This window comes from Erythrolamprus reginae, chromosome 4 (genome assembly GCF_031021105.1).
Source record: "Erythrolamprus reginae isolate rEryReg1 chromosome 4, rEryReg1.hap1, whole genome shotgun sequence".
In the NCBI taxonomy this organism is placed as follows: domain Eukaryota; kingdom Metazoa; phylum Chordata; class Lepidosauria; order Squamata; family Dipsadidae; genus Erythrolamprus; species Erythrolamprus reginae.
In genome coordinates this window covers 57,395,736-57,521,441 of record NC_091953.1, presented here as the reverse complement: position 1 = coordinate 57,521,441, position 125,706 = coordinate 57,395,736, and the positions used below count along the sequence as shown (strand labels likewise).

General features: G+C 37.8%; 5 protein-coding genes across 8 annotated transcripts; 3 read left to right on the top strand and 2 right to left on the bottom strand.

The window, feature by feature from the left end:
• Positions 1 to 5,088: 5,088 nt before the first annotated feature.
• On the top strand, positions 5,089 to 21,390 carry CCT8 (chaperonin containing TCP1 subunit 8). The gene is made up of 15 exons (XM_070750303.1): positions 5,089 to 5,299; positions 10,228 to 10,318; positions 10,614 to 10,693; positions 11,111 to 11,260; positions 11,563 to 11,743; positions 12,117 to 12,178; positions 13,398 to 13,535; positions 17,106 to 17,284; positions 17,904 to 17,970; positions 18,050 to 18,137; positions 18,600 to 18,715; positions 19,222 to 19,293; positions 19,373 to 19,537; positions 20,056 to 20,175; positions 21,187 to 21,390. The coding sequence occupies exons 1-15, from the start codon at positions 5,240 to 5,242 to the stop codon at positions 21,262 to 21,264; spliced, it is 1,647 nt and encodes a 548-aa protein (XP_070606404.1). The 5' UTR covers positions 5,089 to 5,239; the 3' UTR covers positions 21,265 to 21,390.
• Positions 21,391 to 21,943: 553 nt separating this feature from the next.
• On the bottom strand, positions 21,944 to 44,190 carry USP16 (ubiquitin specific peptidase 16). Of its 2 annotated transcripts, none has more exons than XM_070750301.1 (18): positions 43,928 to 44,190; positions 42,375 to 42,467; positions 41,695 to 41,873; positions 40,207 to 40,310; positions 39,671 to 39,774; positions 37,894 to 38,078; positions 35,836 to 35,931; positions 34,015 to 34,145; positions 33,099 to 33,186; positions 32,388 to 32,463; positions 31,537 to 31,628; positions 30,638 to 30,694; positions 29,848 to 30,009; positions 28,732 to 29,407; positions 27,751 to 27,845; positions 25,848 to 25,934; positions 22,864 to 23,014; positions 21,944 to 22,761 (listed from the first exon to the last, which is right to left on the bottom strand). In XM_070750301.1, the coding sequence occupies exons 2-18, from the start codon at positions 42,433 to 42,435 to the stop codon at positions 22,637 to 22,639; spliced, it is 2,469 nt and encodes an 822-aa protein (XP_070606402.1). In that variant the 5' UTR covers positions 42,436 to 42,467; positions 43,928 to 44,190; the 3' UTR covers positions 21,944 to 22,636. The 2 variants fall into 2 exon arrangements, with proteins under 2 accessions (XP_070606402.1, XP_070606403.1); XM_070750302.1 differs by lacking the exon at positions 43,928 to 44,190 and adding an exon at positions 43,821 to 43,838.
• RWDD2B (RWD domain containing 2B) lies at positions 43,914 to 50,716 on the top strand. Of its 2 annotated transcripts, none has more exons than XM_070750305.1 (5): positions 43,914 to 44,363; positions 47,722 to 47,950; positions 48,042 to 48,109; positions 49,212 to 49,574; positions 50,120 to 50,716. In XM_070750305.1, the coding sequence occupies exons 2-5, from the start codon at positions 47,744 to 47,746 to the stop codon at positions 50,352 to 50,354; spliced, it is 873 nt and encodes a 290-aa protein (XP_070606406.1). In that variant the 5' UTR covers positions 43,914 to 44,363; positions 47,722 to 47,743; the 3' UTR covers positions 50,355 to 50,716. The 2 variants fall into 2 exon arrangements, with proteins under 2 accessions (XP_070606406.1, XP_070606405.1); XM_070750304.1 differs by lacking the exon at positions 43,914 to 44,363 and adding an exon at positions 44,463 to 44,526.
• A 3,281-nt stretch (positions 50,717 to 53,997) lies between these two features.
• LTN1 (listerin E3 ubiquitin protein ligase 1) lies at positions 53,998 to 97,198 on the top strand. The gene is made up of 30 exons (XM_070750298.1): positions 53,998 to 54,172; positions 56,948 to 57,151; positions 58,174 to 58,272; positions 58,603 to 58,833; positions 59,969 to 60,021; positions 63,102 to 63,282; positions 64,750 to 64,923; positions 66,968 to 67,158; positions 67,583 to 67,730; positions 68,579 to 69,337; positions 70,626 to 70,667; positions 72,674 to 72,866; positions 75,255 to 75,494; positions 76,792 to 76,945; positions 77,558 to 77,708; positions 78,279 to 78,480; positions 79,482 to 79,641; positions 79,825 to 79,929; positions 81,433 to 81,575; positions 81,819 to 81,954; positions 83,652 to 83,793; positions 84,271 to 84,484; positions 84,892 to 85,129; positions 86,749 to 86,823; positions 90,759 to 90,945; positions 92,123 to 92,294; positions 93,993 to 94,213; positions 95,838 to 96,032; positions 96,397 to 96,564; positions 97,047 to 97,198. Exons 1-30 carry the CDS (start codon positions 54,131 to 54,133, stop codon positions 97,107 to 97,109), a joined length of 5,283 nt encoding a protein of 1,760 aa, XP_070606399.1. The 5' UTR covers positions 53,998 to 54,130; the 3' UTR covers positions 97,110 to 97,198.
• Positions 95,169 to 104,336, bottom strand: N6AMT1 (N-6 adenine-specific DNA methyltransferase 1). 2 transcript variants are annotated; one of them, XM_070750299.1, is made up of 6 exons: positions 104,077 to 104,336; positions 101,816 to 101,902; positions 101,184 to 101,274; positions 99,583 to 99,666; positions 98,741 to 98,882; positions 95,169 to 98,251 (listed from the first exon to the last, which is right to left on the bottom strand). In XM_070750299.1, the coding sequence occupies exons 1-6, from the start codon at positions 104,205 to 104,207 to the stop codon at positions 98,145 to 98,147; spliced, it is 642 nt and encodes a 213-aa protein (XP_070606400.1). In that variant the 5' UTR covers positions 104,208 to 104,336; the 3' UTR covers positions 95,169 to 98,144. The 2 variants fall into 2 exon arrangements, with proteins under 2 accessions (XP_070606400.1, XP_070606401.1); XM_070750300.1 differs by lacking the exon at positions 99,583 to 99,666 and having other exon boundaries at positions 97,936 to 98,251; positions 104,077 to 104,287.
• Positions 104,337 to 125,706: the final 21,370 nt, after the last annotated feature.

Genomic DNA, 125,706 nt, shown 5'->3' with positions numbered 1-125,706 from the left:
GTAGAATGGCATGATTTGTAATGCTAATCATGTACAGTGATACCTTGTCTTACAAACTTAATTGGTTCCGGGATGAGGTTCTTAAGGTGAAAAGTTTGTAAGATGAAACAAAGTTTCCCATAGGAATCAATGGGAAAGTGATTAATGCGTGCAAGCCCAAAATTCACCCCTTTTGCCAGCCGAAGCGCCCGTTTTTGCGCTGCTGGGATTCCCATGAGACTCCCCTCCATGGGAAACCCCACCTCTGGACTTCCATTGCCAGCGAAGCGCTCGTTTTTGTGATGCTGGGATTCCCCTGCTGGGATTCCTCTGCAGCATCACAAAAACACAGAAGTCCGGAGGTGGTGTTTCCCATGGAGGGGAGCCTCAGGGGAATCCCAGCAGCGCAAAAACGGGTGGTTTGCTGGCAACGGAAGTCCAGAGGCGGGGCATCCCAGTGGCGGCAGTGGGTTTGTAAGGTGAAAATAGTTTGTAAGAGGCAAAAAAATCTTAAACCCCTGGTTTGTATCTCGAAAAGTTTGTATGACGAGGCGTTTGTAAGACGAGGTATCACTGTATTTGGAAATATTTTTATTCAGTGATGGGCTACCAAAATTTTTACTACCACACTGTGGGCATGGCTTATGCATTTTGTTTCAACATCTTTCAGTGCAAATTGGGTGTTCTGGGGTGGAGCTCCATTTTCGCTACCCCACTGCGTCCCCCCCCCCCGTCCAGGCAGTAGCCCACCCGTTTTTACTCCATCATAAATGCAAACACTGCATAAATTTCAATGTGTTTTTGGTAAATCAGGAGTTACTAAACTGAAACTGGTCTAAATGCTATTTTATATTCTATATATCCTGTTGTGTTTTTGTTTTCAAGTTATTCACTTACCAGTTATAGCAAACTGTAGATGATATATTTTAAACATTCCTTCTTTGCCAAAGTTTTGTAAATTTTTATTAGAATGTTAGTGAATAATTCTGAAATTGTCAAACATGTGAGTAGTTAAACTAAGATTTTCATCTAGTAATAGGTTTTGGCTGATAAAAAAGAGAACCATCGCCAATAATACATTATGCGACCTTCGGATGGTCCTCTATCAAGGCTAACCATCCTGTACAATATAAATTATGTAGCTAAATAAAGATCAAGGCCAACTCAAAGTCATGACCAGACACTGATTCCCAAATAAGTATTCAAGGCACATACCAAGTTTGTGGGAACACATGCTTTTCAGTTATTTTAGTCAGAAGATATTTTAAGAATAAACTTTAATATTCAAACAAGATTTTGGAAACACAACTGTAGCATATTAGTTTAGCATTTTTACCTGCCTTAATTATTAGGATGACCTCTTTATGCAACCCCTAAAATCAGGTCATTCAGAAATGTTTGTTTGACATATGTATTTAAAATATTTATTTTGTTCCTTATTTATTTTAGCAGAGCTGCAAAATATATTCCTTAAATTGTTGCTTAATTTGGAAATTTTATATCTCTGAATATTTTATCAGTTATTATTAGAATAGGCTTTTAAACTTAAGACTTCAAGAATAATATTTGTGGAAAATGTAAAATGTATGTCCTGTTTATTTGGAATGCTAACTAAGAGGCTTCACTTTATATGCTTTGATTTTCTTTGGTATTTTCTTTTTAATTCTCTTCTGATATTAATTGCAAATGCAAATTATGCATTGTGCTGAAAGCATCCTCCAATCAACATTACTGACATCCAGAGCATATTTTATAATTTTGTCTGTTTTAAAAATATAATTCCATAGGGATAGATAATTATAATCAACATAAATATATTGTCAGTGTACTTTTAAGTTCAAAAAGTTTATAATCAGATTGACTAATTTTAAACATTCCTTTGCATTATATATTGTACAGGTGTAATGGTAAACATTACAAAATTAGATTATTAACCTATAAAATATTGACATGATAACATAGATTAATTGAAATAATTCCCACAATCAGAACACTTTAGTGTTTTTTAATCAGTGAAGCAACTAGCCTGTAAAAGCTGTGAATGCTCCAACACTGGAAATTTTTAAGAAGAGATTGGATAACCATTTGTCTGAAATGGTATAGTTTCCCGCCTGAGGAGGCGGGTGAACTAGAAGACCCCAAGGTCCCTTCCAATTCTGTTATTCTGCTATTCTGTAGCATTACATGTTCTTTGTCACCACCAATGGCATTTATGGTCTCCTTCCACTTTCCTAATGATAAAAGCAATCTTGTTCCATTAATAATAAATTCTTTATTGTCATTGTATGTATCTACACAATTCCGAGGTCATGTGGCTGACATGACTAAAAGCCAAAGGTCCACAGAATGCTGTTACTTTCCCATCAAGGTAGTTTCTATTTTTCTACTTGCATTTTTATGTTTTTTAATTTCTGGGTTGACAGAAGCTGGGGCAGGTAATGGGAGCTCACTCCATTACGTGGTGCTAGGGATTCGAAACAGCCAAGTGCCGTCTTTTCTGATTGACAAGCTCAGCATACTAGCCACTGACCCACTGCATACATATATGCAATTGTATGGCAATAGACCTATTAAGATAGGGCTATTGTTCTTTGGCTCCCAGAATCCAAGCTACGAGTAGATAGCTGCAACAACTAATCCAATTGGTTTCAGTGTTTTGTAACCCAGATAAAGGTAGCCACATTAATAATAATAATAATAATAATAATAATAATAATAATAATAATAATAATAATAATCTTTCGACAGAAATTTCTCAACACATTCCTGTTTTTAAAAAGGCTGGATATTTTCTAGTCTCGTGTTTTAGTGTTTAGCCAACAAAAAACTAGCTTTCCAAAGAAACTGAATCTGCCAAATCTTAATTATGAGGTACCTAGCTTTTGTGAAGATGAAAATCAGCTACTTTCTACATGAAACTTGGGGAAGGTACCACTCAAAAATATTACTGAATTATAATTTCCAGAGATCTTGAGACCAGAAAGAGTGTAAAATTATCACCCCTATCCTATTCTTTAACATGAACAGGGGAATAACTGGAAAATAAATATTGGGAATTTTAATTTTGTGAATCATGTTTCAGTGTATTTATTTGTGAAAAAATAACAGTGTACACATACATAGTGAGATGAAGCAGAAATAGCAGATTATTTAAATGAACAATTCTAGAGGCAATTCAAAAATGTTTTTCCTCCAGTGATTACACTGCAGAATTAATTGGTTTATCTTTATAAGATAGCTGTGATGGGAAATGTAAAGTTCTTCCAACCATTACAGGTAGTCCTAGACGTATGAACACAATTGAGTCCAGGATTTATGTTGCTAAATGAAAAAAAATGTTAAGTGAATTTTGCCCCATTTTACGATTTTTCCTGCCACATTTGTTAAGTAAAATACTGCAGTTGCTAAATTAACAGCGTAGTTGTTAAGTGAATCTGGTTTCCCCACTCACTTTGCTTGTCAGAAAGTCGCAAAATATGATCACATGAGCAGGGGACACTGCAGCCTTCATAAATATGAAGAGTTGTCAAGTATCTGAATGTAAATCACATGACAATGGGAATGCTGCAATGGTTATAAGTATGAAAAATGGTCATAAGTCACTTTTTTCACTCTTCGGTCGCTAAATGAACTGTCGAGGACTACCTGTATGCTCTTTAAAGAATAAATGGAAATAGGCCTTAATAAAGGTAGTTGTCAACTTACTGGTCAAAGTTAAACAGCGCTAAAAAATGGACTTAACATTTTTCACAACTGTTGCAGAATTCCCATGGTCAGTAGTGGGTTCCTACTGGTACGCCTAATTGTGCGCAGCTCCGTGGCTCTGGCTTGTGAGCATGCACTCAAGAGAAATGTTGCTTCCTGCACCTGTGCAGGTAGCAAAATCTCACACCGGGAGTCACGTGCACATGTGTTTTAACAAGGTTTTGCTTTTGTGCATGCTTCCATGCAAAAAATCTCACCAAAATATGCACACATGTGCGCCCCATGCAAGATTTTGATACCTGCACAGGTACAGGAAATAAAATTGCGCTCGAATGCACACTCACACACCAGAGCCACTGAGTTGCACGCAATTAGGCGTACCAGTAGAAACCCCCTACTGCCCCATGGTCACAGGGTCAAAATTTGGATGCTTGGCAATTGGTTTGTATTTAAGATGGTTATAGGGTCCTGAGGTCATGTGATTACCTGTGCTTCACTTAAAACTCTGTTTTACTCATTTAGCATTTGCAATGAATTCACTTAACTGTGGCAAAAAAAAATCATAAAATGGGGTAAAACTCACTTAACAATTTTTATATTTAGCAATAAAAGTCTTTTCCTGAACACCATCACTCTACTAAACAAATAATTCCCTCAACACTGTCAAACTTTTTACTAAGTCTGCACTTCTATTTCTACTAGTTTTTTCTCATCATTCCTATCACCCATTTCCTCCCACTTAGGACTGTAACTTTTTGATTGTATCCTAAGATTTTTATTAATATTGTTTCTTCATTGCTTATTTGACCCCTATGACAATCATTAAGTGTTGTACCACATGATTTTTTGACAAATCTATATTTTCTTTTATGTACCCTGAGAGCATATGCACCAAGACAAATTCCTTGTAGGCCCAATCACACCAATAAAGAATTCTATTCTATTCTAAAAATTCGGGACTCAGTTGTGATCCTAAGTTGAGGACTACCTGTATTTTTATAGCTTTTATTTGTATAGGCTTGAATTTTAATAAGGACAGAAAAGAATGTAAGGGGGAGGAAATCTACCCAAATTCCTCACTAAACACATATGGCTATTACTATCTCTTCATCATAAAAACATTGTTTGTACCTCTCTGAAAACTCTGTTTGGTATAATTATAATTCGATAAACATAGAATTAAACAATACAATATGGTTTTGAAGCGGCTATCGAAAGTACAGCAATTTAAATAATACGATAATTAAAAGACGGAGATGGGTAACGAGGACAAGGCCAGCGCGTTTCTCGATAGCGTTTTAGCGCCGCTTCCCGCCTGCGAGGCGGACAGCAGTCCACCAAGTCCGGCGAGGGGAAAAAAAAGACCGTTGATTTCTCATCCCGCCTGCTCCGCACCCCGCCCCTCCTTTGGTGTCAGCCATTTTGGTTAGCCGCGCCTCCTCCCTCTGCGCTTGCGTGTAAAGACGCGACCGAGCGTGGGCGAGTTGCGCGCGTCGCCTCAGCCACAGGATCCACAGGCGTGGTGTCTTTCTCTGCTCGTGGCCTGAACGGGAAGATGGCGTTGCACGTTCCGAAGGCCCCGGGCTTTGCCCAGATGCTGAAGGAAGGAGCGAAGGTGAGCGGAGAGACTCGCGGGGAAAGGCAGGAGGAGGAGGAGGGCGGCGCCGGAGAAAGAGGGAAAGTTCCAGAAGCGAAATCGCAACCTGCATTCTAAGGCACCGGCTCCACGCGCCGGTCAAAAGAGGCGGAGCTATGGGGGGGCGCCTCGCCGTTAGTACGGCTCGCGCTGAGGAGGGGGGGGGGGCAGGCAGGCCTGCGAGTGGGCGCCGTTCTCTGCTGAGGAATTAATATGGAGCTCACGCCCGCTCGAGGGATTCTTCTCGATTCCGTTCTCAGCTCCGAAAACTACAACAGCAACTCCCAAGGCGGCCTTTCTCGGCATGCCGGGAATTCTGGAGTTGAGTTGCGGCGCTTTGCTGACGGTAGCAGGTCGGAGGAATCTCAAGGAGGCCATGCGACATTCTGCGAGTCATTTCTAGCAGTTTCCACCCACCAGGACGTTTAGGATTGCATGATTCAACCTTGGAGCAAGAGTTAAGGAATTGTGGTGAAAATTGCAGGGCGGTTGTAATTGCAGGACGGTTAGAGTGGTCACTGAATGAATGATTGTAAGTCGAGGACTGCATGTACAGTATTGGAAACTTCCTGTATAACAAGGATATCTCTGTTGCTTAGACTCCTGTTTAGAATCCAAATTATTGGAAAAGAGCCAGTCTGATATTCGTTGGATGAAGAGTAGAGTAGAGTAGAACGCTACATTGGTAGTACACTACACTGTATTGGCAGTTCTGTGTTAGAAAAAACTTCAGAAGAGAAGGATTTAGGGGTAGTGATTTCTGACAGTCTCAAAATGGGTGAACAGTGCGGTCAGGTGGTAGGAAAAGCAAGTAGAATGCTTGGGTGCATAGCTAGAGGTATAACAAGCAGGAAGAGGGAGATTGTGATCCCGCTATATAGAGCGCTGGTGAGACCACATTTGGAATACTGTGTTCATTTCTGGAGACCTCACCTACAAAAGATATTGACAAAATTGAACGGGTCCAAAGACAGGCTACAAGAATGGTGGAAGGTCTTAAGCATAAAACCTATCAGGAAAGACTTAATGAACTTAATCTGTATAGTCTGGAGGACAGAAGGAAAAGGGGGCACATGATAGAAACATTTAAATATGTTAAAAGGGTTAAATAAGGTAAAGGAGGGAAGTGTTTTTAATAGGAAAGTGAACTCAATAACAAGGGGACACAATCTGACTTTCCTTGGGGGAAAGATCAAAAGCAACATGAGAAAATATTATTTTACTGAAAGAGTAGTAGATCCTTGGAACAAACATCCAGCAGACGTGGTTGGTAAATCCATAGTAACTGAATTTAAACATACCTGGGATAAACATATATCCATCCTAAGATAAAATACAGGAAATAGTATAAGGACAGACTAGATGGACAATGAGGTCTTTTTCTGCCCTCAATCTTCTATGTTTCTACATTACACTACAACTACACAACACACTATACACTACACCAGTGATGGCTAATCTTTTTTGGCTTGGGTACATGTGCGGAATAGTGTGCATGTGCATGTCCACACCCATGATGCAACGCTCTCCCCCGTGCATATACACACAACCTCTACACTGCCCATTGCATGTGTACAACTCCCCACATGATCCCCCAGCGCATGCAACAAGCCTCACTGAAAGCTCTTGATATCCATTTTTCGCTGTCCCCATGGTTCAGGAGGCTTTCCTGAAGCCTGAAGAGAGTGAAAACGGCAGAAAAGCAGGCCGAAAATCAGCTGACTAGTGCACACAAGCACACGACCTGACATAGTGCAATACCTTGGGTGCCTTCAATATGGCTCCGCGTACCACCTGTGGCATTCGTTCCATAGGTTCACCATCACTGCACTATACCAGTGATGGTAAACTTTATTTTCCTTGGGTGCCAAAAGAGAATGTGCGTGCACTATTGTGCAGGTGCGAGTCTCCACACCCATAATTCAATGCCTGCAGAAGGCAAAAACAGCTTCCCCTGCCCCCTGAAGGCCACAGGGAGGCTAGAAAGGGGCTGATTCCCAACTTCCCACACGATCCCCCCATGATAGGCCCAAAAAGCTTCCCTGGACACAGGGGAGGGTAAAAATGCCCTCCCCCCCCCAGGCTCTCTGGAAGCCAAAAACGCCCTCCCAGAGCCTCTGTGCGACCCAAAAAACAGCTGGCTGGCAGCCACATTCACGTTGGAGCTGAGCTAGGATAACAGCTCACATGCCAGCAGATATGGCTCCACATGCCACCTGTGGCACCTGTGCCATAGGTTTGCCATCACTGCACTATACTGTACATTACACTACACTGGCCAAGTGTGATTGGACAAGGAATTTCTCTTTGGTGCATATGCTCTCAATGTACATAAAAGAAAATATAGATTTGTCAAGAATCATGAAGTACAACACTTAATGATTATCATAGGGGTCAAATAAGCAACCGGGAAACAACATTAATAAAAATCTTAATGTTACAAGCAGCAAGTTACAGTTGTAAGTGTGAGGAGATAAAGCTCTCTTGAGAAACAGTTGTTGATAGTCTCTGCTTCTAAAAATTTAGCTGTAAATTTAGAAACTAATAGTGTAATAGATATGTTATAGTGTTAATATTTCCAACAGTATTGGAAATTATGCAAAAGGACATTGGGATTTCTGTTCATTAGTAGAATAACTTGACAAAGAGATAGCATGTTTATATATCAGTGGTTCTCAACCTTCCTAATGCCTGGACCCTTTAATACAGTTCCTATGTTGTGACTCCCCACAACCATAAAATAATGAAATTATTAGGAAATGCGGGTGGGTTCTAACTTACCTCACTGCTGGTTCACTTCCTCCTGCACTGCGTGACCATGCCTTTTGGCCGTGTGTGCACTTTGCACATGCATGGATGTACAATGTTGTAAAAATTTTTTTACATTGAGCAAAAAAAAAAAGCACCAGCAAGATGGCGATGCATGCGCAATACCAGAAATTCGGCTTTTGCGCATGCTCAGAAGTTCCTATGCTTACAGATATATATTTTTTGCAGTAGTCTATTTGCATGTGGGTGCATCTGCCTGGAGACGGATAGAGGAGCAGTGTCTCATTCCTAAGGCCATCGGACAAACAGTATTTTTCAGAGTATAAGACACATTGGGGTATAAGACGCACCTTAGTTTTTGGGAAGAAAAATGGGGGGGGGGATCTGCCTAGCAGATATTCATCTGGTTAGAGTTCTTAGTCCGGTCAGCTTCAGCATATTATTTTATCCCCTGGTTAGGGCTTAAAAAAAACCTTATTCGGAAAGGGTAACAATAAAAGAGCTTGCAAACTGGTAAGAACTGGGAACACTTAGTTAGGGCTGGAAATAAATATTTGAAGCAAGTAAGAGCAGTGAAGAAAAGACCTGCAAAGACTTAGGGCTTGGAAAACATTCTTAGCAGAGAACAACAATGAAAGTGCCTGCAAGATAAGAGCTGGGAAGATCGCTAGCACCTAGGTTAGGTCTGAAAAAAAAAGCTTTGGAAAAAAGCTACATTTAGAGTATAAGACACACCCAAATTTTCAGCCCCTTTTAAGGAGGAAAATGGTGCGTCTTATACTCTGAAAAATACGGCATGTGTTTTCTGATGGTCTTAGGCGACCCCTGTGAAAGGGTGGTTTGACCCCCCCAATGGGTTTGCGACCCACAGGTTTAGAACCACTGTTATATATGATGTTATGCGGGAAAACAGAAGAAAAAAGAGTTTTGAAATATGGCAGATGAGAACAAGGAAAGAAACATGTCCATTAAACATCTCTCCAGATGTATGGCAGTTAAATTGTCTCTGCAACACCAAGTCCCTTTTTTCTGATCACGTTATCTGATTACAGTCCATACGCTATTGTTTACTAGAGTATACAGATGCACAAATGTTCATAGAGGCAATACAAGGAAATAACAAAAATGCGCAGAAGTGATATGTTTTGAAATAATAGAAAATAGTAATAGAAAATAATAGAGGTGATGTGTTCTACAGTAATCCCTCACCTATCGCGGGAGTTACGTTCCAGACCTTGCCGCTATAGGTGAAATCCGCGATGGGGAATTTATCCTCCTTCCCACCAGCTCCGGATGCCTGGAAGCGAGCAACGGCCAGCTAACCTTTCCCCCCCACTACTACTTACTCTGTTCTTTGCAGCAGTTCGGCCAAATGTTGTGTTTTTTGCCTTGCCCCGGCTGTAAAGTCCCTGGTGAGCTGCCCCGGCTGTTTCTTTTTTTCTCTCTCTCTCTTCCGCCCTCGAGCACTTCCTCTTCCGCCCTCGAGCCCAGTCTGGAAATCCCCGCCGCGTCGCGTTCCTTTCTTTTTTTTCCTTTCGGCACTGGTGAGGGGGATTGAACGAGGGGACGGGCCTCCGCCGGAGCTCAGTCCCTGCCCCGCTCATCATTTGGGAGTCCCGCTGGGGGATTCTAGCGCTTGTTTGTATGGCAAAATCATTCAAATGAAGCTGACTTCAAAACCCGCGATGAAGTGAAGCCGCGGCAGGTGAAGCGCGATATAGCGAGGGACTACTGTATACCTGCCACATCTAATGTGAACATACATCCTAAAGTGATATTAAATAGCACAGAGCACAGAGAATGATACATTCTCATTAGGCGTTCTTTCAAAGACATGTTACTTCATTGAACAGAATAAAATACAAAAGCCTAGCATGATTGTTGCTGAAAAATGGAGCTGCAAAATATCAGAAACCATAGCTTCTCTATTACTGTTTTATTATATTTCCCTCTTAGTCTTTTTAAAAAAAGAATCCTGAGAGCATTTAGTCCTTTTTGGCTTAAGCTAGAATCAGAAGTGTTAGACAAATGTAAAATGAAGAGGTATTAAGGCACAAATACGTAATTTTCAGAGTTTTTATAATTGTTATATTTTATGTAATCATCTCTTAATTCTAATTTAAATTTTGTATGTCTAGCATTATTCTGGATTGGAAGAAGCTGTGTTTCGAAACATTCAAGCATGTAAAGAACTTGCACAGACAACACGCACAGCCTATGGCCCAAATGGTAAGATGTCAATTTTTTAAAAAAAAGTATGTTTAATTTTCTATTAACCTAAATAGTTCCATTACTAGTACAGTATTAAAATTTAACTGGGATTCTGTAAAATTTAAAATTGTTTTCTTATTTCTCAACTGCATTTTATTTTATTACATGAATAACATTCAGCACATTCAGTGTATTGGACAATTCACATAAAAACCCAAAACAAGACAGCTCTAGAAATTAATGTAACTATTTTGTTAATTACTTTATCAAATTATCCTTACGTACTATTTTATCTGTTTTTGCTTGTTTTAAGGGATGAACAAAATGGTTATTAATCATTTGGAAAAGCTTTTTGTTACTAATGATGCTGCTACCATTTTAAGAGAATTGGAGGTAACTTTTTATTGATACTAAAATTATCATTTATGATTATATTTTAATACATTTAATTGTGCATTATTTCTTCATGGATTCATTTGCTAATGCAGGCATTTTTGGAGGAGAGGTACATATTCTGTGAGAGATTCTGAAGTAATTAACACTAGAGAAGTGTGCTAAGTGTGTTAACACTAGAGCCTGTGAGAGAGTCTGAAATTACTCTCAAGATTTGAAGTAATCAATACTGCAGTTATATGTTGGTAGCTTGCAAAAGGCAAGTTACATAGCATTTTTGTCCCATAAAAAATTCAAGAATAGTAACTGATACTTTAATATTCATTATTAATATGTATTATTAAATATGTTTTGATTGATTTTAATTGAATTTTTATGTGTGTTTAATTGTTTCTTCTAATGTAAAATATTCAATAGGTTCAGCATCCTGCAGCAAAAATGATTGTCATGGCTTCTCATATGCAAGAACAAGAAGTTGGTGATGGGACAAATTTTGTTCTTGTTTTTGCTGGTGCTCTTCTTGAACATGCTGAAGAACTTCTAAGAATGGGACTTTCTGTTTCAGAGGTATGGGCATTTTGTTAGATAGAATTACATTTTAAATAGAATTGCATTTCCAAAAATATTCCTTTTCTAGATCATATTATTATTAGTCTAACTGTTACAGTTTATTACACATTTTTGAGTTTAATTTCCAAATAAACAGGAATACAAGTATAGCGCCTGTCTTATTTTCTAGTAATTAATTTAAAATGTATTTGAAAATAATACCTTCTAATGCTGTCCCATACAGAGTAGAATACCACATACATTGATAGACCATAAGCTTTTATTAATATGTGTTACAGTATAAGCATTTGACTATGTAGGTGATTGAAGGCTATGAAAAAGCTTCCAGGAAAGCATTGGAAATTCTGCCTGATCTTGTGTGCTGCTCTGCAAAAAATCTTCGGAATGTTGGAGAAGTGGCGTCCTTGTTACAAACTTCAATAATGAGTAAACAGTGTGGTAGTGAAAGCTTTCTAACACAGCTTATTGCTCAAGCATGTGGTAAGTAATTTTTAGTAGTGATATACTTAATATATATAATTGTTCATTTTATATTCACATTACTGGTATGGATCAAAATTTTTTTTACCAGTGGAACCAGTGGAAAATCATTCCCAATCTTGTCTTAACTCCAGGAATTCTGGTTTTTGAATGTTTGGTTTTCATATAAGACATCTTTCTTTGCATCATTAGATCTGTAATCCTCCATGTAATAGGAAAATAATATACTTTTTATATTAGAAAAAAACGTATTTTCAATGAATCAATTTCCATACGTTAATTCCAAATTAGCATATAATCTAAGGTACAAAAATAGAGATCTGAAAACTAATAAAGTTATGTTCCTAAAGTTATGTTTTTAATTCTTTCACAGTATCCATTTTTCCTGAATCAGGTCACTTCAATGTTGATAACATCAGAGTTTGCAAAATTTTAGTAAGTTGTAATATTTCTTTTTGGTAATACATAATGCAGATGTTCTAAACTTTTTAAAGACACTTAGTGTCTAAGGGTCACTAAGGCCTTGTAAGCTAAAAGAAAAGCTGTTTATTAAATAGGTACACATTTAAAATATCCTATACAGTGATCCCTCGATTTGCGCGTTCTCGATTAGCGCGAAACGCTGCAACGCGGTTTTTCAAAAAATATTAATTAAAAAATAAGTCCGCGTTTTTTTTCCTACACCACGGTTTTTCCCGCCCGATGATGTCATACTGATTGCTGATTGGCCAAAATCTCGGAGGAGGGAAGGAGGGAGGGAGAGAAGGGAAGGAGGGAAGGAGGGAGGGAGAGAAGGGAAGGAGGGAGGGTTGCCATTGCCGCCAGCGCTGCCCCAAGAAAGCCGGTGAGAGGAAGGAAGGAGGGAAGGAGGGAGGGAGAGGAGGGAAGGAGGGAGGGTTGCCATTGCCATTGCCGCCAGCGCTGCCCTGTGGGTAGCGGCGAGGAGCCCGGAAAAATCACCATTGCATTGCCAGCCTCCGAACTTGCGTCGCTCCACCTTCTGCGCATGTGCGGCCATGGAACAAAGGGCGCGCATGCGCAGATGGTGTTTTTACTTCCGCATCCAGTATAACGCGGAAATCGGTTAGCGCGGGAGGTCTTGGAACGTAACCCCCGCGCTAACCGAGGTATCACTGTATTACATTTGTGAATTTAATATAAAATACGGTGTGCACAGTAGAATTGTGGGGAGCTAAATATGTTCTCAGTTTCTAGCAAGTTGAAGGAATACTTTGAGAAGACGTTTTAATTCTAAAATTCCAATTTTAAGAAAAATATTTCATTCTTGTTTTATTTATAAATTGTGATATTAAAGTTGATGTCATACATGAATAGGATGTTGAAAACAGCTTCTTAAGGGTATTCAGAAGTTACTGTTCCTATGATTAAAATATTTGGTATCAATTTTTTGAAGCAGTGACAAATTGTATATTGAATGAATGATATATACATGATAGAAAAAGACAGTTCTAAATCAGTAAACAGTCTTTATTTTGTATGGTTAAATAAGCCTAATTTTGAAAAAGGAACAAATGAAATGGTCCTGTTTAAGTATTTATTCCTAAATAAATATATTAATTTATTCAAAATATTAGCATTAAAGCATTGTTTTTAATTATTTAATTGGTATGATTGTTATTTGTATTGTTTTCAGGGTTCTGGTATAAACGCATCCACTGTATTGCATGGCATGGTATTCAAAAAAGAAACTGAGGGTGATGTTACTTCTGTTAAAGATGCTAAAATAGCTGTGTACTCTTGTCCTTTTGATGGAATGATAACAGAAACTAAGGTATGTTATGATTAACTTTGGGTAGTAATTTTAGAGTTTGACAGAAAAAGCTTCTGTAATAGTTTACAATTAGTAACAGGCAATATTTCTGGATCTCAAGTTTACTAAAAGGACAACATAGAAAAAAGAAAAGCAAGAAAATTCAACTAATAATTTAAATTCTGAGATATCTATAATAACCAATTCCATAAAGAAAGCATTGTTCTATTATGTGTTCCTATAGTGCCAGAAATAATTGGTCTTTGATTATCAACTGGAGTAGAAACATTTCCATAGAGTAAAGAGTTAAATGCAACATACTAATAGTTCTTGTTAGAAAGTGCCTCATTCAGTGACTGATGGTAATAATCAAGAACCATCATGATAGCGTTAAAAAATGAATGTTTTAAGACCAATGCCCACATTTATGATTCATGGTGTGACCAGGCAAGTTGAGTATTTTATATCATTGTCACATTTTCTGTGTACTTTTTCTCTTATAAAATGTTAAGTTTACCACTAACCAACAAAAAATGGACCATTCTTAATTTAAGTAACAAAACAAATCACGCTAACAATCTGTAAGGATGATAATAATAGACATTCCATTTATTTATTTATTTATTTATTTATTTATTTATTTATTTATTTATTTATTTATTAGATTTGTATACCGCCCCCATTCCATTCACATTTTCTCTTACTACTTTCATTTTATGATATAAAAATGTATATACTGATATTCTCCTTTCTCTTATTTCTATTACTTCCAATCCTCTTAATATATTTTGCCTCTGGTTTAATTCATCAATCACTATTATTTTCATTATTGTCTCCTCTTTGTCGCCTTCCTTTTTTATTTCTTCTGTTGACTCCTCCCTTTCCTGGGTTTCTTGGTCTTTACTCATCATTCCTCATGGTATTTTCATTCCTCCCCTCCCATAATTTCCTTAAATACTTTCTCCATGATATCTTTTCTGCATTTTGAAAAAGTAAGTTCATCTCCTTCAAGATTCCACTCATTTCTTCCTTATTGTATCTTGTTTTGTTTTTTTTAAATCAATTTTATCCAGCAATTCAAGAACTATTTATTCAGTCTTTAAGTTATCCTTCAAAATGCACTAGTGTGCTAGTGCCAGTTCTTATGTCCCATAGGTTAACGACCAGTTCCATTTAAGTACTGTAGTCCCAGAAGTTATTTACATCCCCTTTACAGATTCAATCTTCAATATAACATTCAAGTATCTCTTTAATTGAATAGGTTCCTTATTTTCATATTTGGGTCTCCAATAGTCATAGGGTAACTGAAAGTAATATCATGGATGTTTTCATTGTCCTCCATAGAGGTCAGTGTTTCTCAATTATTTTCTGTTACACACATACACACACCCCGGAATAAGTAAACATTTCACTCACCAATTCTCTGCCGGGACGATTGTTTGCAATATTCAGCACATTTACGCTGAAAAAACTCATGTGGCTTGTCAGCGTTAGTGGGGTGTAATGTGTTTAAGTGACGCCTTAATTTATTTGGCTTCATGCTGTCCGCTGCTAACATTATTAGACACAGTAAACATACTGGTCTTTCCTCGTCTCCAACTGTACAGTGAAGCCAAATACTACAAATGCTTCCTCATATTGTATTTCCTCATCTTAGCTTTTAGGAGACTTACATTTGTCTCATTATCTCCGTCTTTCTCCTCCTTTCTTTTTATCCCTGTTAAATATTTTTCCATATTGTCTCTTAAGGGTTTGTTATATGCCCTTCATATCTCCTACTCTGTGCTGTGTGCTGTTGTTGGTGCAACCCCCCCCCAAACTCTGGCAAAAAAAGCACGTTCCCCAGGCTCATGCGCCCCCCCCTTGGCATCGCTCCACGCCCCCCCCAGGGGGCACACCCCACTATTTGAGAAGCATTGATATAGGTGTTCCCAGACTTGTAATTTTTTCTTTTGTCTCCAGGTGACACTCTTCACTTAATTTCAGTTTACTAGTTCATCTTCATTTGGGTTCTAAAACAGTTATAAAAGCAGAATATGTTTTGTAAGAAAATCATTCCAGAATTTAAAATGCCGTCCCAGTAACATGTCTTCCCAATTTAGGAATCTAATCTATTTGTTTTCATTTCTGGTCAAGTATTTCCACAGAACGCCCCAAAATGCTTAGATGTCATTTACACACACAATTCTTACAAATTGTTCTAGGTTGTTTCATGAAGGTTAGATTTAGAGCAAAAGAAAAATCCCCTTCCCCAGTTCCAGTACAGTTCACCTATTTCGCCTCAGCATCAGTCTTAGTTATTCATAGGTTGTCCCAGCTTTGTGGCAGTCATCTTTAGCCTACTTTTCTTGCTCTGGCTGAGAGGGAAAGAAAATCCTGGGTCAGACAGGAGAGCTGCGCCTCTCCTTGACCTCACAGGGTGCCCCTCTTTGCTTCCCAGTCCCTACAGGGTGGCGTTGGCTCCCTTTGGAGCACACAAACTTGAAGAACTCAGCACAGCGGATGTGGAGACCTGTTCCCTGTGTCTGAAAGTGATGCATTGTCAACTGGAAGTCTACTATTTAATTACTTCGATAAATTCATCTCTAAGTTATATTAGCAAGGGAATGGATTAAGAGTTATTGCATGTTATAGGCAATGTTAATCTAGTATAGTGGTGGTGAACCTATGGCACATGTGCCACAGGTGACACGCGGAGCCATATCTGCCGGCACTTGAACCATTGCCCAAGCTCAGCTCCGGTACGCATGTGCATGCCTGCCAGCTAATTTTTGACTTGCACAGAGGCACTGGGAGGGCATTTTCAGCTTCCAAATGCCTCTGTGGCGGGGAGGGCATTTTTGTCCTCCCCGGGCTTCCCAAGGGAAGCCTCTGGAGCCTAAGAAGTGTGAATAACAGGCCTACTGGGCCCACCAAAAGTTGGGAAATAGGCCGTTTCTGGCCTCCAGAAGGCCTTCAGGTGGGGGGAGGCATTGAATTATGGGTGTGGGCACTTGTGCATGCACAATAGTGCGCGCACACATGCGCTTTAGGTACCCTAGGGAAAAAAAGATTCGCCATCACTGATCTCGTATTTCTGGGATATTTTATTTTCTAGTTCTTTTTTGCAATCACTAAAAATATTGAAAGATAGCCCTTGATTTATAGCCACAATTGGGACTAGAATTTTTTATAACTTGGTGCAATTGTAAATTTTATTGGCATTTTTTATGGTGTTTGTTCATTAAATAGATTTCACAGTTCTTAAGTGAATCTGGCTTCCCTAGCTGATGTTGCTTGTTGGAAACTGGCTTGGAAAGTTGCAAATTGTGATTATGTGACCACAAAGTGGCAAGCTATTGTAAATGTGAACCTGCTTCCAAGAGCCCATATTACAATCGTGACTACGGGGATAGTGCAAGGGCCATATCTTTGAAGAAAGGTCATAAATCATCTTTTCTGAGGCTGTTGTAACTTTGAATTGTTATTAAATGAAAGAGAACTCTAACGAATTCTGCCTAGAACAGGAAATAAATATTGATTATTTTTGGTAAGGCAAACATTAAGCACACATGTTTTATGAATGCTAGGAAAAATGCTTTATTCTTGCAGGGCACAGTACTGATAAAAGATGCTCAAGAGCTTATGAATTTCAGCAAAGGAGAAGAGAATTTAATGGAGCTACAAGTCAAAGCTATTGCTGACACTGGTGCAAATGTAGTAGTTTCAGGAGGGAAAGTGGCAGACATGGCCCTACATTATGCAAACAAATATAATCTTATGTTAATCCGGTAAGATTTACTAAAATGAAAAATCTAATTTTTCCATTTAGTTAAAATAGCACACTTTAAAGAATCTCATTGCCTTATGATTTCAAGTTACACTACAGATATGATTTAATTTCAGAAGCTAAGCTTTAATTTTTTAAAATCACTTTATAACAAATTAATGTGAAATTAAAGTAGAGGGTTATGACTTGGAAGAATCATATGCTTTCTTTGGTACAATTTTCTTATTTTCTCCTTAAAATGGTCTTTCCCATTCTACTTTGGAACTTTGATGTCCATTTTCAATTAACGTGATATAAATTTTCTTAAATAATTGAAATACAGATTATAAAGAGATACGCACACCCTTGCAAAATGAACAGTTAGGAGATACTTATTCAGTGCATAGTTTTCTTACTCTGAGTCATGTATATTTGGAAATTTTAATTTATATTACATAATACAAATAGTGTGGAAACAGTATCTCTATATCCCGAGAATACAGTTTGAACATAGAAAGATGACATATGAGCATGATAGAAATCTGTTTACTATCCGTAAAATGAACATAAATATTCCTGAAAAGTTTATTTTGTAATAAGAATTTTTACATTATAAAATGAAATATTCATATATTTTAAAGGCTGAATTCCAAATGGGACCTCAGGAGATTATGTAAAACAGTTGGGGCTACAGCTCTTCCCAGACTGGTATGTAATTAGCACTAATGTCTATTTCTATTTTGATAATAATTCTCTATATTACCATATTTTTTCTTTACTTTCACAGACGCCACCTAATTTAGAAGAAATGGGCCACTGCAATAGTGTATATTTATCAGAAATTGGGGAAACACAAGTTGTTGTGTTTAAACATGGTATGTTTAGTGTATCAGAGGGGAATTTTTGTCCTTGGAATTACAGGTCCTCTTCTTATAACTGTAATTAAGGATATAATTTACATTACTAAGCAAAGTAATTGTTGAATGAGTTGTGCTTGATTTTATGATTGGGTTTTTTTGCTACTGTTTTTAAGCAAATAACTGCAGTCACTATGAATATGGCTTCCCTCATTGACTTTACTTCTCAGAAGCTAGCTGGGAAGGTCACATAGCAACCACGTTGGGGAGCTGCAACCATTGCAAATACATGACAGTTGCAGAGTATATGAATTTTGATCAACTAATCATTGGGATACTGCATCAGTCATGTGTGGACTGGTCTTAAGCCACTATTTTCTGTGCTCTTGTAACTTTGGTCGCTATATGAATGTTTCTAATTTGAGGATTTCTTGTAATACATTTGTAAAATAATGTTTCTTGAATCTTTTTTTTCCACAGAAAAGGAAGATGGAGCTATTTCAACAATAGTAATTCGTGGTTCCACAGATAACCTAATGGATGATGTAGAAAGAGCAATTGATGATGGTGTAAATACTTTCAAAGTACTCACTCGGGTGAGTAAAGCCTTGGGGATCTATAAAGCTTTGGGGATATTATATAATGTGCATTTACAAAACTTAATACTATATACTATGTTGTATATAATTGGTTGATTCACTCAAAAAGTCAATCATGTTGGGAGTGATCAGTGGAAAAAGGAGAAGGGGTTGCCCTAGCACCACTGGCTGGACACTTATAAAGGATGACCACAGTGGATCTGAAGGAGGCAGTGTAAGACAGAGGGGCATGGAGAGTGTTAATCCAAAACCCAAGGGTAGGACATAACTGAATGGTTGACGACAAGTATATAATGATATATTTATAGGCATATTATGATTGGCATTCACACAATGTGCTTATCTCATTTGTATCAACTTTATAAACTGTTCTATTGAAATAATGCATTTATTGTATATTTAAAATGTCTTTAGAAATGAGTACTTTTTTGAAGTTTTCATGTTTAAGTTTTATTCCGCATTTCATACCAAGTATTTTTCATTTCATTTTACTTTTTTTGTAGGATAAGCGCCTTGTCCCAGGGGGTGGTGCAACTGAGATTGAATTGGCAAAACAAATAACGTCATATGGAGAGGTATGCTACAAACATATATTTCAGATATATTTCTTTTGTAATTCAATACAACTTAACAGCAACCCCCACCTCTCTTCAGACTTGCCCAGGTCTTGAACAATATGCAATCAAGAAATTTGCTGAGGCATTTGAAGCTATTCCCCGAGCTTTGGCAGAAAATTCTGGAATTAAAGGAAATGAGCTTATTTCAAAGCTCTATTCAGTACATCAAGAAGGCAATAAAAATGTTGGATTTGATATTGAGGTAAGACTAGCTACACATTCACCATAATGTAAAGTAGAAAATCTTAAATTGATTTCAATATTTTTCTAAATATATCAAAAAGTAGTGCCATTAACATTCACAATACTTTTAACAGGCTATAGCATTTTTCCTGGATGCTGATGTATAGGGAATGGGAGCATTAGGTACATACATCATGTTGAATGAACAAAGATAAAGTGATAATATCTAATTATTAATTAATATTTTATAACTAAAACAAGAGAGGCAGTGACTATCACCCAAGTTATTTTTCTTGGCATCAGTAATAATACATCCTAGCAATTTTGAGGCATCCCATCTAGATCAGAGGCAGACTATGTTTGTTTCTATGATCATGCTAAGATGTCATTGTTCAACACGCACATACAGTTAAGCAAACATAGTGCTAGTTCACTATTTAGGTGACACAGATGATTTAGGGTCTGTAAATTAAGATGGGAGAAATAATAGTCTGTAATCAGATAAAGACAGTTTATCATTCTAACAATTTTAAACAGGCTGAAGCTGCAGCTGTGAAAGATATGTTGGAAGCTGGGGTATTGGATACCCATCTTGGAAAATACTGGGGTATAAAGCTGGCTACAAATGCTGCGGTAACAGTATTGAGAGTTGATCAGGTGAGTTGGCACTATAGTGTTTTCAGTTTTGTACAATATTGTAATACTATTCCAAAAGTCAATTTTAATATTAGATAAATTTACAAAAATGTATTTATATTTGGAGTCATGCTTTTATAATCTGTAGATGCCTGTTTGGAGTATAGTATTGACTTATACAAATAAAAAAATCAAATTCTTAGGTTCATAAGTATGATTTTTCAAATGAAACATGTCAATATATATATATGTGATGCAAAATTTCTATAGATTATTATGGCCAAAGCAGCAGGTGGTCCGAAAGCCCCTAAAGCATCAGAGCACTGGGACAAGGATGACTGGAATGATGCCCCTGAGCAATAGTGTACAGTAAGATACGGCCTTGTGTGCAATGTTCACAAGAGTGGAAACTGCATGAATGCTTCTTACACTACCTGAAATTGATGTTTTCCACCATACTCATATATGCGTAGGCCACTAGCACTAATAAATCTGCTTGAAATGTTAAAATAAAGCATCTTACATTAAAACCATATTTTAAGAATATTGAAATGATAGCACTAAAGGCATATGAGCTGATTGACAAAAATGACCAAAGGATGAGTATTCACTTTGTGAAAGAAGTTTTTAACTATGGCTTGGTAGACTGACTGGCAATATAATTATACCAGTTTACTTAAATATGACTGAAAGAGTATCCTTGTTATTTAAATCTGTAAATACAGCTGTTTTTATTCTTGAAGCTATTTCAATTGCATTTTAAAACAGCCTTGGTTGGGAACATCGGGTTTCAGACACAATTAGCCACGAAGAACTAGCTTTCACCCTATTACTTTCATGAAACCTGAGAATATTGAATAACCCTTAACTCTGTTCCAAAGTCTAGTATGCCCACAAAACCAAATACTTAAAATTTCTGTGTTTTCAAAATGCATTGTCAGTCTATCATGGCATAAAAACTTGTAATTCAAGTATTAATAAACCTGCATATCTTTGTATTGACAACTTTAAATATCTTAATTTCTTTTGTAGATTATCATGGCCAAACCAGCTGGTGGCCCTAAACCGCCATCAGGGAAAAAGGATTTGGATGATGACCAAAGTGACTGAAATAGTTAAGCACACATAGACATTGTTGTGTATCTTGCCACATGTGTTCAAATTACCTTTAAATTATGAAACTAATCTGTCATAGAAGTTACCTTGAAGCATTTCAATAAAAACAATTTCAGTAAACTCTCTTTTTGTCTGATTTAGAAGATACACCTGGCAATCTTTTCAATAACTGTATCTTGTGTAGGACTTTAGTCAGTCCTACACAAGGTACTTGCTACTTATTTCAGTACTGTACAGCCAGACCATTGAAAAATATAATAGATATGTTCAAAGTGTTCAAAATAGATGTTTTTCACTGCGTAGGACCATAATGAACCTATTTTTCAAACTGTAGAAGATGATGACTCTTGCGAGAAATATGCATGTGATCCAGGTACATCTTAAACAAATACACAAAAGCTGTAAAAATGTGGCTGCCTTAACAATTGGAAGATATGTGCTTTGTACGTATTTGTGGTCAAGATGGTATTTTTACTGTTTTGCATAGCTGTAATACTTAATATTTTATTAAATGCAAAATAATTCATGAACCTTTTGTTATGTACGAAACTTGGAAATGGCTGATTACATTATTGCAGAAGATCAGGAAGTAGATTTAATTAAATTGCATTTTTAATTTAAAAAATCAAGGCAACAATACGAAGAAATGATTACAAAAAGCATGTGTGCTATATTTATGTATGAGATAACATTTATTTTCTATTATTCATCAAATCTATAAACAGCCCATTTCCCTCATAGAGGCACTCTTGGCGGGATACAAATAAAAATCTGAGTACAAAATTGAGAGGCAAAATAGTAAAATTCAACATGAACAGTTATTCAAAAAGTGTGGGGAGGACCTTCAAGGCACTAACCAGCCACAGCGACTGCTCTGTCAGGGCCAAGGGAGATGGCAGAGTCAGGTCTTTATAGACATTTTTGAAAGGCTGGGAGACGGGCCATTTGCCTTGGGAAAGTGTTGCAAAAGACTATACAGGGGTGAACCGTGTTTTAGCTTTTTAAATAGGGTAGACAAATATAATTTGACACTCCTGAATTGTATTCTGCAGGGCACCTCACCTATAACTTGTGCAAATTGATAGTAAACTTTCAAACTATTTATTAGCCCAATTTATCTCATGGTAATGATAGATATCTACGTTATTGCATCTTTTAGGATTTTTTAAAAAACAAAATAATGATCTGAGTTTATGGATCAAGGAACATGCCCCTCTATCATAATAATTCAGTGCATCAGATATTAACCAAACAATTACATTTATATACATATATATTTGTATTTATTTGAAAGGAAGTTATGTTTAAATTCCTATTTAAGAAGTAAAATAAACAACATGATAAAGGTTAGGTGATTTTTTCCAGTTTACAATATTCTTTCATAGAAGAGAAGATATGCTTGTGACTTCAGGACCTTGGATATTGATACTGCTTGCACACGAGTGTCGCTTATATGAAACCATTGTCTTCTGGGTGACTCAGATTCTGAAGCTGAATTTTTTTTAAAAAAAGAGACGGAATTTTCCCTATTAGTTTTCAACTGGTTCATAGGAATTCAATTTCAAAGTATTTTTTCAGTATATTTTTACTTACTTGGTTGAATTTTGTCGTTGGCAAGATCAGAAAGTTGGCTGGTGGTACTTGTCTTCACATAAGCAGTATAATGACCAGATCTCATAGTCCCACTATGTTCCACAATACCATATAATGAGTACAATACTTCTGAAGTCCCCTCTCTTACATTCTGTAAAAGGAACATCAGGAGTATTGAAATAGCCTTGTTGCCCGCCAGCAAAATATAAGTTGCACTTTAGTTTGCCCAAAGGTGCATTTTCAAGAATCAACTGCATTTCCTTTTTTTCTTTGAAGAAGTCCAGTTGCCTATTGAAAAAGCACCTTTGGACAACCATGATCTGGATGACTCAAAATCTCCATAGACATTTGCACTTTCTTTAAAAGTTGTATATTTTAGTTTAAAAAACCATATAAAACCAAGCTATTGCTGAGCATGAAAGAATATTAAGCATATTCATTTTGAGATAAGGTAAAATCATATAACAGAAATAAAAACAATTATGGCTAAGTAAGATACAAAGGTAAATAATGAACACGGGTGATAATACTTTAAAAGGAAATAAGTGATCCTGAAAAAAAACAATCTTCAGATTTTGACAAAACAACTCGACAGTGAGATGACTAACTAAATTTGAGAAATAGTGGTAACACCAGACTTGAAAGAAAAAAAGTTCTAGTGAAGAGGTAGAACAATGTTAACAGATAAGTACAGAAAAATACATATAAGATTACCTGAACAAAGGGAGGAAAAGGCAAAAAAAAGTATTTGATTTTAAACAAACAATGAAAAACATTTAGGTATTTACTGTACTACCTTTAAAGAAACAAAAGCAAACTCAGGTGGCAATCCTTTCTACTTTCCCCAAAACAACTCAAAGTTGGGTTGGGCTGAGTAATTAACTCAGCCAGCCAGCCAGTTTTTGTACTTGAAGTGGGACTAGATCTCAGTCTCCTGATCTATTGCCGGTCTATTGCCATAATTGTTTGATGAGATTGTTTATTTGTATACTGCTTTTGTTATTTTTACAAATATCTCAAGGTGACAAACATCTAACACACCTTCCTTCCCCTGTGAGATGGATTGGCTGAGAAAGAGAATGACTGGCCCAAAGTCACTCAGCTAAGGTGGGTCTGCTGCCTGCTTTCTAGCCTTCTGCCTTACCAAAATGGCTCTAACTGAAGTCAGAATCATATACATTTAGGCAAATAGCCTATCAAAATGGTCAAGAGTGATGTTAACATTTTTAGAAATAAAAGCAAGAAGTCTGTTAATCTGACGCCATAATTTTAACTAATTTTTGAAGTCGACCTAAAGTTACAAGTCCATGTAACGATCAGGCGCTTTTGATCAAGTCTGTTTGCATATACAGTGATCCCCCGCTCGTTGCGAGGGTTCCGTTCCAGGACCCCCCGCAACGAGCGGGTTTTCGCGAAGTAGCGCTGCGGAAGTAAAAACACCATCTGCGCATGTGCAGATGGTGTTTTTACTCCCGCAGCGCTAGCGAGGAGCCGAAGATTGGGGGCGGCGCGGCTGTTTTAAAACATCGCCGCCGGAATGGGGGGTTTCCTAGCAGCCCCCCAAACCCAGGTTGGGGGTCCGGGGGGTGCTGGCAAGCCCCCCATGCCGGCGGCGACATTTTAAAACAGCCGCCCCGCCCCCAATCTTCGGCTCCTCGCTAGCGGGCAGGCAGGCGGCGGACAAGCCGTTCGCTGGCGCTGGCTCTCGCCGCTTTCGAGCTGAGTCCTGGAGCGAATTTGCTTCAGGACTCAGCTCAAAAGCGCCGACAGCCAGCGCCAGCGAACGGCTTCTCCGCGCTGGCTCTCGCCGCTTTCGAGCTGAGTCCTGGAGCGAATTCGCTTCAGGACTCAGCTCAAAAGCGCCAACAGCCAGCGCCAGCGAACGGCTTCTCCGCGCTGGCTCTCGCCGCTTTCGAGCTGAGTCCTGGAGCGAATTCGCTTCAGGACTCAGCTCAAAAGCGCCGACAGCCAGCGCCAGCGAACGGCTTCTCCGCGCTGGCTCTCGCCGCTTTCGAGCTGAGTCCTGGAGCGAATTCGCTTCAAGACTCAGCTCAAAAGCGCCGAGAGCCAGCGCCAGCGAACGGCTTCTCCGCGCTGGCTCTCGCCGCTTTCGAGCTGAGTCCTGGAGCGAATTCGCTTCAGGACTCAGCTCAAAAGCGCCGACAGCCAGCGCCAGCGAACGGCTTCTCCGCGCTGGCTCTCGCCGCTTTCGAGCTGAGTCCTGGAGCGAATTCGCTTCAGGACTCAGCTCAAAAGCGCCGACAGCCAGCGCCAGCGAACGGCTTCTCCGCGCTGGCTCTCGGCGCTTTTGAGCTGAGTCCTGGAGCGAATTCGCTTCAGGACTCAGCTCGAAAGTGCCGAGAGCCAGCGCCAGCGAACGGCTTGTCCGCGCTCGCTCTCGCCGCTTTCCAGCTGAGTCCTGGAGCGAATTCGCTTCAGGACTCAGCTCGAAAGCGGCGAGAATGAACGGCGTGGGCGGGCGAAGGGCGGGCGGCAGCGAGGAGTTTGCGTGGGCGGTGGGGAAACTCCTTGCTGATGCCCGCTGCTCGCCCTCCCGCCAGCAAGAGGGGGAAGACCCAGGGAAGCCGCCCAGCAGCTGATCTGCCGGGCGCCATCTACGCATGCGTGCCCATAGAAAAAAAGGGCACACATGCGCAGATGGTGTTTTGACTTCCGGGTTGAAAAATCGCAAATTACCCTGTTCGCAATGGTCGGGGACGCAATAACCGGGGTATTACTGTAACTATACTCCTCTGAGGAATCGGAACATCTTGAACTTTAAAGAAAACCTCTGCCTATCTTCCTCCTTTCTGACATTTAGTCAAGGGAATGTGGTATATCAGATTGTATATCAAATGCTAAACAGGATTTATTCCATTTAGCTGCTTCATTCAAAGGCTGTGCTTATTACCTGCTGTGAACTGTGACATGTAATATAGCTGTCAAATTAGTAATGGAAATAGCAAGAGTATTTTATTATTTACCTTGCACTTAGTTGAGCAGAAAGGAGCCAAATCCATAACTTCAGGAAACAATATGTGCTTGTTTACTTTTTGGAGATTATAACCAGCCTTGAAAAGAACAAGAAAATGCAAAGTAAGACCAAAGCTCAGCAAAAAACTTACACAGTCCACAGGGTAACTCCTAGTTTTTTCAGTCTGTATTTATTATTATTATTATTATTATTATTATTATTATTATTATTATTTAGATTTGTATGCCGCCCCTCTCCAAAGACTCAGTGGCTCACAACATGTAATATACAGAGTGCAAATCCAATATTAAAAACAGTATTTAAAACCCTTATAATAAAAACAATCATACAACCCACATAAACCATACATAAATCATAATGACTGAGGGGTATATTAATTTCCCCATGCCTAACGACATAGGTGGATTTTCAGGAGCTTATGAAGGGCAAGGAGGGTGAGGGAAGTCTTGATTTCCGAGGGGAAGTTTATTCCAGAGGGCCTGGGTCCCGCCAGACAGCATTAGTCAACAGGACCCGGAGAAGGCCAACTCTGTGGGACTTAATCGGTCGCTGGAATTCGTGCGGCAGAAGGCGGTCCCGGAGGTAGTCTGGTCCGGTGCCATGTAGGGCTTTATAGGTCATAACCAACACTTTGAATTGTGACCGGAAACTGATTGGCAGCCAATGCAAGCCGCAGAATGTTGATGAAACATAGGCGTACCTAGGGACTGCTCTCGGGGTCACATTCTGCACAATCTGAAGTTTCCGAACACTTTTCAAAGGTAGCCCCATGTAGAGAGTGTTGCAGTAGTTGAACCTCGAGCTGATGAGGGCATGAGTGACTGAGCAATGACTCCCTGTCCAAATAGGGACGCAACTGGTGCACTAGGCGGACCTGGGCAAATGCCCTCCTCGCCACAGCTGGAGGCTCTGATTGATATAGTCAAGGCTCTGGAATTTGTAATCCCAAGTACCGGAGACCAGTTGCCCACCCAACATAAAACCACAGAAGCAAATACAGTGGTACTTCTACTTAAGAACTTAATTTGTTCCGTGACCAGGCTCTTAAGTAGAAAAGTTTGTAAGTAGAAGCAATTTTCCCATAGGAATGTAAAAGCAAATAATGCGTGCAAACCCATTAGGAAAGAAAGAAAAGCTCGGAATTTGGGTGGGAGGAGAAGGAAGGAGAGGAGGAGGACAGTCGCTGCTGAAGGAAGAAGGTGAGGTGAGGGAAAATCAAAAAATCCAAAACTTTAAGGCTTTAAAAAAAAAAAGAGGGACTCTGAGGTGGCGAGGAACACATACCTCCCACACACCCGGCGCGAGGCTGCCTCCAATACACTGCGCCAGAGAGAGAAACCCAGGCGGGCGAGGGAGGAAACGCTCAATTTGAGCACTTCTTTTCTCTGGGCGCTGGCAGAGGTTTATTCCCTCTCTAAGCTCCCAGAGAAAGGAAAATGCTTCGTTCACTCTGGACTGCCAAAGCCTCCTTAAGCGCCATTGAAAGGCTCTTCTGGTAGCCCAGAAAAACCCGATGGTCGGGATTAAAGGGGGAATGGCAAGAAACTGCCTGGGCCTTCGTGCTGCTGTCAAATTTCCTGGGAATTTTTTCCGGGCTCGGGTTCTTAAGTAGGAAATGGTTCTTAAGAGGCAAAAAAATCTTGAACACCCGGTTCTTATCTAGAAAAGTTCTTAATAGAAGCATTTTTAGGTAGAGGTACCATTGTATCCTAGAAAATTAGGAAAATAACCCACCCTATTCTTAAAGGCAAAAGCTGTATAATAAATTTAAGTTGTTTTAAAGCTCAAATGTCATATGGCAACAAACAAAAATGTCCAATATATTGATGCTTCTCTTAGCCACTTCAAGCTTTATTAATCTAACATAATTGAACTTAAGTCATTAATTATACCTGTTGAAATCTTTTTAAATGGAGGGTTAAAATTGGCGGAGCTGAAGAAATAAGCATTTGTTTTTTGGCATTAGTGTATACATGTTTCTTGGCATCTGGAGAAAAGGGGGGAAAAGCAAATCATGACTTAATAAATATTCAGTAATATTAGTTCTTATGCAATTGTTTTGCTTTACTATGTATATAAGATCTCATAATTTTGAACTTCCAGCATTATAAACCTGAACATTCAGTCTCAATTATTTATATGGGAAGGAAAAAGCAAATGTTCGTGTTTTATAAAATTCAGAGAAAACTTACCAAGACTGAATCATCTGCTAAGTTTCCGGAAACTCTAGTAATGCCATTTTCTTTTATATTTATGGCAATTTAGAAGTGCCTTATCATTTTAAAATAATATGAAAATATTTTCATATATGTCAATAAATCAAGATATCAGGCATAGATCTGGAAGCTTTTCTCCTTAAATTTAAATATCTCCCTGAGAGAAATTAGCTTAGGTTCTAGGTTTCATTATTAGACAGATACAGGGCACATAAAATTCAAAAATATTGTGCATCTATAATTCAGAACGTTATTTTTTTATCTGAAAAACTTGGTAAAAATAAAGAGATACCCTCATAGTATTAGCAACTCTACCTGTGCTGCTGGTATTTATTCTTATTCCCACTAAAGAATGAAACATATTGTCATAAATAAACAAGGAATTCCACTCAGTGTTGCCATACAGTGCCTCAGGACATTTAAAGTTATATTCAAGTCATATTCAACATATATCCAGCAATTTGTTTTTCTTTAGGGATACTTATAACAATGAGACAGTAAATTTTATCCTTTTATAAAATGGTCATACATATAATATCCTATCTAGTTCCATTAAAACTAGAAATTGCTCTTATTCAATGTCTTGATAAGAAAAATAAATTCAGTATTGAATTTTGAATAATTCAATACAATGATTAAAAAACAATTTTAACATACTTATGTTATTAGTCTTGATTCCACAAAGTTGATTCCGTGTGCACACTTCGCAAAGCAATTTGTTATTCTCACAGAGTTTCTCAATATGAGTAAATTGATTCAAGCAATGAAGAATTGAATTTTCTTCTGTGTTTATAGCATCCCTGTCTGCAAGAGAACAAAATGCTGTTTCTGGATCTTCATTTACTACTTCATATGCTTGTGTTTCAAAACCATAAAATTCATGCAAACTATCTGTCTCATCACTCGGCTCTTCCTCCTCCAGGAATAATTTGCTGAAGTCACTGATAATATCATCTTCTTCATCCTTATCTTCCTTAGGATGCAAATAATCAAACTTATTAACACACTCTGTAGCGGGAAGAAACTCTTTTATAGAAACATCCAAATTGACTTCATTATTTGTCTCTTGATCACAACTGTCTGCATTTTCATCATGTTTTTCTGTGATCTGCACTTGAACTGTACTTTCTGGTTTCTCTACACATTTTTTATCCACACAATGCTCTTCACATGTGTTTAATGACTCTTCCTCTTCTGGTTTCAGACACCTTATGTCAGAGTTACTTTCTATTGTTTGTTTATTGCAATCATGATCAGCTTCAGTTTTTTCAGTGACATCACTATCTGTTAGATGAATAACTTTCTCCTGAAATTTCTGCTGATGGCGTTGGTTCTGCCAAACAAAATACATAAAGGATTTCAAAAGAATAATTACTGCAATATATGCTGAAGATATATAAGCACTATTATTGTCTTTAAAATTGGAATAAATTGAATAAGTATGTATGAATTATAAATAATTAACATATCAGTTACAAGTTGCTTGTATCCAAATTTAAAGCTTAACACAGTCTGATGTTAATATGAATAAACAATAGTGAGCTTTGGATGCTCACATATCATTTTTATATTGGCATATTTCAAATGGACTTCACGTTTTCTCAGCAAAGCTATAACACACACTGTATATAACTAAGGATCAAATATGAATTTGTCACTTCTTTAGTAAATATCTAAATTAGATTATAGCTGAGGAAAATGCTAAGCAACACTTCATTTACAAACCATCTTTAAGGCATGGTTCTATACTTTTCTATCCTCACAATTACTAACCTTTGCTTGTTTTTTGGCCATTTTCTTTTCCTTTTTCTGTAGATGCTTACTTGTAGCAGGAATTTCATCTCTTTCTTTCACGTAACATTCATTTTCTATGTTTTCTTCACAACTGTCAATTTCCTTTTCCTGTAATTTTTTAACATTATTTTTCTTGCCATTCTTTAAAAAAAGATAATTATAGAAAGGTTAGAGAGGATACAAAGCCAATTCTACCATATATTTTATAATAGATTTCTGGCTGCTATTAAAAAGAATATAGAAATAATAGCCAATATTATTTTGATTATTGCTCAGTGTGGCTTGAGTTTTCTTTAATCCATCAAAATCTACTCATAAAAAATATGCCTACTTTTTAAAAAAACATTTTTACAAATACGTTTCATCCATTAATGAAAATATGCATGAATATCAAAATTTGGGAATTCCTCTTAACAGCAGTTACTGTAGAGGAGAAAACAGAAAACAATTTCTTAAGTTTGTAGATTCTCAAATTTCTTGAGGCACAAAGCTTTTTCTTCAGTGGAAAGAAAAAGTCAGCAGTTATTCTTTAAGAACTGCAGACTATTCTTCAAACCAATGAAACCTTAAAATATTTGTTGCCATATGTTTTTCTTAAGGAGTTCATTTATAATATCATGTAGGCTACTCATAAAACAGACAAAAATATTCTTTAAATATTGTACTTGAATATTTTATATGCAGAAAATTGGTAATTTCCCCATCCTTCAGTATCTTGGTTACAAACCATGAATTTTATCAACTAGAAGTAAACTTTTTTTTTACTTACCTGATCATTTAAGACAGGCAGCGATAAATCAAGAAATGGTTCATGCACCAAAGAAACCTGAAATGAACATTTTACTTCTTTACAAAAGGGGAAAATGTGTATAATTCTGCCAGAGACTAGAATATATATAATGGGGTATATTAAAAAAATAGTTTCACTTTATATATACTTTAATAATTTGAAAAGATGCATTTTCACTCTGTTTAAAGAGACTATACTCCATTTTTATATTTTATCTTGCTTTGTTTTGCTCCTGTTAATCATGGGAAAGTACTATATAGCAACTACTATAGTTTATAGGCTCAAGGCTGCCAACTAATATAAGTCATGATCGCCTAGATTCACACAGACATTAGTCTTTATTAACACAATCACACCAAATCACTGTATTATATAGCACATAGACACATAGAAGACTGACGGCAGAAAAAGACCTCATGGTCCATCTAGTCTGCCCTTATACTTTTTCCTGTATTTTATCTTACAATGGATATATGTTTATCCCAGGCATGTTTAAATTCAGTTTAAACGTCTGCTGGAAGTTTGTTCCAAGCATCTACTACTCTTTCAGTAAAATAATATTTTCTCATGTTGCCTTTGATCATTCCCCCAGCTAACTTCAGATTGTGTCCCCTTGTTCTTGTGTTCACTTTCCTATTAAAAACACTTCCCTCCTGAACCTTATTTAACCCTTTAACATATTTAAATGTTTCGATCATGTCCCCCCTTTTCCTTCTGTCCTCCAGACTATACAATGTTGAAACCTGTCAGCACAATGTTGAAACCTGTCCGAAGATAATTTGAGAAAGTTCCTGATGGTCACGTTAGTATTACTGGCCCCCAAATTTATATACACATAAATGCATACATACACAGATCCAGCCATCCATATCACTTACTGTTTGGCACTCTTCGCACATGATTGTACTTGTTAATTCCCCACCAAAAATGCGGTCCACAAAACTATGCATTAGCTTTTTCTTTTCATATTCTAAAATAAAAGACAAGATACGAACAATATACATTTCAATCTTCATTTAATTAATGATTACGCTGCTACACTGATAGAAAAAATGTATATTTCAGTATAGATGTATACTGAAAAGAGAATGTCAGAAGCTTATATTTGAAAAAATGAACAGGTAAACAGCTTCTAATAACATTTTCTTCTCAATTTGTGCCCTAAAATGTATTGGTTTACAATATCTTTGCCATATTGCCAAGTCATAAAAACCTGTAGTCTTTGCCATATTGCCAAGTCATAAAAACCTGTAGTCCAACATGTCTGTTGGATGCCCCAATATTCCTGTTTTCCCAGTTTCCAGAGATACTTCACAGAGTCCAACAATTTGATTATATCCAAACATATGCAACAACAATTGACAAACCATATTGTAGATCAATTAACTTTGCAACTTTATGTCTTCCTTGCAGACATTAGGTTGAAGGGAAGAATTCAAAATTTGCAAGACTACCAACACAAAACATAAATGCTAAAATCAAATCAGATAATCTACAAACAGGTGTATATGGAAGCTTGAACGTAACAAAGTATTGTTGGGAGAAAAGTCTCACCCTAAATTATGCTAGCTGAATATTAACAAATAGAACTCTTTACATTATTATACTATTATTGAAATGAATATCAATTTTTAAAACAACTCTCATTAAAGGAAAGACAGGTTCAAGTCATTCACAAAAATGATTCCAGTTAAAATATGCAAATAGTGATAAGATAGGGCTGACTTACCTTTAACCTCTTTTTTCAACTCTTCATTTTCTTTGTCAGAATTATTCAGTGCCTTAAAAATTGCAGCACTTGTTCTCTAGAAATAAATATAATGAAGTATTTTTAATTCAACAATTGGATCTGTCGAAGAAAAATACTATTCATGGGTAAGTTTACTACGCAATAGAAAATATTAGCTTTAGTATTGGTATACATCGGCAATTCTGCAAAATAAGCAAACAGAAATGGTATTCCACATTTTCTACTCTGTACTTTAACAAGTTTAAAGGGCTACCCGATTCTTTGAAGAAGATTTAAAGGAGCTGGATAGGGAATGAAAATGAGAGTTCTTTAAGAACACTCATTTCTCATGTTTTTGTACAAACCAGATTTATGGTAGTCCTTCTTGGGAATGATGAAGGGAATATTTCATTTAATGTATTGCTCATATTGTACATAAAAGTTCAATAAGCATTTTTCTTAATTAAAATGACAACAATTGTGCATGTTTAGTCAATATGAATCCCAGATCTACTGTCCACTAAATATGTAAAAGACTGAAGCCTAGCTCATATCCATTTTTAAAGAGGATTTCGGTTACTTAATATATAAATTTTGTCAGTTGATTTTCAGCAATAATTGAGTTTCATTCTCATTAATCTTTTTTGTAAATAAAGAATAATGTGTTTTTCATTGTAAAATTACAATAATGATTCATCAGGAAATATTTACTTGTATTTCTTCAGTTCTCATCCCATCCAATAGATATCTAAGCAACTCTTGGCTGTCCTGCTGCTGATATCCTTTGAATCGTGTTGCTCTGTTGTAAAATATGTACACATACAGATTAAGGAAAGTGCAATGCTGTATAAATATTACAGAAATCAAAAAATGGTACATAAAAATCGCACATTAATATTTCCAGACAATGGAGGGCAAGATTGTAAATCAGAAGATGTTATAAGAACAAATAATGTTATGAAACAATTATTTCATTGTACTATTCCTGATATAATCCGACAGTGAGAAAAACATTGTTTAAAAAAAGATTCACCATATAATTTTATGCATACCTTTCTGCATTAATTCCTTATTAAATGCATACAATACAAAAGCCTTTATATATTTATATAAGTAAATTGCCTTAAAACTGTGTGTGTCTAAACTGATAACTTCACTTTAATACTTAGCTGATCAGTTAAAGTTATAACAATTTAAACAAATTAGCATATTATCAAAATAATATAATTATGAGTAAGATATTGAGTATAATGTAAACTATAATAAATTCTACATATAGATATCTCTCTTAAATGGACATGCTGGCTTAGTATGTAATACTCTTCCAAAATTCAAAGTCCCAGTCCACTCTTATGATTGGATAAGAAGCTGATGTTGAATTAGATTCAAATATTAGTTTAAGCCAATTGTAAAAACAAAAACAAAAAATCCCAATCTGCTCTTTTGATCTGATTCAAATATTTCTGTCTAGTTTGAATCTGCTCTAACAAATGATAAATATTAGAGAAATGTATAAATATATAGATAGTAAAAAAATTAAATACTGGTTTTGTATTCTGATCAGTTTAAAATTAAATAGATCCAAAACTACACAAACAGTACTTTTACAATTGTATAAAGTACTCACTTTTTACAAATCTGAGAGAAAAGTTCTCTAGGGGTCACAGATCCTTTTTTTGTTTCTTGCATTTCTGCCAGAAACTGGCACATAGCTAGTGTTAGAGGTTTTGGAGGATCAAGCATTACTACCAAAGGTTCCTAAAGACAATATAAAGAGACTATTATAAATTTGTGCATATGCATGCATACATTTATGCTGCTTTTGTTTAGGATTTATGTATTTATATTTAGGATTTGATGTCATTCACATGCTGATATCACCTAGTTATATTTTCTTGCCCTGGTCTAACCAATTAGGGCTGTCAAGTTTGTCTGTGTGGATTTGGACAGGGTCTCCAACTGAGTTCTAACAAAACTGGGTGGGTTTGGGTATTTGGGTAACCCAGATCTGGGAATATTCCACCTATGATGGTGGATGGGGTAGCACTCCTGTCTTCAACATAGGCATGCAATCCGGGGCTTTCCTTGGATTTGCAGAGCAGGTAGCAACTATGGGCAGGAAGGACTTTGCACAATATTAGGTATACCAGTTGCACTGTTTCCAAAATTAGAGAGACTTCAAACATGACTCATGTCCCGGTCACCTTTCAGTTTGACTACTTCAGTATGCTCAACATGGTATTGTCCTTCAACTGGTCTAGAATTCAGTAATGTGAGAAGTGATGGATGTCCTTTGGTATGCCCATGTAACACCTCTGCTTTGTGAGCTATATAATTTGTCTACTTCTGGGGACAATTCAAAATGCTAGATGTTGTCTATAAAACCTGTGCATGTAACTACTTGAGAGATTACTGTCTCCCATATGGCTTGGCCATTTCAATATTGCAGCATTGACATACTTGAGGTTCCATTGGTTGAATAATGTCATCTATTGATCTTCTGGAAGTGAACCTTCTCTGTAGCAGCTCCTGCCCTTTGGAATGAGGGTCTCTGAGAACTAGATGCCCCCTTTCCACCCCTATAGTTCAGAACAGTGAAGACTTGGCTTTTAACCTAAGCCTTTATTGAGAGTGACTGAAAACACTTGCTTCATTCCATCTGATGTGTCTGCCTACCATCTTTTACTACTTTTGTTGTAATTCCTTTGATTATTGAGAGCCTCCCAAAGTTATAGGGAATTGTGTGGGTATAAGTTTGATAAATTATTATTGTTTCTTCTGATGTGAACTGCAAAAGCCAATCTGACTCTACAAAGCAAAAGAGGCATACATTTTCTTTTAGGAATAATGGGGAACACCAAAAAGGATTAAGAAAAACTCCAAACTGTCTCCTCATTTACACTGGATTTATGATTATCAACTATTTTAATGTTTAAGTTAACTCAGTATTATGTTACTTTCTGGTAAAATTTAAAATACTGTAATGGCTTGACATTACAACTTTGTGTCAGAAAAAAAAGCATGTGCAGTTATATGTATTACAGCCCTGTACCATCCCTCTTCCCACCACTTAGAACTTAATGTTTTCGACAAAATTTTGATAACTTATAGTTAACTTTGCCTAAATATGAAAAGCCAGCTTCAAAAAGCCAGCTTCAGGCCTCTTCCTCTGGATTTAGGCATAATAAAAAGATCTTAGAATTCAACATTTTTAGTCTCTCCATAGCCACTTCAAAGGATGAGAAAGATAAGTCTTTGTGCACATAAACAATACAATTTACTAAGGTGCTTGAGTAAGATCAAAGACTCAATGCCCTGATTATTTTCTTGTTTCTATTATTTCATAGATTGTTTCTTTTAAAAAAATCTATGACATAATAGCAATATTTAGTGAATTTAAATATATTCATAATTAGTTTTAATACATTTCAAACACCAACTTACATACCGTTATTGAGAATTCTGGTGGTTTAAGTGTAATTGTTGAATCAGGCATTTTTACTTCTTTCAACAACTCTCTCAGAACTGATGTTTGTGATAGATTCTATGAGAAAAAAGTGAATTGTTTGCAAATTAAAAACCTCTCCAAAAGGCTATGACACTATAATTTATTATATAAATTTAATAGAATCAGCTGTAAAAATTGTCTTGCTCACCATAATTTACCACATAACTTTTACAAATGATTCTACCAATAGTCCTTGACTTATGACTTTCAAAGGTTACTTTACTTTGAAAATTACAGCAGCCACAGAATAGGTGCTTTATGGTAAACATCATAAATATCCTGACTGCATGTTAATTGGATCAGCTTTATGACTAGTTACAGTGTTCTGTAGACACATGACTCCAATTTCCCCTGTTTTTAGCTGGCTTCTGGCAGAAACCCCTACCCTTTGAGTGGGGTGGCTTAATGTCCATGGAGTGACATGGACATTAATGACCCCAGCAAAAAAAAAAAGCTGGAAAATTAATTCCAGACATAGGGATGCCTTAACTTACAACCATAACAACTTATGACCAGATTTTAATGTAATTTAATTTAATGTACTTGTAATAGCATTTAAATAAAGATTGGAATAAAATTTTGTGACAAGACTGAATGAGACATACAAATGATCAGGTTTCATATATAAAATAGGATATGCATTTAAAATAGAATTAAATGAAAGATGACCCAGTAAACATTACATGTTGAATCAATCATTCAATCAAACCTTTCTTGTCAAAGCACAACATGTGCACAATGAAATTGAATGAGTCTCCCTTGGAACAGTCCACCCAAGAACACAGAATACATTTCAATAAATCAGTAAGTAAAAAGAAATCTTTAAATCTAATAAGTAATAAACTAACACACATATCCTCAGACACACACACACACACACACAATTATATTACACTAGTATATACATGTTGCCTGTTACTCTGACACTGCAAGTCTATCATATTAGCTTAATTGTGGTGTTATGTTGCATTTAAAAGTCTGACAGCCTATGGATAAAAGCTATTTTTCAGCCTATCTATTCAGCTGGCTATTTTTATTTATTTATTTAATTATTGGATTTGTATGCCGCCCCTCTCCGCAGACTCGGGGCGGCTAACAACAATGATAAAAACAGCATGTAACCTCCAATTAATAAAACAACTAAAAACCCTTATTATAAAACCAAACATACACACAAACATACCATGCATAACTTGTAATGGCCTAGGGGGAAGGAATATCTTAACTCCCCCATGCCTGGCGGCATAAATGAGTATGGAGTAGTTTACAAAAGACAGGGAGGGTGGGGGCAGTTCTAATCTCCGGGGGGAGTTGGTTCCACAGGGCCGGGGCCGCCACAGAGAAGGCTTCCCCTGGGGCCCGCCAAACGACATTGTTTAGTCGATGGGATCCAGAGAAAGCCAAGTCTGTGGGACCTTATCGGTCGCTGGGATTCGTGCGGTAGCAGGCGGTTCCGGAGATAATCTGGTCCAATGCCATGTAGGGCTTTAAAGGTCATGACCAACACTTTGAATTGTGACAGGAAACTGATCGGCAGCCAATGCAAGCCACGGAGTGTTGAAGAAACGTGGGCGAATCTTGGAATCCCCATGATGGCTCTCGCGGCTGCGTTCTGCACGATCTGAAGTTTCCGAACACTTTTCAAAGGTAGCCCCATGTAGAGAGTGTTGCTTCTATATCTCCTTATGGTAGAATAAAAAATGCTATTCAGAGTGTGACTCATCCCCAAGGGTGATTCTCAAACCTCTATAAATTTATGAACACCCATCACTCTTAACACACGCAAATAAAGCTCTTTAAGTGATGATATTAAAAGAGCTCCCAAACTTAAAACTGAAAAGAATCTGAAATGTAATTTTATAAGGTAAAGATTTCCACATCAAAATTACTAAAAAACAAAGCTAGTAAACAGCAATACCTTACGATTGTATATTTTCCAGTACAATCATAAAGTATGACACAATAAAGTTCTGAGAAATTGATTAATTAATATCACACCTGCAGAACTGCATTAAAAAAACATGTATTTCCTAGGTTGCTAAGACCTTTCACCATCATTTCTGAATTGCCATTTAAGTGTTTTTTATTGTCTTTGAACAAGATTTCCTTCTTCTCCTTCTCTTCCTCATTTTTGTGGTCTTTAAGTTTTTTGTTTTCCAAAGGTTTTTCTTCATTTTTAGAAGCTAAAAAATATTTTTTTAAAAATACAATAAATGAAAAGCAATAAAAATTGTTCAGCATTTCAAGGATAAAGTAGAACAGTGGCAAAAACAAGTACTATAAAACATATAATTTCACCAAGTTACCCCTCAAACAATTGACATTTGTAAAATAGCCTAGGTCAGTGATGGCAAACCTATGGCATGTGTGCAACAGGTGGCACAGGGAGTCATATCTGCTGGCACACAAGCCGTTAGCTTATCTTAGCTCCAGTGAGTACATGTACACCAGCCAGCTAACTTTTGGCTCACACAGAGAGACTGGGAGGATGTTTTTGGCTTCCAGAGGACTTCCAGGGGGTGGGCATTTTTGCTTTCAGCAGGCTCTAGGGAAGCCTCTCTTTTTTGCTCTCCCCAGACATTGAATTATTGGTACATGCGCTTTTGGCACCTGAGGATAAAAAGGTTCGCCATCAATGGCCTAGGTCATGGGATTCATAGATAACTAATCAAAGCTGATACATTTAACTTTCAGTCATAGAGCTAACACAGAAAAAACAGGCTCTTAAATAAGTCCATCAAGTTTCAATTTGTAGTACCATCCTAAGACATTTTAGTCATGTTAAAATCTTTAGTATATTACTATAATACTGTATACATTTATACTATGGATTTTGCCCTATAGCATGATGAATAAGTGATAGTAAAGATGGAGATTTGCTGCATGCTAGTAAAACCAATTTGATATCCCAATGATGCTATTTAAAAAGAAAGTATGTCAAACACTTATAGTCTGTCCCATTGTTTTAAGAATCTGGGTCAGAGAATGACATGTGAAATAAGAGCATTGTAGTATTTACAATAATTATTTGTCAAATTTATATGACTGCGTATCTCACACAAAGTGACTATGGTGTATAATAAAACCAGCAATTGAAATACTCTACAAAACAGAAACACAGATTAAAATAATATACACAAGCCAATATTACAAGAGACACAATTTGGTGTAGTGATATATGCACAAGGTTGGAAACTGGAAGACTGTGAATTTTAATGATGCTTTTGGCAAGAAGCTATTTGGGTGACCTGAAGCTAGTAATCCTGCTCAGCACCAAGAAAGGAAGAATTCCAAACCACTTCCAAAATTCCAAACCACTTCCAAAATCTTGCCAAGAAAACTGCAGACTATCCAAGCAATTGCTTGGAGTCAACAATATTTCAAAGGCATAAAAATCAAAACCAAATTTGTCTTGAATCAATTAATATAATTTATGAAGGCAAGAAATGTATGGGGCTTTCAAATGTAGAATATATAGAATAAGGGATATCAGAATTTACAATTCAATTTCAACCTAAGAGTAGTTGCTGCAAATTTAAATGCAAGTATTAGTTCTCCCCAGTCGCTGAAGACTACAGTATTCTGATTTGTTCTAACATCTGTTAAAAATAGTTACATTTTTCAAATACTGTATACATTTTAAAAATTCATTAATTTTTTTAGCACTCCCAATATCACTTGTGATTATGTCTTATCAAATTTGTTTTGACTCTCTTGATGATGACATAATTTCCCTTGAGACTAATGCAATTAGTACACCTTAAAAGGAGCTGACCTGTATTTGGAATGTTCACACAAGTTTGTTTTCTAATGAAATCCACAAGTTGGCCCAGTCGAGTAGATGAATTATATTGTATTTCATTATCACATAAGTAGCACCTAGTTTGATTAGAATCCAGAAATGCACAATTAATAATTTAGTTTATATCAAATTAAAATAGTATGTAGAACACAATTCACACATTTTTGAAATGCAATTACTTTAACAGTCCTTAGAAAAATACCTCATTCCAATTTGTGTGAAACATTTACCATTTACCATTAGTGGTTAAGACATCAGGCTAGAAAGCAAGAAACTGAGTTCAAGTCCTGCCTTAACCATGAAAGCTAGCTGGATGATTTTAGGTCAGTCACTCTCTCTCAGCCTAAGCCATCTCATAGGGTTATTGTTGTGAAAACAGGAGTTGAAAACAGGAATAGGAAGGTATAGTGGACATGTTTGCTACCTTGAATTATTTGCAAAATAGTAAAAGTGGGATACAAATAAATAATAAATAATAAATTTGTATTTTTTATATTGATAAAACTTACCAAACACACCAGTTTTCCGGATTAATAACCAAACAGTGAGGTTCTGATCTTGGCATTTCATAGTGTTTTAAGGCATGTTGCTCTTGACAATTTCTGCCACAACCCTGTTATGTAACATCAGAAGTACACAAAGTAAAAGTATACAAGTTTAATATTCACATACAATGTAAGGTATTTTCTTAAGGTGAAACAAAAATGGTTTTAGTTTACGGTTAAAAATGACTTCTGCAATTTAAGTACAAAGTTATTAATTTACCTGAAGACCCTGATAGATTCAAAATTAATTAAATAAAAGCCTGTATGACAAGTTTGGGCACCCTGCCAGTTTGTTCAGCTGTTATTATGTCCCTAAAAAGATGGATTTGTTAGACTTGCTACTAGCTGAATGAGGACAATTCCACAACAATAACTTGTGACTGCGATTCTATCAATATTCTCCAAGCAGTTATTTGAACATTTGAAAATGCCTCTGGAACATCTCGGTTCCTGTTGTGAGATTGGCCCCCACCCTCCTGACTTCCTATAAAAACCTAAAAGCTTGTGTTAGTGGTCTAGCTCAAATGGGGGAACAGCACAGTGGAGTTGATTATTAACAGACTAACAATAGATCCCACTTTCCCCACCTCTTGCCTCCTCCCCATCTTTAATTGGATTGTAATGTTTTGTGTTTAGTGTGCTTGTGATTGTAAGTCACCCAGACATGGTAAGATGAGACACCAGCAAATTTCATAAATAAATGATATTTCACTCTTGCAAAGTAGAGAAAGGATGCACTCTTACAACAGGCTTTTCAAGCCAGCAATTTCAACAGTGAAAAATGGAAGTTACTTGGAATAAATAAATTTGAAGCAAAAAAATCTAGAAGGCCATGAACAATCTCTGCTAGAATTTCTCAAAATGTAAGAGTTGCAAATAGAAGCTAAGATTATTGCTGAAAAGTTCAGTACAAATTCAGTACTTTAATAAGATGGTAATTTTACTGAATAATTCCAAATCAACCATGAAGTATTTACAAGAAATATATTCTAAAAAGGGGAAGGGAGTTCTAGAATGGCCATCACAGTCTGCAGTCTTTAAAATGATTGGCCATATTTCGGTATAGTCATAAATGCAGTTTCAAAAGAAAGCTTAATAATATTCCTGAACTAGAAGCAAAAGATTTGGATAACTACGGGAAACATTCAAAAATAATTGTACTAATTGTCCTAAGAGGTCACAAAGTACTGGTTGAAAGACAGCCCAAATTTATGCATTTGTTCATTTACTGTTTTCTTTTTTTGAATCTGGAAATAACACTGCATTCAAATTTACAAAGAAGCTATGCTTAAATTTTCTACCATGTAGAGGATGTGCTGTGATGCTCAGATGGGATTGTGTGACACACAAAAAATTGGTTCTATTATTTTTCTCTGCAGGAATAAAATGAAATCCTAATTTAAAACATCTGCAATATATTTTCCATTGTTAGTAATAGTAACTAGGACATACCCTATGCCCACATTTTAAACATAACCATATTGATGGTTTGTCGTCTGAACTATCAGATTTTTCATCTGTCTTATTATCATCTATCCGGCAATCCTGGCAGGAATTCAAGTCCATAGCCTGCAACACTTTTTTCAGAAGACCTTGTTCCAATCCTTTGCGAAGGTGCTTGCATGTTGGTCCTGTGAGAAATTTTACCCAGAATAAGAATCAACATTAAAGGGGCTTTAAATATATATTATTTAGAATCCATAAGATATGGCCAAAGATCAGTTGGCTGCCAATACCAAACTTATGAGAAATGGACTACCCTATACATATACACATATACAGGTACATACAGAGAAGAAAAAGTAATAAATCCCCTTTAGAAATCTGATCCATTCATTTTGTGATGTGTTTGTCAATGGCTCTTAGCTACAGCACTTATCTGAAAAGTGGTTCCTGGATTTTAATTTGATCAAATTACCTGAAAACTAGATTACTGAAACATATGGGTTTATGCCTTAAATATGGACTAAAATAAACATGTTTCCCATAAATATTGTTTCACTCAACAGAAGTTGAACCCTAATTCGAGAAACATCTTCAAGGCCACATTAAGCATTTTGCTAAGGAGTAAGATCTTACTGTTCTCCATAGCAGTGCAATTTAAACAAATTATCTGTATATGTTATGCATACCCAGTACATCTGGTGAGACATCTGCAGGAATATTTTTTCCTTTTGTTCGCTTCTTTCCCATTATAGCAATACAGGCTTTAATTTCACATCAAACTATAAAAGAAAACAGATTATTTTCCAATAAAATTTAAAAACCTGTAACTATCAACTAATTTATTATATTATACACAAGAAAGGATGAAATTTACATTTCTGCTTCCTTTCTATTGTGTTTATCAATGGAACTAAACATTTTACAAATATCTGTTCAAAGATATATGTAAAATTGTGACAAACTGTTTTGGAAAATATTCTATTATTTTAATACAGATTCATGGATGTCTCCATAGCTTTTAAATACTAATCTCTGTCTTGGTATTTTAAATTCAGCAATAGAGTTTAAAGAAAAGTATAATTGAATGGGATCAAGCCACAATCTCAACATATTTAATTCAGAGCTAAAGATTAACACTGGGAAATTAATAAACCTTATCAATGTATCTATGAAGATGTATCTATGCAAATGTATCTATGCAAATGTAATTCTACTTCCATAAGGATCATTCAAGGACAACAACTCCATCTTGTCCTACTTTATTAATTTCCTTTTTTCCAGGAAAGTTATTTAATTGAATCTGTTCTTTACTCACGTTTTCATAATAACTAACATGTATAACAGCCTAGAAAATAAAATAGCAATTTCCTTCATTAGTGAATTGTTTCTCATATTTGACTCATATGAAGACAGGAGTCAAAAACATTTGACTTAAACTCCTTAAAGTGAAAATTTAACATTAAACACAGCAATTTGGCTCTCTCTGTACATACTTTATTTTCCTTATGCTTTCAAATTAGAAAGGGAAAAAACAAAACCAAAACCAATAGTTTCTTTCAATGATTTAATTTTCTGTGCTTTCAAGAGCAACCTGGAACATTCAATTAATTGTTCGCGCCAGGAAAACCCCAGCATTTGCCTGTTGAGCAGTAATTTAGAAAAAGCAAGATCCAGTTGCTAATACTTTAAAGCAGAGGTCTCCAACCTTGGGCACTTTAAGACTTGTGGATTTTAACTCCCAGAATTCCTCAGCCAGCTTTGCTGGCTGAGGAATTCTGGGAGTTGAAGTCCACAAGTCTTAAAGTGCCCAAGGTTGGAGACCCCTGCTTTAAAGGCCACGTCCAACCAAGTTGTTAGATTGACAAGCAAATTTAACGAACTGCTGCACTTTCAAATATATCCAGCCTTTTGCATGGCAAAAAAGCCCGTCCAATTTCTAGGAGGACGTGGGAGTTGGTTGGCAACTTTTCTTTTTCTCAGCCTACGTCTGCCTCAGTCAAAGGGAGGAGGACAGACAAACAGCTGGAAATGCCAAACGCCAGCACAAATTCTGGCCGGAAAACAGAAATGGCTCCAGAAACGCTGCGGGCAACCGGCTTCAGCCATTTCTCGCCCGAACTAGCTGCATGCACCTGAAGCAATTCCAACCGGCCTTTGGCCATTTCAACTTTTTTTCGCAGCCCGCCTATTCAGTCTTTTAACTGACAGCAGCCGAAACCAATAGCGAAGCATTTCCTACCTTCTACGAATTGGAGACAGAAGTTCAAGGAGCCGCTGAGAAGAAGAAGCAGGGGGGGGGGGGAAGCTCCACGCAGCGAGCTGGAAAAGACTTGCTGTCACTGCGCCGGGAGGAGAAACCTCTCGAATTTAAATATTTTACGACACATCCCTGCGACGCCAGTGGAGATTTACGACTTTCGGGCAACCCTGTCCAATGTTAGTGGCATATAGAGCGCCGGCTCCGGCGAGGCTCCTTTACTCAAGCAGGAACTTCCGGTCCATTGGCTGTTGGGTAAGAAGCCTCTATGTAAGGCAAGGCAGTGTTGGCGGAAGTGTGGAGTCGGAGTCAGCGAAGATTCGTCGCTCTACAGCTGATGACGCGGCGTAGCAAAAATGGAAATGACGCGACGACAAGCCGGGCTTTAAGCACGATGGCTTCCGATGGAGCGGTACTAGTATGTGACGTTTTTCGTTTTCTAGTGGAAGCAAAATAGGCTCCTCAATCTTTAATATACTGTATATATAAAAAAGGAACAGAATAGTGACATTTCATTAAAACTGGGATTTCTGTGTTTTTAGAAAAGCCGTATGTTCCCATGTAATGTAACAGATGCGATGGTTTGTAAGCTATTTTTGTGTTTACATTTGTGCTATGAAGGTAGAAGTTGATGGTTTTTATATAGGGATTTGGCTTGCAATCCAAATTGGGCTGATTCGCATTCCAGCTTTTTTATATTAACAATTGCTATATTACAGACCTCAATCATCAGCCTTATCGTATTTAGGAAATAAGCTCTGTATCGACTTGAACACATCGTTTAATGTGTTTTATATTTGTTAGTATATAAACCGATTGTAAAAAGATTTAAAGGTTAACTTGTAAAATATCTTCGTTAGAGTTAATAGTGTTCAGAAAAAGAAAAACAAAGAACATCTTAGTTTTGCTACTCCTGCTGAGTGCTTCTCTGTTGGCATAGGAAAGGAAAATATATTTTGAGCAAGTTTGCATTATGATTTCACATTTTACCTATGACCAGTTCTAAAGTCCAACCTTCAGTAGAACGTGGATCATTCACTTTTTTTTCCTGTTAGATGTAACAGGGAAAGATGTCAACTTTGAAAGCATACTTGACCATGTTAATGAATTCATGTACTCTAACCAGAGGTCCCCAACCTTTTTTGCACCAGGGACCGGCTTTAAGCTAGACCAGTTTTCCATGGCCCGGTGGGGGGGGGGGGAGCTAGCTGTCAGCGGCGCCGTAAAAGGGGCGATCAAGAGAGGAATGGGTGAATGAATGGACGGAGGGTGGGAAGGAAGGAAGGAAAGAGGGAAGGGACAGGAACAGAAGAAGGGTGCAAAGGAAGCAAGGAAAGGTGTGAAAGGGGAGAGTAAGAGAGGAAGGAGTGAAAGAAGGGAATGAGGGAGGAAAGAAGGGAGGAAAGAAAGAAAGAAGGGGGGAAGGGACAGGAACAGAGGAAGGAAGCAAGGAAACTTATGAAAGGGGAGAGTAAGGGAAGAAGGTAGGAAGGAGAAAGAAAAGAAGAAATAGAGGAAGGGAAGGTAAAAGAGAGAAAGAAAAAGAGCAAGAAAGAAAGCAAGAAAGAGAAAGAAAGAAAGAAAGAAAGGCAACTTCAAAGAAAGGCTCACTGAGCATCTCTCACTCTCTCTCTCTTTCTATCCCTCTTTCTTTCTCTTCCTTTCTCTCTCCTCTTCCTTTATCTCCTCTCTCTCTCCCTCTCTTTCTCTCTCTCCCCCCTCTCTCCCCTTTCCCTCTCTCTTTCTCTCTCCCTCTCTTGCTATCTCTCCCCCCTTTCCCTCTCTCTTTCTCTCTCTCTCCCTCTCTCGCTATCTCTCCCCCCTCTCCCTCTCTCTTTCTCCCTCTCTTTCTCTCTCTCTCCCCCTCTTTCTCTCTCTTCTTCTCACTTTCTCTCTCTTGTTTTCTTTCTGTCTCTTTTGCTTTCTCTCTCTCTCACTCTTTCTTGTTTTCTTTCTCACGCTCTTTCTCTCTCTTGTTCTCTCTCTTGCTATCTCTTTCTCCCCCCTTTCTCTCACTCTCTCTTTCTCACTTTCTCTCTATCTTGCTGTCTGTTGCTATCACTCACTCTCGTTCTCCGTTCTTCTCAGCGGTGACGCGCGCACGCCCTGCCCGCCTCACCTTTGCGAGAGCACTTTCGCCCCGGGCTCTCAGCAAGGGGGTTTGCAGGAGAGGTGGGGCCGGCGAAGGTGATATTCAATGTCGGGGGCGCACAGGCGGTTGCACGCGCTCCCTATCTCCCTGCTAGCCCACTCGGAATATTCAAAATAAGAAAAGCCTTCGCCGGCAAAGGTTTTTCTTATTTTGAATACTCCGAGTGGGCTAGCAGGGAGATAGGGAGCGCGTGCAACCGCCCGTGCGCCCCCGACATTGAAGACCTCCGCTGAGAAAAGCCTTTGCCGGCATTTCCTCTCGGCGTCAAGGAGGCGCAGCGGCGGGCGGAGAGAGGGAAGGGGGGGGCAGCGGCGTCCCTCCTGGCCTTGGCGGGCCGCCCGACCCTCCCCACCTCCTGCAAACGCGGCGGGCGGCGGGGGGAGAGCGAGGAGCCGGTTCCGGCGGGCGCGGGGCTTGGCTGGCTGGCGGGGGGAGCGCCGCTGGTGGTGCGGAAAGGCCGAGGGGGCCCTGGCGCCGCGGACCGGCTGAAAACCCCCAACGGCCCGGTGCCGGTCCGCGGACCGGCGGTTGGGGACCTCTGCTCTAAGCAGTAAGTGAAGCCCAGAATGAAATTGTACATCCTGTTCTGGAACTTAATATTGCTAAAAACAAATGGTTTATTTCTACATACACACATATCAATAGTTCTATTTCCTTTTCTGAAAAGCAATTTAATTTTATTAAACATTACAACAGTACATTGTTAAAACAGTAAGCTAAATAAATTAAGAAAAAAGATTATAAAAAAACAGCAATAAAGTAACAGTTCTATGGTTCAATACTATTCACTATACCTCTTTCTATCTTTGTAGTAAAATGTTTCCGGTACATAATTCATTGTGTAATATTCTATTAAAGTCATATTATCACCATTTCCTAGACTGAACATACAATTGCCTGTTTGGTCCAGTAGTTAAGGCACCTTGCAAGGAACCATGTCGCTCTGAGTTCTGGTCCCGCTTTAGGCATGAAAACCAACTGGGTGACTGGGCGAGTCACACACACTCAGTGCAATCTACCACTCAGAATTATTGTTGGAAAAATAGGGGGAAGGAGAGTTAGTTATATTCATTGCCTTGAATTATTTCTAAAAACAAAGGTGGGCTAAAAATAAACAAGAATTATAATTTGTAAACTACTTATAGTGTTGTCCTCAACAATATCCGGACTTATGTACTGTTCTTGCCTACTGTTTTCACAAATGCATAGCATATCCATTTTTTTCCTATTGATTCATATTCCTGACTATTTACTTTTCCTCAGTCTCAATCTTTAATATGCCAGATTCTCATCAAGTGATCTGATAGATATTGACTTCTATTAGCCATCATGGCTAGGGTTAAACAGGGATTCAGCATAATGTCTTTCAATAAGACAATAATGTCTTTCAATAAGATAATGAAAATACAGATTTGGTCACCAACCTTAGTTGCATCTGGGCCACACGTAGCATTCCCTGGTAATGTTATGGATAATGCTAGTTAGTTTAATACACTTTGAGCAGAATGCCCCAAATGTAGGAAAAGCCCAAAGAAGCAGGGTTACAACTGAAAATGTTTGACTCAATAGTTGTTTTTAAGAATTTAAAAGTGCAGCCAATAACATTTTCTTCATTTCTTCATAGGAATTATATTAACACACCAAAAATGAGTAATTTGGAAGAAGCTGAACAACAACTTTCTGAATTAGATTTACTTTCTAGTATGTTTCCTAATGAAGATGACTTTAAGGTGACGGATCAGTTGGCTTTAGCAGAACTGAAAGATTATGTTGGAAAATGTACTTTGGAAGAGCCATCTTCAAAAATACAATTAATCTTATATTTAGAAGTAGAAACTCCTGATGAAAATAAGGTAATGTACCCTTATATCAAAAGAAAAGTTCACAAATTGCTAGTGGAATTTAAAGAATTTATTTTTTAATTAAAAAAAAACTTCTTTCTAGGTACCACTTACTTTGTGCTGTGCTTTTCCATTAAAATATCCAGCTATTCTTCCAGAAATCACTATAAGGTACATTTTGATGCATACGGGATGCAGTATAATTTTAATAGGCTACTATAATTCTCATATTGGTAAATAGAGAGATCATAGTTATATAATAAAATCTCAAAAAGAGAAATATATGGTGTTAAGTTCATATCATCTGAAAAGTACGATATAAATCTAATGGATTTTCTGGAACTGTAATTCTTAATACTAAACATGAAATGCATATATTTATTTTATTTTATTAATAAATATACTGTATATGACTTGGACTCTTGCAATCTTCAGGACCATTTTCTTGAGCTCACATTACATGATCTATTCAGGAAAGGTTGCATTGGGAATTAACCCTCAGTAATTAACCACTGAAGTTATGTTGGTTCCAACCTTTTTATCTTAGTTGAAGATTGTGCTCTTGCCCAAGGCTTTAGGGGTATATTTGAAAGATAGCATAATTTTTTTAAAAATAGTTTACTATTCATTCTTTAATTGTTACCCTAAATAGAGCTGTTCAAGTAAGCAACATAGAAATACTGTAATTGTAAATAAACATTGGCATGTTATTGATATAGGAGTGCAAAAGATGGCAAAAACCATACATTTGAATAGTTGAGCAGAGACGCAAACAGCAGGTATATTATTACTAAGAATATGTATATACAGTATGTATGTGTATTTTATACTTGAGTTGCCTTATCAGTAAGGGGGAGCATATAAGTTAACAAACAAGCTAATTTTATGAGATATGCCCCAGTTGATCTTGATTGACCTATTTTCGACCTTTCTGAATTGAGCCATATTTAGGCATTTAATGTATTTCTTCCTGTTATCTGAGATACTGTGAAATATAGCTAAGTACGTTTTTGCATGCATATGACTTCAGTTGGCAAACTGACTTTTAATTAGTGGGCACCTGTGGGCAATTAGATCATTTTTCACTCTTTGGTTATAACATCTCTTGCTGCATTTGTTAGGATTAAACGAGCACTTTTAATCTACATCCAATCTGTTATTGTCAACATAAAACAGTTAAACATAATTGAGAACAAATCTTGCTTTATAGCACAACAGATTTTTTAATCTTTTTACTTTATCTGTATTCGAAATGATGCCCTTTTTTTTTTAGATCTCCATTGTTAATCCGATCACAGCAAGTTCAGATGAATGCAGATCTCATTACCTACTTGAAGAAACATTGTGCTGGTGATGTCTGCATGTTAAATGCAAGAGAATGGGTTAAAGATCATGCTGCCATGTATATCAACAAAGGACCCTTACCGTCTACTGTTGAGAAATCAGATTTTCCGAAATCAGAATGTATTCTCACTAGACTCTGGATTTATAGCCATCATATTTATAACAAACAAAAAAGAAAAAATATAATTGATTGGTCTAAGGAACTCTCTCTTTCTGGATTCAGCATGCCTGGAAAACCAGGCATCATTTGTGTAGAAGGACCACAAAAGATGTGTGAAGAATTTTGGGCAAGGTAACATTTTTCTCAAATTTCTTGTTCTCTAAGTAACAAAGGTATGGGTTTCTATTTTTGCTTGTCTGACTTGGAAACAATATCTTATATTTATTTGTGTTGTAGAGAAGATTCTCTTTAGCAGGGTGGAACATTTCCTTACCAAAATAAGAGATTGGACTGGAAACATATTTTTTCTATTTAAATTAGAGGAGATATTTACTTTTTTATTCATTAATTCAATTTGTAAGTTGCCTAACACAAGGCAGTTATAACACAGAATACAAAAGTAACAGTAAACATTAAATTAATTCTAAAATTCTTGGTTGCTTTTCCAAAAGCAGAGATATTGGTTTTTAAAAAAAACATTTATTAAGAAGAACAGTTTTCAGTGTGGGAGTAGAATAGAAGACATGTTTCCTTGTGTATGTAAAGCTTATAGTGGGAATAATATTTTCTTCTATGAACTGTTATCCAGTGAACATCTGTTGATTTCACTGGTAAATCATGACTATGGTAACTGTAACCTGTGTTTCAGGAATTTATAATATTCTCATTGTTTTTAGAATAAGACGACTATCATGGCACCGAATTTTAATCCGTCACAGAGAAGACATTTCCATAGAAGGGACTGAAGATGAAATGGAAAAAGAAAAGAAGTTTTTGATTTTTGAAGAAAAAATATTTGATGCACATGGTGCTAGAGGGAATCACATGGACTTGGGACAATTGTATCATTTTTTAATTGACAAGAATTGTGGTGAAATATTTCAACTCTATTTTGGAGTTGAAGGACAATAAGTTAAGCTGGGAAAAGCATTAAAAATCTAAGGATGCAGGATTCCCCCCCCCCTTTTTCTTTTATTGAAAGAATAGAATTTTAAAAGTTGTATATTTTACTTGAAAAATAAATCAATGGAATTGAAAATTGGATGCCAGAAAATGTTATTTGCTTTGGTAATTTAAGTAAAGTTTCTGGATATATTATCAATACCTCATTGTTGTTTCTACTTCAGAGTTCTGTATTTCTATTACTCAGGGATAGAAGAAATGGCATGGACAGTATCTGACCTTGGCTAAAATTGCCTTTTGCCAACTTTATATTAAAAATATTTTGATTTTTTAATAGTATTATGTGAATAAATGTTCAATTTGCTATGAAATTTGTTTGTATTGCAAGATCCTTGAACATGTTATTCTCTGGAATGCTGACCAGATGTTTTAGGGCTTAATTCTGTCTTGAACCAAGAGGTGCAACTCCTTTCAATTATCTTGCAATTGATCAGGATTCTATTGAACAGCAGGTAGTACTCCATGGTTCACAGGTATATCCATGAATCTGAACTGAAAAATTACTTCCAAATCTGCACTGTGCACATTGGGGAAAAGTTGATATAGAAAAAATATTTATTTATTGATTTGATTTGATTTGATTTGATTTGTATGCCGCCCCTCTCCGTAGAATGGCAATGGGGATACTGACTTGACTCATTGAAGCATATGAATTTCTAACATATTCTGGGCTTTCCTGGATCAGGAGTCCCTGTGCTCAGCCATTCAAATCTGACTACTGCAAGGTGCTTTACATCGGTCTACCCCTGAAGAATATTTGAAAACTACAACTGATGCAGACTGTGGCAGCATGGGCATCTTCTGGGGCCCCTAGAATTGCTCAAGTTAACACTGCAGTTTGTGAGCTGTACTGGCTGGCAGTTTGCTTTTGGTGCAATTTAAGGTGCCTATATATTATCTATAAAGCACTGCATGGCATGGGTCCAGGTTACCTGAATAACCGTCTCATCACAATGGGACAGGCCCATTCCAACTCTGCCAGCAATCCTACGGCAATTCCATCATTGAAGGAATGTCAACTGGCATTATCCAGAAGAGCCTCCTCTGCCATGGCTCCTCCTCTTTAGAATAACTTGTGCACCTGGGGTGAGACCTCTCTCATGTTCCAGACCTGGGCATGAACAACCTGGCTCTGCCAGTTGGGTTGAGGGCTGTCATGCTGGAGGTGGTTGATGGACTAATAACATCTCATCACACTCAGTGAAGGGCTACCAAAATTTTTACTACCATACTGTGGATGTGGCTTATGTGGGTGTGGCTTGGTCACATGACCAAGTAGGAGTAGCTTGCCAGCCATGAGACCAGGTGGGTATAGGCTGATGATGTGACTTGACCAAGGCTTTTCCAAGAACCTCAAAACAATACCCATATCAATGGACCAAAACAAGCAGGTCATCAAATTCACCCACATCCTAGAAGTGAGCAGTTATAGAATAGTGAAATGACAGAAACATCTCACTTAGAATTTTGAAAGCACATTTTGAGCATTGTCATAAAGGTGCCTTCATGATTAAAATGTCCACTCAAAATAATCACTTACTCAAAGACAATCTAAAGTGTTCCTTGCTACTTTCACAGCCTAAGTGAATATGCCAAAATGCTCCATTCCACATAACAGTCTTATCCTCCTTCTTGCAGACTACCAAACAAAATTAGGCTTTTGATAAAACATTAGGTTTCAAGCATTATTCATTTTATTTTCTACAGCTTGGCAATTTTAAAACTTGTGAATTTCAACTCCCAAAATTTTCCAGCAAACTATGAAGACTCTGTTCTAGAGAATACTGTAGCCATTTGGAAAGGAGAAACCCAGATGACATAGAATTAATTCCAGATCTTATCTGCTTATACTTTTCCTAGACACTTGTTTGTAGAATAGCCAGCTTTGGGGGTTTTAAACACTTTAGGGAAGAACACAGAGGCTGCCCAAAGAGGATGCCCTGCATTTTCTTTCAATGTCTTTTGGTGCAAATTGGGTGCTCTGGGATGGAGCTCCACTTTTGCTACTCCACTGCATTTGCCCTCCCACCCCGGGTCTGGGCAGCAACCCACCCGTTTCCACTCATTGTGCCCTCCCTCCGTCCGTCCCTCCCTCCCTCCATGTATGCATGTATGTATGTATGTATGTATGTATGTATGTATGTATGTATGTATGTATCAACCAACCAACCATTTATCTAATTGCAACTATTTACAATTAAAATGATGCATCTTTTTCGTTTGTGGTAATTTTTCACTTTTTAAAAAACCTTTGCTCAATGTATTTTTATCGCTGTATTGTTGTCTTTTTTTTTGAAGGAGGGATTTCTTTCTGTCATGTTAAAAATATTAAATGAATAAAAAAGTATCCCAAATAAACCTTGGCATATACCAATAAATGTTTTGGCAGCATGTTCCCCACCCCGCCCTGAAATCTGTAAATAATTATTCCCCCCCCCCCTCTGAAGAATGCCTTTGGAGCTTTCTCATAAAAAGAGCATCAGTTCCGTTGCTATCCCAACATACTGCAAATGCAATAACCACTAACTTCAGCAGTGTAAAACGTAATGGGTACTGATTTGTGTACAAGCGTAATCACTCAGAAATGTAGAGCGGGGAGGATAAGTAGTTACCAAGAACAGGAGCTGATATAAAAATCACCATCTTAATCACTAAGGGACGTGCATAAGGGCACCAGCCTTCCGTCCTGTCCTAATGTTTCTCTCTTACTAGTATGTAAACATTTTTATTTTATTTTTATTTGTTTGTTTGGTCCAATACGCAATAACACACAATGAAGGTTATAGAGGATATATATGAGTAGAATGTATCAAAAAGAGTATAGAAGAGAAATATAGGAGTAAAATATAACTAGAGAGAATAGCAGAAAATAGAAGAGATAAAAGAGATATACTGTAATAGATAGATGATGGATAGAAGATATAGGAAACTATAGGACAGGGGACAGTAGGCACTCTGGTGCACTTATGTATGCCCCTTACTAACCTCTTAGGAACCTGGTGAGTCAACCGTAAATAGTCTAAGGGTAAAGTGGTGGGGATTAAGGGATGATACTACGGAGTCCGGTAGTGAGTTCCACGCTTCGACAACTCGATTGCTAAAGTCATATTTTTTACAGTCAAGTTTGCCGTGGTTAATATTAAGCTTGAATCTGTTGTGTGCTCTTGTGTTGTTGCGGTTGAAGCTGAAGTAATCATTAACAGGCAGGGCGTTGCAGCATCTTTGTATACTACCAATATGTACTTGACAAAACAAAAACAAACAAACAAATCTTAAAAGTGGCGATTCATTTAGAACAGTGTTTCCCAACCTTGGCAACTTGAAGATATTTTGACTTCAAGTCCCAGAATTCCCCAGCCAGCGAATGCCAAGGTTGGGAAACAATGATTTAGAATAGTTAAGAAAGCATCTATTAAGTATAAAAGCAAAAATCCTCCCGTCGGATTTCTTTCAGTTATTTCAGTAAATTCACTAACTAGTTAAACCAACCTTCCACCGCTCTCCCTTCAACCACGTGGAATATTTGTTGCTATCCCTAAGCTAAAGGAGGAACCTTAAAAGGGAGGAGCCTCCAGGCATTGGCGTCCCTTCCGCCATTACCTTTACTTCCGTTTAACCCGGAAGTAGCCTTCCCCTTTTCCTGTCCATGGGACCAACTGTAACCCCTGCCCTCTGTTTTCCCTTTCCTTTTTTCCTCAAGTTTCTGACGCCGTTGCGGCGCTGTCATGGGAGGCAAGAACAAGCAGCGAACGAAAGGCAACGTGCGGGTAAGCGAGTTGATGCCGCCGGGAGGGGATTCGGTATTTATGTAGAGGGGGCCAGGTCGGGTTGCCTTTCCGGAGCTTTCGAACACAGAAGAACAGTTTTGCCTAACTTTTGGCGAAGTGAAAAAAGGCGGCGCATTCAGCAACAAAAAGGACGCTGTATCTAGACGCCAGATTTAAAAGTGTTGCTTGAATTGATGATTAGGGGACTGGAGGCTAAAACATATGAAGAGCGGTTGGAGGAACTGGGCATGGCTAGTTTAATGAAAAAAAGGATCAGGGGAGACATGACAGCAGTGTTCCAGTATCTCAGGGGTTGCCACAAAGAAGGAGTCAACCTATTCTCCAAAGCACCTGAGGGTAGAACCAGAAGCAATGGGTGGAAACTAAACAAGGAGAGAAGCAACTTAGAACTAAGGAAATTTTTCCTGACAGTTAGAACAATTGATCAGTGGAACAGCTTGCCTCCAGAAGTTGTGAATTATTATTATTATTATTATTATTATTATTATTATTATTATTATTATTATTATTATTTAGATTTGTATGCCGCCCCTCTCCGAAGACTCGGAGCAGCTCACAACAACAATATTGATTAACAACAATGATTAATGAACAATGATTAAAAAGAAAACAATTAAAACCCTTAATATAAAAACAGTGGTACATCCCAAACAAACCATACATAAAGCAGGATGGCCGGGGGGAATCAATTTCCCCAAGCCTGGTGACACAGGTGGGTTTTTAGGAATTTGCGAAAGGCAAGAAGGTTGTGGGTAGTCCTTATCTCTGGGGGGAGTTGAACACTGGGAGTTTTTAAGCAGATATTGGATAACCATCTGTCTGAAGTAGTGTAGGGTTTCCTGCCTAAGCTAGAAGACCTCCAAGGTCCCTTCCAACTCTGTTGTTGTTGTTGTTATTATTATTATTAATTGTCACTGGCCCAGAGGGCAGTGTTGGTTAGTGACTTCTCTAAACAAGACTTTGCGGCATCCTCCTTGTAATCTTATTTTCCTGTCTGGCGAATCTGTCCTTTTTAAGGTTGGTAAATGTGCCTTAACTTTCAAGAGGGGAAAAGAACCAGTAATATTTAGGCTTCTAAAAAGTACATGGCTCCGAAGTATTTTAAATGTCAAGAAATGAATTCAGACAACAAATTATTCCCATATGGCAGTTGGCTTTCTTTGGTTGTGGGCAGTGTCATATGCACATTTTTAATTCTTGGTTGTGGACTATGTCATGTGCACATTTTGAATGCTGTAATCATTTATATCCCTTTCTCAGCAGTGAAATCTATTTACCTTCCCTAGTGGTTTGAAGGCCCGCACTTTACATTTCATGCGCGCACTTTGTGCGCACTGCTGTTTTGTGCGCTTTTTCACCCTCTGCACATGTGCAGAAACCTTTGTGCATGCGCAGAGAGTTAAAATTAAGAAAATGGTGACATCCGGGCGAGTGGGCAGAGCCTTGTTCACTTGAACCACTGGTGGCTGCTGCCACTGGAATGCACAGACCAGGCCAAACCAGTATCATTTCACCCTGCCCTTTCTGTTTTAAATAGTTAGCGTTACATCCAGTAATGGGCTGCTGCCCCCATGGATGGGGGGACACGCAGTGGGGGTAGTAAGTTTATGCACTATTTATTGAATACTTGATAGGTTTTTAATTGTCCTTCCTTCTCTAGTACCTTAGTATGATATTTAATTACTTTTAAACTAGGAAATAATTAAATAGTATGTTTTTACCCATAAATGCTTTAATCATTTTTCTAATCATTATCTAGAACTGAACTTTTATAGCAATTAAATTGAGCTGCTTGCCCAATCTGTTACCATACTGATCCTTGTGGGTTCAGTACAAAACCTTAAAATGTGACTGTGCTCCTCAACCAATAATGCTGTCTATCATTTGTCCTTTTTGTGGCTATTCAAACAATGTGACTTAATCAACTGAAGAAGAGTCCAAGCACCTATTTGAAAGCTTACTGTATCTTGGTTGGTAAGCCACTCCCACCCAGTCACATGACCTTTAAGCCACCCCTGTTACATGATTCTCAAGCCATACCCAGCTGGTCATATTTTGGGGAAATTCATTCTAAATGCAGAACTCACAAGTGATAAAAATAGGAAAAAGTGGTAGATAAAGATAGGAAGAAAGAATAATGGTTAGGAATTAAAATATCAATTATAGTGTATTTAACCAATGAGAAATTCATTCAGAAAACCATCTAATTCTGATATGTAGTTAACTTTTTAAATATAGCACTTTCTTTGGGAATTAGTTCCACTCAAATATATATATATATGTGTGTGTAATTGCCTTCAGAAATATAGATGTTGATAGAAGGGAAAATTTGGTGATAAGATATTAGTAATCAATTGTGAAATTGTCACCAGATATTAAGTTACCTTAAATTTTGTCAATGAGTAATGAGCTTTCTTAATAAATAATTAATCTGCTGTAACATAATTTACGAATTGTCCGATTACTATTTTACTTTATTGTAACTTTATTGTAAATTAATGTTTTGTAAGCTTTAACTTGGTTTTTTTGCGGGGATGGGAAAGATGATAAAACAGGTTTATTTGCTTTAACAATATAAGGAATCAAGAAGCAAGCCATAAATTTAACAATTTAATATGTATGCCACCTTAATAATAAAGACTGGATATAAATAATTAAAATAAAAATTTCAATAACAATGATTCCCAAGGACGTTTGTTTAGGATTTTACAATTCTCAAACAGCAGTTCTCCTTTTTCTCTCTTTCAAATATAGCCTTCTAGCAGTGGAAGAACAGCTGAACTGCTAGCTAAAGAACAAGGAACTGTTCCTGGATTTGTTGGCTTTGGCACTTCTTCAAGTGACCTGGGATATGTTCCTGCAATTCAGGGAGCTGAAGAAATAGATAGCCTTATAGATGCTGATTTTCGTATGGTGCTAAGAAAACTTTCCAAAAGAGATGTCACAACCAAGTTAAAGGTAGGGTTGTATATATATATATATTATATTTAGAGGATCATTATATATTTATTATATATTAAAAAATATAGTAATTGCTATAACATTTTTGATGTTGTTTTTTCCCCTAACATTTTCCTGTAAGTGCAGGGGTCTCTTTTTTCGTATCAGTTGAATGTTGATCCATTGGTTGCATCAGGAATTGATGGACTGGCTTGCCACCCAAGCCTCATGTGGACTGAGAGAGAGTGATTTTGGCCAAAAATCACCCAGCCAATTTTTAAGGCTAAGACAGGGTTAGAGTTCACAGTCTCCTCGTTTTCAGATTGGTGCTTATTCAGTAGATCAAACTGGCTCTTAACTATAATATTTTTGATCTTATAATTTATTTGTAATTTGTATTTTAATTTTTTTTAAATTATATATAAAAATAAAATATCAAAAAATAAAAGCAGAAAAATAACACAAACATACACTGCATATAAAAGACATTTAACTGGATTTTTAAACACACTTGATTGCATGGAGTATCAGTGTTCTGCTCTTCCATCAGTAGAAAGCAGTTGAAAAACAAAGTGAATATTTAGCAATATTTGAAGGTTTAACTTTTTGGTTCTTTCCCATATTAATCTATAATTTCTCATTTATCACTTACAGTCCTAGGTTTTAGATATAAAATTCAGTATTGCATTATATTTTTACAACATTAATTTTTGTCATACCATTTTAATAAATTTATGGCTATCAAACTATGACAGTGGGGCAAGGAACTTCCTGTTAGAACTTGACTAAGTTAAAAAGTTATAAAATTATTGTATAAATTCGGTAAAATTTGATATAGAAAATGCAATGTGTGTGAAAGTGGCTGAGATTCCAGGTTTTTCCTTCTTTAATTTTAAAGCTGCCAAGAGTTGTGCTTCTTAAAATTGGTGATAAGCATGAACTTTTTAAAATAACCATCATAACAGAAAGCATATACTGTAATAGTGGTTAATCATCAGCTTTGGGGTTTTTTTAAAAAAAAACTTTGTTTTTAATTTTAGGCTATGCAAGAATTTGGGGTAATGTGCAAAGAAAGAGATACGGAGATTGTTAAAGGAGTTCTACCATATTGGCCTAGAATTTATTGTAAAATTTCCCTTGTAAGTATTGAAATTTATATTTATTGGAAAAGCTTGAACCAACCCTGTTTTTAATTAGCTGCCATAGTGGTCAGAGATGAATGCAGGATTCTCTAGTACCTCTTGGAAGGTTATTTGTTCTACAGAAAACTTAGAATTAGATAAAGCAGTGATAGTGCTCTGGTGTGGTATGGAAAGCCATACAGAAAATTAGGCATTAATATTATGCATATTTTTAACTGTAAGCTATAATTCAGTAAAACTTGCTTTAGAGACATAGGTAATCTAAAATTGTCCATATATATAATGAAATTATATAATTATTTTTGTACTTGCCAATGTTTATGGTAGGATCATGATCGCCGAGTCCGGGAAGCAACACAACAAGCTTTTGAACAACTTATTCTGAAAGTCAGAAAACATTTAGCTCCTCATTTAAAAAACATTATGGGATATTGGCTTATAGCTCAGTGTGATATTTACTCTCCAGCAGCATCAGCAGCAAAAGAGGCATTTGAAAAGGCCTTTCCACCCAGCAAACAATCTGAAGCCTTAATATTTTGTAAAGATGAAATTTTAAACGTAAGTTTTCAAGTTCATATGCTTTTTAATTTTTGTTAAATTTATAGTTAAAATTAACAGAAAAGAATACACTGTGGCTATCTAAAGAAGTCCAGTAGAAACAGTTTTTTGTTTTTATACTTGCTAGATGTTTTCGTAGTTACCAGGTGTCCAGTCATTGCTACTTTTTAAAATGATGATGCTTTCTACCTTTGAGTTGGCCTTATGGCCTGGGGCTCCCAGGATGTGTCCATGCAGTTTTCTTGTCAACAATTTTGCCACTACTGTCTTCCTACAGTTGAGACTGGCTCAAAGGCATCCAGGTGGTTTTACTCCTGAGGCAAGACTACCAGTCACAATCTCCCAATTTGTTGTATGATTTGCAGACTACTACTTTAAATATTATTTAAATAATAATAAATATTTACTTATTTATTTATTTATTAGATTTGTATGCTGCCCCTCTTCGTAGACTCGGGGCGGCTCACAGCAATAATAAACAATATATAACAAATCTAATAATTTAAAAGAAACACTAAAAGCCCCATTATTAAAAGCAAAAACACACAAACATGCCATACATAGGCCCGGGGGAGATGTTTCAATTCCCCCATGCCTGACGGCAAAGGTGGGTTTTAAGGAGTTTACGAAAGGCGAGGAGGGTGGGGGCAGTTCTAATCTCTGGGGGGAGCTGGTTCCAGAGGGTCGGGAATGATAATGTATTTGCTTAATTAACCTTTTCTAATGCCACAATAATTGCAGTATAATGTCATTTAAGACATATTACAATTCATATATACAATTAAAACCTTTCTGAAATTATTTGTTGTATTATGTGAAACTGAAATTTAGAAATAATATTTTATCTTCTTTATGTATGTTCCATATATATGTGTGTGTATGTTACACATTTCCCAACCTATTCATTTATTTGGCTTTTTTGTTAGGATGGAGTATATTAGATATTATTAGACAATCTTTGTAAGCAGAATAAATGTGCCAAGTTCCATTTATTTGGATTCATACCATAAATCATTTTAAATTAAAGAAATTTGGCATTGTAATGCTGCATTATTGTACTTTAAAAAAACTTTTACCTTTTAATCTATAAATTAAATATTTTTCCATTTAAGAATATCTGACTATTTTTGTCCAGGTACTACAAGATAATCTTTTGAAGGAAACTCCTGACACACTAAGTGATCCACAGTATGTATGGTATATTTTTATTTCTTTGGAAAAATACATGTTATTTATTTAAAAAGATATTATTGAAAAAAAGGAAATGAAAGATATTCAAGGTCTATTGTGTCAGGCGACATGAAATATTCTACAATTAAGGGTGGTTTTGGGTTTTTTTTTTAAGATCACCTCTAGTAGTTTTAATAGAAAGGTTTCTATGCAGAGAAACGTGTTCTGGCCATTAGTACTTCTGGTCAGAACTCAAGACCCTCTTCAAAATCAAGGTTGTTGCCTTTTCACATTAATGTGAACTGTATTGTTTCTGCACAGAAAAAAACCTTGTTAACAAGAAGGTTGACACACTCAGATTTTTGGAATACTGTGTTCAGTTCTGGAGACCTCACCTACAAAAAGATATTGACAAAATTGAACGGGTCCAAAGACGGGCTACAAGAATGGTGGAAGGTCTTAAGCATAAAACGTATCAGGAAAGACTTAATGAACTCAATCTGTATAGTCTGGAGGACAGAAGGAAAAGGGGGGACATGATCGAAACATTTAAATATATTAAAGGGTTAAATAAGGTCCAGGAGGGAAGTGTTTTTAATAGGAAAGTGAACACAAGAACAAGGGGACACAATCTGAAGTTAGTTGGGGGAAAGATCAAAAGCAACATGAGAAAATATTATTTTACTGAAAGAGTAGTAGATCCTTGGAACAAACTTCCAGCAGATGTGGTAGATAAATCCACAGTAACTGAATTTAAACATGCCTGGGATAAACATATATCCATCCTAAGATAAAATACAGAAAATAGTATAAGGACAGACTAGATGGACAATGAGGTCTTTTTCTGCCCTCAATCTTCTATGTTTCTATGTTTCTATTTTGATTTCTGGGAATGCGCAGATTTTCTAAACGTGTTAATAAAAAAATATCTGTATTAGGATGGTAAGGAACTCCAGTCAGCACTCACGTTTATTCAATTCTGTGACTTTCAAAGGGAAATTAAACCTGACAAGATGGAAATTTTGGAAGTTTCCTGTTATTTGCAGTAATAATAGATCTCTGTAGTTAAAGAAATTTGGCATTGTAATGCTGCATTATTGTACTTCAAAAAACACTTACTTTTTAATCTATAAATTAAGTACCGTATATACTCGAGTATAAGCCGAGTTTTTTAGCCCCAAAAATGGGCTGAAAAACACAGCCTCGGCTTATACTCGGGTCATTGACAAAGTCACCACACGAGGGCGCCATTGCTTGAGCCAGAGTTGTCCCCTCTCGCACGCCGTAGTTCCTCTCCCTAGCTCAAGCAAAGAAGGCAGCCATTTGCAATGGTGAGTCGGATTAAAAAGGCCCCCTGCTGTCAGATTCTCCTCCCCCTCCTTTGAAAGGATTTAAACTGTTTAAAAAATGGTATTTTGTGGTAGTTGCTGTCCTTGCTTGGATAGGATCTAATAATGTGTTATGAGGCAGAGCTAGACAGGAATTCTTTTTCTATCTGTCTATCTTTCTATCTGTCTATTTTTCTATCTATTTTTCTATCTATCTATTTTTCTATCTATCTATTTTTCTATCTATCTATCTGTATCTATTTCTTTCTATCTATCTATCTATCTATCTATCTATTTTTCTGTCTGTCTATCTTTATATCTATCTGTCTATCTATCTATCTATCTATCTATCATTATCTATCTGTATCTATTTCTATCTATCTATCTATCTATCTATCTATCTATCTATCTATCTATCTATCTTTCTGTCTGTCTGTCTGTCTGTCTATCTATCTTTCTATCTCTATCTATCTATCTATCTATCTATCTATTTCTATCTATCTATCTATCTATCTATCTATCTATCTATTTTTCTGTCTGTCTGTCTGTCTATCTATCTTTCTATCTATATCTATCTATCTATCTATCTGTATCTATTTCTTTCTATCTATCTATCTATCTGTCTATTTTTCTATCTGTCTGTCTATCTTTATATCTATCTGTCTATCTATCTATCTATCATCTATCTATCTGTATCTATTTCTATCTATCTATTTTTCTATCTAACTATTTTTCTTTCTATCTATCTATCTATCTATCTATCTATCTATCTATCTATCTGTCTGTATCTATTTCTATCTATCTATCTATCTATCTATCTATCTATCTATCTATCTATCTATCTATTTTTCTATCTGTCTGTCTGTCTGTCTATCTATCTTTCTATCTATATCTATCTATCTATCTATCTATCTATCTATTTCTATCTATCTATCTATCTATCATCTATCTATCTATCTATCTATCTATCTATCTATCTATCTATCTATCTATCTATCTATCTATTTTTCTGTCTGTCTGTCTGTCTATCTATCTTTCTATCTATATCTATCTATCTATCTATCTATCTATCTATCTATCTATCTATCTATCTATCTATCTATCTATCTATCTATTTGGTTTTCTATGCTGATAACCTCACAGCAGCTAATGCTGAAGCTCTTCTTTGGATACACTTATTTGTTTGTTTGTTTGTTTGTTTGTTTATTTAATTGGATTTGTATGCAATCCCTCTCCAAGGACTCAGGGTGGCTCACAGCATATATAAAAACAGAACAATAATGTAAATCCAATTAATGATGAGAAGGAATCCAGTTTTGAAGGATTTTAACTCTTAGGTTTTAGCTTTGTTCCTGATCGAGCTACTTTTTTTACTTTTTACTTTATTGTTAATATTGTTAATTTGTTTACCCTCTTTTAAATTTACAGAGCTAGTTTACTGGTTTTCTTTAAAATAAATATTCTAAAACATGTCTCAATTAATGTAATTTTATTGTTTTCCATTTTTATAAGTTACCAGTAGCCACTGCATTTTCTAACCTCGGCTTATACGCGGGTCAATACGTTTTCCCAGTTTTTGTGGCAAAAATTGGTGCCTCGGCTTATACTCGGGTCGGCTTATACTCGAGTATATACGGTATTTTTCCGTTTAAGAATACATACAATTAAGATTCTGGTTTTCAGGATGTCTTTAATGGGATTAAAAATCAAATATGAAAAAATATAGTGAAATTTGAATTTGTAAACTATGTTCTTGTGTTTTTTATTCAGAGGCGTTCCAGAAGAAGAAAGAGAAGCCAAGTTTCATCGAATTATAACCTCTTCTTTATTATCTTTAAAGAAATTGCTTTGTATGATGCCCGATAATGAGATTAAGTCATTGGAAGAAAGACTTAAAACACTTCTCTCTCAAAACAAATTTTGGAAATATGGGAAATATAACATAGCACAGGTATCTTTACCATTTTGCTTTCCTCAAAAAATTATTCTGAAATATAACAAAGATAAAATAAGAATTTTTAATGTAGGCATGAATACTGGGTTTTTTTGTTTTAAGTACAAAACATATTTCATACTTACTGGATTTAGCTGATAAAATTCTTCAAAAAAATTCATTAAAGTAACAGCATTTATACAATTTTTGAACTAGCAATATTGTTTAAAATCCTTTAACAATGGTGATAAAGATTGCATTCCAGGGTGCTAATGATTAAAATAATATTTTATATCCCCACTTCTCAAATATTAGTCCTGGATAAGAGCTATTTATGTGAAGAAGTTTTGAAGTATTAGTTCAAATGAAAGTATAACAACAACAACAACAACAACAACAATTTATTAGATTTGTATGCCACCCCTCTCCAAAGACTCGGGGCGGCTATAATTATTAAAATAGTTTCATATTTTTCTACTGTATGTAATTTTGTATTTTAAAATGCGACTTTTAAATAAATAATGAAATTTGAGGAGGGAGGTGAGTCCTCTGAGGAAGACTGCAGATTTGGTTCTTAAGTGAAGTAGTAGCTAAGTTAGAATTACTTGATTGCAAGTGCTCTTATGTCTTTACTTCAGCTTCCTTTGCTTTACAATGTCACAAGATATAATGGGAATGGGAATTACCTTGGGAAGCAGGGCAAAGGAAACAATTCGATAAAAGGCCATTTAGCCAGCAGCAGGAATATGGGCACTCATAAGAAACTCTTTCTAGTTTCTTCAGCTATGAAGGATGTAGGAAAGGTGTCAACTTGTCAGACTAGCAAGATTTTTGTTTCATGTAACTTCAGAGTAAAGTAGAATTAGTTCGTCTAGCTATATTTCCTGTCTGGTCTACTTTGCAGGCTGATGGAAAGATATGATCCCCAACAAAAGCCTTTAGTATGAAACTGATTAGGGTCTTATGGCTATTAGAAAATGGATCATAGAATAAGGGTTGGTAGTTGTTTTTTCATAATAATTTTAAATGATTGTATGGTATAGAGATAGTACAGGTAGTCCTCTCTTAACAACCATAATTGGGACCAGCAATTGCTAAATGAAATGTGACCACAATGGACATATGACATTACTTCCCATTCAGTCATTATGCAAGTCACTGTGAATTGTTAATGAGACATCACATGACTGCGAATTGTGATTTTATTGCCACCTTCTCAATTGACTTGTTGGAAATTGGTTGTGAAGCACATAAAAGGATGCTGCAACAGTCATAAATGCCCACTGGTTGTGAACTACCTGAAGGTCAATTATGTGGTCATGAGGATAGCGCAGCAGTCATAAATAAAAGGACTAATCATAAATTTTTTCAACATTGTCATAACCTTGAATGGTTGATTAACAAGACAATCATTAAGTGAAGTCTACTTGTACTGTAATCATATCAACATGAAAATATTCAGATTTTCTCTTGTTTCTATTTTAGGTTCGTTCGGCTTTCTTTGAAGTAATTACTACTTTTTGTCAGCGGATTCCTGAGTCCATGAATGAAGAAGCATCAAGAGTTTGTCCAGCTGTTCTTCTTAGCATTGATGATAGTGATGCTACTGTATGCCTTGCTCTTTGGGAAGCTGTACTTCATGTCCTTACTACTATTGAGGTAATCTAAAAGTCATTATGTCTAAATCATTATACCTTGTAACCATTACTTAGTTCATAGGCATCTTTCAGATTATATATGCCTTTTTTAAAAATCATTTTATTTTATTTTATTCAAACTATTAAATACAAAGTCCAAAAAAAGAAAACAAAAACAAAACAAAATTTTGCAAAACTATACGAAAAAGTACATAAAATGAAAAAACAAAACACACATACATAAATTGTTTCCCCAAATTGAATACTGATAAATATACTTCAAAGATAATAACTACTTCCCTCTTGAGAAGTTTGCATTCCACAATTTATAAATTTTTACCACACTGTTTACCAAACCCAATTAGTTTGACATTTATCTGCTATCTAGGTACATTATTGACAGGTAAAACAAACAGCTAAATTAAACTTCAAAACCCTCTGTTAACAGTCTATTTATTGTATTTCATTTGAAGAAATTCCACAATGATTTCTTGTGTACCATAGGTCATCATAATTATTGTTTCTGATCAAATATCTTCTATTGGTTATTAATAATAAGGCTTATCTTTAAGATAACAGTTGGATTTTATTCCCTAAAATTGTAAAGTCTCTGTTGTATATATTTCTATAGCACTTGTTGTATCAAATTGTCTCCTGTAAATTGTATCATAGCATCTCTTAACACATGCTTTCTGATTGGTTATAATAAATCCATTCCTCAATCTCGTTTGAGTTGAGTTAATCACCAGTCATTTCTAATAACTTTGAGTCTCTAAAATCCATACCTTTCTTGGAGTTCTCTAACCAACTTTCCAAGTAAAACTCATCTTTCAGGTCTGCTAGTAGCAAATTACATTCCAATACTGTATAGTCAAAATATATTAAGACAAAATTTATTGGGGAAGTTGGGGAAACAGAATACTTTCTAACTTAGAAGTTCAACTTGAAAATGTGGATAAAAAGCTTGGGTAAAGTAATGATTTTAAAATCAACTTAAAGATGATAATCAGATGCGAGTAACAGTACCAAAAGGTATGTATAGTGGTACCTCTACCTAAGAACACCTCTACTTACGAACTTTTCTAGATAAGAACCGGGTGTTCAAGATTTTTTTGTCACTTCTCAAGAACCATTTTCCACTTACAAACCCGAGGCTCCGAAACTGTAACCGGAAAAGGCAGGGAGAAGCCTCCGTGGGGCCTCTCTAGGAATCTCCAGGGAGGAAACAGGGCCTCCACCCTCCCTGTGGTTTCCCCAATTGCACACATTATTTGCTTTTACATTGATTCCTATGGGGAAAATTCCTTCTTACAAACTTTTCTACTTAAGAACTTGGTCACAGAACGAATTAAGTTTGTAAGTAGAGGTACCACTGTATTTATCAACTAAATGAATAGGTTCAACATTGATTTACTAGACATCAGTGAAGGTCATTAGACTAGCTGTGGCTTCTTAAAATTTAATGGTTTTCATACTGCACAAAAAAGTGAGCAGAACCATTAAACTAAAACAAGTTTCAAATTTAAATTATGTTTAACATTAGACGTACAATAGTTCAAAATACTTCAGTAGTACTTCTACAGATTTACAATTGTAAACAGCTCCTCTCAAAGACATGAAAAGCATCATAGCAAATTAGCCTAAAAAAACAACAACAAAAGATTTCCCAGCAATAAATTTCCATCCAAAACAAAACAAAATAAACCATTTATTTTTTAAAAAATATAAAATATAAAATTTCTGTAGTGAAAGTCCAAAAGAAATGTACTGTATTTTTCGGAGTACTGTATAAGACACACATTAGTTTTGAGGAGGAAAACATAGGTCATCATAATTATTGTTTCTGATCCGTTCAGGATCAAATATCTTCCATTGGTTATTAATAATAAGGCTTATCCTTAAGATAACAGTTGGATTTTATTCCCTAAAATCGTAAAGTCTCTGTTGTATATATTTATATAGCACTTGTACCAAAATGTCTCCTGTAATTTATTTAATATCAAAATCAGGAAGTAAGATGCCTCGGGTATTCTTTAATTTACTGCTTCACATTTATTACTCTGCAGGACTGTTGGAACCATGTGAATGCAAAAAAAGGAGTTCTACCAAAATTATGGACATTGCTTCAGGAAGGAGGAAGAGGACTTGCTACTGTTATATATCCTAATATCTTACCATTTATTAGCAAGGTTCCTCATAATGTTGCAGAGCCAAAGTTGAATTATTCAACAACATTCTTTACTTCTGTAATTAAAGGGTATGATAATTAACTCATGCTTTTTTAATCAAATAATGTTTATGTGTTTTTAAAAGTTTAAGTTTATTTTTCAAGTGTGTATGTACATTAGGTAGTATTTGTGTTTTATTTGAAGATGAAGAACAAGAAATAGTTGAATTTAAAAGCTGCAAATACCAGGTCTTCTGAGAATTGTAATTTTGATGATGAAATTTATACTTTCCTCTATGTAGTATTTTGTTGTTATGTTTTTAAGTTAAGTTTCTGGTGCTAATTTTTCAGTTGCTGTAACTTAAAACATATACATCTAATTATTGATTACAGCATTTAATTCAATGTGAATATGGAAATTAACTTTAATTAGTTAATTAATTCCTGCCTTAATTGTTTTTACAAATAACTGAAGGAGGCATTCAAGCTGATCCTTGAACTTCTGTTTGCTTAGGCTATTCACTGAAAGAGCGATGTCTTCTCGTTCAGAATCTTTAGCAATCATATCAACGTTTATGGAATGTTTACAATTTACAATCCTACAGAACATTGGTGAAGAAGAAGAAGACGTTAAAATACAAGACATGCTTATAAATATCCAGGTATGCGAGCAGGGCAAAAATAAAATATTGGATTATCTTTAAAAGTTTTAATTGATTAATACTCGATTGGTAAGTTTGGTTTCTACCAAACATTAATGTTTTGAACAGTTTCCACTTGAAATATGCTCTTATGAAAAAACAAAAAATGTTATCTGGAAAAAAACATGTTTTTCATAAAATTTGCTTCTGTTTGCTCCTTCCATTAAAATTTTTCCCTTTATACAGCAACAAGGCTTCAATTTATCTGATTATATTATTGTTCGATTTTATACAGCATCGACTTGGATACAAGTAGTTGTTGATTTAGAAACATTTGTTTAGTGACTGAAGTTACAATGGCATGGAAAAAAGTGACTTGTGACTGTTTTTCCCATGGTTCACAATTTGGATGCTTAAGAATTGGCATGTATTTATGATAGTTGCATTGTACTGGAGTCATATGATCCCCTTTTATGACCTTAAAAGAAGCAAAGACAGTGGGGAGGCCAGATTCACTTAACAACTATGTTACTTACTTAACAGCTCACTTAAGTCCAATTCACCTAACTTTGGCAAAAGTTAAGCCCAATTCACTTCACTTTTGCCCAAAAAAGTCATAACATGAAGCACTTAACAATTGTCCTGCTTAGCAATGGAAATTTGGGACTCAAATGTAGTTGTACTTTGAGGACTACCTTCACATACTTATTCCCTCTGTTCCACTTCTGCTCATGAGGTGAACTTTTTTTCATATGGGCTTGAAAAAAAATAACCAAGAATAAAAAGAATATGGTGCATCGGTTGAAACAGTTTTCAGAAAAGGTATTAATTCATGTTGAGATTAAAATCCATTTGTTTTTTCTTTACAGTTAATTCCTCTCATTGATACAGTAATTAAAGAGCCCAAGTTACAAAATGGATCTTTGTTTTATGAGATAGCAGACATGCTCAATGTTTGGAAAACAAAAGCAGAAATAACTAATGATGATAGAACATCCCTCACTTTTCAAAGAATGTTATCTAACTTTTGGGATGGCCTTTCAAATATATGTGTGGGACATGTTGCTGTAATGGATGCAGATGAGAAATCATTGGCTGCTGTGTCTTCTTTGTTGCAAATTCTTCAGAACCCAGAAAACAAGATGAAAACAAATAGAAAGAAAGCTGTAAATGTAAGATTTGCAGAAGACAGAAAAGTTGAAATTAACACCGAACATGAGAATATTGTTGACATGAGAACTAGCAATGAATCCAGTAATGTTGTACATGAAATTCATGGGAAACATACTTTTCCTCTACAGAATGAATCTTTAGAAGGTTTAGTTTGTAAACTTGCAGAACTAAGTATAGGGTACACCAGCCAACAGACATCAGACCGACACTTAAAGTTCCTCTCTGCTCTCCTCAGCACCTTTGCTTCTCATAAAGTTTTCCAGGTGCTTATAGAAGAACGTGATGATGTTCAATATGAAAATCCGTCTATTCAGTTTCTGCATGAAAAGTTAATTGTTTGGCTGAAAGAAGATTGGAGAAAAGAGACAGACTTCCTGGTTGATATCTTATATAGCATTCTCCATTGCTGCAGCAGTCCCATAGAGAGGGAAAATATTCTCAATGATTTAACAAAGGTACAGTTTTCTTATGAATTGATTTCATTCCATTTGTTTTGATGCATTCTGTAAGGCTAATTAGAGTTTGGAATAGTAACATTTCTACTTGCACCTTGGTAGCTATGGCTTATCAAGTAACATGCATAAATTTCTTACTACTCAAGTTTCCCAACTTAAAACTGGCCATTTCTGGCCTCCAGAGGGCCTCCAGGGGTGGGGGGGGGAATGCTGTTTTCGCCCTCCCCAGGCTCCTAGAAAGGTTCTGGAACTTGAGGAGAGCAAAAAATGGGTCTTTCCAACCCCCTCTAGAGGTTGGAAACAGCTTGTTTCCAGACTCTGTACCTGAGCTGATGTGCCCACCAATATGGCTCTGCTTGTGGCATGCGTGCCATAGGTTCACCATCACTTCTTTAGTTATTGTGAACATTCAGGTTTTTGTCTATATTTTCACTAGCCATACTTTCTGATAGAGAGATAAAGTACTATGCTTAAGGGGGAAAATTAAGTCACTTTTTCTGACTAAAGAGTCTGGTGAGGCATACCCAATGAAACTAGATCTCATGCAAACCTAGTCTAGTTTTCATGTTAAGTAAAGTAGATGTTATGCATGGGTCATGGGTATATACAGTGTTCCCTCGCTTTTTGCGGGGGATGCGTTCTGAGACCGCTTGCAAAAGTATTTTTGGCTATGAACAGTATCACAAGCCTTCCCGTAACACTTTAAACCCCTAAATTGCAATTTTCCATTCCCTTAGCAACCATTCAGATTATTATTCACCATGTTTATTTATTAAAGTTTATTAAAAAAAATATTTATTAAAGGCAGACGAGTTTGGCAATGACATATGACGTCATCGGGTGGGAAAAACCGTGGTATAGGGAAAACCCCCACAAAGTATTTATTTTTTAATTAATATTTTTGAAAAACCATGGTATAGACTTTCCGCGAAGTTCGAACCCGCGAAAATCAAGGGAACACTGTACATGCTTCTTCAGAAAAGTACTACTGGGTTTACAATGTTAAGTTGAGCTATGCAGCTGTTTAATTTGTACAGCAAAGATGATTGAGAGAGTATGTAGATGAAAGTGCTGCACCTACTTAGATTATTTTTCCGTGATTGTGCAGCTAATTTCAAAGCCAGGAAAAAGCAGAGGTTTTTAAAGGAGTGGCCAATAGATATAAGATCCATGGCCATTCATCCCCAGATTTCCTTTGAATCCATATCCCTTTCTAATGTTACATTATTCTGGGAAATTGCTCAGTTTTATTGTCATGTTTTGATGCTATTTCTTTTTTCTTTTCAAGATGGATCTAAAATGGAGTATTCTTCTTGAAATAATCCAAAAGGTATGTTCAAATCCCCTCCCACTGCCCCCAAATTTTCATCCATATTAGTTCGGGATCCAGAGGTGCACTCAGTTGCTTTAGTATACATGGACATTTTAGTTGTTCCATCTAGTTATGGCTTGCTCGGTCACTGTTCTGTTGGAATTTGCTTGGCAGCAAAAGAAGCTGTTACCCCTATTTGGCCTCTTTGTGGGTAATTTTTCATTGCATAAATGTTTCTGACTACCAAATATATCTGTCTTATATTAAAGTGATTGTTTTGGTTACATATTATATAGGTAGATGATTTGGAAATAAACAGTTAAGAAAAATTGGATGAGAACAGCCAAGAGTACATTGCTTGATTTTTCTTTTCTGCTGAACTCCTAAGAGTAGTGAAATGGAAAGGGAGCAGATCACTTAAAAGAAGAAAGTGCCAAGTATCTTTTTCATTTAACCTTCAAAACAGACTGACACTCAGACAGACTGAGAGAAGAAAGCGGACAGTGACATTGGGTCAATCACTTGCTCCAACCTGCCTTGTAGGGTTGTTGCTGTGATGAAAATAGACTGGAAGAGGGAGTATAATGTATGTAAACTGCCTTGCTTTACTTATAAAGGCAGGGGAAGAATTAATAACTGAATTAGATACAGCATGACTTTTAGCTGAAGAAAAGACATACATGGCTTTCTGTGCCAAAGTCTTTCAAAGGAATATGGCTCCGCAGAATGTTTGAATGAACATTTCACAAAATTTCACCAAATGTGCTGACATAAGCAAAGATGCTTTTACAATAGCTCTTTACTGAATCCTCTGGAAAATCTATGGCAGTTTGCTTTAAAATGAATCAGTGGTTTCAGATGGTTTGAATAGACATAAGAGGGAAAATTATTCTTTTTAGAAATTGATTACTGTACTGTATTTTTTGGACTATACCTTAGTTTTGGGGGATGAAAACAAGAGGGGGGGGGAGGAGTTCTTCCTCTGCCTTCCAGCAGTTTGCCTCTCAGCAAACAGCACAGATAATATACATTGTTCGCTGTGTATTTCTCTGCCTGCCTGCCTGCCTGTCTGTCTCTCTCTCTCACACACACACTCACTCTCTCTCTCTTTCTCTGTGTGTGCCTGGTTCATAGAAATAGCAAAGAATTGGAGAAGTGTACATTATGGCAATATATTAATGCCAGAAAGTTTTCTTAAATGTAGTCACACTAATTCCTCCCAATTATTTAAATAGATCTACAGTATTCCAAACATCTTAATACTGCAACAGGACACTGTTACATTTCAGACTATACTTGTACAGATGCTGTTACAATTGATGTGGCTTTCTAGAAGTATAGTTATTCTCTGCTATTTAAAAGAAGATAAAATACACTGGGCCTCTTCAGATCAAGCATTTATTTTAAAAGGCTTCTTCATTTTGTTAAGTTGTCTAGAACAATAATAAAGCAGTCTTTAAAAAAATAAGTCTAATAATTTGAACATTCTGTAGGCATTGATAGTTATTGATTTACCTCCTTGCAGCAAACAACGAACAGCCAGTTTCAGCGTAGCCTGATTAGCACAAGAAAATAAAAATCTGCTGCTACCTCCCAGCAATTTGCCTCCTTGCAGTTTGAGTTTCACTTTCAATTTTAGCACAAGCAGCTGATAGTTTCAGGCTGCAGGGATTGCTATAGCCTGTTGCCGCCTGCAGCCAGAATCAGCTGATGGTCGGGAGGCCAATAATGAGTTTCTTGTGCTAATCAGGTTCTGCACTATTTTCTGCAAGGAGGCAAATTGCTGGGGGGGGGGCACTTGTGCATCTATCTATCTATCTATCTATCTATCTATCTATCTATCTATCTATCTCTTGAGCTTACCTTTTATATATGATGCTTTTGTGGATCTTACTGATCTGATACTTTGAAGAATACATGGTGTTTTAAGTGCAGCTTTTTATAACAAACTCAAGAGATATATTTTGAGATTAAAAGAGTAAACAACTATTTCAAAAAATATTTGTGTATTTTCTCAACCTTAGGCCTGTTCAAGCTCTGAGAAACATTCCTTAAGTTCTACATGGCTAAAAGGAGATGTATTAGGTGAGAAGCTTGTAACTCTGGCCCATGATCTGTGTAACATCAGCTTGAAGATGACAGTAACTTCAGCAGAATCATTTCATTCAGAACAATGGACTCTCCTAAGCTTGGTATTATCTCAGTTAATTAAAAATGGTAAGTGGTAGAAGCTTTTATAATGAGTAATAGATTTCTAGGAGAATTATAAGGCTAGCTTGTCATGGATAGAAAATTTGAGGCACTGGTGTAGGTACGTTAGACAAGAGGTCACCAAACTGTGGTCCATGGACCACTGGTGGTTCTTGAGGAAATTTTGCTGATCCGCAGTGCAGTCATGTGGAGGAGCTGCTCTGGAATGACCAATGGGTCAGTCCTGTAACTAGGGCTCTGTAATATGGGACCAGCCAGGCAGCTTCTGGTGGGGCTGGAAATCTCCACCTTAGAGGGAGGTACATGCAATTTGTAACTTTGCAGGTGGTGAACATGCAAGGAGTAGCACAGCCCTCGCTGACCGGAATGAGGTAATCATGCTGTTGCAGCAAGGGGCGGGATGTGGCAGCACAGGCAGGTTGAAGCAGCCGTGGCTCTTTTGTTCCCCTGCTGTGGCATGATGTCAGATGATTCTACCACTGGCTGGCACTGGTCCTCGCCCTCACAGTCATTACTTGCCTGGCCTGAGAAGGGAAGGGCAGAGGATGGAGATTCACTCCATATTCCAGAGCAGGAGTGAAGCTTCATCTCTTGCTAGGTCTTGTGAACTTTTCTTCTGGCCCTTGTTGGTGCTGAACGCACTTCAGTTGCTTGGGGAGACACAACTTCCTCTCTGACTATTTCCCTCTGTCGCTGCTGTTGACGCCTCCGTGGCCTGCCCACTACTCTTGCAGCGCCTTGTGCAGCACAGTTAAATTTAGCATGCTTCACAATGGGAAAGATGGTGCCCCCTCCTTCTGGAACTCAGTATGATGTGGAGCATTGTCTAGAGGGGCAGAGAGCAGGTTGGGTCTCCCCTGAGCGACTGAGGTGAGTCCAGCACTAACAAAGGCTGAAGAATCACCCGCGAGACTCAGAGAGCATTGGGAAATCAGAAAGAGAGAGAGAGATGAGAGAAAGAAAGAGAGATGCGAGAGAGCCTGATGTTTCATTTTCTGTGGGGAATGGCTCTTTGAGTGTTTAAGGTTGCAGAAACAGGTGACCAAGTTAAGTGCTTGAAGGACCCCATCCTCTCACTAGGAGTTCAGGTGCTTCAGTCAGTGGCATGCTGGATTCATATTAGTGGTCCGCGGGATTTAAAATTATGAATTTATTGGTCCCTGAGGTCCAAAAGGTGGGTGACCCCTGAATTAGACCATATACAGTGATCCCCCGCTCGTTGCGAGGGTTCCGTTCCAGGACCCCCCGCAACGAGCGGGTTTTCGCGAAGTAGCGCTGCGGAAGTAAAAACACCATCTGCGCATGTGCAGATGGTGTTTTTACTCCCACAGCGCTAGCGAGGAGCCGAAGATTGGGGGCGGCGCGGCTGTTTGCCGCCGGCATGGGGGGCTTCCTAGCAGCCCCCCAAACCCGGGTTGGGGGTCCGGGGGGCGCTGGCTCTCGGCGCTTTCGAGCTGAGTCCGGGAGCGAATTCGCTTCCGGACTCAGCTCAACAGCGCCGATAGCCAGCGCCAACGAACGGCTTGTCCACGCTGGCTCTCGGCGCTTTCGAGCTGAGTCCTGGAGCGAATTCGCTTCAGGACTCAGCTCGAAAGCGGCGAGAATGAACGGCGTGGGCGGGCGAAGGGCGGGCGGCAGCGAGGAGTTTGCGTGGGCAGTGGGGAAACTCCTCGCTGACGCCAGCAAGAGGGGGAAGACCCAGGGAAGCCGCCCAGCAGCTGATCTCCCGGTTGCCATCTATGCATGCGTGCCCATAGAAAAAACGGGCACGCATGCGTAGATGGTATTTTGACTTCTGGGTTGAAAAATCGCGAAGTACCCTGTTCGCAATGGTTGGGGACGCAATAAACGGGGGATCACTGTAGTTTGTGGTGGTGAACCTATGGCATGCACAGCCATATCTGCTGGCACACGAGCTGTTGCCTTAGCTCAGCTCCAACATGCATGTGCATGCCAGCTAGCTGATTTTTGGCTTGTGCAGAGTTTCTGGGAGGCGTTTTCAGTCTCTGGAGGGGTCGAGAGATGGCATTTTCACCCTCCCCAGGATTCAAGGAAGCCTCGGGAGCCTGGGGAGAGTGAAAAACGGGCCTAGCAGGCCCACCGGAAGTTGGAAAACAAGGGAGCAGGGGAGTTGTGTGCGCATGCGGGGGGGCAGTTTCGGGGGGCTGTGCACACATGTGCAGGGGGTGGAATGCATAGAGGGCATTGAATTATGGGTTTGGGCACATGGGGGCATGTGATAGCAGGCATGTGTGCACTTTCGGCACCTGAGAAAATATAAATATATATAAAGCTAATAAAAAGCCAGATATTTTTTCTGGATACTACAAATGAGCACTCAGTAGAGCTGGTGATTTTATGATTATGTAATAAAATGTCTCTTTTAATCCACAGAGTCCTTAATTGGTGAAGTTTATGTTAAAAGAATAATTGATAAACTTCAAGCTGCTCTGTCAAAAGCCAAGGATCTTTCAGAAGCTGGAAATACAGAACTATCTGTGTCTTTCATCTGTGACATAGCCTCCAGTTTTTTCACTTCGGTTAAAGGATGTTTAATGATGCCATCTTCTGAAGATTTATTATTCACTATTTTCCAGTTATGTGCACAGAACCAGGATATAACATGTTTATCAGGTACATTGGCTAATATGCATGACCAATTCCATGGTGATCATGTTTTCAGGTAGAAATATTGAAAAAAACAGAATTTTTGCATTTAAGTCTCTGTTTGAACATGTCCACTCGTTCATAACAAATTGTTTAAATAGGAACTAGAATTACACATTTTTCAATTGAGAAATAGCAGTTTTACCACTCTGCCTTGTTTTCCATGGATAATTCTGTATGGTCTGTTGTGTTGTAGTTAAAACGCATAGGCTGTCAAATCATCGAGATTTACCTTCCAAATATAAAAACAATTTTGACAGAAACAAAACCAATTTAATTCTGTAAAACAGAATAAGGATGAATCAGGCCTGGTACTGTTCAGCAAGGATATATAGCAATGTGTTTTTCATGGTTAAGACCTCTAATCTATAATTGAATGCATATTAACGTTTACGAAGTACAGCGGTACCTCATCATACAAACTTAATTGGTTCCAGGAGGAGGTTCGTAAGGTGAAAGGTTCATAAGATGAAACAATGTTTCCCATAGAAATCAATGTAAAAGCAAATAATGCGTGCAAATCCTTCAGGAAAATCCCAAACTTTAGAAGGGAGGCGAACAGAGGGCAGGGAGGAACAGCTAAAGGGGGCGGGTGGAAGAAGCAAGGCTAGGCTAAAGGGTGAGTGGGAAGGAAGAAAGGCAAGGGGGGCGCCCCTCCCTTTTCTTTCTTCAAAAGACACCCTTTCAGTGCCTCTGCAAGCAAGCTGTTCTCTGCAAAATCTTTCCTCCTCCAAGCCGCCCCTCCCTTTTCTTTCTTCAAAAGACACCCTTTCAGTGCCTTTTTCAAGCACGTTGTTCTCTGCAAAATCTTTCCTCCTCCAAGCTGCCCCTCCCTTTTCTTTCTTCAAAAGACACCCTTTCAGTGCCTTTGCAAGCACCTTGTTCTCTGCAAAATCTTTCCTCCTCCAAGCCGCCCCTCCCTTTTCTTTCTTCAAAAAAGGGAAAAAAAGAAACTCCTTCATCCCAGCAGCAGCTGCTTGGGTTCGTAAGGTGAAAATAGTTCGGAAGAAGAGGCAAAAAAATCTTAAACACCGGGTTCGTATTTTGAAAAGTACGTTAGAAGAGGCGTTCGTAAGATGAGGTACCACTGTATAAGTTAATAAACCTTTTTATCATTTATTCATAAAATAGTTTCATTGGAAAATAAGAATATAGCTTACGTACTTAAGTGATGAAAACATGGTTCTGTTCATACTCTTTAGGTTTTACAGCATGATTAATGTGCATCAATCTGTTTAATAGTTGAAATTTTTTCTTCATATAGATTTCCTTGTAAATAAATTGAAGCATACTTGGATGTGTGGCATCACTTCACTTGTGCGTCAGCGTAGCATTCTGCAAAAGGAGAGCAGCTTCCTACAGAAATCTGCATTCTGGGTCAAGAACCAGCTTCAGACTTCAGTATTGGATATAAAAAGGTAGTTTTAGAATGCACTGCATTATTTATTTGCTCAAAGCTTGCCATCACTCAGACCGATAGTGATTTTAAAATCATTAGGATTTTAAAGTCAGTAGGATTTCATATTTCCTTCTGAGATCAATATTTATTTTGTTTGAAAGCATGACAATTGAGACTGGACTTACATCACTAAACCTTTTTCAGCAGCTTCTTAACTTCAGACTAAATAAATGGTACTAAATTGTGCACTACTTGAACTTCACTTTCTCCATCCCATTTTTGTTCTTTTTCCTTTTTCTATAAGTTTTATTGAGATTCAGTGACTAGTAATCACTTAATCAATAAATTTTACAATTGTCAGCTTTTGTTTTACCACACTGCCTTGTTTTCCATGGATAATCTGTGTGTTCTGTTGTGCTGTAGTTAAAACGCATAGGCTGTCAAATCATCGAGATTTACCTTCCAAATCGTTACAGAAATTATTTTATGCTAATTGTGTGAACATAAGATTTGCTGAGGCTTGTTATATTAAATGAAGGTTTCATTGTTAATATTAGTCAGATTGCGTCTATATATGTTTCTCTGCTATTATCAGAATTCTGTATCAAACAAAAAATTGGTTTATTTTCAGTTTGCAGGTTTTGATCTCTGTGGTCAGTGATTTGTTGACTACATTGCTAGAAGCTGAAGATGTTTCTGCTTGTGTTCTGAACAATTATGTTGAATGGCTTACTCCAACTCAGACTGAATGGGAAAAGATGCGGGAGTCTCTGTCCAGTGAGGTATTTCTACTTGTCCTTATTTATATGTGGGGTTTTTAAATTTTTATTAGATTTTTTTACTGCTGTAAAAGAAGGGAGACCAATAAATAAATCAAATAATAAATAAATAAATAAATAAATAAATAAAAGCTAAATTGATTCATGATAGAATAATCTTCATTGTTTGTATCTTTTACCTGCTTAGAATTTTTTCATCTAAGGATCCTACATTAATTATTCTAAGCTTAAAATAAATGAAAGATGTAAGAAATATATTATTATAAAATATACATTATAATAATTGCTTTTAATATACTCATTTGAAATATATTTTAAGTATAGCAATAATTTTCTCCATGTCTGAAATGTTATTTTACATATATAATTATACATTATATTTATAATGTATATTTTATTTATGTGTAATGTAAATATGTCCCTTGACAATTAGTGCCATATCTAACTTATTATCATGAATTAAATGTTAAATCTTCATGAAATTTAATATCAGTATGGAATGAAATATTTGAAATTTTGCTTTTCTCAAAGGATGATATACTTTTTATATATGTTTTTTACATGTCATTACAGTGGTTGAGAAAACCTCTTCTGGAAGGAAGACTAAGTATTAATAGTGAATTACCTGAAACAGATAATGCACCTTTTATCCCACCTAAACTTCCAAGTCATCTTTGTACTACTGCTCTGCTTAGTAGAATGGCATTATTGATACTGGAAAAGGAAGCTGTGTTTGAAAATTCTGAAGTAGAAAGAAGAAAAATCGATAATATCAGTAAGTAATAGCAAAAAAACACAAACTACCCTGTGTGTGACAATCTATTACAGTATATTCTTTTTTTTCTGTTATTGCCGTTTACCAAATAGAAATGTGGTATATGTTACATTAAATATATAATAAAATTATATTTAAACTCTAGGGGTTAATAATGACCTGTTGGAATAAATAATTGAATGTCAAACCATATCTTATGATGGGACAGCACTGTTTTGTATAATTAATAGGTGCCATCCACAATGATATTTCTAGGTTCTAGGCCAGAATTTTTCAAGTACAGTTTTGTGAAACCCAAGGGGTCTGCTACACATTACCATGGGTTCACCAAGAGAATATAATTGGGAAAAAAAAGTTTTTAAAATTATCTATGCCATATAATGCTTGTGCTTGTGACAGTGTAATTTTTACACTTTGTGACTTAGCTGTGGGCTTATTGCTCTGTTGTTGGGACATGAAAACAATTCATTTTTAACTTGCACAACTCAAAATGTTTATAACCTGAATTGTATAGATTTGAACTAAATAGTTTTGCATGGTTTTAATATTTTTTCCAATTTTTATACAGTGGTTTTCTAAGATCTGAAAATTATTTTAAGGCTTTCTCCAAGTTAAAAAGGTTGAGAAAGGCTACTCTATGCCATAAACTATTTATATTTGTTGGAATACTGCTATTGGGTCTCATTGTTGCCTCTCATGTTCAATTCTTTATTGATAATTAAAATTATTATAAATAATTTATATAATTATATTTATTATTATAAAATTATAGATGAACTACAGTTTTAAATAATTACAATAAGCTTTCTTATAAGTTAATGTATTATTATACATAATTATTTTTATTTAGTAAATAGATAAATGTAAATCATGCTATATAAATATATATACTAAATGCAGTGTTTTCTTATTTAATAAAACTATAAAGAGTTAAATAAGTGTGTACATATAACTAGTAACTGTTAAATTAAGAAATATAATATATCTTTGTGTATTTCTAGTTGTAGAACAGCTGTATGCCTTACAGTGGATTGAAGAATTAGCAAACCCATCTGGTCTGCTACTTGAATTTCTTCATAATACTGAAGTAATGAAAATTTCACATGAAAATTTTTATCTACTCAATAATATTTCCCATCTTTTACAAATATTGTTCAATAGGTAAGTATTGAAGGAAAAATACGTATTTCTCTTAAGGTTTTTATTAGAAATTAACTTAATTTTTTCATTATAAATGAACATAATGCCTTAATATAAACAATTATCACCTAAAATAAATACAAAATATTTTATTGTACTCATATATAGGCCATATTAATCTCAGAAACATTGTATTTTTTGTAGATCGAAAGAGAGTGGACGACTTTGGGCTTTAACAATGGCTAAATTGTTAAATAAAAAAAACTTTACACCCTCGGAGATTAAAGCACTTTTTGATTCAACTGAGAGGTATTATTACTATTATTATTATTATTATTATTATTATTATTATTATTATTGTTATTGTTATTGTTATTGTTATTGTTATTGTTAATATTATTATTAATTAGATTTGTATGCCGCCCCTCTCCGGAGACCCAGAGCGGCTTACAACAACAATACATAGTACAAATCTAATGGTTAAAAAGGACAGTTTAAAACCCTTATTATAAAAACAGTCATGCATCCCAGACAAACCATACATAAAATGAAATGGCCCGGGGGAATCAATTCCCCCATGCCTGACAGCAAAGGTGGGTTTTTAGGAGTTTGCAAAAGGCAAGGAGGGTGGGGGCAATTTTGATCTCCGGAGGGAGTTGATTCCAGAGGGTCAGGGCCGCCACAGAGAACGCTCTTCCCCTGGGCCCCGCTAGGGGACATTGTTTCGTCAACGGGACCCAGAGAAGGCCAACTCTGTGGGACCTAATTGGTCGCTGGGATTGTGCGGCAGAAGGCGGTCCTGGAGATATTCTAGTCCAATGCCATGAAGGGCTTTATAGGTCATAACCAACACTTTGAATTGTGACCAAAAACTGATCGGCAACCAATGCAGACTGAGGAGTGTTGGTGTAACATGGGCATACCTAGGGAAGCCCATGATTGCTCTCACAGCTGCATTCTGCATGATCTGTAGTTTCCGAACACTCTTCAAAGGTAGCCCCATGTAGAGAGCATTACAGTAGTCGAACCTCGAGGTAATGAGGGCATGAGTGACTATGAGAAGTGACTCTCGGTCCACATACGGCCGCAACTGGTGCAGCAGGCAAACCTGGGCCCCCCTCGCCACCGCCGAAAAATGGTTCTCTAATGTTAGCTGTGGATCGAGGAGGACGCCCAAGTTGCGAACTCTCTCTGAGGGGGTCAGTACTCCTCCCCCCCAGGATAGTGGACGGACAGATGGAATTGTCCTTGGGAGGCAAAACCCACAGCCACTCTGTATGGTATGATAGATAGTAAACTGGAAGTGCATGGGAACTATAATTTTTGTCCTACTATTTCAGTGATTAAATCAAGACAGGAAAAAAACTGTATAAAATGTCTTCCATTGCAAACAGAGATGATGTTGCCATTACCATGTCCTTTTCTGTAGAGCTTTGTTTCTACTGTATGTGTTTGTACTGTATGCATATGTGTGTTTTTATATATGCGTATGTTATACATAGTTATACGTAGAGTGTGTCTGTAATAGTTGTCTATTACATCTAAATCATATCCACACACACACACTTTCAATTCTTGAAAGGCCTTTTTATCATATATTACAGTACTTAACATTTCTAACTCTAGTTCCATGATTGTTTCAAATAAATGGTGCAGCTGTCCAAAATGTCTTACTTTCTTGAAGTTACATGTGTTTTGTTACTCATAGAGTTGTGCATATAACAATAGCTCTCATTCTGATTTTTGTAATTTTTTTATCAATACAAGAACAGTTTTATATTGATTCCCTAATTTTCTCTTTCCCATGAACAGCTTTTTTCCATTAACTGAAGGAAGCCTGCATACACTTCAGTGTCTGTCTCCAGTTTTATCTGAGGAAGATAAGGAAGAACTTGTCATTAGGTTCACAGCTAACCTAATGACATGTAATGGAACGGATCTCTTCTGTACTGATGGTCAGTATCTTTAAATCTTTAAATACTTTCTCCAATGCTACATTGAGTTGGAAGAAGTAGGATGTTTAGTGTACACAATCACATATTTATTTGCAATTGATAATTGCAAAACTATTTTAATGGATATTGTTATTTTACTTACTAATACTAGTTATCAGTATTCAGTTCTGATCACTAAAGACTTATCTCTTTGTTTTCTTATTATACTCAAAGACATTTAATAACTTTTATTACACAATTCAGGAGCATTTGGATATCTTGCCATTTTAAATTCGTGCTTGAATACTGAAAATACTGATTATGGAGAACTGATGGATGGCATATTGAAGGTCATCGTAGCTTGGCGCAGTGATTATGAAGATAGTTTTCTTTTCAGCTGGTGAATTATTTAACCTTATTTATCTTATTTTTCAAAGATAATTCATAGAATAACTTAAATAGGTTTGCTTGAATCATAATAGTTGAATTTTATTTATTCAGTCTATGATTTTAGTCCAGTAATCGCAAGTTTGTCTTGTATCAGCTTTGTCAAACTGGTCCTCTACAGAAATTCTAGCATTTGAATGCATTTTGTTTTAGGACATACATCATGTGTGTAACAGGAACAAGAGTGCATCTTAATACACTCTTATTGTTCACAGATTATAGTGAGTGTTACACTTAAAAAAACCCTCCTAGAATCAATTATTTCATTAAATGTATTCAATTTTTTTTATTGAAAGCTGTCATTATGATAGAAAATAACTTAATTTCAGTATACAGTAATACCTCATGATACGAACTTAATTGGTGCAAGGAGGAGGTTCGTAAGACGAAAGGTTCATAAGACGAAACATTGTTTCCCATAGGAAACAATGTAAAGTCAATTAATCCGTGCAACCAAAAAACCCGCCGCAAAAAAACGGCTTTCGGCGACTGCTGGGAAGCCGCGCGGCTGTTTTAAAAGGTGACAGCCGGCCTGGGGGGGCTTCCCAGCACCCCCCCGAACCCGGGTTTGGGGTTCGGGGGGTGCTGGCAAGCCCCCCAGGCCGGCTGCGACCTTTTAAAACAGCCGCGCCGCTTCCCAGCTGTCTCCTGAAGCTGAACGCGGAAATTCGGCTTTGGCGTTCGGCTTCAGGAGACAGCTGGGAAGCGGCACGGCTGTTTTAAAAGGTCGCAGCCGGCCTGGGGGGCTTGCCAGCACCCCCCCCGAACCCGGGTTTGGGGTTCGGGGGGGTGCTGGGAAGCCCCCCAGGCCGGCTGCGACCTTTTAAAACAGCCGCGCCGCTTCCCAGCTGTCTCCCGAAGCCGAACGCGGAAGTTCGGCTTTAGCGTTCGGCTTCGGGAGGCGCGGCTGTTTTAAAAGGTGACAGCCGGGCTGGGGGGCTTCCCAGCAACCTCCCGAACCGAACCCGGGGTTCAGAAAAATTTTGCCTCTTCTTACGAACTTTGTTCGAGTTACGAACCGGCGTTCGGGAGGCTTCTGGGAAGCCCCGCCGCCCGGCTGTCACCTTTTAAAACAGCCGCGCGGCTTCCCAGCAGTCTCCGAACGCCGGTGCGTAACTCGAAAAAAGTTCGTAAGAAGAGGCAAAATTTTTCTGAACCCCGGGTTCGTATCACGAGTTGTTCGTAAGACGAGGGGTTCGTATCTTGAGGTACCACTGTATACGTTTGTGCTTTGAGAATGTTGATTTTTATCAAAGAGAGATAGCTTAATATACCTCTATCCATAATTCAGGTACTGTTTGTAGAGTTCTTGGTGCACTCTAAGCTTGATTGTTTGCTTGTAGATGTTTCATTACCCAACCAGTTAACATGTTTTTGGGGGGTCGGGTATTGAAACATCTGCAAACAACTAAGCTCAGAGAGTACCAAATATTCCACAGTGCAGTGCTGAGCTGCAGATATTTTCTTCTATAATAATTTTCATTGTTTTCATTCTTGCTTATTTTGAGCTTCCTCACTTGAATATTTTATTTAGTAAATAAAACCTTGACAGAAGAGAAATGGGATGTGTTGATTTTATTGTAATACAAACATTTGTCTTGCCCTTTCATGTTAGTTTAGCTTCTGAACATTTTCTTCATTTCCCCCCAGCAATCTACAAGAAACAAATCCACAGCTGCTTGGCTTAAATATAGAAATGATCGGTTTCATTTCTCTGTTGCTTAAGAAGCCTCTCTCCTTATTGGAGAGTGAATGGGATTTTGTCATGTGCTCCATGCTAGCATGGTTAGAAGTAAGTAACAAACATAAAAAGAATGATACATAGTTTCTGAATTTAAAGAATTTCACATTACTTGTGGGGGGAAATCTCATATTTTGGGAATGTAAAATATGATGAAAAAGCTTATGTAAACCAGTACGTTTATTACATAATCCGTATTCTACGATTCTGGTTATAAAATGTTTAAGGTTTTTGTGGAACTAAATTAACCCAGTATTCTATACTAATTTAAAGTAGTATGGATTAAAATATGGAACAGTAATCATTACAATATAAAGTGGCTAAAAGTGTATTTGTGTATATTATTTAAAGAATCATCTGTTAACTACTAGAATCCACTCTGGAGCACAAATCAAATCATTTTTATTTGTTATAAAATGATAGATTTTTAAAAAATGTATAGCTGAAGAGTTATGCAAGAAATATTATTTGATGTGACATGTTTTAAAATTTACTATGACAAAGAATAATTGAATTTAATCTTTGCAGACAACTTGTGAAAACCCAGAAGTATTTCCTGCCGCACAGGTTCAAGTCTTTGCTTCTGTTAGCTGTGACCTAAGTGCTTCTTTAAGTGCATACTTCAAGGCAGCAACTCCTGAAATTGTTGAAAAATTTCCAGAAACCCTCATGTCTGAATGGCGGGACTTCTTTTCAGAAGGCATTCATAGCTTGCTTCTGCCTCTGCTGGCCAAAATCACCAGTAAGTCTGTGACGAAGGGTAAATATACAGACAGGCAATATAGAACCATAACATAAAAATACTTTGACAGGCTATTTAACACCCCAGATTTTTGTTAATAAACATTTGATTGTAATATTGGCAGTATAAAATATGTAGGTATATTTTGTGGTTTCCAGGATGATATAAAGAAAAAAATCTGCACATAATTGCAAGATACACTGCTTTTTTTTCATAAATTTCATTATGTTATTTCAGAATTCTTTGAATGCATTTCTTCACTGCTGGCATCGTGTAAAGCTATCATTTTGAAAATGCGACTGAATATTATTTATGGCACTTTAGATGAAAATCATTATTTATACTTACTACTTGAATATTTGTTACAATAATTTCAGCCTGTGAATTATTTTGTATCTTCTATACAGTAAAAGAACAAGATGTAATGGAAACATCATTTCAGAACTCCATGTTGAAATCTTTGGGGAAAGCTTTAACATATATTTCAAAGGATCAGTTACTGAACCACAAGCTTCCTGCCAAATTTGTTGCTGGTCAGAAAACAAATCTCCCTGACAATCTACAGACTTTGTTAAATACTTTTTCTCCATTATTACTCTTCAGAGCTAGACCCATTCAAATTACAGTGTACCACATGCTAAACAAGTAAGTTCCAATTTCCATAGACCATGCTGTGATTTAGTTCCATTTTTAATTTTATCAGTATAAGAAATTCTTTAAAGGTATGGAATACAGTGATCCCCCGTTTATTGCGTCCCCAACCATTGCGAACAGGGTACTTCGCTATTTTTCAACCCGGAAGTCAAAATACCATCTACGCATGCGTGCCCGTTTTTTCTATGGGCACGCATGCGTAGATGGCAACCGGCTTCCCTGGGTCTTCCCCCTCTTGCTGGCGTCAGCGAGGAGTTTCCCCACCGCCCACGCAAACTCCTCGCTGCCGCCCGCCCTTCGCCCGCCCACGCGGTTCATTCTCGCCGCTTTTGAGCTGAGTCCTGAAGCGAATTCGCTCCAGGACTCAGCTCGAAAGCGCGGAGAGCCAGCGTGGACAAGCCGTTCGCTAGCGCTGGCTATCGGCGCTTTTGAGCTGAGTCCGGAAGAGAATTCGCTCCCGGACTCAGCTCGAAAGCGCCGATAGCCAGCGCGGAGGAGCCGTTCGCTAGCGCTGGCTCTCGGCGCTTTTGAGCTGAGTCCGGAAAAGAATTCGCTCCCGGACTCAGCTCGAAAGCGCCGAGAGCCAGCGCGGAGGAGCCGAAGATTGGGGGCGGCGCGGCTATTTTAAAATGTCGCTGCCGGCATGGGGGGCTTGCCAGCACCCCCCGGACCCCCAACCCGGGTTTGGGGGGCTGCTAGGAAGCCCCCCATGCCGGCGGCAAACAGCCGCGCCGCCCCCAATCTTCGGTTCCTCGCTAGCGCTGTGGGAGTAAAAACACCATCTGCACATGCGCAGATGGTGTTTTTACTTCCGCAGCGCTACTTCGCGAAAACCCGCTCGTTGCGGGGGGTCCTGGAACGGAACCCTCGCAACGAGCGGGGGATCACTGTATAGAAGTATTATTCTTTACCACAGTACAAAATATGTTACGTTTTCTATAAATGAATAATTTCTTAATCAACCTAGGCTTTGTTTTCAGGGGAAGATAACAGAACTAGTGATTATAATCTCAGGCCTATATAGTTCAGAATTTTTATGAGGTGGAGAGGGTATTACATATATAACAATCTGCTGGAGGAGGGAGCAAAATTAAAATAGACTTCTAGTTTATTATACTGCAAAAGTACTCTATGATTCATTGCTGTATTCTAGATATGTACAATAGGAATCTTATAGGCACCAGTATGACTCAGTTAATCATTTGGCCATTGGGTTCCTTGACCCGCCCGACTTATTTTTCATTCAATAAGAATCTGACAGATATATCTTTATGCTTCATAGAAATCCCTCACCCCCTGGAATGTAAATAGTATCTAAAATGACTGCTGAAATGGTATAATTTGTGACTGCGCTGCTCACCAAAGCAGCTCCGAGTCTTCAGAGAGGGGCGGCATACAAATCTAATAAATTATTATTATTATTATTATTAATTATTTAATGATAAGCTAAGTCTGGGAGTGTAGCCTTTTTGTGGCTGGGTCTATTATATCCCAAAAATTAATGTTTTAATATGAAATCGTTTTATTATGATTACTTCTCAAAGTCAGATAAATATTTATGCTATAAAAATATAAATAGGTTCTTCTCGTTTCTTTATTTCATATTCTAGGTTAATGTCCGATTTACCTAAATTTGACAACGTAGATCTCAGATCTTACGGTGATGAAGAAGAGGAACTATTATTGTATGTTTCGCTTTATATTTACGATGATTTATAGAGTTGCTTGTATAGGTGACTTTGGACCAGTCACTTTCTCTTAGCCCAACCCATTCATAGGGTTGTTGTTGTTGTGGGGAAAATAAGAGAAGGAAGGTGTGTTGGATGTGTTCACCACCTTGAGTTATTTGTAAAAATGATAAAGGTGAGATACAAATAAATACATAAATAGTCTCAACTATTTGCCTTGAGTTATTTATAAAAATAATAAAGGTGAGATACAGATAAATAAACACTGTGTTTTCTCAAAATAAGACCAGGGCTTATTTTCCTTTGGGCCCCCAAATAAGCATCAGGGTTCATTTTCAGGGATAACTTATTTTTTCCCCCATTTACAGGTGGCCCACTTCTGCTTGCTTGCAGGAGGCAAGAGGCCATGTGGTGTTCTAACCGCCACAGCTATGAAGCAGGAGGGTGGGGCTGTGTCATGTGCCCTGCACCAGATTATCTCAGGGCTTCATTCCCCAGCACCTGCCTTGCCTTGCAGAAGGCTCCAGCAACCCCATCTACGAGTCAGTTGAGGTGACTGGGGCCCGTACTTGTCCATCTGTCTGGGAAGAATTTGATCTGGTGACACCTGATGAAGTGGACAAGGCCATTGGAGCTGTGAGTTCTGCCACCTGCTTACTGGATCCGTGTCCCTCCTGGCTGGTCTTAGCCAGCAGGGAGGTGACACGGAACTGGGTCCAGGAGATTGTCAACACTTCTTTGGGGAGGGGGTCCTTTCCTGATCCCTACAAGGAGGCACTTTTGCGCCCCCTCCTCAAGAAGCCTTCCCTGGATCCAGCCATTCTTAACAACTATCGGCCAGTCTCCAACCTTCCCTTTATAGGGAAGGTTGTCAAGAAGGTGGTGGCGCTCCAGTTCCAACGGTCCTTGGAAGAAGTCGATTATCTAGGCCCTCAGCAGTCAGGATTCAGGCCCAGCTACAGCATGGAAACAGCTTTGGTCATGTTGATGGATGATCTCTGGCGGGCCCGGGACAGGGGTTTATCCTCTGTCCTGGTGCTTCTCGACCTCTCAGCGGCTTTCGATACCATCGACCATGGTATCCTTATGCGCCGGCTGGAGGGGTTGGGAGTGGGAGGCACTGTTCCTCACTGGTTCTCCTACCTCTCCGGTCGGTCGCATTTGGTGTTAGTGGGGGGTCAGAGGTCGACCTCTAGGTCTCTCCCTTGTGGGTTGCCTCGGGTCGATCCGCTCCCCCGTTATTTAATATCTACATGAAACCATTGGGCAAGATCATCCAAGGGCATGGGGTGAGGTATCATGAGTATGCGGATGATACCCAGTGGTACATCTCCACCCCATGTCCAGTCAACGAAGCAGTGGATGTGATGTGCCGGTGCCTGGAGGCTGTTGGGGTCTGGATGGGTGTCAACAGACTCAAATGCAACCCTGATAAGACGGAGTGGCTGTGGTTTTTGCCTCCCAGGGACAATTCCATCTGTCCGTCCATCACCCTGGGGGGGGGGGGATCACTGATCCCCTCAGAGAGGATCTGCAACTTGGGCATCCTCCTCGATCCACAGCTCACATTAGAGAAACATATTTCAGCTGTGGCGAGGGGGTTGTTTGCCCAGGTTCACCTGGTGCACCAGTTGCGGCCCTATTTGGACTGGGAGTCACTGCTCACAGTCACTCATGCCCTCATCACCTTGAGACTCGACTACTGTAATGCTCTCTACCTGGGGCTACCTCTGAAAAGTGTTCGGAAACTTCAGATCGTGCAGAATGCAGCTGCGAGAGCAATCATGGGCTTCCCTAGGTATGCCCATGATACCAACACTCCGCAGTCTGCATTGGTTGCCGATCAGTTTCCAGTCACAATTCAAAGTGTTGGTTATGACCTATAAGGCCCTTCATGGCATTGGATCAGAATATCTACGGGACCACCTTCTGTCGCACAAATCCCAGCGACTAGTTAGGTCCCAAAGAGATGGCCTTCTCCAGGTCCTGTTGACTAAACAATGTCGTTTGGCGGGACCTAGGGGAAGAGCCTTCTCTGGTGGCCCTGACCCTCTGGAACCAGCTCCCCCCAGAGATCAGAATTGTCCCCACCCTCCTTGCCTTTCGTAAGCTCCTTAAAACCCACCTCTGCCGTCAGGCATGGGGGAATTGAGATATTTCTTTCCCCCAGGCCTATACAATTTATGCATGGTATATTTGTATGTATGTTTAGTTTTTAATAAGGGTTTTTAGTTGTTTTAAATGTTAGATTTGTTATATGTTGTTTTATTATTGTTGTTAGCTGCCCCGAGTCTACGGAGAGGGGCGGCCTAGAAATCAAATCAAATCAAATCAAATCAATCAATCAATCAATCAATCCTTCCAACAAGGTCCTGTGTGGTCACCGGCCCACTTCTGCTTGCTCATGGCTGTTACAGAGCAGGAGGCCAAGCCTTATACCAGTGCTGTGACTATGAGGCAAGGCGGGGCTGAAGCTGCTCCAGGCGCTATGCACTGGCTTACCTCAGGGCCCCTACAGTCAGGCTATCCAAGCCCCTACACATGCCTCACTTTGCAGCCACGGCACCACTCTGCCTCCTGCTGTTACAGGTGTGAACAAGCAGAAGAAGTAGGCCTGTGGCCATGCAGGTTCCTGCTGCACATGGCTATTGATGCTGTTGCTGTGTGGCAGGTGTTGGAGTGTGGATGGCCTGGCTGCAGGGGTTCTGAGGTAAGCTGATGTGAAATGCAAAAGGCAGCTCCACACATACCCTGCCTTGCGGCCACAGCGTTGCAAGCAACCAGATGGAATGGATGGATGGGCAGGCTCTTAAATAGGGCTTATTTGGGGATAGGGCTCATGCACACATGTAAAAGAACATGCTAACACTTATTTTTGGGACAGGTCTTATTTTCAGCGAAATGGCAATTTCAATCACTTGCCATGTTTTTGCCACAGTGCTGCTTTTTAAAAAAGAAACAAAAGTAGGATAGTTTTAATATCAAAGTTTAGAAATCAGTGTACTAGGGTAAAACAAATATTTTAGCAATGGTGAATTTTATATATATGAAAAATCATAAAATCAAACCTTTTGTAAATGAAGATGTTTACGTAAATGTTAAATTCCTGTTACCAAATTCCAGTATAGGCCATGAACTCAAGTTTCTGAACATGAATTTGAATCAGATTGAGATTTTTGAAGACTAATTCTAATTAATTTATGTATTAAAAAGGTACACAATAATCAGTTTGATTATTTATATTTATTTTGTCCAATACACAATGAGGGTTTTAGTGGGTATATATCTATATATACATAATAAAATACATGATGAAGGTTATAGAGGAGATACTCATAGTAAAATATATCTAAGAAATAATAGAAAAGAAGATGAAGTAATAGAACATATCAATGAAAGAATAGAAGAAGAAATATAGGAATAGAAGAAAGGTATAGGAGATATAGGAGAGCAATAGGACAGGGGACGGAAGGCACTCTAGTGCACTTGTACTCGCCCCTTTATATTCTAAGAGTGCTAGCTCTTTTTTCCTTAGGTTGGAGGAAATTATTAGTCATAGTCACTAGAGACAAATAGAGAAAAAATATTTTATTTGGAAAGAGATATGAGATAAGTCTTCCTTACAGTAATGCATTTGGAACTTCCTGTTGGATATCTACATATTAAGAAAGAATGTGCTGTGGAGGAAGAGATATGAGCTTTTACACTCATAAATGAAAAGCTATATGTGTGAGAATTATATTAGTCTGTATATGGATGCCATGGATGGCCAAGGATTGAAAAGAATAAAATAAAATACTTTCATGAAAGTTACTCCTACTATTGCTGAATTAATTTTAAGCAATAAGGCTCTCTTAATGTATGTGTATTTCTGCATGTAGAAAATATTGTTTTTTTCTACATACAATATTTCCTCCCTTTATTTTATTTAGGTCCCCACCAGCAGCACTTATGACTATTCTAACCACTCAGGAAGATTTACTAGAAAACATCTTAGAATGCATTCCAGTAGGAGAATTTGCAGAAATTCAGCCAATGAGTGATGAGTTTTGCCTTATTTTAGGATATCTTCTTACCTGGAAATTAATTCTGTCTTTCTTCAAAGGAGCTTCTTCCCAGGTAAAATTGTTTATTTTCCACCCACCACCCTATGGATGCTTCAGGGAACAAGTCAGTTCAGATTGCTGACCTGTGTACATAAACATTTTACTATTAGCAATATAAATAAATTCATTGCAGATTGTTTGGCCAGGAACTGGGAACTAGGCATTTAAAATCAAAAGTATTCTCATGTCTAGCCATAAGAGCATGGAAGAAAATTATTCCATGTCTAGCAATAGGAAAGCAATATTGAGTTCCTGGGGCTATTTTTATTATTGCTTTGTTGTTAATAATGAAATGTAAACTGTTTGGTAGACAAAAATGATGAAATAAAAATAATTTTTGATAGGCAAATTTTAAAATAAGAGTTGATAGTTGTTCGGTCTTTGTTTTTAAACATGACACATGATATCAGGTTGCTTAGAAGATATAAAGGTATGTTGGTATATTATATATGGATGTATGGTTTACCCATCCTGTACTCATGCTAGCCCCTGACCATATTATCTGTTGTTATCAAAAATAAAATGATACCAATCTTTTCTAGTATTATGTGCTTTTTTGCATGGGCCTTTCCACAGGGGCCACAAAGATCATTAGATGCTAAGAATAGAAATCAAATAAAATGAGAATACACTTTTAAGTGAACCTTTCTCTATTCCATTTACTTCATGATCTATTGATTCAGAGGCTTTAGGGCAGTGATGGCGAACCTATGGCACGGCTGCCACAGGTGGCACACAGAGCCATATAGGCTGGCACGCAAGCTGTTGCCCTAACACAGCTCCAACATGCATGTGTGTGCCAGTCAGCTGATTTTTGGCTCACACAGAGGTTCTGGGAGGGCATTTTTGGCTTCCAGAGAGGCTCTGGGGGGAGAGCGTTTTAATTCTCCAGGGAAGCCTTTGGAACCTGGGGAGGGTGAAACACGAGCCTACTGGGCCCATCAGAAATTGGGAAACAGGCCATTTCCGGCCTCCAGAGGGTGGGGGAAGATGTTTTCACTCTCTCTTAGCATTGAATTATAGGTTTGAGCACTTGCGCCTGCACAGTAGTGCATGCACACGCTGCTTCGGCACCCGAGGAAAAATAGGTTCGCCACCACTGCTTTAGGTTATTTTTCAGTAAGAATTATTATTTTATTAAAATACTTCATAATTCATGGGAATTCTTTTACATGTTATTTTTCCTCCAGCTTCGAGCTCTTTATTCACAATACCTTCGAAGAACTAAGAGTTTGAATAAACTGTTATGTCACTTGTTCAGGCTTATGCCAGAAAATCCAACTGTTCCTGGATCAATATCAGAAATTTCAAATAAAGACGTAAAAACGTATTTTACTGAAGAGCTTGATTTAAACATCAAAGGCAAGTCAAAATATTCTTAATTTTTATGTATTTCATTAAGAGATTTTTTTTTTGTTAGGATTCCTCTAGGGTAGTCATTGTCCTCTATAATATTGTCCTATTTTCAGGTGGTTTAATGACAGAACAAATACCTCCTAAAGCTCCGGGTCCTTGGAGAGGGGTGGCATACAAGTCTAATAAATAATAAAATATCCTTATTTATGTTGCATTAATACATGAACAAACAGCACAAAATTGCTGACACTTTGTGCTGAATAGGTACCAGTTAAAGTGAAATTTTTGACTTGCCAATTCCTGCAGTGTTTTCATAATTTTTTCCCCTTTGAAATTCCAAGCTGAATGAATTTGCTTTCTTTTATATCAGTGGTTCTCAACCTGCGGGTCGGGACCCCTTTGGGGGTCGAATGACCGTTTGGCAGGGGTTGCCTAAGACCATGAGAAAAGACAAATTTCCCATGGTGTTAGGAACTATAGCTTCTATTTTGGCGCTTTGGAACATATTTTTACAATCCGACCAATCAAGCGTTTACAGTGGGGGTGTCCCTCTGACCTTCCTGCCTATCAGCTTAAAGCTCTGTTGGGAGAATTGGTGCTAGGCTTATGATTGGGGGTCACCACAAAATGAGCTTTATTAAGGGGTCACAACATTAGAAAGTTTGAGAAGCACTGTTTTACATGGTCACCATCTCATGTTCAGAGAGAAATCTGGGATGATTGCCAAAACTGAACAATTGTGAGGCATTGCACCACCTCTAAACTAGGAAATCAGAATTCTTAATACAGTGGTACCTCTACTTAAGAGCGCCTCTACTTAATAACTTTTCTAAATAAGAACCGGGTGCTCAAGATTTTTTTGCCTCTTCTTAAGAACCATTTTCTACTTAAGAACCTGAGCCTGGAAAAATTTCCCAGAAATTTGAGACCGACACAAAGGCCCGACCAGTTTCCTGCCATTCCCCCTTTAATCCTGGCCATCTCAGGCTTTTCTTGGTTGCCAGAGGAGACTTTTGGTGGCCCTTAAGGAGGCTTTGGCAGTCCAGTCCAAAGCGAACAAAGCATTTTCTCTGGGTGTTTGGAGAGGGAATAAACCTCTGCCAGCGCCCAGAGAAAAGAAACGCTCCCTTCACTATGGGCAGCGACTGTCCTCCTCTTCTTCTTCCTTCCCCTCCCTCCACCCAAATTCCGAGCTTTTATTTCTTTCCTAATGGGTTTGCACACATTATTTGCTTTTACATTGATTCCTATGGGAAAATTGCTTCTACTTACAAACTTTTCTACTTAAGAACCTGGTCACGGAACGAATTAATTTCTTAAGTAGAGGTACCACTGTATTTGCAGTAACAGGGTAATGCCTCTAAATTTGTTGGAATTTCTAGAATTTCCAGGCAGCATGACCATGAGGGTACAGATACCATTTTGAGAAGAGGGAAAGACAGTTTTATCTTATGTAAGAAGTTTGACATATAGGCATTCTGGGATTAAAATAATTTTTAGATCAAAATAATTTTAATCTCTATCCTTGGTTTAGAATAAGCCCGAGTGAATTTAGTAATTGAAGTAAGAATGTATACTATTTTACTCACATTACTAAGAAATGGAAGTACAGTACTCTAACTGAAACTCCGGCACTTTTTAAACTGGCTTTATTTTGTATTTTTGTATTGTATTAATTTTGTATTTTTCCCATTTGTTCTATAGACACACTAGCAATGTCCTCACACATTCCACATTTGGCTTGCACCGTCTATTGTATGACCTTAAAAGATTTGCCAGCTATGGTTCGTCTTTGGTGGAACAGCTGTGAGAAGCGAGTCTTCAACACTGTAGATAAATTTACAAGCAAATATGTTAGTGGTATACTGTCTTCCCAAGAAATATTTTCTGTACAGACCAGTACCCAGTTGTTTAACGGCATGACGGTTTGTATCATTATCTTATTATCTCACTGTCTGTATTTACGGTACTTGTGTGCATTTCATTATGTAGTATATTTTATTAAATGCAATGATACAACTGTTTTCTGAGAGTTGATTGGAAGCACTGAGGTGATCTTAGGGCTGCTCTCAAAAAAATGCAGTGAAATCTGCAACCTAAACATTCTTCTATGAAGCATTCTAAGAAGGTTCTAAGAAGTACCTAAATTGTTTACATTATTAAATGGAAAAAGTGCCTTAGAACAGCAGTCCCTAAACTTGTTGGCACTGAGGACCAGTTTTGTGGAGGACAATTTTTCTCCGAACGGGGAGGCGGGGCAATCTAGATCCTGCCACTCATGTCCAGCTGTGCAATCCAGTTCCTAACAGATCATGGGTCGGTACTGGTGTGGTTTGGGGATTGGGGACCCCTGCCTTAGAATATATGCACCAGGTGAAATTGCAGCTTTATTTGAAAATAAACCGTCACAAAAACAACATATATGATAGGAAAAAACATGCTCTAATGAAATAAAATGAAGGTGATTGAAAGTGAGAAAACATCGTCTTCATTTTTATTTCATTAGAAAGAGCATGTTAACTTAAATATTAGATTTGTTTACATTGTATTATTATTGCTGTGAGCCGCCCCGAGTCTGCGGAGAGGGGCAGCATACAAATCTGATTAATAAATAAGTAAATAAATAATAAATGTTTGTTTCTATCATATCTGTTGTTTCTGTGATGGTTTCTTTTCAAATAAGGCTGAAAAAAATCAGTCAAGTGGACACCTGGTCCATTTGACAAAGAATGACCTAATTGACTGACTGTCTATTAATACTAATTCAGCCTTATTTAATCCAGTCTGAACATCTTTAGGTGGAAAGATATTCACTGTGCTATACTCTTATAAACATGGTTTTCATTGTTGCTTAAAAATAAAATCACATACAGCTTGTCCTTACTTAGTAACCATTTATTTAGCAACTTTTCAAAGTTATGACAACACTGAATGACTGGTAAATGACTGGTCCTTGGAGTGATAGCCACTGCAGTGCCCTTGCGGTGATGTGATTAATATTCAGTGACTTGGCAGCATACCTCATGACCGCTGTACTGTGTACATTTCAACTGCCCATGCCTATTTCTTCCATCTCTGACCTTTTAGTTGTGCTGCACTCCCACCTGTTCCTGACAACCTTTACCGTTTTCTTCCTCCTCTTACGGCTGCCAAGGCAATGCCCAGTCAAGGCAGGTGTTGGGTTTTGCATGGCCTCCATGAAGCCTTGTAAAATTTTGAGAAGGCAACACAAAGTTATAGTTAATAATTGCAGAGGGAAAATACCAAGAAGTCAGTGGCAGTGGCAGTAGAGTAGATCACAGGGCAACAAAAGGACAGAGATAGGATGAAAAATAGACGAATCGAGTTGAAGCTTAGGTCAGACAGGCAGCAAAAAAAGGAGTCCCTTGTTTAACTACTTCAACCGGAACTGCCATTACTAAAAGTTAGGATCATGCAATAGTTCACCTATGCTTAAAAATTTTGGTCCCAGTTAGAACTGTCTTGAAAATAAATAGTAGGATTGAAACACTGCTGCTATAATAAATGGTAACATTTTTGTTTTTACAGGTAAAAGCTCGATCTACCACTCGAGAAGTCATTGCTACTTACTCAGTTGATGATATATTCATTGAATTGATCATACAGCTTCCTCCAAATTATCCTTTGGGCTCCATAGCAGTAGAGAGTGGGAAAAGGGTTGGGGTAGCAGTTCAGCAATGGCGCAATTGGATGCTGCAGCTTAGCACTTACCTCACTCATCAGGTACTTTTTCATACTTTGGTCATATGGATTAGATCTGCTCTAAATAACAAGTATCTGAACTACTTGAAAGGTTTAAAAAAATGCCTGGGAATAAAAGCGGTACTTGTTGGATAGTTTATAAAGCAGTTGCATTCTTCCCAGATCATATAACTGATCTCTAGTGCTGCAACAATATCCCAGGAAAGTATATAGTAGGTCAAACTGATTATTCAACATATCAACACTACATAAAAACTTTACTTATATACTGCATTATGAATATTATATAAATTTACAGGAAATTGCAAAAAATGGGAAATTGGGATAAAAAAATTCACTGAATGGTGATATTGCACAAAGCTGAAATGCATTATTTCCCCAACAGAATGGAAGCATTATGGAAGGACTAGCATTATGGAAAAACAATGTGGATAAACGATTTGAGGGTGTTGAAGACTGCATGATCTGTTTCTCGGTTATACATGGCTCCAACTACTCCCTTCCCAAAAAAGCTTGCAGAACATGCAAGAAAAAGTTCCATTCAGCCTGCCTGGTAAGTATAGTATAGAAATAATTATTATTTAGGAAGGAAACAAATCTGAAATGTATATGACTTTAATGGCTTTAATGCTATTATTGATCATATGAACATTTAATAAATAGCTTAATAAAATAGCTTTTTATTAATTTTATAAAGGGAGCTTTTAAGAAAATTTTAGGATTCTTTAAATTGAAATGATTTGCTGTTTTCAGAGGGGCAAGAGAAGTTTATTCTTAAGTGTTTTTTTAATACCTTCGATATAGATTAGATCTTAAAGGAAACTAGCTTGTGAAAGAGTATTTCATGGAATAGCCTAGTATTGTTGGCTACTTGGCTATTCCATGAAAATACTTCATAACAAATAGGTTCTTAATTTTATTCTTTAGAAATAGATTTAAAGATGCCATAAAGTATTCCATTTTGATTGGCTATTGTTTAATTGTAAATAGTAAATGCTAGATTACCCTTAATATTTGTTTTCTAAATTTCTCTAGTACAAATGGTTTACATCTAGCAACAAATCCACTTGTCCTCTTTGCCGAGAGACTTTCTTCTGATACACCTGCTTCAGCGATCCTAAAGAAGCAATTGAAAACCATCGTACTTGGACTTAATTTCTCCCTCTACAATAAAAAGTTCAAACCGATTGATCATTTATTAGTATTCCTTACTATCTTTGCATCAAAATATTCAGATGTGAAATGTAGAAGTGGGTGACATGTAACAGTTTTTGACCTCTGGCGGCTTCATGGATTCCTGTCTTACATAAGCCCTGTTAAGGTCTAAAGATTTTTAGCAGCATGAAGAATAATTTAACAGTTTATTCAATTAGAGGTCATGATTAGAATTGGCATTAAAGCTTCAAAATGAGGGATATACTGTACCTACCATATCTGTGGTATTGTATTGAATTTGAGGTAGCGGCAAATAATATTGTTAACCAGCTAGTGCAACTTATAGCAATTGCTAGTACTGAAGAAGGGACCAGTGATGTTCAAAAGATTCTGAATTTAAACATTCAAGTTTGAAACAGTTCCAATCATATTTTAAGTATTCTGACTAATGATATTCTAAACCTGAAATAGTGTAAAATTGAAATAACTATTTCAAAATTGAAATAGTTGATTTTATTTAAAACTTGCAGGTGCTTTTTCTTTTCTACCAAGCCAATGTGGAATACCAATAAGTATTTCAAACTCGAAATAGCCATTTTTACCTAAACTTTGCAAGTTCCAGAATATGCAACCAAAAACAAGAGAATTAACTCCATGCTAAGTTCATCATTCAGAATCTCAGATGATAAAAAGAAGCAACTCAGGACAACAGCCACAATTTCTCTCCTAAGTACCTGTATGATAGGATTGTAACAATGTTTATGCAGTATTTTACTTTCCACGTTTATACATTTATTGTCAAAATTTTGATTTTACACATATGGAAATATTTATGCATATTTTTGAATTAAGATAATATGCTAATATGTACTTGTTGACAACAGCTAGATTTAATCTTAATTAAATGTAATTAATTAATCCAAGATAGCATTTTAAAGCAAAAAGTCTACTATAGGAAGATTCATCCAGAAGCCAGCTTTAGGATTTGCAGAATTTCAGAACTGAGAGATACTCCCTTCCCGCTTGTCTGGAAATTACTTTACTGCCATTTAAACCACATTCCTGCAATATTTTAATAATTTCATCTGCAATTTAAAAAAGAGAATATCATTCAGTTTAAAAACAACAACTGACTTTACTGCTAACCTAACTGAATGTTTGGGGAAGGGGGGAATGATAGTGCACTGAAGCCATTTCCATGTATTTTATCTCTATGTAATAAAAAGAAAGTTATACTATTTTTTTAGATCTTAGTATCCTGTGCTGGTCACAAGCTTGTGCATTCAGTGCAGGTTAAATAAGTTATTCTGCCCAGTGTATGAATGTCAGAAATCTAGTCCCTGTGCTTCATTTCATTTTATAATTTCTTTCTACATCCCCAAAAGCATCTATGTTCTTTTGTTGATATTTAATAATAACATAGTAATATAGATAATAAAGCTCAGAACTGCATCTACTACAATCAAATTTGAAATAGATTTTTTACTCAGAACTCAAAGATTTTTCATAATTATTAAAAAGCATTTTGTATAACAATCACCCCAATATTAAAGAAGAATTTGAAATATGGATACCTGGATTATTTTCTTTAATTGTAACTAAATAAAACAATCCTCTTGCTGATAGTAAGTCTGACACAAGTGGAAAGAGTCTATCCATAACCTCTCTGCCATTTTTACCTCCAGCCCAAGCTGCCTCTATTCCATTAGTTTGTATCTAGAACAAATATGGAAAATAGAGCTGAAAGGTCATACAGAAGACAGGGTATACTTTTTCAAAGTTATTTCAAAAGACAAGACAAGAAGAATGCATATTTCTTTTGGGCATTATACATGCTTAAGAATTGTTCTGCAGTTCTTTTTCTGTGTTTCTTGCGAAGATTCATCTTCAACCATTAGATGCTGCAATAGATTTCTTCAATGGTGGTAGATTAGATCATCTCCAAGATATAGTCAATGATTATATTCTATGCTTCTATGGAATTGGGATTAAGCCACAAATATCAAGAGAAAGATGTAGAAACAAGCAAAAGCATAAGTGAAAGATGATTGTTCTTTTTTTAAAAAAAATTATTTATTTGTTTTTTTCAAATATAACAGACAAAAAAGGAAAAAAAATACATAAAAACATACACCTACAACATTTGGGAAATGAAAGTTTGCCCACTTTTTAGGTGTTTGATCAGAGAATTTTGTTGCTCTGTTCTTTAGCCAATCGTAAAATTTTGCCCATATTTTATAGTAATCTGATTCTGTTCTATGTATAAGTAATTTTTTAGAAATATAAAAGTTGGGATATGAAAAAAAAATCAATTTTCAACTAATTGATTTTTTTCAATACTAGTGATACTTTACAGAAGTACTTTACAATTAATTGGTAAATTGTTAATTGGTATTCTTAAATCTCATGATCATACCTCAGCAGAAGGGGTTACCACATAAGGTGGATTAAATAACAGCAAATCAACTTTTCCATGTAATCTTGGGGACAATCCTGTTACCTGAACATAAATGAAAACATTAGCATTTATGTAATGCATACGATTATGCAGGTTCACTACAAAATATCTTGAAAGATACAGGTTCCTTCTTATAGTTGCATAATCTAATTCAAAGAAGAAACAAGGAAGCAAGCAAGTGAAAAACAGGTATTGGAGACATTTTACCAAGCATATAAATTTTGCAAAACATATAAAATCTAATGTAAGCCAATCTTATTCCCAAACCACTTGCCTTTCAGTGCTTATTCCAGGAAAACTACAGTATTAAGAATTATCTATTCAATACCAGTTTTCTGGTCTTTAAGTTTCATATTATAATTAAAATTTATCACGTAGCCTAAAAATTTGGTTTATCATATATTCTAAAAAGGATAAGGGAGCCCTGCATATAATACCTTTTTCTATTATTTACATGCTTTAGATACCTATACTGCTAAGAAATTTCATTCCTTCTACATCCAAGCTAGAATACACTGAGGTACCAAGCACCACAAACCCCATTCAAACTAACATATAGTGAGTCACTTGACAACAATACCAGAGCAGTGCAGATTGCAACTTGTATTATAAAATCAGTTGTGCGGTGGCCTGTTGCTGAGGGCTCCTCCATCAGTTAAATCAGAGAAGGCGGTAGCATGGGAGTCAGGCAAACTGAGAGCTCTGATGGGGAAGAGGGAATGGAGCTGGCACAGAGAGATAGAGGCGGAGCCTGAGTTGTCCATCAGCCCTGGGAGAGTCATCAGCCCCCTGGGGCTGATGATGAAGTGGAGATGTGCAGAAGGCAGAGAGGAGGAGAGCAGTGGAAATCTCTGGGCTGATTCTTGGGAAGGAAGAGCTATCGCTGCTAGTAAAGCACCACCCTAGCTCTGGGGATAAATTGTATCCAGAAGATATTTATTAATATTGTTTCCTCATTGCATATTTGACCCCTATGATAATCATTAAGTGTTGTACCTCATGATTCTTGACATATGTATCTTTTTCTTTTATGTACACTGAGAGCACCAAAGACAAATTCCTTGTGTGTGCAATCACACTTGGCCAATAAAGAATTCTAAATGGGGTGGAGATGAATAGATGTGGTAGACATCTCCCCGCTGGATGGACTTATTAACTGCAGTGAGAGAAACTTTTTGCCAAGGCTGCTGGTGCTCCAATAAAGGAATCTTTGAGTTAACTTCAGATGGTTTGTTGTGTTTGGGGAGGTGGGTCCGAACAACTTGACTGGTACACAAGCAAGCAGAAGAGCTATGTTAGTTTTAGACCAGTGTTTCCCAACCTTGGCAACTTGAAGATATCTGGACTTCAACTCCCAGAATTCCCCAGCCAGCATTTGCTGGCTGGGGAATTCTGGGAGTTGAAGTCCAAATATCTTCAAGTTGCCAAGGTTGGGAAACACTGTTTTAGACGTTTATGTTATAAACAGCAATTCTTACCCTAAAATTTAACATAAACAATGTTTGACTATTGATATTTTAAAATTTGCTGACCAAAAAATTAATTATAATTTGTCTTACCAGATCGGTAATTACTGGTTGAATGTGAACACTATTTTCTCTAGCTGTCTCTACTGTGCATAGACCAGCCACAGGGTTGATATCAGTACACCTGTATGCAGAAAATTACATTTTAGTAAACAGAAGCCATCTTTGGTTACATGTATGTAAAGCATACGATTATGCAGGTTCACTACAAAAGATATGGAAAGATACTTGTTCCTTCTTACAGATGCATAATCTAATTCAAAGAAGAAACAAGGAAGAAAGTGAAAAAAGGTACTTGAGAGATTTTACCAAGCATATAAATTTTGCAAAACATATAAAATCTAATGCAAGAGAATTTTATTCCCAAACCACCTGGGGAGCAGATAAATATTGGCTTCTAAAACAACAGCGAAGTACAAGCAACAGTTCTGAACTGAGACATTATCTTGTAGAATTGTCAGGTATACTATTTCACACCAAATTGTATTTCTTTTATCTAAAGTTTTTTTTTACTGAGTGAAGAATTATACTATTGACATAATTCGAATTTACATGTAATAATAGTCCATATTCACATTTGCATTATTTAACTAACACAATTAAGCATCAGAAGCACCCTATTTCTTGCTTACCTTATATAACTCAAATGGCATATAAATACTTACATATAAAATGCTTTGGATCCAACAATTGAAGCTAAAAAAGTTGAAACTACTCCAGATCCAGATCCTACTTCAAGGCATATATCAATGCTAAAGGAATGCAAAAATAATAGTTCAGAGATTAAAATGAGAACTATAATGCAACATACAAAACATACATGGTTTAATGTATACATTTTTAAACCATCAGTTTGCAAATTAAAAATCAGATCCAGCAGTCAATGAATAATGTCAATTGTAAATTTAATGAATTATAAAATAATTAACTGACCCAGATTGGATTTTGTAAGATTATCCTGGGATAAGTATATTTGCATTCATTTGTAAAACAAAAAAAAACCATTGCCATAATTGTAATTTAATACAATTTAATAAATCATTGCTATTATTCAACTTTTCTGATTTCTCAGACTGATTAAATTTTACCTGCAATGCAATTTTACACATCAATAAGGAAACATGTTATATTTACAGGTAACCTAAATCTGGACGCTTTATAGATTTCATTCTAGTTATGTCTGGATTTTACCTGCATATTAATATTTCAGAGATGCTTATTTGTTTTATTAGTCCCTGCAGCTAGGTGCAATCCTAGCAAAATCAAGCAGCTGGGGGGAGGGCAAACACACACACACACACACACACACACACACACACACACTTTCTTAGGTTTATCTGAACTCTTCCTAGCAAAAAAAAATATTGTCTGTCACTTGATGCAATAATGACCAAACATTTCTTTTGCAATAGAACAGAATGCAGTATGCACAGTAGATGGTATTTGCAGCATACTGCTTTACAAAACAGATACAGATAACAGAGGTTAGTTAGAAATCACTACCCCTAAATCCTTCTCTTCTGTGTTAGCAAAAACTTCAGAAGAGAAGGATTTAGGGGTAGTGATTTCTGACAGTCTCAAAATGGGTGAGCAGTGTGGTTGGGCGGTAGGAAAAGCAAGTAGGATGCTTGGCTGCATAGCTAGAGGTATAACAAGCAGGAAGAGGGAGATTGTGATCCCCTTATATAGAGTGCTGGTGATTTGGAATACTGTGTTCAGTTCTGGAGATCTCACCTACAAAAAGATATTGACAAAATTGAACAGGTCCAAACACGGGCTACAAGAATGGTGGAAGGTCTTAAGCATAAAAGGTATCAGGAAAGACTTAATGAACTCAATCTGTATAATCTGGAGGACAGAAGGAAAAGGGGGGGACATGATTGAAACATTTAAATATGTTAAAGGGTTAAATAAGGTTCAGGAGGGAAGTGTTTTTAATAGGAAAGTGAACACAAGAACAAGGGGACACAATCTGAAGTTAGTTGGGGGAAAGATCAAAAGCAACGTGAGAAAATATTATTTTACTGAAAGAGTAGTAGATCCTTGGAACAAACTTCCAGCAGACGTGGTTGGTAAATCCACAGTAACTGAATTTAAACATGCCTGGGATAAACATATATCCATTGTAAGATAAAATACAGGAAATAGTATAAGGGCAGACTAGATGGACCATGAGGTCTTTTTCTGCCGTCAGTCTTCTATGTTTCTATGTTATTATAAAGTTTATATTATGCTGAATTGTATTGTTTACAGTAATCGATTACAAAGATGAAACTTTTAAGTGAACTGGATTCCATGTAGCTTGCCATTGTTTTTGTCTAGAAAGAGTCCTTCTCCATCCCCTTTTGTCAAGCTTTTTCCTGATCAATATTAACCCTGACAAACCCTGTCAAATATTAACCCTGACAAACCCTACTTAAGCTTTCCAAGACCAAGATCAGTCAATGATAACTGGGTGATCTATTTATTCTTTTAATCATTTTTTAGTCTCTACATTTTGTTTCTTTGCTTTGTCAAGTAAATATTGGAGGTATGTAAAGATATAATATTCATATACTGTACATGATACTAGTAAAAAAAATAAAAAGAAACATTAGGACGGGGACGGAAGGCATGCTGGGGCATTTATGCAAGCATCATCTCATATATGATCATCTCATATATTTGCATCATCTCATATATGATGAATACCAGCTTAATTCTCCCGGACGTTCATTTCTAGCTGTATTTTTTTTTTTAAAAAAAGCGGTTTATTCAATATGCATTCAATGGGTCTTATGCACGCCTTTACAAGTTTACACATGTAACTAAACTCAACTATGTAAATAGCAATGCGCAGCAAGGTTTCCTATTGTCCCCTTGCTAAGCCCGCCCGTGCACAGTGCCCGAACTCTTGCTTGAGGAGCTCCGCTGATCGCCGCCTCACCCGGTGCTTCTCAGAGCTTCGGCATCCCGCTCGAGGGCATCGAGCAGCAAGTAAGTGTCTTCGGCGGGCTCGTAAACAGCGCTGAAGGGACCCTCTGGACCCACGTGCTGGTGCCGCGGGGTTGGGATCATCGCCGCCGCGGTTCTTTTCCCGGCCCCGAAGATGAGCCTAAAGCAGCCATAGACTAGCCAAACATAAAAACAATTTTAGCGAATCGCACGCCTCGCTTTCAACCAGGGCGAAGAGAAACCAGGAAAGCCGGCCCTTCGCGCCTGCGCCTTCGTCAGAAATACCCAATGATTGAGGCAGAGACACTAAAGCCCGCCCCTTCCAAGGAACAGTAGCCACCGATTGGTCGGTCTTAGAGATGGAAAGGTCGCGTGCAGTTCGTAGCTTCTGTTCTGGTTCACCCCTTGAGGGAGGTTCATTTGATTCTTGTGCAGCAGCTTTAATTGTTTTTATTTACTTATATGCCATTTTAGATTCGGCCCCAATAATGTGAATGTCTTGTTAAGGGGTTTTTAAATTGAATTTTAAATTGTTTTTATACGAGCTCAAGCCTTCCATCCTTCCGAGGTGGGTAAAATGAGGACCCGGATTGTGGGGGCAATATGGTGGCTCTGTTAAAAAGTGCTATTGCTAACATGTTGTGAGCCGCCCTGAGTCTAAGGAGAAGGGCGGCATTAAAAAATTGAATAAATAAATGAATGAATGATATTTTGTTGTAAGCGTCCCAGAGTAGGTAGATAGGTAGGTAGGTGGATAGAATAGAATAGAATAGAATTCTTTATTGGCCAAGTGTGATTGGACAAGCAAGGAATTTGTCTTTGGTGCATATGTATATGATTATCATAGGGGTCAAATAAGCAATGAGAAAACAATATTAATAAAAACCTTAAGAATACAAGCAACAAGTTACAGTCATATAGTCATAAGTGGGAGGAGATGGGTAATAGTAATGATGAGAGAAAACTAGTAGAAATAGTAGTGCAGACTTAGTAAATAGTTTGACAGTGTTGAGGGTATTATTTAGCAGAGTGATGGCGAGAAAAAACTTTGTGTCTAGGTAGCTAGCTAGCTAGCTAGCTAGAGTAGATAGATAGATAGATAGATAGATAGATAGATAGATAGATAGATAGATAGATAGGATTTTTATGTTTGGACTTATATACCACTTCATAGTGCTCTTACAACCCTCTGTAAGCGGTTTACACTATCAGCCTATTGTCCCCAACAATCTAGGTCCTCATTTTACCCACCTTGGAAGGCTAAGTCAACCTTGAGCCTGGTGAGATTTGAACTGGTGAACTATAGCCAGCAGTTAGCTGACATAGCCTGCAGTGCTGTACTCTAACCACTGTGCCACCCCTACTAGTCTACTAGCCACCTCCCCTACTAGTCTACTAGCCAGGCTCCAAGCCAGTTAGCAAAGGCTTTTGACTCTTCAAAGACCAAAAAGGTAGGGGTGGATCTCACCTTATGGGACATGATATTTCAGAGCCAAAGCAGAAAAGGTTCTGGACCCTGCCGGGGTCTTTTTCATTAATGGAATCCAGGATATAGCCCTTCTGCTTTTTCATTAACGGAATCCAGGATATAGCCCTTCTGCTGTAATAAAGAGGGGCAGCCAATCCTACTGACATGAGACAATTTCTCAGATAATAATCTGGAGGCATACTCTATAGTGCAGTGATGGTGAACCTTTTTTGGCTCGAGTGCCAAACGGGTGCGCAGGCTTGCTATAGCATGCGTGGGTGTGCCTACCCACATTGCAATGCCCTCCCCTGTGCATGCGGACAATTCACTAGTGCCCCCCCCCCCCCAATGTATGCACACAGGTCTCCAGATTTCTGGTAGGCCTGTTGGGAGAGGGGGAATGAGAGAGGGGGAGAGAGAGGGAGGGGGAGAGAGGGACGAGGGGGGAGCGGGAAGGAGAGTTGGAGGGAGAGAGATGGAGAGAGGGAAGAGAGCCTCCTGAAGCCTGGGGACGGTGAAAAATGGGCCAACGGGCAAACTGGAAGCTGGCCCGTTGGACTGTTTTTTGCTGTCCTCAGGTTTCAAGAGGTTTTCCTGAACCCCGAGGATGGTGAAAAGGGGTTCAGGAGGCTTTCCTGAAACGAGGAGAGCAAAAATGGCTGAAAATCAGCTGGCCAGTGCGTGCATGCAGGCTGGAGCTGACAGGGCAACCCTCAGATATGGCTCTGCGTGCCACAGGTTCGCCATCACGGTAGAGTGCCTTAAAGATAATATCCAACACCTTGAATTACACTAGTGCAAACAGTGCAATTAGCGTAACAGTGGTATAATATGGGCCATTCTAGGAGCCTTGAGACTGCTGCTGCATTTTATGCAAGCAATAGCTTTCAAATGCTCCTCAAGGGTAGCCTCATGTAGAGCGCATTATAGTAATCCAAGCACAAGTTGGTCAGGGCATGAGTGAGTGAGCGCCTCAAGATGTAGGAACAGACATAACTGGCACACAATCAAACATTGTGCAAATGCTCTCATAGCCAGTTTAGAGCTGGAAAAGCGGCTTGGGTAGTAGAGCACTCTCCCTGTGAGCGGAGGTGAATGTGTGTGTGTGTGTTTGTGAAGCTGTAATGAAAACAAGTGCAACTGTCACCACCTCGTTTCATTAGTCGGCTTGACCAATGAAGAGGAAAAAGCAGCTCTTGTCATATTGCAAGGAGCGGATAGAAAGAAAGAAAGGAGAGGGGTGCGTGTGTGTGTGCAAACAATTGTGCCCATCCAGAAAAAAATTGTACAGGGCGGGAGGATGAATTGATGGGAAGAGGAAAACCAACCAACAACAGTTTTTCCCCGCTGCACACCCACGCTAGCCTAGCTCTCGTGGTTCGTGAAATTTAATTCATCCAATTTACCGTAATTGTTTCTCAACTTTTGTCTGTTTTAATGCACATAGACTTTCCCTACCAACATTCCTTATCTAATTTTTAAATAAACAAACTACACAGTGATGGGCTCCTACGGGCACGGTCAGGAAAGGTAGCAAAATTTGGAGCTCCACCCCAGAGCACCCAATTTGCACTGAAAGATGTTGAAGCAAAATGCATAAACCACACCCACAGTGTGGTAGTAAAAATTTTGGTAGCCCATCACTAAAACTACAGCAGTGATGGGATTCAGCCAGTTGGGTTAGGTGCTCTGGCACCCTTCCTGATTTGTAACTCCAGCTTGCAGTATTTCTAATCTAATGACGGGTATTTAGGGAAGCTTTTTTCAAGCAAAGAATCTTTTTGTATTTTTGTATTCACATATGACCAGATCAATTGGAAAACTCTTTAGCCTCTTTAGATTGAGAGCAAAGTCTAAAGTCCAGCTGAAATGCTTACAGGAGTTCCTCTTCGTTGATGATGCTGCCATTACTGCTCATTCTGCTGAAGACCTTCAACGACTCATTGATTGTTTCAGCAAGGCCTGCTGCCAAAATTTTGGATTAACAATCAGCCTGAAGAAATGGATCAGGACGTGGATTCACCGCTCCATATTACAATCTTTGCACAACAATTGGAGGTAGTCCATGGCTTTGTGTATCTTGGCTGAAACATCACCGACACTCTCTCTCTAGATACTGAGCTGAATAAATGTATTGGTAAAAAGGCCACCACATTCTCTAGACTCAGAAAGACAGTATGACTTAATAAGAAGCTGACAAAACATACAAAGATCCAGGTTTATAGAGCCTGTGTCCTGAGCACTTTCTTGTATTGCAACGAGTTGTGGACCTTTTTATGCACGGCAAGAGACGAAGTTGAAAACCTTCCATAGGCGCTGTCACTGAAGTATCCTTGGCATCACCTGGCATGACAAAATTCCAAGTAGCACAGTCTTGAAACATGCTGGAATTTCCAGCATATATATACTACTGAAACAATGGCGTCTTCGCTGGCTTGGGCATGTTGTGAGAATGGATGATGGGTGGATTCCAAAAGATCTCCTCTATGGTGAATTAGTGCAGGGAAAGCACTCAAGAGGAAAACCACAGCTATGATATAAGGATATCTACAAGAGGGATTTAAAGGCTTTGGAAATGGATATTAACAGCTGGGAAACCTTGACCTCTGAGTGTTCAACTTGGAAGCTAAAGATGCAGCATGGCCTTCTCCATTTTGAGGAGACACTTGTTCGGCAGACTGAGGCAAGGAGACAGTCCCGGGACCAGCGAAATCTGGGAGCCAGGCAGAGGACAGAATGCTTATGCACTCAGTGTGGAAGTGATTGCCACCCTCGGATTGGCCTTTTTAGCCACACTAGATGCTTTAGCCACACTAAACTCTTTCCAGACAACGATACCATAATCTTTCAAGACTGAAGGTTGCCATACATGGCAAAAATAAGTTTTTTTGTATTTTTGACTTACAACGGTTCATTTAGTGACCATTCAAAGTTACAATGGCACTGAAAAAAGTGACATGAACGATTTTCACATGTAGGTGAAAATGGAGCTCGGAAGCCTGTTTTCATTGGCAAAGCACTCGGGTCACCGCAGGCACTCTAACACCTATGCAAGTCCACACACCGATTCCATCCCCCCATGCATGGGCACTGCCCCTATGCATTTACACTGGCCCCTGACCTCGCAAATGTGCACAGGCCTCACTGAAGCCTGGGACGGTGAAAAAAACAGGTAAACAGCTAAACCGGAAGTTCAGAAAAATGGATTTCCGGTTTGCCCATTGTGCTATTTTTCGTACTCCGGAGCCTTCAGGAAGTTTCCTGAAGCCTCAGGAGGGTGAAACGGCCTTCCCCAAGGCCAAAAATTAGCTGGCTAGCTCTCGCATGCACACTGGAGCTGACATAGGGCAACGCTTCATAAGTCCTCCAATATGGCTACATGTGCCACCTGTGGCATTCATGCCATAGGTTCACCGTCACGGGCCTAGGGTATCTCACAAAATTTCATTGCCCATTCATCAGGAAGCAGCTATATACTGTATATATCACTAAAAATATTCAAATATTTATTTTCTCTAAATGTCCCCAAGAATGGAATATTAAAACACATTGTGCAATTATTGCATTACATTCTTTGTTAGCAGGAAAAATCCTTTGCTACTGCTCTAAGGAATATTAAAACAGTGCTCATAAAATTGAATATGAAAATGATTTGGAGAAGTAAATTTTTTCAGGAATACCTAATAGTTACGGTAATTGGATCTTAGGTAAAAGTAAAAAATGTTTTTGTTACATGCACAAGTGGTTTTAGATTTCACTTAAGTCTGCATTTGCAGAAATAAGTTATGGTTTTTGCCCTTCAGCATATTATTGTAGTTAGTTGGTATGTTTAAAGAATCCAACAATTTTACTTTGTTAAGTAAAATATTCCAGATGGTGACCATTAGAAATTTTAGAGTTTTTTGGACAGAGAAACTCAGAAAAGCCACAAGAATGTAGTGTATCCCTAGAATGTATATTTTTTAATATTGGATTTGTATATTATGTATTGTTGTTGTGAGTCACCCCGAGTCTTCACTGAGGGGCGGCATACAAATCTAATACATCATCATCATCATTATTATTATTATTATTATTATTATTATTATTATTGATAATAGGTTTGATGGAGTGGCTTGTTTTGGTAATATATATTCAATTGTTCTATGTTTAAAAAAATATGCAAATGTTTTTGAAATTCCTACGTAATTTTGATTAAAGTGTGAAGTTAAACTACTGTATTATGTTATGCGAAATCTCCATAGCATTGTACTTTAAATGATACAGGTAAAAATATCAACATATGTAAAAGTTTACTTTAGTGCATTTTGTAATAAACGTGCCTGAATTCCTTTAATAGAAGTACAGTCCACCTTTGGTAATAAACAATACATTTTCACCTGTCCCAATGACTAAATACATGAAATGGATTCCAATCTAGGTTAAAATCACAGCTAAATTAATTAACTCATTAGTTAAATTCTTTTATATGATCCTGGTCCACTTGTAGGAAAATATTTTTAAATGTATAAATTTTTAATTCAAACGAACAATGTTCATCAGCAAAACAACTTACATTTACTTTTTTTGTTAGATTTTTGGCTGTGAATTGGAAGAGATTACAGTATTTTATAGTGATTGTGAATTTAGTGGTAAACAATAATGTTGCAGGTATGCATATGTGCAAAGGCAGAAAATAATGAAGTGATTGAATGTGATTATGGGAAATGATATAATTATAAAACTTTGCTTTTTTCTTGTTTAATTTCATCTACATCTATAGAAGCTGCACCTCTGCCGGAGCTTTCCAAGTGAGTGAGTGAGTGCAACATCATAATGTTCATTTACTAGAGAATTCCTGTGAATAGAGCTGTTCTTTTTGTAAACAATCATCCTTTATATGTAAAGAATAACTAGCTGGTACACAGTACAGTACTAGGATTTCTGGAAGTAAAAGATATTAAACTCATTTGGATTTACTAGATGTTTAAAATTGATTGATTTGTAACTGAACCATTAAACAAAAGGAATATAGGCCTACAGTATTTCAGTTTTCCAAAGAGAATTGGGGAAAAAAACATGGTGCAGCAAACAATGTATATTGTTTTATGTGTGAAAGAAATAAATTATATGGGAATTATTTTATAGAAAGTAACTTTAATTCATTAATTGAATTAATATTAACTTAATTTTATTCTGACCTTGTACTGTGCCTTTTTTTTGGAAAGAAACATGTACATGTATAAAATGATCTGTCGACTATCACACCCCCATATATGAAATAGGCATATTTAGGTGAAAAAAATCCACAAGGTTTATGTCAGTATCATTCATTAATTGATTATCTCTGCGACCTTTCAATTTCAAACAATTTAAATTCAAGGTAGCTTTGCCATTTGGAATACTGTATTTAGAGTAAATAAGGCAGGAAAGAAATAATTAATATACTGTAGAGCTATTAATTTAACAGATGGGAAAAGCATATCTGGAATCCAAGAAATGAATATAGCTCTCTAACCTCATGGAGACTGACTAACCCAACATGCTTTCATGGCCATATTGACAACCCTTTTGATGTGATAGCCTACACATCAATAATTATTCAAAGGAGAAACAAATGTTTCTTATTAAATATATATCAAATATTTCACTTTTGACATTTTCAACTGCTTTTTATTGCAGCTTTATCTGCAATTCTCTGCCAAAGATATATAATCTTAAGTCTACCTTTTAAAAACCACTGAATAATTTACCTATTAAGTCAGCACATTCCACTGTTTGTGGAATGCTACAAAACTTTGTGTACCATTTATTCTCCTGCTTTATTTCTTTTTCGCTTTCAAATAAACAACATTCCTGGCATGAAAGTCAGACACTATTAACTGAGCTTCAAATATGTTTCATATAGGCTTAGATAATTTTCCATTGCTGTAAATAACTTTCTGTTACTAGGAAAATATATTATCTCCTTTCTAAAGGGAGACATTAGATGTTATATGTTCAGAACATAATAAACATTATCATAAAATAAAAATTCATGATTAACTCAAATCCCTTTTTCCTGAATTCCAAAAAAATTATATAAATTCTTAAGAGGATAGAACAACTATCCTAATTCTCCAGTAAACTCATTTGTTTTCCAATTTGATTCTAATATAGTTTCAAAGATTTATTGTGGTCAAGATGTATATCCTGTTTCCAGTGGTGGGTTCCTACTGGTGCAGTAGGGTGCACCGTACCAGTAGTAGCCTGCCAATTGTGCAATTTGTGTGCAATGGCTTTGGTGCCATCTTTGCCCGTCCGTCATGTGGCACCATTGTTTTTTTAAATTTTTGGCCTTTTTTTGCTTCCTGCACATGCGCAGAAGCAAAAGCTCACGAGGGGACGTTTACACATGTGCGATCACGCATGCAAGCATCCCCTCATGAGATTTTAGTTATTTTTTGCTTCCTGTGCATACGTGGAAGGAAAATCACATGAGGAGACATGTGCGTACACATGTAGTGTGCAGTCACGCACACAAAATGTGATGATGCGTATGCGGTGCACCTCTAGGCAGGTAAGAGGAACCCACCCCTGTCTGTTTCCAAAAAACAAAACCTATGCTGAAAATAAAACCTAGCATGTTTTTTTTACATGTGTACCTAATATAAGCCCTACCCCCAAAATAAGCCCTACTTAAGAGCCTGTGCAACCGGCTGGCTGGCCGCTCCGTCTAGTTGCTTGTGGTGCTGTGCCATGAAGTGAGTCAGGGTGGTAGTGGAGTTGCCCCATGCATCTTGATTGGCTTATCTCAGGACCCCCACAGCCAGGCCATCCACACCCTGACACTTGCCTCACATTGGCAGCACCAACAGCCCTGTCCAGCAGGAGCCCACGTGGCCATAAGCCCCCTCCTGCTTGAGATCAAAACAGAGCATGAAGCTGAATGATGAGTTATGGCCCTGAGGTAAGGCAGGTCCTGACACTTGCTCTGTTGCGGCCGTGAGCACACAAAAGAAGTGGGCCAGTGGCCACGTGGGGTCCTACTGGATGGGACCCAGTCTTATTTTCTGGAAGACATGGGTATTTGGGGGCCATTTTAAGTACTTAAGCAAGAAAATGATGATTAGCATATGACATGATCAGAATTAGGAAAAAAATAGATTCAGATCCCACACATAATGAAGGCCTCTGAATGAAGGCAATCACTAACTCCTATCCTAAACCTGGATAATAAAGTTGTCGTGAGGAGAATATGTGAGAGTTAGCAGAAAGTAAAGTCATGAAGTAAAAAAGGGATTGAAAAAACCCGAGTAAAATATAATTATGTAAGCCACTTTTAAATTTTTTGGTAAAAATCAACCAGTATAATGTTTCTATATAAATTATACGTCTTAGCAGAATAATTTGTTTTACCCATTATATTTTCTTATTACAGGAATGAAAGAATTAAAAAAATGAGTTTGTTGGGGACAATATGCTAACTCTGTAGAGAGAGTTGTAAAGCACTGTGAAGTGGTATATAAGTGCTATTGCTATTTCTGGTTTTAGGGAAATTTAGTTACCTATAGTACCCTGTTTCCCCGATAGTAAGACACCCCCGATTGTAAGACGTATCGGGGGTTTCAGGGGTTTCGGCTAATATAAGCCATACCCCGAAAGTAAGACATATGTCTTACTTTCGGGGAAACACGGGGGTATTGCCGCCTCCCTCTCATCTAGCTGCGCGCCGCCTCCTGCCCACGTCCGCACCGTCCTCCTCTCCATACGTCGCCGCGTCTGCCACCTCCCTCTGATCTTAACGAGCGCCGCCTCCTGCCCACTTCCACGCCGCCCTCCATACGTCACCGCGTCTAAATGTTAATTTTATGGTTAAAACAAAAAATTTGACAATTTTTTTCCAATATAAGACATACCCCGAAAGTAAGACATAGTGGGGCTTTTGGGGATAAAAAGAAAGTAAGACACTGTCTTACTTTCGGGGAAACACGGTAGTAACAGGTTATTTTATATATATTTTATATAAATTTTATATCTCATGTTTTTGGTTCTAAGCATGCCTGGGATAAACATATCCACCCCTAAGATAAACTACAGGAAATAGTATAAGGGCAGACTAGAGGGACCATGAGGTCTTTTTCTGCCGTCAATCTTTATGTTTCTATGTTTCTAATCTTCCTCTTGGTATTTTAACTCAAGGTAAACTAGTAAGATTTTTAAGTTGACCTAAACTTCAGTAAAGTTTCAATTAATTACAGTGATACCTCTACTTAAGAACTTTTCTAGATAAGAACCGGGTGTTCAAGATTTTTTTGCCTCTTCTTAAGAACCATTGTCTACTTAAGAACTCAAGCCCAGAAAAAATTCCCAGGAAATTTGAGAGCGGCATGAAGGCCCGGCCAGTTTCCTGCCATTCTCCCTGGGTTTCTCTCTCTGGCGCAGTGTATGGGAGGCAGCATCGCGCCAGGTATATGGGAGTGGTGTGCTCCTCCTTGCCTCCTCAGAGTCCCTCTTTTTTTTTAAGCCTTAAAGTTTTGGATTTTTTTTTTATTCCCTCACTTCACCTTCTTCCTTCAGCAGCGACTGTCCTCCTCCTCTTCTTCTTCCTCCTCCTCCTCCCACCCAAATTCTGAGCTTTTATTTCTTTCTTAATGAGTTTACTCACAATATTTGCTTTTACATTGATTCCTATGGGAAAAATTGCTTCTTACAAACTTTTCTACTTAAGAACCTGGTCACAGAACGAATTAAGTTCTTAAGTAGAGGTACCACTGTAATTTAAATTTAAAACATTTAAAAACCACTTTTTATTACGAAGTTTCAGGAGTTAGCAGAAACTGATCTGGATAGGAGAGTTACACATTGTCTTGTAAAAACCTTTACCTTTACCATAGAAGTTGGAGTTCATTCTTTGTTATTGGTAGCAAGTTGATTTGGAATTGCTAATTCAGTTTTGTTGAGGTTTTTTTGTATTTAACCATCTGCAAACTAAGAAATTTAAACCAACCACAGAATATATGTAGTTGTCTCTGGCTTAGATAGATTAACAAGGCATGTGTCAGAGTTATATGTCACTGACTATTTATCTGTTAAAAAAAACCAGAGATAAGAGCATTATAAAATATATTTGACATCTTGCCTTGAATGACTTTCTCCCAGAAGAACTAAATTAGCCAAGTTATTATCAAAACAATAATTTAAGAGGTAGTATGGGCACTGGCCAAACTCCCTACAGTGAAAATTGAATTTAAAAATTGGGCAACAAATGAAGACAATTTAAATACATTGTCTTTTAAGATAATGTTATTTGGCAGTTAATTTTGCAAATGTTCCTGCAGTCAAACAAATATTTTACTATTGATGATATTTAAATGCTTTTTTTGGCTGCTGAATACATACAGTGTCTTCTTCTATTTAATTTTATCTTATGTTTAACTGGACTTAAATTTATCACTAAACTTTCTTAAAGTACGGTACAATATTATGGTTTAATAAGAGTTGTTTTCACCCACTCATTGGTAATATATTACGGTAACATAAATTGTACTAACAAATAATATATCATGACTGAGAATAGTGGATAAATCCCTTTCCATTTAAATTATTTTACAATTCAAAAACATACAAGATTTTTTAACATTTGTGAACTAGGTTAAATAACTGCACCAATTTCATTAGGAGCCTAAATTGAGTGTTTCTTGAACAGTTTAACAAAGTCCCTTTTAAAACTAAGGTTAATCTGAAAACAGATTCAAGCTCAAAAAGTTAATTATGCTTCTCAAAAATTAATTATGAAAACTGTATTTAAGTTCTCAGATATACACTTTTTTTAGTTCATCCAATTTAGTGTAAAACAGCAGCATTTTTAAAATACCATGTTGCATAAATTTCATATTACTCATTGGATTAGACTATAATTATAATTTGGAAATAATGATTTTTTTTTGTTTTTAGATCCAGTTATGGGTCAGCTGTTCATTGTATTTCTTTAAATAATTCCCAATAATTATGAAAAATGAAAGCTCATCACATATGAAATCAGAAATGCACGGCCGCGCCTTAAAGCACCGGCCGAAATTGCCCCTGGAGCCAGGAGACAGTACTGGCTTCCAGCGAAAACCGGAAGTTCGGCTTTGACCTCTTCCTTTTGCCCGCGGCTGTCCTGAAGAGAACACCCACCCGCCCTCCTCTATCATACAGTGTGCCTGGACGGGGTCGCCTAGGGGCCGAATAGGAAGTTTTTGCGGTCCCTCCTACGGGTGAGGCCGTTTTTTCGCCTATTCCACACTGACGTTAAGGATGGACTGGTTAGGGGGTGCGGCACAATACATTGGATTAATTTGGCTTCCCTCTGGTCACTGGGGTTTGGCAGGTTAGGGGCGGAAATGGGTAGTAGGAGCAACTGTGCATTCTCCTTTTGGGCATCTTTTCAAGATGATGGGCCACCTCTCCCCATGAACTATAGGTTCGTACAACTTTGGGGATTGGAGAGGGGATGCCCCTTTGACTCACCTTATCCAATTTCCCTCGGGGTTTGGACGGTGAGCTCCTCCCACACGCTTATGGGCGTGGCTCGGATCCAGGTGAAGGTGGCTACCTTCACCTGGATCAGCAAGGAGTTATGCCCAATGTTGCCTATGAATGTTTTGACAGGTAAATTTCGCCCCATTAGTTGTTGGCCTCTGCAGGTCCTTTGTTTACATAGTTATAACGTTTGAATTACGTTATGCAAATTCACGTTATGCAAATTCACGTTATTTTAATTTATGCTAATTAATAAAGTGACCCATTATTAAAATCCAGCTACTGTCTCAGCGTCGATACTCCGCTTCCGGGGCAATGCCTACTTAGAAATATAAGTGGCCATAACAAGTCATAATGAAATCATTGTAACTACCTTATGACTGTGTGATTTTTATTAATCATGTTATGATATTTGATGCAAGTCCTTAAGTAGCATCTTTTGCACTATGTTGGTATTTGCATTTCCATGCCCCCCTCCATCTCAGATATCAAAATACTAAAGCAAGTTAAAACTTAATGCAGTGATTAGGCATTGTACTCTGAAATGCACAAGTCTACTAATACTTATATGTCTCCTGATTATTTCACCTCTAATAATAGCCCTTTAAATAGAGTATGAGCTTCTGGCTCTAAGTATTTCTGAATAGAATATTTCATATTACACTTATCCTAAATGGCTGTTAACTCCATATAATATGTGTGGTAGGAAGAGAGCAGCACCTAGGAAGTAGGAATATAAAATGCCTTTTGAACATAAATTCCCTCCTCACGTTTTTGATCTTACTTTAACTTTATTATATCTGTGCATATATTACAGCAAATAATGGAGAACATCAAGTAGTAAAAGTTCTTTAGTATTACTAAAACTTTAGTAATAAATAAAAATAGCGAGAAATTGAATATTCCCAAATTGTAATATGCTGATGTAATTGGAACATAAACTTGCCATTACATTGTGGTTTTACAAAACAAGTTCTTAAATTCTAAAGTGCCTTGTAAACACAGAAATATTTTCCAACATAGTTAAGAAAGAATATCAGTTTTGCCTTTGGCTTTTCTAATTTTTTAGATGACTTAATTTTCATATTTTCAGTGTTAAATAGGGTTATATGTTACTTTTATGGAAAATATAACTGCCTGTTTTCAGAGCTCTGAATAATCTCACTCTGGAAATATTAATATATCAAACCCTAAACTAGTGTTTTGGAAAATTAAATGAACAATCCAATATGAAACTTGAGTTAAAACGTCTTGATATTTTATATTTAAATATCAATTTAAATTGATATTTAAAACATCTAAATTACTGAGGGAAATTCCACTGATAATAATCAAAACATATATAGAAAATTGTTCCAGCCATCTCTACCTCAGTAGATGCACAGCCACTTTGCTTTGCTGGAAAAATTGAAAATGGCTGTACATGCACATCTATACAGATAAAGTAAGGTGACCAGACGTCCTGTTTTTTGCGGGACAGTCCTGCTTTTGAGCAATTTGTCCTGTATCCCGCAATGTTTTTAAAAAGTCCCAATTTTTAAAAAACGGGACGTATGGTCACCTTTGGGACAACCAGCACCTGGACCATGGAGAATCTCTGGGAAATTTGATCAAGGGCTCTGCAATTAAAGTGATGCCTAATTTTGATCCCCCCTCCCCCCGCTCAAGGAGCGCTTTTCTCTGGTACAGTGCAGGTTAAGCAAGCTTTGTTCAGTAGTCCGGCTAGTGGGTTCTTCAGGCGGCTGAGAATCCTCTTCTGCTCAAGTGTTTTTGTAAATCTGCTGAGCTTTTGATCCGCTCCAAAGAGCAAAGAGGGTGGAGAGGATGAAGCTTGTGTCCTGTTGGAAAAGGCACTGTTTGTGAACCGTGGGAAGGGGATGGGGGAAGTACGCAGTGGGGTGTGATCGGCCTCCTTTGGCTGCTCCTCGGCTACCATTAAACAGCGAACTTCATCAACTATTGAATTCAGGTTATGGGGCTTCCTTCCAGTCCAGCACTTCCAACCCAATCTCCGGGTGCCTCCTGCCCTTGGCCTTCTCGTGCCTGCAGTAGATGTTGCCATTTTGAGCCCACCTTCACCTAAAAGATGGGGTGGGGGGAGCATCTTGGCCCAATCACCCAGCCAAAGGGAGCAGGATCCTCCTTCGGCCCTGGCAAAGAGGTGAGATGACAATCGCAAGATGGGACATGGTGGTGGGATATGCCAGAATTGTGGAATGGAGCTGCTTGCAATGGCCGTGACAGAAGGGTCACTGGAAGAATGAGAAATTAAGAAAGAAAGAGGGAGTGAGAGAGAGAAAGAAAGAAGGAAAGAAAGAAAGAAAGAAAGAAAGAAAAAGAAAGAAAGAAAGAAACAGAAAGAGGGAAAGAGAAATAGAAAGGGAGGGAGAGAGAGAAAGAGAGAAATAGAAAGGGAGGAAGAGAGAGGGAGACAGAGGGAAGGAGAGAGAGAAAGAAAAAGGGAGGATGGAAGAGAAAGAAAGTTAGAGGAAGAAAGGGAGAGGAAGAAAAAGGGAGAGGGAGGGAAGGAGGGAGAGAGAGAAATAAATAAATATTTTCTTTGCTCCATATAGAACAAATTTTTAATCAAGACACCCCCCACCCCGTCAATAGTGTCCCTCTTTTCCAATGTTAAAATCTGGTCATTTTAAGATAAGGCCAAGAACAATCTATGAGACCTAGAAAAACAGATGTTTTAACAATTGCAAGAAGATGTGCTTCTTGGTGTTTCAAAGCCCCTCTTTCAAAGGATTTATACAACCTGATTTCCTAGCCAACTGCATATAATGTAGTGGTATTACTTGGATTTCTGTGTGACTAAAACAAAGCAAATACTAAGTGAACCTTTGATTTATCTAAGGATGGTCTTCTTTATGAAATGAAACCGTGTATCCTTGTTTATTTTATGACAAGTTACGTGCTTGAGATCCTAGTATGTGATCAATGAAATTATTGCTTGTTTGGAATGTCTTAGTATGTACAAGATAAGAGTATCCATGTATATGGGATGAATGTGGATGATTGTTTTTAATGTATTGGGGTTTTAGATCTAATTTTAAATTTAGATTTCTTATATATTGTACTATTATATTTATTTTGTTGTGAGCCGCCCTACATCTGCGGAGAAGGGCAACATAGAAATCTAATAAACAAACAAACAAATAAATGGAAATGAAAAAGAAATCCAGTTGTAGAATTTTTTCTGTATGGACCTGAGATTGTAGGCTGAGGTGAAATTGTAAGTCAGAATTATAGGAATTCACATTATGTTTTTTAAAAATCATATGCATTTTATATATACTTATTATTCAAACTTGAATAAAACAAATAAGATTTATGAGTATGTGTTCTGTCTGGGTCCCTCCAGAAGCAAACACCAACCCAAAAAGAGAATCCAGACACACTGGTAAAAAGCAAAGGCAGTTTATAGAATTCAAAGCAAACACAGGTAACAGAAAATGTCCTTACAAACAGGAACACGCTGAAACTTCAAAGATGTTTCACGAAGGCCATGAAGTAAAACAGGATTCTTGTAGTCAAAAACAACGCTGGAGATAACAAACATATGCCTCCCCCAAGTCTTCCAGTCTTCTAGGCCACAAGCCAAGATCAGAGACTCCGAGAAGCAAAGCAGGGTCACAGAACTTTCAGTTGATAACGCTCCACATGGCTTAAGGGGCTGGCCTGCCTTTTAAACCCTGCTGAGGAGAACCACACCCAAACCCAGCTGTTGCCAATTCAGTGATGCCAATACCTTTCTAATTGGTCCCGTCTCTGAGCTGCACGTCGCTGTCTCATGTCAATTGTAGCCTGTGCTTCCTCATCCAATGAGGCCAGGCTACTGGCTGGGGAGAGCTCCCCCCCGGGGCTCTCAGGCTGCTCTCCCTCATCCTCTTCCTGACTTTCCTCTCCCCCGTCTGCCTGTTCCTCCCCCTCCTGTTCACTGTCCTCCTCCTCCGGGCCTGGATCCAGCAGAGACGCAGCCGGTCCCTGAGGAGCCTCAGGCTGAATCACAACAGTATGTAAGGAAATACCATTCTCTTGCTTTATGGAATGAATGAAGCTGCATAACTATCATACAGTACAGTACATATTACTGTATACTGTATGATGTTATCAAGAACTAAATCCAAAATATCTGTTAGGATATTAGGATATTTAAAGTTTAGAGTACAGTGTGCAAGAGTTTGAAAAGATACAAGATTTTTAAAAGGAGGAATAAATCCAGGGGAAAACACAACTATGGAAGGAAAGAGAATATGCTGAACTGGATTTCTTCTCAGATGGATATACAGGAGAAATTGGCAGATAGGTTGACTGAGCCCTATTAAATATAGCAGTGATATCAGGTTGTTCCAATAGTTAGTATATACAGTACATATCTTACTTTGTTTAAAACTGTTTAAATGTGTAACTGAAACCCAGCCCTTTTTGTTTGTGGCTCACTTGCCCATGGCTTAATGTATGGTTTTAATTCCCGGCTGGAGATTTTATTATGGCTGGGGAATAAAAGTACTTGGAACTGGATTGCTGAATTTTCTTGGTTTCAAAAGAAAACTGCGGGAAATTCATACAAGAACGAAACATTAGAACATTACACTGTTTTGGTGAGACAAAACATTCTCCTCCCTATTGAACCTGATCCTGATCTATCCTAAAACTGCTCTTACAAAATGCTCGAGAAAAATCAGCAACATGTTCTGTGGCACATTAAATACAAACAGCATTGTTTCAACTTATGCCACATTTTAAAATCCATTAGTAGAAAAATGGATGTATTGTTAAAAGTATATCACAACATTGGAAAGATTTAGGATAAACAAACTATCTATCTATCTATCTATCTATCTATCTATCTATCTATCTATCTATCTATCTATCTATCTATCTATCTATCTATCTATCTATCTATCTATCTATCTATCTATCTAACTAACCAACCAACCAACCAACCAACCAACCAACCAACCAACCAACCAACCAACCAACCAACCAACCAACCAACCAACCAACCAACCAACCAACCAACCAACCAACCAACCAACCAACCAACCAACTAACTAACTAACTGTGTATTCGGTTGAAACTTGAAATTCAATTCAAGTTGTATTTTATAAACCATAGCATAAGATCCAAATCCAGATCCAAAGTCAAAGATCCAGCCATTTCAGTGTTAACCAAGGATGAGATTTTGTGAGTGGCATGGGAAAAATAGTTACACAAATTTCTCTTTCTTTGCAAAATAGTCTTCCCTCTAAGAAAGCTTGTTATTTTCTGAAAAAGCCACTTGAGGGCAGTCTCACTACATAGATGTAGAATATGATATTAAAATTTTGATTCAAAGCAAATTTGATTTTAAATGTTGGGATATGACTGAACAGTGTGCTATCCACCAAGCATATATCAGATGTCCAATAACATCTGAAGCTGTCAAAACAGGGATATTATCAAGCACTGGTAGTCAGAAGTAGTAGCATCTACAGAGTTTGATGAGTCATAGATTTTGAAAGTGTAGCAATATCTAGGTTTTCTGTTTGCTGTTCTGACTTACGTACTTAGCTTTCTGTAACTTACTGCTAAGGCTACCTATTCCAAGAATATTTGCAACATAAATATTGAGGACCATCCCATTTTTCTTGAAGATTGTTTAAGAAGTGAATCAAATGTTAGTATTGTGTCTCTGGATTCTGATTGGTACATGAAACTGGACCAATCACTTTCATATCTGGCTTATAGTTAAGACAAAATCAATATACTGAATTTTATCGAAGTGAAGTATCTCTTGGATTAGTTCAGTAATTAATCCCTGAGAACCATTGCCTCAATTATTGTGTTTAAATGGTTTAAGATTACAGGCCAATTTATTTATGCATAGGCTAAAGTTAGCTGCAGCCTACAATAGCACACATTACGCATTAACTATGCTGGTATTCAATATGCCTCAGGCTGGTAGTTCAGTAACTCTTTACAGACTTATAAGGTAGTAAGTTCCATTGAAATTCTAAGGCTCTCACTGAACTATGTGACATTAAATGTGTGTTAAGACTAGACATTACAGAATTCATGCTGACTATTATTTTATTGTTGAAGACAACCAAGTATGGGAACTTGCTTCAAAATTTGGCATCCGTGAAAAGCTGCAGAGGAAAAAAGACCAAATTTACAGAGACATACACAAATGCTGTGATAGATAAGCCTTCAATCCTTTAACTTTCTGGGCCATTTATGATGTTTAAACATGCTTATGACTTATATATACAGTGATCCCCCGGTTATTGCGTCCCCGACCATTGCGAACAGGGTAATTTGCGATTTTTCAACCCGGAAGTCAAAATACCATCTACGCATGCGTGCCCTTTTTTTCTATGGGCACGCATGCGTAGATGGCAACCGGGAGATCAGCTGCTGGGCGGCTTCCCTGGGTCTTCCCCCTCTTGCTGGCATCAGCGAGGAGTTTCCCCACCGCCCACGCAAACTCCTCGCTGCCGCTCGCCCGCCCTTCGCCTGCCCACGCCGTTCGCTCCCCCTCTTGCTGGCGGGAGGGCGAGAAGCCCTCCCCAGCACCCGCTCGCCCGCCCTTCGCCGCTCGCCCGCCCTTCGCCCTGGCCGCTTCTTCCCAGCGGAGAAATTCCAGCCCCCACCTGGTCCCGCCCGATCCTCCTCCCTGAGGCAGCTCGCCCTCCCATGGCCGCTTCCTCCACCCTCCATCGCAAGCCCTCGCCACCGCAGCCAACGCGCGCTGCGATCTTCAAGCCCGGCTCCTTTCGGCCCAGCATCCCGGGCCAAGCAGCTGCCTTCCGTGACTGAGCCTGGCTGGCCCGGAAGATCGTAGCGCGCGTTGGCTGCAGCGGCGAGCGAAGCCAAGCCGGCAGCAATGTCGCCGCCGCTGCAGCCAACGCGCGCTACGATCTTCCGGGCCAGCCAGGCTCAGTGACGGAACGCAGCCGCTTGGCCCGGGATGCTGGGCCGAGAGGAGCCGGGCTTGATCCGCTGAGCCTGGCTGGCCCGGAAGATCATAGCGCGCGTTGGCTGCAGCGGCGAGCGAAGCCAAGCCGGCAGCAATGTCGCCGCCGCTGCAGCCAACGCGCGCTACGATCTTCTGGGCCAGCCAGGCTCAGTGACGGAACGCAGCCGCTTGGCCTGGGATGCTGGGCCGAGAGGAGCCGGGCTTGATCCGCTGAGCCTGGCTGGCCCGGAAGATCGTAGCGCGTGTTGGCTGCAGCGGCGAGCGAAGCCAAGCCGGCAGCAATGTCGCCGCCGCTGCAGCCAACGCGCGCTACGATCTTCCGGGCCAGCCAGGCTCAGCGGATCAAGCCCGGCTCCTCTCGGCCCAGCATCCCGGGCCAAGCGGCTGCCTTCCGTGACTGAGCCTGGCTGGCCCGGAAGATCGTAGCGCGCGTTGGCTGCAGCGGCGGCGACATTGCTGCCGGCTTGGCTTCGCTCGCTTGCCGCTGAGGAGCCGAAGATTGGGGGGCGGCGCGGCTCTTTTAAAACATCGCCGCCGACATGGGGGGCTTGCTAGCACCCCCCCAAACCCGGGTTGGGGGTTCGGGGGGGTGCTAGTGAGCCCCCCATGTCGGTGGCGATGTTTTAAAAGAGCCGCGCCGCCCCCCAATCTTCGGCTCCTCGCTAGCGCTGCGGAAGTTTAAAACACCATCTGCACATGCGCAGATGGTGTTTTTACTTCCGCAGCGCTACTTCGCGAAAACCCGCTCGTTGCGGGGGGTCCTGGAACGGAACCCTCGCAACGAGCGGGGGATCACTGTAATCACATATTTTGGACACTCTTTTAGGGTTATCTGTTAATACAGATGCTCTATATACCTATTAAGGTTTAATAATATAACTTCTTTTAAAAGTAAATATATGTTTCATTTTTATTTTAGAAAATTGTTCTTGTTCTCTCTAATTGATTCTATACCCTAAAAATATAAATTTTCTATGAGTTTTTGCATTAAAATAAATGATTCCATAAATTAAAATCATATAGAAAAATATAAGAGTGAATCTTGAGTTCACATTGTAGATGAACACAATTAATAAACAAACATTTATTTGCGATAATAGTTTGATATTTCTGTATACTTTGCTAGTTCAAAATAGTCAAATTACGTGGAAACAGCATCTTTCACTTTTTTAAATAGTAAGATTGAACTGAGCAAGTATAGAACCTACACACTAAAAATAGTTGAAAATAGTTAAATGAAAATATCCTGTGAGTGAAGAAGAAAGTGAAATTCAGTAAATTGTGCGTAAAATATCCCTACATAAATGGCTGGTTAAGTTACTAAAATTAATGTGCTGGTTGTCACTAAAATATAGTTCATAGCAGTGATATTTCAGCACATACATGTAGAATTCTATAAAACATTCTACATGAACATTGTAAAGATATTATATTGAGACAAAGAGGCAGAGATAGAAAACACCTCTTTATTTATAGTGTTGTGATTACTCTGGCCCAGCTCCTGCCCCAAGGAATGTGCAGGTGGATGTTGGGGAAACATCCACATGCCGCAGGCCTGTTTTGCTCCCAATGGAATCTGCCGACGAAGCCTCCTCTGACCAAGGAAGTGTGAGTGACAGGGAAGAGGGGAGTTTGGCAGACAGCCCAGGAGGAGATCAATCATCTGTATCATCCTTGGATTCTGAACAAGAATTAATGACACATCCACGCATGCGTAAAGTGATGCATAGGAGACAACAACTGAAGGATTATTACAAGAGAAAATGAGGTCACCTCTGGTTGGGTGGGGCTGCTGTAATTAGTGCTACAGATAAAAGTGCAACCTGGTGTTTTAGCCTCATGGCCGTTTATCTGATTCATTGTTTCATCAAGATCGTGGTTTTTGTGCTGTTCAAGATTGTGTGTGGACTCTCTGGACTTTAGAATTGGACTCAATTTCCCAGTTATTGGGTGAGCAATTGGATTGCATTTAATCTGTGCCTTGTGTGTACCAGAAAATCCCTTTGACATTTAAAAAGGGAGCTGTTTCTGTTTTTCTGTTTATAAAAACTTTTGGGTTTTCCTTTTATCGTGTGGTGTGTGTCTTCCTGGACTAATTACTCTGTAATTACAGGCAGTTGAAACACGCCAGCAGAACATATAGTGACACTCATTATCATGCTCTTTACTGCATGTGATCAATACGTAGCCAAGGGTTTAGGAAAACTACTGGGTTCTCCTTCTTAATAAAAATTTTCAATTCCTGTTAGAAACCAGAAATATATTCACTCATCATATATTAAACCTTTTTCTGGAATGTCACTGACTTAGTAATAAGGCATTTCTCTTGGAAATAATATTATGGATTTATAATTCATCAATTTGTGGTTTTCTAGCCTTTCTCTTTTTTAGCCTTGACTTTTATTTCAACACTTTTTTTTTTTTAGTTGTGAAAGGGATGGCTGAGACATTTTAAAGACTGGCCCACACATACCTCATCTGGCAGTGCCATTGCCTATGGAGACCTCACAGTATGTTGATTCAGGTCGGCTGCCACTCTTCCATGACAGGAGACAGAATCTTTTACAGTACACTTGAGTATCAAAATACCAGTTACACATCAACACCACATCTGGACTATTTCTGTTGACTTAAAAAAAACTCTTTAAATACTTAACACTCCAGTTGTAAACAAGCTTGCTTGAAATTATGTTTATCTTTCT

Excerpts from the sequence above, each read along its gene's own strand:
- RWDD2B (XM_070750304.1), top strand. Across the intron at positions 47,951-48,041 it reads AAACTCCTGATGAAAATAAG|GTACCACTTACTTTGTGCTG; the intron begins GTAATGTACCCT and ends ACTTCTTTCTAG. Across the intron at positions 48,110-49,211 it reads CTTCCAGAAATCACTATAAG|ATCTCCATTGTTAATCCGAT; the intron begins GTACATTTTGAT and ends TTTTTTTTTTAG.
- LTN1 (XM_070750298.1), top strand. The coding sequence starts at position 54,131 with ATGGGAGGCAAGAACAAGCAGCGAACGAAAGGCAACGTGCGG. Across the intron at positions 78,481-79,481 it reads AAGAAAAATCGATAATATCA|TTGTAGAACAGCTGTATGCC; the intron begins GTAAGTAATAGC and ends GTGTATTTCTAG. Across the intron at positions 83,794-84,270 it reads CCATGCTAGCATGGTTAGAA|ACAACTTGTGAAAACCCAGA; the intron begins GTAAGTAACAAA and ends TAATCTTTGCAG.
- USP16 (XM_070750301.1), bottom strand. The coding sequence starts at position 42,435 with ATGGGAAAGAAGCGAACAAAAGGAAAAAATATTCCTGCAGATGTCTCA. Across the intron at positions 31,629-32,387 it reads GTTGAAAAAAGAGGTTAAAG|AATATGAAAAGAAAAAGCTA; the intron begins GTAAGTCAGCCC and ends CTTTTATTTTAG. Across the intron at positions 27,846-28,731 it reads AATCAAGACTAATAACATAA|ATGCCAAGAAACATGTATAC; the intron begins GTATGTTAAAAT and ends CCTTTTCTCCAG.
- N6AMT1 (XM_070750299.1), bottom strand. The coding sequence starts at position 104,207 with ATGATCCCAACCCCGCGGCACCAGCACGTGGGTCCAGAGGGTCCCTTC. Across the intron at positions 101,275-101,815 it reads GGATCCAAAGCATTTTATAT|GTGTACTGATATCAACCCTG; the intron begins GTAAGTATTTAT and ends TTCTGCATACAG. Across the intron at positions 99,667-101,183 it reads AACCAGTAATTACCGATCTG|GTAACAGGATTGTCCCCAAG; the intron begins GTAAGACAAATT and ends ATTTATGTTCAG.
- CCT8 (XM_070750303.1), top strand. The coding sequence starts at position 5,240 with ATGGCGTTGCACGTTCCGAAGGCCCCGGGCTTTGCCCAGATGCTGAAG. Across the intron at positions 5,300-10,227 it reads TGCTGAAGGAAGGAGCGAAG|CATTATTCTGGATTGGAAGA; the intron begins GTGAGCGGAGAG and ends TTGTATGTCTAG. Across the intron at positions 11,261-11,562 it reads TGGGACTTTCTGTTTCAGAG|GTGATTGAAGGCTATGAAAA; the intron begins GTATGGGCATTT and ends TTGACTATGTAG.